The 144,179-nt window shown below is 37.2% G+C and overlaps 1 protein-coding gene across 4 annotated transcripts; it reads right to left on the bottom strand.

The window, feature by feature from the left end:
- Positions 1-87,438: 87,438 nt before the first annotated feature.
- LOC149150062 (uncharacterized) lies at positions 87,439-137,868 on the bottom strand. Of its 4 annotated transcripts, none has more exons than XM_089438944.1 (4): positions 137,602-137,868; positions 137,251-137,505; positions 88,961-89,080; positions 87,439-88,550 (listed from the first exon to the last, which is right to left on the bottom strand). In XM_089438944.1, the coding sequence occupies exons 2-4, from the start codon at positions 137,308-137,310 to the stop codon at positions 87,804-87,806; spliced, it is 927 nt and encodes a 308-aa protein (XP_089295070.1). In that variant the 5' UTR covers positions 137,311-137,505; positions 137,602-137,868; the 3' UTR covers positions 87,439-87,803. The 4 variants fall into 4 exon arrangements, with proteins under 4 accessions (XP_089295070.1, XP_089295071.1, XP_089295069.1 ...); XM_089438945.1 differs by having other exon boundaries at positions 137,251-137,501; XM_089438943.1 differs by having other exon boundaries at positions 137,251-137,472.
- Between the last annotated feature and the right edge of the window lie 6,311 nt (positions 137,869-144,179).

Below are 144,179 nucleotides of genomic sequence, written 5' to 3'. Positions count from 1 at the left end.
CCCACACTAGGATTTTACCATACAATCCCTGCCCCTACCTTCTTTTATCTTGCATTACTTATTTTCTATTCTTTTATGGTGTATTTTACATAGGATATTAGACAGTGTAGATGTTTGTTATATGTTTATGCATATTTGTAAAATCTAATATGGTTTGGCTCTGTCAACCCCTAGTTTCTTGGTTTGTCCTATGAACAAGAGGTTGACCCATGCCCTTGGGCTTCCACTGTGGTAGGACAACTATTGGATTCTCTTCCTCTTCAAATCTCTCATGGTTGTCCCTCTCCTTCAACACTCTCACCTCCAATTTGAGCTCATTTTCTTCATAAACTAGAATGGGAACTTTATAATCAATATTTTCCTCTTTCCCTATTTGCCTTACTATGGTTTGGTCTCCTTATTTGCACAATATGGATACAATGGGGGAATCCATTATATGTCTATTGTGGTTAGTCATGAGGAGTAGTAGTTCCATAACTATAGTATCCCTTTTCTAACCCTCGAGCTTTGTAAATATAATTAAAGGCTGATAATACCGAAGGGATAACATGAATAGCTATCCATGCCGATTTGATGTAAATATATTATTAAATTAAATTATAAATTGTTGAAGATAAAGAGAAAGACTATCCCATACATATCCCAAAATCTAAAAGGATAACTTGCTTGAGGAATCTCGTAAGGGGTATTTGTAAGTTTCCTATCTTTCTTGGAATTAATGTTCTGACCCCAGATGTTCTAGTTGAACTACCTAACTTCCAAGAAATTATGAGAGAGATGGGAAGAGGATGTAATAGACTTCCCCAAGCATGGTTACATACCATACGGTAGGTTCGGGTTGATTACACAGCTCAAGGAGGGACTCCAAAACTCTCATACAGGAAGAAATGCTCACGAAGGAAGTTAGTGACGAGAGACAAGGTAAAAAAGTGTGTCATGAAATTCCATATGAGGGGGGATATTATGTGAACATAAGCCAAAAACCATTTTGTGTAGGAAAATTATGAAATTGTGTTTGGAAATTGGACAACGAGGGATGTGAGAGAGTGACTTAGATAGAGAGAGATAGAATAATCCCTTGGGTCATGACAAACTTATGAGAGAGTTCATGGTTGAATTGTGTTAGTGGACAAAACTAGTGAGGAAGTCTTTAGACTGAGTTGGGTAGACTAATAGGAACTTAGATGTTTGGTTATATTGTGATCAAGAAGCATTTAAGAGAATAAGAATCATTGAAGCACTCTAGGAAGCGATGAATGGATTTCCTATTGTGCTATGTAGGGATTCAATGTCCATATTTTGTTGTATAATTAGCCTAGACTCAATGTTTGATAGGTAACATTCATGTTCCTACAAGTGAATGAGAATGTTCTTCATACACTAAACCATGAGTTAAACCCTTGCTGAAATTCCCTAAGTAAAGCATGCTTTAGACATCATATCCAACTTGGGGGTGGCCAATTACAAGAAGCTTGCAGTGTAGTTATTCCTATGGTTGGGTGGATAGTAGTTGTCCCTTATTAAATTTCTAACAAGTTTAATTTAACCAGATAAGTGTAATTTATCTTTATATTAATGAAAAGAAATTACTTCTCAAAGTTTCACGTTCAGTGATATGCTGGATTTTTTGTTAACCATAATGATATGCTTAAAGGTATTTGTATTGCATGATGGAATCTATATGAGCAATGAGCTGAGTAACTATCATATTTTACTTGAATGTTGGTTAGTATTCCTTTTATGAATACATTGTTGCATGCAAGGGAAACTTTCTCATGATTATATGTGGTCATGTTGTTCTATGAATGCATGAACTAAGATGTTAATTATGGCTATAAGGACTAATTGCAATAATAATAGTTTATGAACCGACATGGTGAAGGGATAATTGTATGTTGGCACAAGCTTAAGGCTCCTTGTGTCTCTAGAGATAATCCAACTTGTAATGTTCCCGGTCACCTATCAAGCAATGTTACGTACCCTTAACTGAAAATTCACCAATCTTCGTGCGAAAGCACATAATTTCTAGGTTCTAGTTATTAAATCCTGACTCACTGCTAGAGCCCGCCTGTAATTCTATCAGTTGGGTATTAACCCTATCTTGAACCCATCAAAATAATGTATAATTAATTAGTAATTTGTGTAGATCTCTAGTTGTTAATTAGGGTTTACACCCAATTAATCTCACATATATGCACAACAATTATCATTAGCATACAAACCCTAATAAATAAAGTGACAACATAAAATACCATGTAACAACACGTTAATATCGTAAAGTGACACAGGAATCTATTTAACCTCACATTAATAAGAAATTACGCACATATCTACCGAATAATTATGCACAAATAGTAAAAAGGGAATTATAAACATTATAACACAAAACCCATGAATTTAGGGTTCCAAACATAAATCCATAAATCAATATAGCATTAACAGGAACACTTATCTGTATAAAAATGATGACTGGCTATGGTCTCTCCATGTTCCACCTTTCCATAGACCTCGTGGTTTATCAATCTCAACCATAGGTCACCCCCTAGCCAGGGATGCAAATCCATAGGAAACAATAAACCAATAATAAAAGAGCATCGATGGTCAAGGTGCCAACCCAACAAGCATGACTCCAACCACTGCACTTTTCTTCCTTGAACCTATGCCCAAGTGGCACACCCCACTTTGGGACTTGCTAGTCCCTCTGCGTTCCAAGGAACTTTACATCCAACTAGGAACCTCTCAGCACAGGGCTCTAGGAGTCCATGTTGCTTCCAGGGCTTCCAGGCTATAAAACAAAACAACTCCCAGCTAGTCTAGAACCCAAGCTAAAGGATCACCAGCTGGGTGCTCAGAATTAAAACCATGATAATGATAATAATAATGATTATAATAATGCCACTCTATGAGTACTAGGCAATTATATACTTCTCATAACTGCATGGCCTCTCTCTACCATGTGGCACACACTGAAGCCACATGGGCCCCAGGTGTCCCTAACATCAACACATGTCATCAAACACTATGTTTCCTGTCGATGTAGTATTGCACGACCCCCATACTCTTTTTATTATTAATAAATATTCAATTACATATTAATTACAAATCTAGGCTCTTCGGCCTCACAACCTTTAGAGGCATATATATCCAGGCACGCTGGCCCCAAAATATATTTAGCATATTTACATGGGCAAGCAGACCATATAATATAACTCGGCTCACAAACCTATAATAACATACATCCATTTCACTATCTTAATAATAATGTACATATAATTACAACATCATAAATGGGTAGGGGTATTACATTCCTCCCCCGTTATTTTATGCATTGTCCGCAATGCATCATATGTCCATAATATGAATATGCTACTGCAAAGCGAATTGATCTCACAATTTGTAGCTACATTTCATTGTCCTCATGCATGGCTTAATCTTGGGGAATCCTCCATGCTCCCGGTTCCATTTTCACTTCAACAGGATTTAGAGTTCCTTGCCCCATGTTGACGAGTATGCACACTTTACACCATTAACATTGAACATCTGAGGACATCAAAGAGATAACAATAATATCTATAATAGTTAATTCTCACATATACGAGCCTATATAAGGACATATAAATACATATTTCCCTTCTTTCATAAATAACAATCAGTAACCAAGTGCATACAATCATTACTAAAAAAAAATCATGAAAAAATGAAATTTCATGTAGTTCAAAAGCCATATCTAGCTTCTAAGTGCCTCAATCATAAGCGTAGTCATTGCATAAAATTATTTCATATAAACATATAATAGCCTTAGTTTCTATTCTTGCATTTCTAATTGCCTCTATGCTTGTTGCTCTGCTTGAATTTATATAACAATAAACCTTGTCAAAGTTGCATCAAAGATATTACAAGTTGCTAAAGCCTATCATAACTCGTGTTATTCCTATCATTGTACCTATTATTATTTATCATTATTCTTGCCATACCACCTAATATGGCCTCGTGACAACTATGTTGTATACCTTTCAAGACATGTTAGAAGACCCGTTACAACCTATCATAAGCCTGCCATAGGCCTGTTGTAGACCTGTTGTAACACCCCACCCCACATTTACGCACTTTATCATGCTTACTAGGGTAAATATGAGATGAGAGTTACTATGCATGACCCAAATTCCAAGATTCAATTATGGAAATGGGGTCCACTTATCCAAAACATCACTGTAAACACGCAGGGACACATGATCACACAATTATCAGCCTAATTCCACTGGTGACCATTTTCCTGAGATGGAACCATTCTCTGACCTAAATTAATTCCTAGACGCACACATGCAGGCCTGTCAGTATGGCTAGAGGGCTCTTGCCACACGCACAACCCATCCTTTGTGCGGTTGTGGCCGAAATTTCCCAGTTTAGATAGTGCAGCTAGGGACTTTGTCCAAAATTTTTAAGGCCAGCCTTTAAGCCAATTGCCCAAAACTGTCTAGAACTATGTCAACAAGGTTTCTAAGTCTTCATGTTCTATTTCTAAGCTCTGTTTTTGCTCAACCTTGCCCTGTACAAGTTATTCATTTTTACAAACATGTTGTGACCAAGGTACTTGTAGGTTTGGATGCATAATTTCTTCACTGTTTCATTAGTTTTGCCAGAGATTCATCAAGGAGGCTCACTGTTTTCTCATGCTAGCAGCAACAACCACATGTTAGCTCATATTTCCATATAAAACATCCAAGAGTCTGTCAACCATGAACAAGGTCAATAATAAGAGCACTCCATGTAATAATAAATATACCATGCATGTAACAAACATTTAACCAGAATGAAGCCATGACAAACCAATCACATAATCAACACATTAAACCAAGACTTGTGCTCATTGATCTTCATTAAATAATAACACATATTAACATATGCATGGTACCAACCAACTCAAGTACTTCCACGTACCACCTGACCATAGACTAGGGCTAAACCAAATCCTTCTTTTATCTCAATCATCCATGTGCCATATTCCAAGCCTGAATTTGGGATCAAATGGGATAAACCAAAACATAACCAAATAGTGAATCCAGAGGAAAACCATCTCCACACTCAAGCCATGATGATTTCACCTAATACCAGGTCCAAAAATCACCAAACCAATACAAGCGTAGATGCCTCAGAATTTCTTCACCATACACAGAGGATTTTTCCTGTCTCCAACCACTTGTCAAATTATCACCTAGAGAAAACCATATACACCTTCAACCCTTGATATTTTTCTGAGACCACCTCAACTAGGATCCAAAATCTATCGACATCCAAAACTCAACCAAACAAGGGAACCCACTACATCATGGTTATCGAGGAAATGGCATAAGGAAAGGTTGTACATAACTCTCAATCTAGGAAAATCCCTAGCTAATAACAACAAAAATGACCAACAAACCAATGCATGAACCATGCATTCAAATCCCAACAAGATAAATCAAACATGCACACTATTAACTACAAAATCCTCCTGATGGCTACTCTTTTCTTTGCTTGATTTCTGCCCTTGCTTACTACTGTCAAGTCTTCCGCTTGGCTGCTACTTGAACTCCTCTTCCACTACTTTCTTTCCTTGCTTGTACCCAAGTTTTGTTGTCTTATGTCCTTGTAGTGTTCTGTCTTTCTCCTTTCCCTCTCATTTCCAAAAGAGAATGCTAGAATGCTCTCTCTCCAATTTTCTTTTCTTTTCTTTTCTTTTTCCTCATTTTTTCCTTACATGCATATTATTTTACTATTTTTATCATTTTTCTTGTCTCTTCCTCTTCCCCACTTGCTGAAGTGGAATTTATTTCATTTCCTTTATTTCTCTTGCATTTTGCCACATGTCCTTGCTAGCTTGTAATAACTAATTTGTCATTTATTTCCCTTTTTCCCTTTACAATGCCAATTTCCATAGCCAATAAATAATAACCACAAGGGGATCCCAATGTAATTTTTTTCCCCTCATTCAACTTGGAATACATGTCCCATCACGTTGATTTGATTTTTTGTTGTTATAATATCCATGCATTATTTATTTACATAGAAATTTAACTTGGGGCTATTACAAACCCCTCCCACTTTGGGGAACATTGTCCTCAATGTTCTGTGACTCTTATGACAAGACAAAATTGCTGAGAACATGATGAACATACTACTTATTGGAGCTTTATAAACACAACTTGATATAATATTTACAATATTGGAGCTTTATAAACCAACAAACAAAGAAGGACATAATGTCTACATCTAATCAATCATCTCCCATGTAGCTTCCTCAGGCCCAAAGTGCTTCCATTGCACTTAACTTGCTCTATTTCTTGGTTCTGGAGCATGAGCTTCTTCCAGTGAAATATGCATTGGGGCTTTGGCTGGATCTCTCCCTCTGGTTCCACATGCAATATAGACCAATAAATCACATGATTAACATCTTGCACATGTATTTTAAGCAGAGGGACATGAAAAACATGATGGATTTTCACTAATGGAGGCGAAGCGAGCCTACATTCCATTAATCCCATCCTTTCAAATATTTCACAGGGTCTATGATAGTGAGGTGCCAACTTGACACATGACCCAATCTTTATGGAGCTCTTCTTGGGCTTGATACGCAAGTACACATGCTCTCCAACCTGAAACTCCTTGAATACTCTATGTTGATCCGCATAACTCTTCTGCCTATCCTAAGATGCCTTCAAATTATTTTTGATAACCCACATATCTTGCTTCATTTCTTTCAACATGTCAGGTCCAATCAACACCCTGCTCACTGGATCAGTCCAACTAATAGGAGTATTACAACTCCTCCTATAAAGAGCCTCAAATGGACTCATCTTCAAGGATTCCTGATACCCATTATTAGAAGAAAACTCCACCAGTGGAAGATACTCCTCCCACTTCCTTTTCTAATGCATGACATAAATCTTGAACATATACTCAAGAATCATGTTGATTCTCTCCGTCTTCCCATCAATCTATGAATGATAAGTTTTACTGAAGGCTAGCTCTATCCCCAAACCAACAAACAATTCCTTCCAAAACTTGGTAGTAAACTTGTCATCTCTATCTGATATAATCCTCTTGGGAACTCCATCCCAACCTCACTATATCCTTAATGAAGATTTGAGCCACTTCGCTGGATGAATTAGTGGACTTTACTGTAATGAAGTGAGCTACCTTGCTCAACCTGTTAGCCACAACCATGATTGAATCATGTTGCCTTGGTTCCTTAGTAATCATGTAATGAAATGCATGGAAATGACCTCCCATATCCATTATAAAATCGGAATAGGTTGCAACAAACCAATTGGATGTTTGCATTTAAATTTTAGTTGTTGACAGTCTAAGCACTTAGCAACAAACTCAACCACCTCTTTCTTCAAATTAGTCCAATAGTAGAACTTATTGATAGCATTCAAAGTCTTTTGGTATCCTGGATGGCCTGAATATGGCTTGACATGAAACTATCTCAAAATGAGCTTCTTCAATTCACTATTATCAAGCACATAGATCCCGCTCCTGAATCTAACCAAGCCATCTGCTGTGAGGTGATACTCCTCATCCTTATCACCCTCACCTTGTTGCTACAATCAATGCTTCAGTTGTTGGTACCTCTCTTCATGTTGTCCTGCATGTAAGATCCGCTCCCTCAAATATGTCTCATGAGTTCACAGCTGAAATATGATTCACCTGTAATCTCCTACTGAGTGCATCCACAACCCGGTTCTCCTTACCTTTGATATACTTTATTTCAAAGTCATACTCATTGAGAGTATCCAACCATCTTGCTTGCCTTGCATTCAAATTAGGTTGGTAAAAAAAGTACCTTAGTCCACTATGACCTCTCATCAAGATGAACTTCCTACCAAGGAGATAATGTCTCCACATATTCAATGCATGAATGATAGCTGCCAACTCAAGATCACAAGTCACATAATTTTTCTCATTCTCATTTAGCTTATGTGATTCATAGCAAACCATCTGTCCTTCCTGCATTAGGATTCCATCAAGTCATTCCTTGCAAGAATCTATACAAACCACAAACTCCTTTTCATGATCTGTAATCCTCAAAACTAGAGCATTGGTAAGTAATTACTTCAACTCATCAATGCTAGTTGCACACTCAACAATCCATTCGAACTTCTTTCCTTTCCTCTGCAAAGATGTGATAGGATAACTAATCTTAGAGAAGTTCATGTTGAACCTCCTATAATAACCTGCTAGTCCCATGAATGATCTGAACCCATTCACATTCTTTGGAGTCGGGCACTCCATAATAGACTTAATCTTTTATGGATCCATTGCTATACCCTCCTTGGAAACAACATATCCCAAGTAACGAATATGAGACTGAAAGAAGCTACACTTGTTGAGCTTGGCATACAACTTATGCTCTCTCAACAATCTCAATATTTCTGCCAGGCATTCTACATGCTCTCCCTCATTGTTTGAATAGAACAATATATCATCAAAAAAGACTATCACAAACTTATCCAATTAAGAACACAAAACATTGTTCATCAAATCATAGTGCCCATACCTTGTACGAAATGCACTCTTATAGATGTCTTGTTCTCTGATGCACACTTGATGATATCTTGATCTCAAATCAATATTTGAAAATATTGTTTCCCCCTTCAGCTGATCAAACAAATCATCAATCCGAGGCAATGGATACATGTTCTTGATGGTCACCTTATTCAACTACCTATAATAAATGCACAATCTTAGAGTACTATCCTTCTTCTTTACAAACAACATTAGTGCTCCCTAAGAAGATACACTTGGTGTATGTATCCCTTATCAACCATTTCTTGAAGTTGCAACTTCAATTCCACCAAATCGGGAACTATACGGTGCCTTATATGTTGGTGTTTCTCTTGGTATCAACTCAATAGAGAAATGCACCTCCCTCTGAGCTGGAAGCTATGGAATCTCTGTAGAAAACACATCCTGAAACTATTGTAAGATAGGATACCTACTCAGGACTTAACCATCCTCATCATCCAACCCTTTGTCACTGGAAACATGCATAGTAAACAAGAAACATCATTTTATGTGGTTGTACTTAGATTGTATGGTTGTAATCATCCTCATTGATGTAGGATTTTTCTTTCCATGCAAGAATCTCTTTTCTCCAGCCTCATCCAAGTATTCAATAAATTTAAGTTTGTTGTTGTAGGCATGCCATTAAGATCAAATGCACAAGATTTCACCCAAAGGTGAACTCTTCTCTTTGTCCCTGTATCCAACTGCACCAACCAAGATATTGCATGCACTTCCTTGTTCAAATGACACTGATCCACCAATTTAGGACTAATATAATTTGTTCTTGGATCAATCAAAATAGAAACAACTCGATAACAAACCTTTCCTTCCATCTCGATGATGGATGCCCTGTGGCTTTCCTACCTGTTATCAACTGTTGCATAGATCCAGGGAATGCTCTGAGCTACATCCCCAACTATTTGTGCCTCCTGAGCACTGTAGATCTGAGGCTTGACACCTTGATATAATGGAAAATCCTTCTTGCGATGATCTCTACTAGAAATCCAACACCTCATTGGTTCTATACCACTACATTTGTTCAGCTAATCCACAAGTTGAGGTCCATGTCCTTCTTAGAAGCATTTAACTTCTTATGAGGAGCCATATTTTCCTTCTCACTTGCATCCTAATATCTTCCTTGCTTCTTAAGCCATTTTATTTTAGTCTTCTCGCTAACCTTCCATTCATGCTTGAACTCAGGCTTGCGCTTTGACTGTTCATAGCATTGCTTCAAATTTATGATAGCTTCTTCCAATGGATGAGGCTCATCAAACTCAATTAGGTCTTTGAATGATAATGGAAATCCAATGATGAACCTTTGGATATTTTCTTTCTCATCCTTGAGATATGGCACACATCTCAGTAGCTTTAAAAATGTGGTTGTATATTCTTCATCTGACATGGAACCCATTCTAATCTCATAGAATTCCTTGGTATTTCCATCATAATACCTCTTAGATAGGTACTTCTTTCTGAAGAGTCTTTCAAATTCTTCCCAATTCAACTTCTCTTCCCTGATGCGCCTAACATGCTTGACATCTTCCCACAAGATATTTGTTTTTCCTTTGAGACTGAAAGTAGTTATCTTGGCTTTCATATTCTCTGAGTAATTATGAAGTATGATTTTTTTTCTCATTCCAAGCAGCCATGCTTCTGCATCTTTTGATTTGGTCATCTCACCATCAAAAGTAGGAGGCTTGGCTTTCTTGAATTCCTCTAGAAAATACTCCTTCTCACTCCTCCTATGATGATGTTGGAAATGATGGTGATGTTGTCTCCTAGAAGCAAAGCTAGAACAAAATCCATGCATATTATCCATCTTCTCATGTGTGCCCAAGAGTCTGCCACTCTTTAATGCATCATCACGCTCCACCCCATGCCTTCTCTGAGACTAGCTTCCATCTTCCCCATTAGTATTTTCTTCTTGTTTGTCTCCAGGACTAGTCCCCAGTTGTCCATGTTTTTATAAATTTAAAAGGCTTCGAAAAATAGTTGCATTACCCTAAACGTTATTTTCTTGAGGTTTTGAAATCCTTTCCTAAGCTTCAATCAACTACTCATTATCAACTTTACAACTTTTGATCTCTTCCCTCAAACTTCTTAATGTGTCTACTAGACCAGGAGAGTCTCCCTCTCCTTGCTACTTAACTGATTTCTCCCATTCCATTGATTTCTCTTCTAACATATGCGGGGAGTCATATGGACTATAATAAACCACTCTTCTCTTCATCTCTTGGCCTTATATTTTCCTACAACATACCATTGTTATATAAACCAAATAAAAGGCATAAGAAAAATCATTACCTCAATTTACTTCTCGTGAGGTTATTGCATCTACACAAGTCAATCCAAATTAACACGATACATAATAATATCAAGAGCATATCAATTCATACAAGAATCAAGATAATGACATCAAAACTATAACAACATCATGCACATAGATATAACAACAATAACAATAAAATAACTGACATGCATGCATGATAAACATATAAATCTGCACAACAACCTGCATTTACCTCGAGGTCTAGTCTTGTGAACATTCTCTGATACCACTCCATAACACCCCTCCTTTACCCACTTTAACATGTTTACTATGTTAAATACGAGATGACCATTTTCCTGAGTTGGAACCATTCTATGACATAAATTACTTCCCAGTCACATACATGTAGGCCTATTAGTGCGGCTAGAGGGCTCTAGCTGCATGCACAACACATCCTCCATGTAGCTATGGCCGTAATTTCCCAGTTTAGACAATGCGGTTAGGGACTTTGTCCCAGAATTTTAGGGCCAACCTTCAAGCCAACTACCTAGAAATTTCTAGAACTCTATCAACAAGGTTTGTGAGTCATCATGCTCTGTTTCTAAGCTTTGTTCTTTTTCAAGCTTTCTCTGTACAATTTATTAATTTTTACGATGTTGTGACCATGGTTCCTGTAGGTTTGGATGCATAGTTTATTCATTGTTTCATTAGTTTTGTGAGAGATTCATCAAGGAGGCTTACTGCCTTCTCATGCTAACTACAATAACCTCAGATTAGCTCATATATCCATATAAAACATCCAAGAGCTTGTCAACCATGAACACGATCAATAACAAGAGCACTTCATATAATAAGAAATATACCATGCATGTAACAAGCATTTAACCAGAATGAAGCCATGACAAACTAGTCACATAATCAACACATTAAACAAAAAATTGTGCTCATTGATATTCATTAAATAATAACATATATTAACATATGCATGGTACCAACCAAGTCAGGGACTTCCATGTACCACCTGACCATAGATTGGGGCTAAACCAAATCCTTCTTCCAACTTAATCACCCCCATGTCATCTTCCAAGCATGAACTTAGTATCATAAGGGATAAACCAAAACATAACCAAACATGGAATCCAAAGGAAAACTACCTCCACCCTCGATCCATAGTGATTTCACCTAATACTAGGTCCAAAAATCACCAAACCAATACAATCTTAGAAGCCTCAAAATTTCTTCACCATACCCAGAGGAATTTTCCTGTCTCCACCTAGCTGTCAAAGGATCACCTGAAGAAAACCATCTTCACCTTCAACCCTTGGCATTTTTCTGAGACCACCTCAACTAGGATCCAAAATCCAGCAGTATCCAAAGCTCAACCAAACAGGGAACCCACTACATCATGGCTATCCAGGAAATGACATAAGGCAAGGTTGTACATAATTGTAAATCCAGGAAAATCCCCATGCCAATTACAACAAAAATGACTATAAAACCAATGCATCAACCATGATTTCAAATCCCAGTAAGATAAATCACACATTCACACTATTACCTACAAAATCCTCCTGTTGGCTGGTCTTTTCTCTGCTTGATTTCGGCGCTTGCTTATTTCTTTCAAGTCTTCTTTTTGGGTGCTACTCGAACTCCTCTTCCACTAGTTTCTTTCATTGCTTGTTCCTTTATTGTACCCAAGTGTTGTTGTCTTCTCTCCTTGTAGTGTTATTTCTTGCTCCTTTTTCCACTCTTTTCCAAAGGAGAATGCTAGAATGTTCTCTCTCCAATTTTCTTTTCTTTTCTTTTTATTTTTCTTCATTTTTTCCTTTCATGCATATTATTTTACTATTTATATCCTTTTCTCCTCTCTTCCTCTTCCCCACTTGTTGAAGTGGAATTTCTTTCATTTTCCTTTATTTCTCTTTCATTTTGCCACATGTCCTTGCTAGCTTGTCATAATTATTTTTCCATTTATTTCACTTTGCCTCTTGCCAATGCCAATTTTGATAGCCAATAAATAATTAACCACAAGTAGATCCCAATGTCATTTTTTTCCCTTCATTCAGCTTGGAATATGTGTCTCGTGACCTTGGTTTTATTTTTTTCTTTTATTATTCCCATACATGATTTAATTACATGGAAATTCAACCAGGGGCTCTTACACTTGCTACAACCTATTATCATCCCATGATAAACCAGTTACAAAACAAACTTGTCACCACCTGTGACCAATCCACCTATTGTAAACTGTAATGATATTATCACCTACCTATGACAAATCAATTACACCCTGTAAGGAATCTATCACCTACCTGTGACCAATCTTCTTGTAGTAACTTGTTGTGCCTATTATAACCTTGTTACCTACCTATGACTAATCTGGTACAACCTGTTATCAACCCATTATTCCCCATAGGAAATCTATTATACCTTTTGTATCACATTTATACCACCTATACTTACACCACCTATATCTCTGCAAGAAAGCTTGTATACAAACTTTGCATAAAGTTCCTACATTCAATCTAGTGTACCCTCGTGAACTATTGTTCCTATACACAAATTTTGTTAAAAATATGTTATATGTTATCATAATCATGTACATGAACATGTTTTTCAATCAAGCATGCTACTTCTCCAATGCCTCTCCTATGTTATTACACAACTACATTTTTTTTCATAGTCCTTAACTTCCACTTCAAAGTACCAAAAAACATTCTCAATGCTATACTTACCAAACTTAGAAACTATATTCTAAGAATTTCCTTAAGATATCAAATCCTAAATTAATGAAAAATAACTATAATTTCTCTAAGAATTCCCATAAATCCAATATTCTATCCGTAAATATTCTATTCATAATAATTTCAATTCATAATTCATATATTCATAACACAAAAGAATAAGATATAAAAAACATAATCAATACTTATCTGTAGGAGTAGATATGATGTTGAATTCATTGGGAATATACAATCCCATTACCAGGTACATACACAATACCCTCCAACAACCATGGTAGCAAACACCGACAACCTCCAACCGACGTACTCACATTCCCCATCAGCCTGTGCCCGAGTAGCGCACCCCTTCACTGCCTCTAGCAGTCCCATCGTGTTTTGTGCTACCACCTCCAAGGTTTCTTATTATTGGATAGTGATGTTCCAAAGTCCATGGTTCAAGGAGTTCTGAATTCTTTTCTGAGGCCTCCAAGTATCCTTTAGGCTCTTGAGCAATCCACTTTGCTCTCCAACACATGGGGGATTCAATTAAATTACCTTTTCTAGTCGTGTTTTCTCTTCCAAACTTAGGCATCCCCTTTAATGGTTAATAGTCCCTCGGATGATCCATTTTTCCAAGGCCTTCATGGAAAGAAGAATGAAATCCTATAATTCCCATTCTTCCTTAGGTTTGTTGTCATGAACAACACAACAACTATGATTAGTCCTTATATCATTTATAGATACTACAACATATTGCTAACAAGAAGTATACAATCATCAAACACATACTTGTATGTTATAGTCATATATGCACATACATCACATATAATATTTTACAATTCATCAATGAGAGAAGATTTATAAAATTTTCCCTCTCATTTCCCTGCATATCATAGAACCCAATCAGCATAGTTGTCCTGCTCTATGGTCTTCCTCATTATTAATTTATGTCTTACCAACCACCTATATCTTACATTGATATTACCATTATAGTGGTACCTACATCTATTGTCATGTTATACTAGTTGTCATTTAATCCAATTCATTACTATACAAAACCCCATCACTATTACCTAGACATACATATCCACCGTGGCAGTGCAAGAAATCAAAACTCTCAAGTTCCTTATTTCAAGTTGCAACCTCAATTCAATGTCTTCATCAGGGCACTTTATATTATTCATTGAAATTTCACCATTATTCACTGTACTCAACTCAATCCATGCTTGAGTGATCATAGTCCCGTTAAAAGTCATCATGGCCTTATCGTAATCCTGTAAATTTTTAGAAAAATTTCTTCAAAATTGATGCCCAGATTCAAATTTTGGGTTCACCAACGTGTTATGCTAGTTGATATCTTTCCATTGATTTCTCACTTATCAAATTATGATAAATGGGCTACATATATGCCCTTCAGAAGTTTTAACTGGACTCAAATGCTTCTTTTCCAAACTCTTGTAGCTTTCCTATGGGATATTCTTCATCAAGCTCATCTAATTTAAAATTATGGGTTGACCAAAATGTTATCCTCATCAATACCTTTCTGTTGACTATTTAATTATCAAATTTCGATATCTGGGCTAAACATTATGCCCTTTGGAAGTTGAGCTTGTTAAGCATAATTCCCCTCTATGTTCCTGTAACTTCCTTCTGAAATTTCTGTAAAATTTTGACTTCAACCCTCAATTATGAGTTTATCACTATATTTTGCTTGGAATCACTTTTCTTTTGACCATTCATAGGCCCAATTTTGACTCTTGCGTGAAATAATAGGGCCCTAAAAAGTCATACCTTTCTTTCCCTAATCCTTTGGTTGTTTTGAGCCCATGTCATCTTGAAATTTGGCGCTTATGGGCCCTCAATTTTATTGGCTACCAATTCTTCTACCATGTGGTATATGTGGCACTCCATCTCACTAGATATAACAACATCTGCTAAAACATATGTTGCCTACATGGTCTAGCCAACTAGACAGCCTAGTCTACATCACTATAGCGCTAACCAACCACATCAGTTTGGCCTACATGCCAATGTGTCATCCATCGTATGCTCATCCTTTAATGGGCTTCCACTATCTGATGGGATCGTGTGGTCCCCATCAACCAGATGATGTGGCTTTATTTAATTGGATATCTGACTCTGTATGTCCTTAGCTCAAATCTCTCCTTTGGTTGTCTAATACTACCTTAAAGTGGTTATGGTATTTGACAATACTGCTCATGCAGTGCACACCATCACTCTATCCCTCCAACCTGATGTCCATTCCCTATCTGTAGTAACAACAACTTACAAATAATTAATCTACATTCCTTGCTAGGATGTTCTCCCTGGACATAGTGCATCATTTCAGCCATGCATTGAGCATGATAGTGAAAAAAATGTTAATTTGATTATAGTGATGCTCAAGGATCCCATCAAATACAAACAATAATTTGTGGTAGATATTCACCTTGAGAACGAAATGATTTACTTTGAGGAAACTGATGAATATTATGGCTTGGTGAACAAAGAAGAGGACTGGTGCAAAAATATCTTCTTTACCATGTCTGACAAAAATTACAGTTGGTAACAATAATCCCATCAATTGATGAAAATATGAATTAACAAATAGACGAGATAATTTCAGATCCTACATTGCCCATTTCAAAGACACCCCTATTTTCAATGCTTATAATCACAATGTTCTCCTTCTTGGAATCTAAGTAGAAAATCTACTCGCTTGACTCTTTCATGTTAGAATTAAGGACAAAACCAATAAATACCAATGCATGGAAAATGAGGAAGACCACTTTTGCATAGATGTGAAACCATACTCTGAGGTATCCTTTCCAGGAGTTTCTCCTGTGGGTCAAAATTATAATAATAAATATGAAAAGGAGAAACATGTGCACATTACATATGATGCTTACCTACCTGATAATATCTTTAACCTTTGACGATGTAAAAATCAGGTAATTGCGGCAGGTGTTATCTCACTTATAATTGATGACTCATGACTGCATAGGGATCTAAATGACAATCATGTCATAGTTGATGTGATCTGTTGGGAAGGAGAGAAGACACTATTGAGGGTGCATGGGTAGGTTCTTGTTTGTTATAAGACCTGAACAACAAAAGAATCACCCAGAATATGCACCCACTCCTTGAATTTCCCTTTAATATTATTTTGGGATCGATCTTATCTTGTTCTACTTATGTCTTGCTTTCATTAAAAACATTTATAAGGTTCTACTTATACTATTTTTCCATAGGCGAGGGAAACATGATTTTGATTGAAAGTGACTTACTATTTGGGAAGAGAAACAAAAAAGGGCTGCTTCTTCTAGAACAGAACAATAATGAATCTTTATTTGGGCAAGAAAGTTATTATTATTGGATACCACCTTCATATGTGGCTAGGAAGCACATAGGATATTTTGTAGAGCTGATCATTCCAATACCTCAAATCATTCTGATGTAGTAACGCACAAAATACGTCTATAGATCTTCCAAAAAGTGTCAACATTTTCTTTAATGTCAACAATAGAACGAGATCAGTGGAACACATGCCCACAAACAACTCCTTTGATTGTTTTGCATTAAGGCTTACCATCTCCTAAAATAGATAACTCTTTCACTCCTAAAGGAATATTTTGATTACAAGTTATAAATAAAAGTAAACTATCAGGATGAAGAAAAATCCTCATTCGATAACCATGAACGTAGCCACCCATGTCAGAAGAAAAATCCACTCCAATAATTCTCATAGCTCATTCTAAATTACTCTTTTGAGCATATACCTTTAATACCTATGAGAGGCATCTCGTTTCAAAAGTATATCAAACAATTTAGGTGTATTATATTATAGATACTATATGTTCTTGTATACTATAATTTCAATGGTGCTTTCTTGTAAACTCCTGGGGATACCCATAGAAATTTAATAACCAAAATTACAACCTTTAGTCCAAATTTTCGAGAAAATCTTCTCGTAAACTAATGGGAAGCTTGTCCATTGCCTCTGTATGTTGTCATTGCACAATTTTATCCCTCTGTGGCTTAATTTTTCCCAAAAACCATCAAATTCGAGGTTGTAATTCCTTTAAACTCTATTAGGTATTCTTCTATGGTACTTATTTTTAGATTTTGGGGGAAACTTACACCATTTCCACAACTAGGACTATCATTAAACAATTGGTGGGTAACCTATAACCTATAAATTTTTTCATCATTCTGCCTCCGTATCAGGCCCAATGTTGAAAATATGGCTCTAATACCATCTTGTAATTCCCCGATTTCTTGTCGGGCAATGTTATGTACATTGAATTGAAAATTCATCAATCTTCAGGCATAAGCACATAATTTTTGGGTTCTAGTTACTAAACCATGAATCACTGCTAGATCCCACTTGTAGTTCTGACACCTGGGTATTAACCCTAATTTGAATCCATTAAAATAATGTATAATTAATGAGTAATTTGTGTAGTGTTTCAAACATTAATAATTACACAACAATTAGGGTTTACACCCAATTATTCTTGGAGATACACACAACCATTATAATTAGCATACAATTCGTAATCAACAAAGTAACAACATAAAATACCATGTAAGAACACATTAATATCATAAAGTGACATAGGAATCTATTTAACCTCAAATTAACCATCAATTACAAACATAGCGATCGAATAATTATGCATAACAGAGTACAAAGGGAATTATAAAATTTTTAACACAAAACCCATGAATCTAGGGTTCCAAACACAATTACATAAATTAACAAAGCATTAATAGGAACACTTATCTGTATAAAATGGCAACTGGCTGCATGCTCTCCATATTCCACCCTACCATAGACCTCTTGGTTTGTCAATGTCAATCGCAGGTCACCCCCGAGACACAAATGAAACTCCATAGGAAATGGTAAACCAATAATAATAGCACATCCATGGCCAAGGTGCCAACCCAACAACCACAATTCTAACAACTGCACTATACTTCCTTGAACTTGCGCCCAAGTGACACACCCTTCTATGGGACCTTCTAGTCGCTCTGTGATGCCCACCTTCTAGGGTGCCTTACAACCAACTAGGAAATTCTTAGCATAAGGCTCGAGGAGCTCGTGATGCTTTTAGGGCCTCTAGGCACCTTCCATGCCATAAATAAAAACAACTCCCAGTTGGTCTATAACCTAGGTTCAAGGATCACCAACTGGTTGCTCAGAACTGAAACCATGATGATAACAATAATAATTATTATAATAATTCCTCTCTCTCATTATCAAGAAATTATATACTTTTCATCACTGCATGGCCTCTCTTTTCCATGTGGCACACACTAAAGCCACATGGGTGCTAGGTGTCCCTGACACCAACACCTGTCATCCAACAATTAGTTTCTTGTTGTCGTGGAGTGGCGTTGCCCCCCCATACTCTTTTTTCGTGGAGTGGGATCCACAACCACCCTATTTTATTATTAATACATGTTTAATTACATCTTAATTTCAAATCCAAGTTCTCCAACCTCACAACATTTAGAGGCATATATATCCAGGCATGCTAGCCCAAAAATGTATTTAGCATCTTTACATGGGCATGTAGACAACATATATAACTTGGCTCACCAACCTATAGTCACATACATCCATCTCACCATCCTAATATCAATGTACATCTAATTACAACATCATAAATGGAAAAGGGTATTTCATATCTTGTGGGTCCCTCTTTGTTGCATAAGCAATGGGGATGAGGAAGCTTGAAGTTTCCTTGTTAAACATAGTGGATTGAGTTTTTTTGGAAGATGTTGAAGAGCTCTAAATTTTCAGAAGTAGTTGAGCAGGATCATTGACCTAAAAAGTTGTCTTAGTCCTCCAGAGGTATTTTAGGAATTAGAGGATTTGTACAAAATATTTAGGGATCTACACCTTGAGATTTGGAGTTTGGGAAGTCTTAACCTTGACCCTTGGTCACATGGCTTGACAAGATCCAAGACCAACAACTAGTTGAAAGGGGCCTTACTGGATTACCAGGACACCAAAGGTTTTAACTCTTTTGTGTTATGGTATATTTTCTAGTGTATCAAATGGAACCTAACAAACATATCCTAATTTCTTAATGCCACTAGAGAGTCAAAACATTGGGATATCGAGCAATCAATTTACTTGGGAATAAAAGAAATTCATTGTGAGAAAACTCTAGTATGGTGTGTTTTTGGTCTGAAAAATGCACTTCACAGTGATGGTCCTGTTAGCAAATCACATTAAATAATGTCATCATACAAAAAAGTACTAAATATTTTGAATAACGAGGTTAAAGTACAACACATGCCACCCATATTCAACATTTTTGGCATACTAGTTATGTGAATATGGGTGACACATGGTAGCACCCACACCATCATATTTCATGTGTCATAGGAAACATTAGCCATTTCCATGTGTCGTAGGACATGTCAACATAGGTCGCATCTCAGATAATTATTATGTGCCAAAGAATTGAGGTGGCATGTTGAGTTGTCATTTTTGCATTTTAGGATTTCATAAATATTATATTTACAGAAATATTTGATATAGTAGTATTCCATATTTGGATACAACATATCATGATACTAGTGACACCCCTTTGAGGTCTATCATGATATTGAAACATCAAAGAATTGGAAAACACACCTTTCATAAAAATTGTGGTATGGCAGGGCTCCTATATGATGGATTTTCAATAGAGGTGGACTAGTGTAGGAGTGACGCATGGTAAAGGGATACCACATGTTAGCCACATGGCCTATATATATGTTAGTGTGGCCTCTACGGTGTAAATCTTCAAATGGGCATAACCTTGTGGTTGGAGCTCAAAATGAGATGAAATTTATCTCATTGAACAACTCTCAATAAGTAGAGGATGATGGTGGTATCATAAATGTGATTTGAGATGATAGAAGCAATAGAATATTTGATAACCCCATCTTCATAATAAACCTTGAAGGTTAGGTCAAGTTATGCCCCACATCCATAATATGAAATTGGGGGGGTTAGGTGTGTTACAGAGTGGTGTCAAAGCTATGCTTTAAACACTAGGCCTAAAGGGTTAGAAATACACCACATAAATAAAATTGGAGCTCCACTCTAGGAAGCTAAAGGTTCAACACTGGGATTGAATAAGGTTAAAGAAAAAGTTTAATTTGAATATTTCTTGTGATGACATTGTTCAATTAAAAAATTTCAAATTTATTTAACCAGTGTCTAAATGTGTTAAACAACAATTTTAGGCAAGCCTAAGCTAGTGCTACTGTTTCCAAGATAACTTATTATGTTTAATTATTATTTATAATTTTAAACTACAAGTTGTGTGTGTTCTTCTATCTCATAAGGAGATACATTTCCATCAGAAAGAAAAAAAAGGAATATACAGTTGAATGGTCCAATATAGCTTTGGAAATGGCTTCTCATAATAGAGAAGGAAGATTCAAATGACAAGAGAGTAGTAGAGACGCATACTGGATGGATACCCTTAGAAGCCTAAGGTTTGAAATTATGACTTGTAAGGACGATAGTGAGAAACTTATCAAATCCCAAAGAAGCACGAAGAGGTAAAATTTGTGATATTACAAATTCTATCAAACCTTCAATGGAAAAAAATGACATGAACCATATGGTTATAATTTGGATAGGTCTAGGTCCAAACAATTTTATAGTCGATCTAAAATCGAAAAGTATGGACCAACATATAGCAAGGAAAAGGGAAGTAGATCAAGAAAGAGGCACATGAGTGCAAGAGAGGATATAGCCAATGAGGATACTTCAATATACACCCTAAGGGTGGTACTAATAGTTTTGATAAGTTGTCTAGCATGACAATTAAATTAGGGTTACCCAAGCAAAGGAAGAAGAGGGTTATGAAGAGTGTATTTCCCGATGAATTCAAGAAAGAACAACCTGCTACCTTGAATGGAAAAGTCAATAAGAATGAAGAAGTTGAAGCAAGGAATTTAGGTTTGAAGAAATATTTGAGTGTATAATTACTTTGAAAATATGAAAGCACGAGTTTTCATATTTAATTTGAAAGGAAAAGTTGACATATGGTATGAAGATCTTAAGAATGTCAAGGGAATTTGAGAAAATTTGACTTGGAGTAAATTTTAGAAGTACTTCAGGGAGAATACTTGTCTAATAGGTATTATGATGGGAAGATCAAGGAATTCCATGAACACGGATTAGGATAAATCACTATGGAAGCATATGATAATGGGTTCGTAGAAATGTTAAGGTATGCACCCTATATTAGAGACCAGGAGATAAAAATCTAGTGTTTCCTTAGTGCAATGCCATAGTCTTATCAAGACTGAATAGAATTCACCAAACTTAATATGGTTTCCAATCGCCTTGTTTCAATTATAATTGACCTTGGTTCTAATATTAGTTATATTCCCTCACAAGTTATTGTCAAAGTTTTTTTTACAAAGAAAACAACATGCCAAGTCATGGATAGTTAAATTAGCCAATGGAGCCAAAGGGAAGATAACCAATGCTATTAAATCGTGCCAATTTGAGATGAGTGGCCTACATACACAAGCCACTTTAAATATATTTCCTTTGGGGTTGTATGACTTACTGATTGACATAAATTGGTTGGAAGTGCACAAGGGAAAATTGTATTTTTATAATAATATGTTGGAATGCAAAGATGATGAAGGAGAACAAAGGCTGCTTCAAGGAGTGTGAAATCCTATGTCTATGAGACCGATTTTTGCATTGTAATTGAAGATATATTGCAGAAATGGATTCCCCATGTATGACATTCAAGTGATAGGCCTCCCAAATAGGTACAACTTAAGGCCCATCTAACTTTTCCTAGGCACATTTAACATTTCCTTCTGCACTTAATAATGTATTTTTCAACTTTAATATGTTCTTAGGAAGGTTAAGATATGATTGTCATATCTTATGTGTCTAATGCATTTATTCTACAAGATATTGAGAATATTTTATGTAGATCATGCAGGGGTATAGCCAAGAGAAAAATATGGGGCTTGTCCCTTACTAAAGGATGGTCAAAATTCTGCTCGCTAAAGGCCATCATCACGCCCATGTAGTTGTGAATTCATCAGGGAACCAAATCCTATTTTCTAGGGTTTTTGGAGGGAAGTAGTACTCTCTTAAAGGAGGCTACCCCTTGTATATTTTTGTATAAATAAGGGGCTTGAATAGCCCATTGGGTATTCGAACTTTTTGAGGTTAGAGTCAGCATTAGTGAAGGTTTTATGCCAGACATTTCAATTCTTTAATACTTCATGTATGGGCACATTTCTTGATTAATGAGAAACACTCTTTGGTTTCCACATTGATTCTTATTTAGGGACATAAGTCTCCTTGGGTTAGGGCCCAACCCCGGTTCTCAAGCCCACTTCTTGTATTCTTACTTTCCATGCATTAGTTAAATTATACATTTCTGCAATCTTATCTTTGAAAACATTGTCTTATCTCTGCATTGTATTTACCGAATGATATTTTCTCAAAGTTTGTTTATGCATCTTTATTTGATGAATCTAGCAATAAATTTTTCTCATGTAGTAATACTCTTTCCATTTAGTAGCTCAACTCATCCTTTCTGTTATTGATAATGTTTTATGCAGTTATTTAGTTTATTAGTCCACTTATGCATTCTGCTTTGAGTTTAGACAATAGTTCTTAATTTAGACAACATTTCTTGGATATATTTAGCACTCCTTTTTGTGCATTTATCTTTTCCTAGATTATTGTTCCTTTGTTTGTTACCATACATTTATGCAACCTATTAGTGTACTAATTTGTGTCTTCCCAAGCTACAAGAAACTTCATACTTTCTCTTTTGTGGCATAAATCAATCCATCATATGTACCTGAGCTTGGGGAATACTTATTGACTCTTCTCTGAACCTCCTTCACTTAATCCATCTCTTAAACTGCATGTAGAATACATAATATTTCTCTCGGGTCTGTCTCTTATAGAAAAATAGGGACTCCTATAGTAGTCTATAATTTGCATCAAAACACCTCCATGCTTGCACCCAAGCATGTTCATCCTTTCTTAGCATATTACAATGCACACCAGACATTGAGGATGGAATTTGGAAGTTTAGAGATCCCCTATAATCCTTAACCTAGTGGTTGTATCAAATTTGTTTTCTTTTATGCAAATTAGGGTTTATTGTTTGAATGCTCTCTTTCATGTTGAAAAGTGTAACTAGGTTTGGTCTTCAAAATGACATGCAATTATGATTTTATGTAATGAGATGTAAATAAGAAAAATAAAATTATTATATTGAATTGTTTCATGGGTTTCATGAGCAAGGGATTTTGTTTTTGAGTCAAGACCCCCACTGAGAGTCTTTAGGATTTATTTGTCATATAGTCATAAAATGTTAGAGTCATTGTTATGTAAATGAAGTCATGTTACACTTTGAAAAAGGTCATCTTGTCTCTGTAAAGTATCCTCCAAGAAATTTTCACCTAACCTCCTCAATTCGGCCTACAAATGATGAAGGAAATCTCTAGATGAAGTCAGCCTAACTCGTCAAGTCGGCCTAAAGATCATGTGAAGTGGTGTATAAATAGCCTAACTCGACCTCCATTCTAAGCAAGTAACTCAATCTAAATTCGGTCTAGAAAGAAGTGCGAAGAAAGAGTGGAAAGGAGTGTAAAGAAGGATTTGTGAAGAAAAGTACTAAGTTTCTTTTGGGAGACTATATTTTTGGTATAGACAAGTTTCTTCTGGGCAATGCGAAGTTAGGGCAACAAAGTTTCTTATAGGCAGTGCAAAGTTAGGGCAACAAGATTTCTTCTGGAGCAGCAAGAGAAGGATTCTTCTAAGAGGTTGAAGTAAATATCTAGAGACTGAGTTTCTCTAGAGGAAACCAATGAAGATCTAGAGACCGAGATTCTCTAGGGAAAGCTCAGAAGGAGAAGTAAGAAGGATAGAGATCGAGTTTCTCTAGAAGGAGCCCAGGAGAGCAATTCTAGATCAAGAAGAAAGGCGAAGGAAGGAAGAGGTAGAGCATCAAGGTTAGTGACAAGATTCTTGGGAGCATACTAGAGTCACGGGTTTGTGTCATGGTCTTAGTACTTATCAATTGAAGATCTAGAAGAAGAATTTTGATCGGGTTTTTCTCTCAAGAGGTGAGAGGTTTTGGCCCTGGCTGAAGAAGCCTACATATTGTGTCACTTGTCTTTTATTATGCATATTGGTAATTGTCTTCATGAAATAAGACATTAATAAGCTAGCAAACAAAAGACTATAAGTAAAAGTGCATCACAAGCAACTATCAAGAAGAGAAATTGTTAGCTTTGAATGCCCTAGATTTCTCAACATTTTAGTTGCAAATGTGTTTACCATGTATAATACAATAAATTTGATTTTGTTCCATATTTATTGAATTGATTGTATTTCCCTTCTTGCAATTAGAGTAGGTTTACTTTTTGTTTTTTCCCTTCTGCAATCTCTAAGCATTTCATGTAGCATAAATAGTAGAACGGTCTCTGTATAACCTATTTTCCCTTCAGTTGCATCAGATCAAAAAAGAAGAACACATTGCATGCTACACACATATTGTTGACCCCTCTTAAGTTTGTACAAACCCCACGTTTAAAATTAAAGTTGATATCTCTTAGGAGTTGTAACAGTATGGCTATAATATTAAGGATCAACAACAACTGACAAGTCCAACAATGGATAGTAAGTGTAAGATTGAAGATCATCCCATGCTATAGGAATACAATCCTAATGAGTTACCGGTATTATTGTATAAGAGGGACATAAATTTCTCCATAGAACTCACTTCATGAACCATGACTGTATCTAGAGCACTGTACAAGCGGAGTACACTTGAACTAATGGAAATAAAGATATAATTGAAATAAATGTTGGAAAAAGAGTATATTATACCCATTGTGTCACCCTGGGTAACTCCAACATTATTTGTGAAAAAAAAGGGTGGTACCCTTAGGCTCTGTATTAATTATAGACAATTGAATAAAGAAACTATTAAAAACAAGTACCCATTACCTAAGATTGATAATCTATTTGACCAATTGAGAGTAGCCTTGGTGTTTTCAAAAATAGATCTGAGATCTAGATATTATCGTGTCGAGATCAAAGATGGGGAAATTTACAAGATGGCATTCAAAACTATATGTGGACACTATGAGTTCATTATGGTGCCATTTGGGTTAACAAACACTTCAACCACATTTATGTTTCTTAGGAATACTATTCTAAGCAAGTACTTGGACAATTTCGTGTTGGTTTTCATTGATGATAATATAGTCTACTCAAAGGCTAAAGAGGAGAATGAAGAAAACATAAAGGCGATGTTACATGTGCTACAGGAGCAGCAACTATATGTTGAAATCAATAAATTCGACTTCTTTCAATCAGAAGTGCATTACTTGGGTCATGTTATCTGAAAAGGAGTAGCAATAAATATTGAAAAAATCAAGGCGATACTGAAGTGGCATGTTCCCCATAAAGTAATTGAAATAAGATATTTTATGGGGTTAGTAGGGTATTACAAGAGACTCATTCAAAGGATTCTCAAATATTGGGCACTCGATTACAATGTTGCAAAAGAAATGAGTAAGGTTTCATTGGAAATCAAAGTGTGAAATGAGCTTTGAATAGTTGAAGCACCTTCTCACACATGTTCCCATCTTAAAGATTGTAACCTGGGATGAATATTTCTTGGTTTGCATTGATGGTTACAAGGAAGGACTTGATGGAGTTGTCGTGCAAGATGGACATGATCTTATATGAGTCCAAAAAAATAAATAAACACAATATGAATTATGTAAAACATGATTTAGAGCTTCCAACCATACTGCACGCCTTAAAAATGTGGAGGCACTACTTTCTAAAACGGAAATTCATATTAATGATAGATCATAGTGGGTTGAATTATGTATTTGACCAACCCTGAATGAATTCCAAGCAATCCAAATTTATGGCATTTATTTGCGAGTTAAATTTTAAGATCAGACACATTAAGGGCAAAGAAAATCAAGTGGTCAATGTACTCAACAAAAGCATGCAAGTGATACACATGAAATCCATTAGTACATGTGATGCACACATCAAGAAAAGAATCATAGAAGCGCTAACAAAAGATGAGAACTTCTAGCATGTAAATAAATGCTTGCAACAAGAGCCCAAGGGGCCAGTTTGAGAAAATTATCAACTAATCGGAGATGGATTATTAGTGTACAAAAGTAGACTATACATACCCAATGTAGTTGACTTAAATATTCTCATAATGGATAAGTTTCATAGAAGATCATATGCAGGTCACATAGGATATCAAAAGATGATAATAACCACCAAAAAACTATATTATGGGCCAAGGATGAAGAGATAAAATTCTAATAATATTACTAGATGTTTAGAATGTCAATAGGTTAAAGTGCAATGCAAGCACCTAGAAAGATTGTTGTAGCCAATACCAACTCCAAGATGGATGTGGGAAGTCATATCAATGGACTTCATCATTGGTCTACCAAGAACTCCCAAGCAACATTATGTAGTCATGGTGGTAGTGGATAAGTTGGGGAAGGTAGTCCACTTAAATAAATAAGAAATTGAAGGTATATTAAGACTGATAGAAGGGTTATGAAAACCATCATAGAATTCATAAGAATTTTCAAGTGGGAGAAAATTTATATTTAAAAATTAGGCCAAAGAGAAATTCCCTAAAAGTGGGATCGTGTGCCAAATTAGCACGAAGATACTATGGACCCTTCTAGATATTATAGAGACTACGGTTAGTAGCATACAAACTTGCCTTGTCTCCCATAGTGAAGGCACATGATGTGTTTCATATATCCTTGCTTAAAAGATATAGACATGATGCTAATCACATTATTGATTTGGATTTGATATATGTGGAACCCAAAGGAGAAATCCAACCAAAACCTCATGGCATACTCGACAGGAGGGAGACCACACTCTAGAATCGAGTCATCATGAAGGTTAAGGTGCAATGCAAGAAATTTTGAGCAGATGAAGCAACATGGGAACTAGAGGATTCCATGAAAAAGACATTTCCATTTTTTTTCTATGTATAGAATTCATTTTGATAGACAATAGACCATTGAGTACAATGTTCCTTTAAGGGGGAGGGGATTGCAATATCGATTTTATAACCCCCCATATTTGTAAATGTAATTAAAGATTGATAATGATAAATGAATAGCATGAATAGATTGCTAGATATATTTGATATAAATATATTATTAAATTAAATTATAAATTGTTGAAGCTGAAGAGAAAGGACCAGCCTATATGGATCCCAATGCCTGAAAAAATAGCTTATTTGAGAAACCATGTAAGGGGGATTGGTAAGTTTCCTATATTTCCTAAAATTAATGTTTTAACCTCTAATGTTCTAGTTGAACTACCTAAGTACCAAGTTGTCATGAGAGATATGTGGGGAGGAGGTACTGCATTGCCCCAAGCATGGGCGATGTACCATATAGTAGGTATCAAATAACTTTGTAGCCTAAGGAGGGACCCTAAAACTCTCATACATGAGGCAACACTCATGAGGGATCTAATGATTAGAGACAAGGAAAAAGAGTGTGTTGCAGACTATCATATGAGGGTGAAGACTATGTGAACATCAACCCAAAACCCACTGTGTGCAATTTGATTATGAACCCATGTTTGAAAATTGGACCACAAGGGATGCAAGAGAGCGACTCTAACAGAGGGAGATAGAAAAATTCCCTGGGTCACGGTATGCTTGTTCGGGAGTCCCTGCTTGAATTGGGTTTCTGGAGGAAACCATTAGATTGAGTTAAGTAGACCAAGAGGAGCTCAAGCGTTTGGTTATATTGTGCACAAGAATCACTAAAGAGAAGGAGATTCATCGAAGGATCATAGGAACTGATGAAGGAATTTCATTTTGTGTTGTGCATGCCTTCAATGGCCATATTTTGTTGTGTGATTAGCCTAGAATTAGTGCTTGAGAGGTAGAATTTGGGTTTCTTCCATGTAAAGGAGAATGGGCTGCATATTCTATACTCTAAGTTGAACTTTTGCTAAAATTCCATGAGTAAAGAATCTCTTAGACATTGGGTCTGACTCGAAGGTGTCTGATTGCAAGAAACTTGTAATGTGCCTACAATTGGGTGGACAGTGGTCATTCCTTCTTCAGTTTCCAATAAGTTTAATTGAACTAGATATATGTGAAATTTACATTCCTGCCAATGAAATACAATTACTTCTAAAGGTATCATGCTTAGTGATATGTTGGATTTTTGTGTGTAAATGTAATGATAAGCTAAAAACTATTTGTATTGCATTACCAAATGTGTAAGAGTATCAAGTTGAGTAATTAGTATAACATTCTTGAACGATGGTTAGTATTTCTTTTATTAATATGTTGTTGTATGCAAGGGAAACATTCTTGATGATTGTTATGAAACCAGCTCACAAAAGATAGAAAAGATAGAACAACGCCTTAGAATTTAGCCTCTTCGAGGGGGCAACCTCCTTTACATTACATAAATGAACAATTCTTGGATAATTCAAATGACAAAACCTCCTTTCTATATATAGGAGTCTAAGGAGTCACAATATAACCCAGGCGACCTAACAATAATAATATAAAGCCACAAAAATAACAATAGAGGGATTCTATGGGGCACAGTAATAACAATATGGGGACAATAGGGGCACAACAATATTAATAAGGGATACAACTACAATAGTAATGGGGTAATCACTAGTATGTTAGGGACCTAACATGCCCCTCTCCTTCAAAAAAGTGTTGTCCTCAATGCTTGAGTAGTTTTGGATGCTTCAATATAAAATTTTCATCCTCCCATGTGGAATCTTCAGCAGATAAGTTCTTCCACTTGATGAGATACTCTAAAATTGATCAATTTCGTAATTGTCGAGTTCTTGTTTCTGTGACTGCTTTCGGTTCCAATATAATTTTTACTTCCTCGTCAAGTTCTGGAAATATTGTTTGAGTTGGGAGCTTGTCGCCTATAACCTTCTTTAAACATGAAACATGGAAAACTGGGTGCACTTGAGAAGCTGCAGGAAGCTCCAATTTGTATGCCATAGTACCAATCTTTTGCAACACCTTGTACGGACCATAATACTTTGGTGATAATTTATTATCCTTCTTAGCTTGCTTGAGGGACATTTGTTTATATGGTTGTAGCCGTAGGAATACCCAATCACCTACATCAAAACTTCTTTTGCTGCGATGTTGATCTGGCCTGTTGTTTCATTCTATTCTGTGCCAACACGAGGTTATCCTTTAAGAGTTCGAGGACTTGTTGTTGATGTTTGATGTGATGTTCCACTGCTTGAACCTTAGAATTTTCTCTTAAATATGATGTGATGGATAGTGGCTGATATCCATCAAGTGCCATAAATGGGGTCATTTTTGTTGTTGTATGGAAGGAAGTGTTATATCACCATTCAGCCAGAGGCAACCATTTGACCCATTGTGTCTGTTTATCAGATACAAAGCAACGAAGATATCCTTCCAAACATTTGTTTACTATCTCAGTTTTCCCATCAGATTGAGGATGATAAGATGAGCTATGAGCTAACTGAGTACCAAGACAAGAAAATAATTCTGTCCAAAAATTTCCAGTGAAAATGGGATCTCTGTCACTTACAATAATCTTTGGGTTTCCATGTAGCTTTTGAATTGTTTCCATAAATGCAGTAGAAACTATATTGGCTTTAAATGGATGTGATAATGCACAAAAGTGTGCATACTTGGTAAGTTTGTTAACTACTACCATGATGACACTCTTTCCCTCAGACTTGGGTAAACCTGTGATAAAATCCATTGAAACCTCCTCCCAACGTTGGCTTGGAATGGATAAAGGTTGTAATAGACCCGAGGTCTTAATTGTTTCAACTTTATTTTGTTGGCAAACCAAACATTCTGCCACAAACTTTTGAATATGTGATTTAAGGCCATCCCAAAAAAATTCCTTCTTAACCATGTGGTAAGTTTTTAAAAATCCTAAGTGCCCTCCTAAGGGAGAAGTGTGCAATTCCATAAGAATCTTTTGTTTAAGTTGGGAATTTTTACATAGGTATAAGCGATCTTTGTACCATAACGAATCATTTTGCCAGCTAAATGTATCAGATGTACTTGAATCTTGTTGTAACTTTCAAATAAGTGCCCACACTTCTTCATCATTCTTCCATTCCTCCCTTGCTTCGTTTATCCAATCTGGTTGGATAATAGAAATGGCGCACAACAATGCTTCCACATCCTCATCCTTTCTTGAGAGTGCATCTGCCACCACATTTTGCTTCCCTTTTTTGTAGATGATTTCAAAGTCATAACCCAATATCTTTGTGACCCACTTTTGTTGCTCTTCAGAGGATAATCTTTGTTCTAAAAAGTATTTAAGGCTATCATGATCCGTTTTTACCTTGAAGTGTCTTCCCATTAGGTAGGGTCGCCATTTCTTAAGTGCATGTAGTATTGCCAACATTTCCTTCTCATAAATAGCTTTGTGTAAAAACTTTCCCTTGATTGGACGACTTTCAAAAGCAATGGGTCTTTCATCTTGCATTAAAACAACACCAATTCCATTTCCTGAAGCATCACATTCCACAATAAAGGTTTTTGTGAAGTCCGGTGTAGCTAAGACCGGTGCTTGGCACATTGCCTCTTTAAGATGTTCGAAGGCCTTTGTTGCTTCTGGAGTCCATAAAAATGCATCTTTCTTCAATAATATTGTTAGAGGTGCTGCTATTCTCCCATAATTCTTAACAAACTTGCGATAATACCCTGTCAACCGGAGAAATCCTCGCAGATGCTTTATGGATGTGGGGATTTTCCATTCCTTAATGGCTTTAATTTTGCTACGGTCTACCTTAACTCCTTCATGAGATACAATATGACCCAGATATTCCACCTCTTGTACTCCAAAGAAACATTTGGATCTTTTTGCATATAATTGTTTCTCCTCTAATAGTTGTAGCACCTTGTCAACATGTTCAACATGATCCTTCCAAGACTTGCTATAGATTAGTATATCATCAAAAAATACTAACACAAATTTTCTAAGGAAGGGTTTGAAAATGGAATTCATCAAACCTTTTAATGTAGAAGGTGCATTGATAAGGCCAAAAGGCATGACCAAAATTCATAATGACCCTCATGAGTTCTAAATGTTGTTTTCAGAATGTCTTCAGTCTTCATTCTGATTTGATGATATCCTGAACAAAGATCCAACTTGGTGAAGTAAATTGATCCATGCAATTCATCCAGTAATTCATCAATGACAGGAATGGGAAACTTATCTTTAATAGTGAGCTTGTTGAGCTCCCTATAATCCGGACACATGCGCCAAGATCCATCCTTCTTGTGCACCAATACTACTGGAGCAGAGAAAGAACTTTGACTAGGTTGAATTATACTAGCCTCTAGCATTTCTGCAACCATACGTTCAATTTCACTCTTTTAGGCATAGGGATATCTGTACGGCCTAATGTTTGGAGGAACACTTCCTGGAATCAGATGAATAGCATGATCTTGATCACGAATAGGTGGGAGACCTTTGGGAGTCTCGAATACCTTGGAATGATTGTCCAAGACTTTTTGGAGATCTGGAGAAATAGATGATTCTGATGTGGAAACATCTAGCGAACATAATTGTGCAATTACACCTATTTGTTCCTTTTTTAGAAGCTTTGTCATACCGTTAGAGCTCATTATCTTTCCCGGTTTCCTTGCAATACCCCTTAATTCAACTTCCTTTCCTTCCACAGAAAATTTCATGAAAATTTCTTGAAAATTAAAAGCTATTGTACCCAAGGATTGTAGCCATTGGACTCCTAGTACAACATCAGCACCTCCCATTGGAATGGGAAGCATTGGGCTAGTCAATACATATTCTCCCATGGATAGCTTGATATTATGGCACTTTCCAGAGCAATTTATCGTTCCTCCATTTGCCACCATCACTTGACACTTTGGTGCTGGATATTGAAAGCAATTCAATTATTTTGCTATCTTACAATGAATAAAATTATGGGTACTTCCTGAATCAATCAACACTATTACCTTTTTCTTCTTGATTTGTCCTTCTAGCTTGATGGTTTGAGGAGTGGTAATTCCAGACAATGCATTACAAGATATGGTCGGATTCATTTCTTCTTTATCTAGGCTTTGTTCCTGGAGTATATCCTCTTCTTTTAACCTTTCTTGCTCCTTTTCCTCTTCCTCTTCACAATCTATGTAGAATAATTTCTTCTCAGGACACTTATGACCTTTAGTGTATTTGCTATCACAAATGTAACAAAGCCCTTTTGCTATTTTTACTTCCAATTTTTGTGGTGTCAACCTTATAGGTTGTGGATGACTAGGGGCAACAACACTTCCATCTTTATAGTTGTGAGTGGTATGCTTCCTGGTTGCCATAATTTTGCTTTCCATTTTTCTTGCTAACCTGAATGCCTTCTCTAATGAATTAGGTTCCCAAAGGCGAACATCATGTTGGATATTATCCTTTAAAGTCCCTATGAACTCATCAATCCTATGCTCCTCTAGAATATTTTTTACCCTTATGTTCAATTTTTGGAACTCCTCAATGTGCTCCATTATTGAACCCTTTTGTTTGAGACTTATCAATTGGCTTAAAAAAAAGTGTTGCTTTTTGTATCCTCATAATGTGCTGTCAATTCTTTCATAAAAATTGCCCAAGTGATAATTTGTTTACGAGAGCAAAGCCATTGATACCATACAAACTGATTTGGTTCCAAATATAAAGTTGCAATACGTACCTTTTGTGTGTTTTGCACATTATTGAGATCGAAAAATTGCTCCATTTGTAATATCCATGTTGCAGGATCCTTGCCATCAAACTTCCTCATATTGATTTTTGGAATATGGTGGGTCTTAGATCCAACATTAGATTCTATGAAATCATGATTAACATTTATTTTGTTCTCATCATGAGTTTCCTTTACTACCCTTTCACCATTAGTAAGCATTTCTTGTAGAAACTTTGTCAAATCTGTCTTCAAATATTCGATGCCTGTCTTCAAATCGTCCATCTTAGCTTCCACGTCATTCATCTTATCTTCTACGCATTTCTTTAAACGATCCATCTTAGCTTCTACATCTTTCTTTAAACCATCCATCTTAGATTATGCTACTTTTTGTGCAAGTGACACTTGTTGCACTTGGTCTTGTAATTTTGATATATCATGTTTCATTTCTTCCTCTTCTTCATGAGACATGCTAGAGCTTTCAGATTGATTACTAGGTGTTTGTATTTTCTTTCCTCAGGGCATCTTACCGATAATAATGCTTTACTATACCCTTCGAATTCCTTCAAACTAATTTTCAAACCAAGCTTATGCAAAAATTAAAAAAAACTACACACTTTTTTTTCACTTTGTAGGAGCTTGATATTGAATCTGATGTATCTCTGTAATTTTGGATCATCCAGTTCTGAAATTGCGACCTGCGGTAGCCCTCTGCGTTCCCTTTCCAATGCCACCAGTTTGATCCAAATTGGATTCTCCAAGGAAGAGTTATTCCAAATATCCCACAGTGACCTGATTATAGACTAGTTCGGTAGAGCAAAATTGTACGACATGCCTCGAATCATTGTTTCGACCTTTGGCTCTGAAAAATATACACAAGAAACTACAGTCTGTCCTATTTCTGTACCTTCTTACAAAATTTCAATCTGATGCATAGAGAGAAAGTTATGACGATTTTCCCTAGGTCACCTGTTTGGAATGTAATTCAGGAGTCTGCAAAAATACCAACTTCCTCAGATCATATCTCCGCAAATATCGTGCAAAAATATCTAAAATTCGGACCCAAGGTTCAGTGCGATTTCTCTCAAATGGGTTTTTTTTTAGCTTCTGAAACGTCACAGAAAAAAAGTTATAGCGAAAATTCCACGATGACCTATTTGGAGCAGCGAAACCCTAGAATCCAAAGCTCTGATACCAAATGTTATGAAACCAGCTCACAAAAGATAGAAAAGATAGATCAATGCCTTAGAATTCAGCATCTTTGAGGGGGAAAACTCCTTTACATTACAAAATGAACAATTCTTGGATAATTCAGATGACAAAGCCTTCTTTCTATATATAGGAGTCTAAGGAGTCACAATATAACCCAGTCGATCTAACAATAATAATATAAAGCCACAAAAATAACAATAGAGGGATTCTATGGGGCATAGTAATAACAATATGGGGACAATAATATTAATAAGGGATACAACTACAATAGTAATGGGGTAATCACTAGTATTATAGGGACTTAACAGTGATTATATGTGGTCATGGTATGTTATGAATCCATGAACTAAGATGTTAATTCTAGATATAAGGATTGACTTTCATCATAGTAGTTTATGAATTGAAATTGTAAAGGGAAATGCTTAAGGATCCTTGATATATTTTAAAAAAAGGGCGAGTTGGCTCCGAAATGGTCAAGTCAGTCTGAGCTAACTCCCGGTTAGTTCGGCTGAGTGAAGAAATTGGTTCGGAGGCCGGTTTTTTATCGAATCGGTTGAGCCAATCACTGACTCAACCGGTTCGGTAACAAACCAGCCGACTCGATTGAGCCCAAGAAAACTCAGCTGGTTTAGCCAGTCACACTGTCGCATGACCAATTTGGCTTTTTTGGGGGGGAAATAGACCCCTCACTGCATTCTAATTGAGTTTTAGGTTCGTTTGAGGTCCATTTACCTCTCCCAAGCCTATAAAAGCTACCCAACCCCCTCACATTTCCTCACAACTATCGCATTGCATCTGTGTGAGAATTTGTGAGGAGTTTGTGAAGAGTTGTGGAGTTTGTTTTTGGAGCAATAGTGAGGAGTCTTGGGCCATCATTGGAGCATCTATGAGGATATTCTTGGGAAGCCATTGGAGTAGCATTGAGGAGGCGGTTTGTGCCTAAAGATATTTTTTTGCACTTCTAAATTTGTTTTCGATTGTTTTTTTTTTGTGCAAATCTGGAAATTGAAAAGATTTTTTTTTTTGTAAATGAAATGAACATTGAAGCAAAGTTTATTTATTTATTTTTATTTTTTTCCAAGTCCAAAAATGGCTCGTAGAGTGAAAGATGATGCTTGGGAATATGCTGAAATGATTGATAATCAAATGCATTGCAACTTTTGTCATAGAAAAATTAAGGAGGGTGGAGGGGTCATTCATAGGCTGAAACAACACTTCACTGGTATTAGAGGCCAAATTACTCCATGTGAAGCACCATTAGAACAAATTGGGGATATTAGGAAGGAGTTGCTAAATAACTTTGAGAAGTTTGAGCAAGAAAAAGCTAGGAATAAAGAAATAGAGGCCGAAATTGGGAGGAAGAGGAGTATGCAAAAAATGTTGGATTCCAACCCCAATTTCGATTATGATGGCTCTTCATCTATCCCTTGCACTAATGCATCCAACCCCTTTTGCTATGTTCCTCCCTCTTTGGGTCTATGCAAGAAAAGGGTAAGGGTAAAATGAAAAAGAGGGGTGATATCAAAAGTTATTTCACACCCTCCTCTCCATTAGATGCACATGGTCCTGAAGCTAGTAGATGTCATATGCAACCCACTTTATATGACCATTGGAAGAAATAATTGAGAGAGACTACATGTTATTACATATTTATATGGTGGTATGATTCTGATATCCCCTTCAATGCTTCTCGTTCTCCATATTATGAACCTATGTTTGATGCCATATTTGTTGCTGGAAAGGGGTTCAAAAGCCCCACTTTGCATGAGTTAAGGGGATATATTTTATGAAAAGAAGTTTCCTCCATTGACGAATATTTGAAAGATTTCAAAAGGTCATGGGAAAAAACGGGATGTACCATCATGTCAGATGGATGGACTGATCAAAGGAACCGTACCATCATAAAATTTCTTATCTTTTGCCCACAGGGAACCATGTTTCTAAAATCAATTGTTGCATCTGAGAGGGTGAAATATGCACACTTGTTGTTTCAGATTTTGGATGAGGTTGTTGAAGAGGTGGGGATGGCTAATGTTGTTCAAATCATCGTAGATAATGCCTCTAACTATGTTCTTAATGGTAAAATGTTAGAGGAAAAAAACAAAACCATATTTTGGATCCCATGTGCTGCACATTGCATAGACCTCATGCTTGAGGATATTGTCAAAATAGATTGGGTCAAGAACACTGTAGAGCATGCCAAAAGAATAACAAAATATATCTACAATCACTCATGGATTTTGAGCCTGATGAGGAAACACAGGGGGTCGGGATATTATTAGGCCTGCCACCACTAAATTTGCAACTAATATTTTGGTATTGCAATCTATGCTTTCCCAACATAGAAACTTGCAAAGGGTGTTTTTCAGTGATGAATGGAATGAATGTCAATGGTCTCGCAAACAAGATAGAAAATATGTGGAAAAGAAAGTTAATGAAGAAATATTTTGGAAAAAGGTAGCAGAGATTGTGAAGGTTGTTAAGCCACTTATTAAGGTGTTGCAGTTGGTGGATGGGGAAATATTGACTATGGGCTTCATTTATGAGGCTATGGATCAAGAAAAGGAGAAAACAAAGGCAGTATACAAGGATAAAGTGGCTAAGTATGGGACCATTTGGGCAATAATTTATGAAAGATGGAACAATTAACTCCATTGCCCTATACATGTAGCTGGGTATTTTCTGAGCCCAAGGTACCATTATAAAGCTCTGAAGGTAGACGCTTTGACTAGGGAGGTTAGAGATGGATTGGTTGACTGCATTGATCGCATGATCCCTAAGGAGAGTGATTAGTTGGAGAGACACTGATAGATCACTTGTTTCAGCAGACCCACGAGTACCTTTGGCAAGAACCTAGCAAGGATTGCAAGGGAAGCAGATGAGCTAGGTAAACAAAAATTTCAATTTTCAAATTCTAACTTTGTTAAATTATTTATAATTTGAAATTTGGATATAATTTGCTGAGCTAACTCATTACACTACTATTTTTTTTTGCAGCACAATGGTGGGAGGATTTTGTTAGCCATTCTCCTCAATTGCAGAAATTTGCAATATGTATTTTGAGTCAAACTTGCAGTGCTACTGGGTGTGGGCGCAATTGGCATGTCTTTGAGAGGATTCACATGAAGAAGATAAACCGTTTGGAACAAAAAGGGTTAAATGATCTAGTTTATGTCCAATACAACCTCTGACTAAGATGCAACTAATTGTTGAACAAAAGACCTGATACAAATTCCATTGTGTTGGAAGGTATTGATCTAACATTAGATTGGGTAGTAGAGAGTCATCTAGCAGAGTTTGATTCTGATGAGGATATTGGTCACAATTTGGATTTACATATGGAGGAATTATTTGAACATAATGTTTAGTTGAATGCAGATCCACTTGTACTAGGCCCAGCCCCAATTCCTCCAGTTGCAGGTACTTCCTATACTAAGCCACGACGGAAGCGCATATCTCATATATCTCAGCCTGCAGCTGTTGCGCCTGCTAGTGCTCCTACTTCTAGTTTCATTTCGATATGGTGATGAGGAGGAGCAATGGGTTTCCCTGTCTGACTATGATTCAGAGTCTCAGCCTGATGATGTTGGATTCTCTAGCAGTAGCCAGTAGTACTGCTGACTAGTGATGTTTTACACTTTACTTTTGTTGTAGAGGCCATTTAGAGCCTCCTTGGTTATGTGTTTTTGTTTTGATCTCTATATCATGCATGTATTGGACAATGCACTGGGTGCCATTTTGATATAATGGATATATTCATGAGCCTACTTTGATCATATGTTGTCTTCTCTCTTTATTTTAATGATTTGTGTTTGGAAACATGAATGAAAATCTTTAAAATTATGTTTTTTTCCTAAAAAAATAAATATTTAATGTAGTTTTTACAACAACCGAGTCATTGAAATCAAACTAGCCAAGTCGATATCGAGTCGGAATCGAAGTCAGAGTTGACCCGCGGTCGTTTCCTAACCCGAATTTGTTTTTTAAAACATTGGATCCTTGTGTCTTTGGAGATAAGCTAGATTTTGGGTCCTTTTCTGTTGCATAAGTGATGAGGACGAGGAAGTTGAAGTTGCACGGTTAAAGGAAACGAATTGATTTGTTTTGGAAGTTGTTGAATAACTATGTATTTTCGAAAGTAGAACATTGTGATGGCTCTGTTAACCTAGTGGATTAACTAATGACATCAAACATATGAGTACCACACGTTTTTAATAATGATATCGTCATGAAATATTAAAGGATGATGCGGTGATGCCATGTGTACAACACATGTCACCCATATTCAACATTTTTAGCATACCAACAGTGTAAATATGAGTGACACATGGAAGCACCCATGTCAACAATTTCCATATGTTAGAGGACACATTAGAAATTTCCATGTGTCATATGACATGTTAGCGTCCACCACATATCAAATAATGATTAGGTGTTGAAGAATTGACATGGCATGTTGAGTTGTCATATTGACATATTGAGAGTTCGTAAAGATGGTAGTTGTATAAATCTTTGATATCTAGGTATTTTGTATCAGTATATCAACATATTGGGATACCAACATAGCAACCTTTTGAGATCTATTAGGATACTAGAACACTGGAGAATTGGTAAACATACCTTTTATAAAAATCTAGGCTAGGTGGGGCTCTAGTATGACGATTTTTCAATAGATTTGGACTAATGGATGAGTGACAAGTGGCCAAGGGTTATAACGTGTGACCCACCTACCCTGTATGGATGTTGATGTGGCCCTTAAGGGGTAGATCTCCAAATGGGAATAACCTTGTGATTGAAGCTTAGAATGAGATGAAAATTATTGTTGGAAAGCTCTTGACAAGTAGAAGATGATGGCAATATCATAAATCCTATTTGAGACGATTAAATAAAGAGGATAATTGATAAAACCATCTTCACAATAAACATTGAAGGTTGGGTCAAGTTATGCCCCACAACCCTAATACATCGTATGGGGTGGGGGGGGGGGGTGTTGGGTGTGCTACAATAACAAACCCCTTTATCATCATTTTATTAGTGAAATCCAAGCTCATGTTGCAAACACACAATATTATGGCTAAGCGAGGATCTACCTCCTCCCAAACTAAATCTAGAAACTTCATAGTGATATTTATATTTGTCATCTATATATTCTTCAAGTTCCACTTAGGTAGATTGATGAGTATTAGGCTTAGGTCACATGCCCCTTCTCATTCAAGAAGAAAAAAGGATGATTCTAGAGCACCGCTTTTTGAAATAGAGATAAAAGAAACCACTAAAAGTGACCTCTATAAAATAAGAACTTTGAATGGTTTCCATTAGGTAGGTCACTATGATCTCAATAAGGAAAAGTTACAATGACTGGCGAGGAAAATCAAAACCCTAAGATATGGACTTTTAAAAATATTACAATATGTAGATAACAATTCTTACAATTTTTTTCCACTTTGCATGCACATTTACTCTATAGAAATTATAAATAACATCGAACTATACCATCCATGAATGCAAAATGAGGATGAAGAGGGCCAAGTCTTACCTTCCATAGAATATTTGGCAGCAAATGTTAGCAATTTGTTAGGACATTGGTTCTACAAAATAAGTTAAGAATTGATATGAGGAATCATTAAGAAATTTGGCAAGTGCGATGGAAGGATCAACTACCAACCAAGACTAAATGGTACTCAAAATTGGAAAGTTAAGGAATTGTTTCCTCATCTCCTTCAAAATGAAAGCTTTCGGAAATCAAAAGCATACCAAATGGGGATAAATTATCCAAAATGTATGTACATAGTTATGATGTGTTTTCATTGATTATTTAGGGAAGGGAATATTGCATTTGGGATTGATTTGGCCCAAAATCTAAATATTGCACTAATGGATCGAAATGGTAAAATTGTACTGGAAAGTGGAAATATAAGGAATTGATTCCTCATCTCCTTCAAAAATGAAACTTTTAGAAACAAAAAGCCTCCAAAATGGAAGGAATGATCCAAAATAGATCTACATAGTTATGATATGACTTCATTGTTTATTTAGGGAATGGAATATTACATTTGGGATTGTTTTGTGTTAGTGTGAAAATTCTTGGAAGGTGTACCAAAAATCCTCACTTAAGTCACTAGGTGACAAGTGACCCTAACAATAACTTGATGGTTGTTTTCATTCTAGATCCGCAATACAAATGGAAAATTTGCAGTAAAAGAAAATAATATCCAAAATAAATAGCAACAAAGTAATGTATCGAGAATAATAACCGAATTAGAAAGACAATTTTAAATGAATAAATCTTTATTGATACACTTGGTGAAGAAGATCTACAGATTGGTCTGTAAGTCCCCATCCATGGGATGGGTCCTTTGATATCCTTGATGCTTCATAAATAGAATTCCCTCTCTCAATCATGTGAAATACCCAAACAAAGTGAATAACTCAAATGGGAGCTCAAGAAAATGACGATAATGTTAACGATGATAATGATCATGGTGAGGAATGAATGAAAAAACCTCTTTTATATAGCAAAGTATGGAGTTAATCTCGAAAATGGAGAATAATAAAATATTATTGACCAAATTTAGATCTAACTACTTGGAATACTTTATTATTTTTATTGGAGAGGGAAAAGGAATTTAGAATGGTTAAATTCTTTTATTTAGAAATAATTAACAAATAAAATGATTTATTAATTATTACGTGAGAAACAAGAAAGGTGTGAAATGAAAATAGTTATTAAATAGTGATTTAATAATTATTCTAATAACATAAATAAGGAAATTTAAATAAATAATGATTTATTTAAATATTCCCAAGGGATTTAGTCAAATGTGACAAGGAATAATGATTAAATAATGATTTAATAATAATTCCTAGAGAAAATTAAATAAATAATGATTTATCTAATTATTCTCATGGGGTTTTTTTATTTAAATCAGAAAAATAATTTAATAAAATTGACTTACTAAATTATTTTCCACAGTGAAAGTGATTTTACTCTGGTAAAATTAAATCCACATGGTGTATTTCAATCCACCTAGTTATAAATGACTAGGTGATCATTTTTTGGTGATAACCATTTGGTATAAAACCTAAGATGGCACCAATGAACCAAAATGGTAAATTTTTTATTTGATGGGCAAAGAATGGAAATTGTGTTCTAGTCGCCAAGAATCTAAGTCTAAAGATATTTTTGCACTATATGGGTTGATGTATTTCCAATAGCGGTTCATTTTCATAAGACCATCATTTGTTCCATAGTACGAGCAAGAGAATTAAGGAAATATTCATAACATAGAGATAAAAATATATTGTAGAGGAGTATAAAAGATCATATTCTCTCATAACTTCAATGTAAGGTAAGAAATGTTTGTAATTTTTATTAGCATAAGCTCCATCATATAAAAAGATGAAAGGAAAGGTCCTTAATTTCTTGTTGGTTTTCTCATATTGAGTTTGTAGGGTAAATTTTGTGTCCAATGTGTGCCTTTATTATTGTAGTTCTATTTAATGTCTTTGTGGTTAAGAAAATTATTTGGTGTGTTTTATTTTGAACACATTTAAAGCAATAAAAGACAAAAAATTGTTGTATACTTGAGATTTGTTGTAGTCTTTGTACTTTGCACATCTACTTGGGTGAACCAACCATTTTAACATGCAAGGCATTTCACAAATAAAGAGTGGCCTTCATTGTACTACAAGGATCTTTCACTTTAATAGTACATGTCAAGCATTGGTGATGGAACACATAAATTCCAAACTTTCACCCCTAGAATGGACTTCTCTATCATCTAGGCCGTATTTATTCCTTTAAGTGAAACGAAGATGTTTGGGAGGTGCATGGAATTCCAACAATAGTGCACTTTGGGATGGAGACACCAATGATGATATTGCGAAAGCACTTTTATTAGACAAAGTTCCAATAGTGATTTAACAGATATATCAAATTGTACACTACTTATACAATTGCCAAACTTGCAATTAAGACATAGGGACTACACATTCCTATGTGCACCATACATAAGCCTTGGGATTCAATTTCTAGTATCAACCAAGTATGGTTACAATTGTGTTTATGTGCTTGTTTATCAATGCCTTAAAAAATCAACTCTCGACTTGAAAAATGGAGCTAACAACATCTTTTTTTATTACTTCTGAGGTTAAAACTACCACTTCTTTGAAACCTTAGGACTTAGCAACTAGTACCATTACAACCAAAAAGTGGTGCTCTGAGTATTACCCTCATTTTTTTCTAAGAATAAAATTGGAAAGTTTTTGAAATCATGGCCTTGACAATCGATACCCCCAAAACCAGAACCAAAATCTTAAAATCAACTCTCAAAGTTTTAAAAATAAACACCATCAATAACACACTCTTTTTTTGGGATTAAAATTGTAACATTTAAAAGATAAGAAACAAAAACATAATATTGTTGCAAACAAATTTGTTTAAAAAATTAAAATAAAATTTAAATTTAAATAAATTAATTAAAAGAAAAAACTTCACACAATTATATATAAAAAGAAATATATTTAAAAAAATTTAAATATATATTAAAAGACAACACGACAACATAATCTCTAAAATCACCCACAAGGTGTACAATAGTTGATAATAAGGTTTTTTGTTAAGGCACTCCATTGTGAAAAGGTCATTGGTTTGAAAACTCGGGCATAATTTGAGCCATGAGTACAAGTTAGTGTGGCCTAGGTCGGGCGTGGTCATCATGGTTTCTCAAGCCACAAGTTAGTCCCATTAGTTTATAAACAAACTAACTTTAAAAAAATATATAATCTTTAAAATCAAAATATGAATGTGTATATGTGGAGAGAAAAAAAATTAAAAATCATTCTTTAAAATGATAAATATTTAAAAAAATACATGATGTAGTTTTTTTAAATAATAATTATATATTTTTATATATAAACAAAAATTTTCCATGGGTTTTTGATAGACGGTGATTGGGTGCTCTATTAAGGAATTCCTTGATGTGAAGTTACGTGTTCAATTCCCCTCCCCAATCAGGGTGATATATTGGACATGCTGAAGATGTAGCCCCACCAAGCTTACAAAAAATATATATATAAACAAATATTAAAACTTAAAAAGAAGTTCCAGATAGGATATAAAAGCAATAAAAGACGCATTGGACCTTTTTCAAAAAGCTACTAGTATGTAGATAAATGTGCAAAAATCCACCATTACTTACTCGAAAATATATGGAACTATGTTGTATACAAGAAGTATATTTTCCCTTATGCCATGAATGATTGGTTGAGACTACCTAACAAGAGCTCTTGAAATCCTTCTATCATTTGGAAAGTGGTCATTGCATCATTTGAAGTGATTGGAAGTGGCCTGGCATGGAATATGGGTAGTGGAGAGCACTTTAGAATTGGCGTAGATCCTTCGGCAGGTTGTGACAGGAATTCTGAGCTCCCATAGGACTCGATTCAACATCGAAATACTCAGGAATACACTTTTTTTAAATCAGATCATGGACAGATCCAACACTACCACCTAGTCACAAGGTTGGAAATTCGTAGTTCAGTTAAATCTTATTTGTAACTTAGCTAAACTTTAGTAGACTTATATTAAAAATTTGAGACAAACTCATGTTAGAATCAAAGACAGGGAGGACGAGCTTATTTAGGCCCACTCTCCTACAGGTATCTACTCCCCAAAGGTTGGATACAACTATCAAATTACAGATAGAATTAGAGGTGATCCTAAATGGTGGTGGAAAAAGACTTGGAAGTTAAACTTCCTGACAAAATATCGTCTCTTCTTAAGGTACATAATTCGAAATAAAATTTCCACGTGGGACAACCTACAGAAGAGGAAAAAATAAGGTCCTAACTGGTGCATCTTGTGTAAGAATGATGGAGAATCGACTGGCCATCTTTTCATGCAGTTTCCTTTCGCTCCCAACACACTGGAAAAAAAACAGAATAACTATTAGGCTACAATTGAGTGCGGAGGGGAATAATTTTTTTGGAAGCATGGAAATCCTAGTGCGATGTTGTCCATAATAAAGCATGGTGGAACATTCCCCCACTTTATTGTTGGGGGGTTTGGCTTGCTAGGAATAGGGAAATATTTAGGGACCAAGCTTTGGCTCTTGATCTTATTGTTGTTTAGATTGGGGCTATTTATGCTCTTATGCCTTTCAATTAATCTATCGTAGCCCGTAGAATTATAAACAAAGAAACGATAAACAAGCAAATTCCCTAGTCATATTTTGACGGGGCCTCCAATGAAGATGGGGTATGTGGTGGGGGTTGATCCTGTATTTGAATGAACTACATTTTTTGAAATATAAAGTTGGCCTAGGACAAGGTACAAACAATTATGCAAAGTTATTATCTCTCAAACTTCTTTGTTGGGCAAGAGGACATGGTTGTCAATCCCTTCAAATTTTTGGGGATTCACTGAACGCTATAAACTAGTTCAACACTACACAAAGATGTCACAACCACACACTTTATCCTATACTTGCAGAAGTTTTGCAATTTAAATAGTTTTTTGTTAACATCTCTTATTGTCACATCTACATGGAGCATAATAAATAAGCGGGTGTCTTGTCTAAGGAGGGCTCTAGAAAACCTTTGGGCTCCTGGAAGGTACTAGAGCAGGAGGATGGTGGGGTGCATGACTACATGCATCCATCTTTCATTGCAACCTAAGCATGCATACTCTCAACATTTTCTACTTACATATACATTATCTCAGCTTTATGCTTCTTTTCAACACCACTTACATGCTTGTTGATATGTTATTAGGCTCTTTTATGGACGCTGGACACTATCTTATATGATGTTATCATGGAGTATTTATTTTTTGATATGGGCTAAACACTTATATGGTTGTTGGTTGGTCCCCTTTTTGGAAGCAATGCAAGACAATTTTTTTTGTGAATTCCTTGGGCATCTACTCTATGTAATTTTTTATACTCTTTAATGAAAAGTTACGCTTTTTCTTTGGAAAAAAATAAAATACGATAAAACTTAAAAAATAAAAATAAAAATAATCAAATTTACAATTTGAGGTGGGATGTATTTTTTTAAAGGCACCTATGATTTAGAGTCCTATTCGATATCAGCGTAACCAACAAAAAAATTCACATATTTCCACACAAACCACGCCACCCATAAAACTATTATGTTCACATGGTTTCATGTTTTCTTAACATTTAGTGACTTGATATTTTATGAATTCATGTTTCATATAACTTCAATGAGAAATGAACATTATGTAAAAGATGTCTATGTTATAGACTTTTTATAAGAAGATTTTTGTTTAATTAAGTGAACTACAAAAAAAAATTACTAAAGTTCACATTTTTATTAAAGGAACATTGGCATTATGATGCATATGTTATCCTTGATGGAAAATCACTTGTAACAGAACAAGTATATGGTAACTAGATGAATCCACATGTCAGCTCAGAGGTGACAAAATGATAGAACAAAATATCAGAATGATGGGTCAAAGGTTTACATATCAGAATCAACGGTTTGATACAGGGGAATATTTGAAAATCTTTATGAAGGTTCGTCAAGGCCAAGTCGCATATACATGCAAGTTTGGTGAAGAAAAGTAGCGTATGGTTTTTGCACCATGGTATTCTAAATTCCAGGGGTCCTTACCATGGTATTGGCCCATAGTAATGAGCGCGGCAATAGATATTGATCTTATCAAAGATTACCACCGACACTAGTTTAGTTTTGACCCGTGGTATTGGATAAGGGCTAAACTATATAAAGAGGTGAAGATCAAAGTGCTAAGTATGCGAGTGAAAGGATTTTTGATGAATACTTCAATCTGAAGTGTATTTACATTGTAAGGGCCATAATTGTCACATAGATCTGAAATAATTATGCGCCGATGAATACAATGATGGATCAGGATCATGAGACCGGAAATGACTTTTCATTGTATGATATGCTCATGGATAGACTAGATCTAAGTACTGATGCATGTTTTTATATCTAAATGTTATGATCTGTGTCTTTCTAAAGTTTTGACGAGCTGCGTAATTTTAGGTCAAAATTTGCAGATCTATACGCTGGTTGGTCTCGGGAAAAACACGTATACACGCAGGTTCACTTCTTCAAAGTCACATATATAAAGTAAGGGTTATCGTTCATAAATTACTGATCAACCTTATCAGTGTTATTGTTAATCTGTTGTCTCTCAATGATGTCCTCATGTTGATTTGGGTTGAGTGATAATTCTTGAAGTAGAACAGGTTGAATGATGAGTTGAATTTGTTTACATGTTGATTATTTGAAAAGATTATTGATGTAGCTAACTGTATGTGGATTCTGTAAGCTAACAAAATATTTTAGAATATCTATGGTCAACTTTGTGTCTGATTCATAATTACAAGTTTTCAGTTTTCAGTATATTAAGATCTATACATAAGCTTCTCTACAGAAAAGAGTGTATACATGTGGGCTGCCTTAAGTGAAGTAGCATATACATTTTGGCATTTGAATGATCAAGGTTGTAGTTGATTCTGTGTTGAAGCAGTATTCTAAGTTCAGTTCTGTCTACTGGTTACAGTAATCTGACTATTCCAGTTGATTGGTTGAGTTTTGATTAAGTGTTAGTTGATTGGGTTTCAGTGATTGGTTGATTCAGTTGTGTCAGATATTGATGATTGTATTACAATGATGAGTTACAATTTGATTGTTGAGCTTAAGTGTTGATATTGGATCCAGTGTGAAAATTTATGAAACGTGGTTTATGGACGTTTCTGAGGGTTGGAGCCTTAAGTGAGGAAGTCAAAGCTTCCTGCCAGTTATAGATGGTTATCAAATCAGGGGGTTGGAGCTCCCTTCTAGTAGGAGCTGGAGAACGAGTGAAGGTTGTAGCCTTCAGCAGGTGGGTGCCTGCGTACTAGTATGAGTCTGCCCCAATACAATAATGTAAGAATTTTTTGATATTAATAAGTTTTGAAGACTGAGATGACAACAACAATGTTTTTCTCCCACATTGGGATTCCACCTTAAATCCTAGTGTTCATGTGTGATGCTTTATTATGTTCTTACTACACATGTTTTTTGCTTTTCAAATGCTTGATAAATCTCTTACATTTTGGTTCAAGTTTAACAAATAAAGAATTAGCGGTTTTACAAGTTTACTGATCATATGCTAATTTCCTTTACAACAGTCGCGTATATACGCTAGTTGGGTTCAGTCAAGTCGCATATACATTTCTATAAAATAAAATTATTATTTTGAGTTTTTAAATACTGATTCACACCCCCCCCCCCCCAACACCGCCCCCCCTCTCAGTATTTTTCCCAACAATTGGTACCAGAGGAGGTCCTTCAAAAGAACCTTGATCGCTTCAAGGAAGATCTCCCAAGATGATCAATCAAGAGGGAATGACATCATCAGACCACATGTTAGGTCCCTATAATACTAGTGATTCCCCCATTACTATTGTCGTTGTATCCCTTATTAATATTGTTGTGCTCCTATTTCCCCATATTGTTATTATTGTGCCCCATAGAATCCCTCTATTGTTATTTTTGTGCCTTTATATTATTATTATTAGGTCAGCTTGGTTATATTGTGATCCCTTAGACTCCTATATATTGAAAGGAGGTTTTTTCATTTGTATTATCTAAGAATTGTTCATTTGTGTAATGTAAAGGAGGTTTCCCCCTCAAAGAGGTTGAATTATAAGGCATTGATATATCTTTTCTATCTTTTTGTGAGCTGGTTTCATAACATTCGGTATCAAAGCTTTGGATTCTAGGGTTTTGCTGCTCCAAACAAGTCATCGTGGAATTTTCGCTATAACCTTTTTCTGCAATGTTTCATATGCTAAAAAAAAAACCCATTTGGGTTGAAATCGTTTTGAACCTCGGGTCCAAATTTCAGAGCTTTTTGTGCTATATTTGTGGATATATGATCTGATGAAGTTGGCCCTTTTGTAGACTCTTGAATTACATTCCAAACAGGTGAACTGGGGAAAATAGTCATAACTTTTGTTTTGAGCATCAGATTGAAATTTCGTAAGAAGTTACTGAAAGAGGACAGACTATAGTTTCCTGTGTATATTTTTCAGATCCTAAGGTCAAAACAGTGACACGTGGCACTTCATACAAGTTTTCTCTTCTAAAAAGGTATATAATCAGATCATCTTGGGAGATTGTGCGTAACTCTTGCTTGGAGAATCTAAAATTCGATTAGACTGGTGGCATTGGAAAGAGGACGTAGAGGGCTACTGCAGGTCGCAATTTTAGAACTGGAAGATCTGAAATTACAGAGATACATCAGATGCAATATTGAGCTCCTACAAAGTGAAAAAAGGTGTGTATATTTTTTTAAATTTTTGCATAAGCTTGGTTTGAAAAATTAGTTTGAAGGAATTCAAAGGGCATAATGAAGCATTATTATCAGTAATTGATGCCCTGAAGAAAGAAAATGGAAACACCTAGTAAGCAACTGAAAAGCTCTAGCATGAATCATGAAGAAGAGGAAGAAATGCAACATGACATATCAAAATTACGAGACCAAGTGCAACAAATGTCACTCGCACAAAAAGTAACAGAATCTAAGATGGATGGTTTAAAGAAAGATGTAGAAGCTAAGATGAATGGTTTACAGAAAGGCGTGGAAGCTGAGATGGATTGTTTAAATAAAGGTATAGAAGCTAAGATGAATGACGTGGAAGCTAAGATGGATGATTTGAAGATATATTTGAAGACAGATTTGAAGACAGGCATGGAAGATTTGAAGACAGATTTGAAGGCAGATTTGACAAAGTTTCTACAAGAAATGATTACTAATGACGAAAGGGTAGTAAAGGAAACTCATGATGAAAACAAAATAAAGGTTAATCATGATTTCATAGACTCTAACGTTGGATCGAAGAACCACCATGTTCCAAAGATCAACATGAGGAAGTTTGATGGCAAGGATCCTAGAGCATGGATACTATAGATGGAGCAATTTTTCGATCTCCATAATGTGCAAAATACACAAAAGGTACGTATTGCAACTTTATATTTGGAACCAAATCAATTTATATGGTATCGATGGCTTTGCTCTCGTAACAAATTGTCACTTGGGCAATTTTTATGGAAGAAATGACAACACATTATGAGGATACAAAAAACAACACTTTTTTTAGCCAATTGATAAATCTCAAACAAAAGGGTTCAATGATGGAGCACATTGAGGACTTCCAAAAATTGAACATAAGGGTAAAAGATATTCCAGAGGAGCATAGGATTGATGTGTTGATAGGGACTTTAAAGAATAATATCCAACATGAGGTTCGCCTTTGGGAACCTGATTCATTAGAGAAGGCATTCAGGTTAGCAAGAAAAATGGAAAGCAAAATTATGGCAACCAGGAAGCCTACCAGTCACAACTATAAAGATGGAAGTGTTGCTGCCCCTAGCCTTCCACAACATACAAGGTTGACACCACAACAATTGGAAGAAAAAAGAGCAAAAGGGCTTTGTTACAATTGTGATAGCAAATACACTAAAGGTCATAAGTGTGCTGAGAAGAAATTATTCTACATAGATTGTGAAGAGGAGGAAGTAAAGGAACAAGAAATTTCAAAAGAAGAGGATATACTCCAGGAACAAACCCTAGATAAAGAAGAAATGAATCTGACCATATCTTGTAATGCATTGGCTAGAATTACCACTCCTCAAACTATCAAGATAGAAGGACATATAAAGAAGAAAAAGGTAATAGTGTTGATTGATTCAGGAAGTACCCACAATTTTATTCATTATAAGATAGCCAAAGAATTGAATTGCTTCTTATATCTAGCACCAGAGTGTCAAGTGATGGTTGCAAGTGGAGGAACCATAAATTGCTCTGGAAAGTGCCATAATATCAAGCTATCCATGGGAGAATATGTATTGAATATCCCAATTCTTTCCATTCCAATGGGTGGTGCTGATGTTGTACTAGGAGTCCAATGGCTACAATCCTTGGGTACAATAGCTTTTAATTTTCAAGAACTTTTCATGAAATTTTTTGCAGAAGGAAAGGAAGTTGAATTAAGGGGTATTGCAGGGAAACCGAGAAATATAATCAGCTCTAACGGTATGACAAAGCTTCTAAAGAAGGAACAACGAGGTGTAATTGCACAATTATGTTCACTAGATGTTTCCACATCGGAATCATCTATTTCTCTAGATCTCCAAAAAGTCTTGGACAATCATTCCAAGGTATTTGAGACTCCCAAAGGTCTCCCACCTATTCATGATCATGATCGCGCTATTCATTTGATTCCAGGAAGTGTTCCTCCAAACATAAGGCCGTACAAATATCCCTATGCCCAAAAGATTGAAATTGAATGTATGGTTGTAGAAATCCTAGAGGCTGGTATAATTCAACCTAGTCAAAGTTCTTTCTCTGCTCCAGTAGTATTGGTGCACAAGAAGGATGGATCTTGGCGCATGTGTCCAGATTATAGGGAGCTAAAAAATCTCACTATTAAAGATAAATTCCCCATTCCTGTCATTGATGAATTATTGGATGAATTGCATGGATCAATTTACTTCACCAAGTTGGATCTTCGTTCAAGATATCATCAAATCAGAATGAAGACTGAAGTCATTCCGAAAACAACATTTAGAACTCATGAGGGTCATTATGAATTTTTAGTCATGCCTTTTGGCCTTACCAATGCACCTTATACATTTCAAGGTTTGATGAATTCCATTTTCAAACCCTTCCTTAGAAAATTTGTGTTAGTATTTTTTGATGATATACTAATCTACAGCAAGTCTTGGAAGGATCATGTTGAACATGTTGACAGGGTGCTCAAACTATTGAAGGAGAAACAATTATATGCAAAAAGCTCCAAAAGTTTCTTTGGAGTACAAGAGGTGGAATATCTGGGTCATATATTGTATCTCATGAAGGTGTTAAGGTAGACCCTAGCAAAATTAAAGCCATTAAGGATTGGAAAATCCCCACATCCATAAAGCATTTGCGAGGATTTCTCGGGTTGACAAGGTATTATCGCAAGTTTGTTAAGAATTATGGGAGAATAGCAACACCTCTCCACGTTCAATCCATAGGTCTTACGTTTCAAATATGAGACTCGCATCTATACGTCCTTGCCATTGTAAGAATTTTCCATCTATGCAATCTACCTCACCTTGAACCTTTTGCCTTCATTAGGTAGAGTTCTTAGTGCATGTGGACTACACTACAGCTATTCTACAGACTACAGCTAATAACTACTACAGCTAATAAGACTACACTAAATAGTATTGAGTGCCAGTAGTAGTATGGCTACTAATTAAAGCAAGAGTAAGCTCCAAAAGTTTCTTTGGAGTACAAGAGGTGCAATATCTGGGTCATATATTGTATCTCATGAAGGTGTTAAGGTAGACCCTAGCAAAATTAAATCCATTAAGGATTGGAAAATCCCCACATCCATAAAGCATCTGTGAGGATTTCTCGGGTTGACAGGGTATTATCGCAAGTTTGTTAAGAATTATGGGAGAATAGAAACATCTCTAACAACATTATTGAAGAAAGATGCATTTTCATGGACTCCAGAAGCAACAAAGGCCTTCGAACATCTTAAAGAGGCAATATGCCAAGCACCGGTTTTAGCGACACTAGACTTCACAAAAACCTTTATTGTGGAATGTGATGCTTCACGAAATGGAATTGGTGCTGTTTTAATGCAACATGAAAGACCCATTGCTTTCGAAAGTCGTCCAATCAAGGGAAAGTATTTACACAAAGCTATTTATGAAAAGGAAATGTTGGCAATACTACATGCACTTAAGAAATGGCAACCCTACCTAATGGTAAGACACTTCAAGGTAAAAACGGATCATGATAGTCTTAAACACTTTTTAGGGCAAAGATTATCCTCTGAAGAGCAACAAAAATGGGTCACAAAGATGTTGGGTTATGACTTTGAAATCATCTACAAAAAAGGGAACCAAAATGTTGTGGCAGATGCACTCTCAAGAAAGGATGAGGATGTGGAAGCATTATTGTGCGCCATTTCTATTATCCAACCAGATTGGATAAACGAAGCAAGGGAGGAATGGAAGAATGACGAAAAAGTGTGGGAACTTATTCAAAAGTTGCAACAAGATTCTAGTACATCTGATACATTTAGCTGGAAAAATGATTCATTATGGTACAAATATCTCTTATACCTTTGTAAGAATTCCCAACTCAAACAAAAGATTCTTATGGAATTGCACACTTCTCCCTTAGGAGGGCGCTCAGGATTTTTAAAAACTTACCACAGGGTTAAGAAGGAATTTTTTTGGGATGGCCTTAAATAAGATATTCAAAAGTTTGTGGCAGAATGTTTGGCTTGCCAACAAAATAAAGTTGAAACAATTAAGACCCCAGGTCTATTACAACCTTTATCCATTCCAAGCCAATGTTGGGAGGAGGTTTCAATGGATTTTATCACAGGTTTACCCAAGTCTGAAGGAAAGAGTGTCATCATGGTGGTAGTTGACAAACTTACCAAGTATGCACACTTTTGTGCATTATCACATCCATTTAAAGACAGTACAGTTTCTAATGCATTTATGGAAACAATTCAAAAGCTACATGGAAACCCAAAGATTATTGGAAGTGACAGAGATCTCATTTTCACTGGAAATTTTTGGACAAAATTATTTTCTTGTCTTGGTACTCAGTTAGCTCATAGCTCGTCTTATCATCCTTAATCTGATGGGCAAACTGAGATAGTAAACAAATGTTTGGAAGGATATATTTGTTGCTTTGTATCTGAAAAACAGACACAATGGGTCAAAGGGTTGCCTCTGGCTGAATGGTGGTATAACACTTCCTTCCATACTACAACAAAAATGACCCCATTTATGGCACTTTATGGATATCATCCACCATCCATCACATCATATTTAAGAGAAAATTCTAAGGTTCAAGAAGTGGAACATCACGTCGAGCATCAACAACAAGTTCTCCAACTCTTAAAGGATAACCTCACGTTGGCGCAAAATAGAATGAAAGAACAAGCAGATCAACATCGCAACGAAAGAAGCTTTGATGTAGGTGACTGGGTATTCCTACGGTTACAACCATATAAACAAATGTCCCTCAAGCAAGCTAAGAAGGATAATAAATTATCACCAAAGTATTATGGTCCATACAAGGTGTTGCAAAAGATTGGTACTATGGAATACAAATTGGAGCTTCCTGCAGCTTCTCGAGTTCACCCAGTTTTCCATGTTTCATGTTTAAAGAAGGTTATAGGCGACAAGCTCCCAGTTCAAACAATATTGCCAAAACTTGACGAGGAAGGAAAAATTATATTAGAACCGGAAGCACTCTCAGAAACAAGAACTCAACAACTACAAAATCGATCAATTTCAGAGTATCTCATCAAGTGGAAGAACTTATCTGCTGAAGATTCTACATGGGAGGATGAGAATTTTATACAGAAGCATCCAGAACTACTCATGCGTTGAGGACAACACTTTTTTGAAGGAGAGGGGCATGTTAGGTCCCTATAATACTAGTGATTCCCCCATTACTATTATCGTTGTATCCCTTATTAATATTGTTGTGCCCTTATTGTCCCCATATTGTTATTATTGTGCCCCATAGAATCCCTCTATTGTTATTTTTGTGCCTTTATATTATTATTGTTAGGTCGGCTTGGTTATATTGTGACCCCTTAGACTCCTATATATAGAAAGGAGGTTTTGTCATTTGTATCATCCAAGAATTGTTCATTTGTGTAATGTAAAGGAGGTTGCCCCCTCGAAGAGGCTGAATTATAAGGCGTTGATCTATCTTTTCTATCTTTTTGTAAGCTGGTTTCATAACACCGCCATGCTTCAAAGGAAATGATTTTATATATTGGAAGACAAGAACCAGATCCTATCTTCAGTCTCTTGTAGTAGATGTTTTGGAAACTGTGCAAGGAGGTTAACAATATCCAGTTGTTGTTCCCACAGATGCAGTAGAAAAGAACACGTATGAAACCAATTCCAAAGTTGTCAATGCATTATTGGGAAGTCTAATAGAATCAAAATTTCTCAAACTTATGCAGCTAAACACAACAAAAGAAATATGGGACAAAATCATTCAAATCTATGAAGCCGACACCAAGGTAAAAAGTGTTATACTCCAAACTCTCAGAATTCAATATGAAACTCTCAGAATGCATAATGAGGAAAGTATTGCTAGTTTCTTTCTACGTATTGATGAGATTTTAAATCACATGAAAAATATGGGTGAAGAAATAAAGGACACTACTTTAGTAGAGAAAATCTTAAGATCTCTAACTCCTAAATTCGAGTCAAAGTGTCTACCATTGAAGAGAAGCAAGATCTGCAGAATCTTACTGTTGTTCAACTTCATGGGATCCTGACTGCTTTTGAAATGAGGGAAGGAGGTCTCTCAGAAGTCAGAGAAGTCGCATTTAAAGCATCTGCAAAAGGAAAAGAAAAGGAAGAACGCAAGGAATCAGGATACATATCAAAAGAAGATGAGGTTAACTTTGTAAAGAAACTTCAATTGGGCACCAGAAGGTTCAGAGGTAAGCTTCCCTTCAAATATTTTGCTTCTGGTAGAGTTTTTCATTATGCTGCTAAGTGTCCTCATAAAGACAACCATAACAAAGGGAAGGATATTGCAAAAGGTAATAGGAGATGGTTTGACAGTAGAAGAAGTTATTATACTCATGAAGATAGTGATGGCTTGTCAAATAGTGAAGAAGGTGAATTTGATCAAGATCTTAAATTACTCATGGATTTTGAGAAAAATACTAATGAGTCTAATGATAAATTTGTGGATATTTAGAGGAAAAATATTTCTTTGAATAAATTACTCAACTCAAAATTTGCTTGGAATAAAACAAAGTAGCCATAGATACTTTGAAGCATCAACTCATAGAAAAGGAAAAGCATAATGAGAAGTTAGAATGTGAAGTAGTAAGTCTAAGAAAGGAACTTGAGAAAATAAAAACTCTGAATCTTAGATTTGCTAAAGGATCTGAAACCTTAGATGAAATTATCAAGGTACAATGCTCTCCTCTTATGAAGACAGGTCTTGGATACACTGGAGAAACATCTCAAACATAAAAGTCTTCAGCCACCACCGGAAGCTATCTAAATGCAGCAAAAACCAGTTAGCAAAGCTTCAGTAATGCAGCAAAAATCAGTCAGCAAAGCTTCAGTAATGCAACAAAAACCAATCAGCAAAGCTTTAGTCCTCAACAAAAGAATAAAGGCATTCCACAGGTAAATCATGTTCACTCCAATCCAAGGATGAACAACAACAGAAGCACCAATCAAAAGGTAAACAACACCAGAAGATTCTATGATCACAGAAATTTATTCTTTAATGGACAATGTTTCTCATGTCATAATTTTGGTCATAAGGCTTCTCAATGTGTTGCATACAAAAATATTATGACTAGAGAAGCAAGGAAACAAAGGAATGAGACAAGAGTCAAGAAGAACACTTATAATATATTCTCACCTCTTATAGATGAAATTGAAAGCTCATTTTGCAATAACTTTGGGCATGAAGAATTTGAATCCGGGAGAAAATTACAGCCAACATCTCAAAATGAGCAAATATAAACAAGTTCTAAGGTATGGAAAAGGAAGGATTTACAGTCTGAAAGATATGGCATAGCATTGTTTGCAGAAGGACAATAAAATCAATGGTACATTGATAACAGATGCTCAAAACACATGACAGGTGATAAAGACAAATTATTTCGTACAATGCTTTAGAGAAATAAAAGAATGTCACTTTTGGAAATGACTCACCTGCTGTCATTAAGGGTAAAGGTTTTGTTTTTCTAAAAGAAAAAGTTAAAGATGGTATTGTTATGTATGTTGATGAATTAAAGCATAACTTGTTGAGTTTTAACGAAATGTGTGACCAAGGAAATGAGGTGGTATTCTGATCACAAGAATGTGTGGTTCGTGAACTTGACACAGGAAAGACCATAATAAAAGGAACAAGAACGCCGAGCAATATGTATATATTGAAATGTGGCCAAGAACAATGTTACCTAGGCAAGGCAAAAGAAAAATGGTTATGGCACAAAAGGTTGGGACATCTAAGGTTCTCTCAAATAAACAAATCAAGCATTCTCAAAGTTGTTCGTGATCTACCCTACATCACCATACCGGAAGTACCATATGTAAGTCATGTCAAATTGGTAAGCAAACTAGAGTTCAATTCAATTCCAAAGAAGGATCAACAAGTAGGCCTCTTGAACTTATACATACTGATTTGTGTGGACCTATAAGGAAAAAGTCACCTCATGGAGAACAATACTATATCTTATTCATTGATGACTTTTCTAAAATGTGCTAGATCGGTTTATTGAAACACAAAGATGAAGCATTTGATAAATTTAATGTCTTCGAGGCATTAGTTGAAAATGAATTAGATTTAAAAATAAAATGTCTCAGATGTGACCAAGGAAAAGAATACATATCAGATGAATTCTTTGATTTTTGTGAACAACATGGCATAAAAAGACAATTTTTTGTAGCTAAAACTCCTTAACAAAATGGCATGGTAGAAATAATCAATAGAATTGTTCAACAAATGGATCATGTTATGCTTGATGAGTCTGGAACCCCTAACACCTTTTAAGGTGAAGCTGCACATACTACAGTAAATATTCTCAACAAGGCTCATGTTCGTGTGAATAGTGATAAAACTCCGTATGAACTTTGGTATGGTAAGCCTCCCACTATAAAGCATTTTAGAGTTTTTGGAAGCAAATGTTTCATAAAAAATAATGATGAAAAGCTTGGTAAGTTTGAAGCTAGAGAATATGAAGGAATACTTCTTGGTTACTCATCTAGAAGCAAAGGATACAAATGTTACAATAAGAGACTTCAAAAAATTGTTGAATGCATTGATGTTGTGATTGATGAAGCATGCACAGGGCCCAAAAAGGTAACATCAACAAAAGAGGATGATGATGATGAATTCTTTCCCACATCAAATCACAATGATATAGAATAAGAAACTAATGAAGCAGCAAAAGAAGATACATCAGACAAAGAAAAGGCTCCATCCAGGTATGTTCAAAAGAATCATCCAGAAACTCAAATTCTAGGAGAAAAGGAATCTAGGGTACAAACAAGAAGAACCCTTGTAGGATATTCTAGTTATCTAGCTTTATTATCCACCATTGAACTCCAAAATGTAAATCAAGCTAGTAAATATGAATGTTGGGTTAAGGCTATGAATGAAAAAATTGATCAAATTGAAAATAATGATACTTGGGAATTGGTTCCAAGGCCTCATGATAAAAATGTTATTGGGACAAAATGGATATTCAAAAATAAGTTGAATGAAAATGGAGAGGTCATTAGGAACAAAACTAGACTTGTTTGTAAAGGTTATGCTCAACAAGAAGGTATAGAATTTGAAGAAACATTTTCACCAGTAGCTAGATTTGAAGCCATAAGAATGTTTCTTGCATTTTCAAGTTTTCAAAATTTCAAAGTTTCTCAAATGGATGCAAAATCTTCTTTCCTTAATGGAGATCGAGAAAAAGTATACATTGAACAACCAGAAGGATTCATTTTGGCGAATGATGAAAACCTTGAATGCAAACTCAAAAAGGATTTATATGGGCTAAAACAAGATCCACGGGCATGGTATTATTGTCTTTACAAATATCTTCAACAACAAGGTTTCAAAAAAGGATCTGCAGACAGCAACTTGTACACAAAAATTGAGGGTGATAAACTGCTAATTATTGTTGTTTATGTTGATGATATCATCTTTGGTAGTAATGAAGAATCTATGAGTCAAAACTTTTCTTCTGTTATGCAACAAGAATTTGAAATGTCTTTACTTGGGGAACTAACCTATTTTCTTGGTCTGCAAGTGCACAAAGCAAAAGATGACATCTTTCTCTCACAAAAAAATATCTCAAGCAGATTCTGAAGAAGTATGGGATGGAATATTGCAAAGTTGTATGTACTCTCATGATGACAGGATGTAGCCTCAGTTCTGATGAAGAGTCCCTTGCAATAAACCAACCATAGTACATATCTATGATTGGAAGTTTGCTTTATCTAATAGGTACCAGAACATATATCATGCATGCAGTTGGGATTGTTGGATGTTTCCAAGCCAATCCAAAGGAATCACATCTTCAGGCAGTAAAGAGAATATTCAAATATCCCCAAGGAACCCAAGACTTTGGTCTATGGTATCCTAAATATGCAGATCTTACCCTTCATGCATACACATATGCGGATTGGGTTGGAAATGTTGATGACTGAAAAAGCACTAGTGGAGGTGCATTTTACATGGGGCCCCGATTGGTATCTTGGTTCAGCAAAAAACAAAGTTCCATTGCCTTATCTACAGCGGAAGAAGAATATGTGGCTGTTGCATCTTGTTGCACACAACTTCTCTGGATGATGCGAACACTACAAGAGATACAAATCAAATTTTCTCCACCCATCTCCATCATATGTGATAATACAAGTGCTATTATTATTTCGAAAAATCCTGTTATGCACTCCAAAACCAAGCATATTCCCATTAAGTATCACTTTCTACAAGAACAAGTGCTTGAGCAAAAAGTTAAATTGGAGTATGTTCCCTCCAAAGAACAAGTTGCTGATATATTTACTAAACCCCTTCCCAGAGAAGCATTTGAATATCTCAGATAGAAACTAGGAGTTGTCTCTACCTCATTTTGTTGTTAATCCATTCTGCTTAGTCTACAAGTGAAAATTCAGAAAGTTGTTGTCCATACGTGGGTTTCATGAAGTATAGTCATGTATATATGTGAGTTTCTTTGTAAACAATGGCGTATGTTTTTCTCTGATAGAAAAAATAGTGGGACAGACTCAAGATCAACCTCTAACATGCTCCTGACATCTATGGTTTAACTTTTCTTGGTCTGGTGTTGATGGGTACAGTCTGCTTATATGGTATTGAGTTATGTTTTTCTAATTGATATTTATCTGATGAAGATGCTTTGATGAATGAGCTGTTGAAAATGAATAGGTAGCACAGGTTCAAGGGGAGCATTAACCTTGCAGAGTATAATGCATTGTTGGCATTTTGGTTGTTGAGTTATGCTAATTTTAAGATCTTTTGGTCTCAGTTATTAATTTCATATCTGTCATTTGATGTAAAAGTCATGTGGATACATATGATGTAATAATTGTCATATTTAGTCATGTATGGACTTTTGAGGTCATGTCAAATTTGTAATCCCACTTGGTTGGGTGGTAGTGTCAAAAAGGTAATCCCACTTGGTTGGGTGGTTGAGTCAAATATGTATCCCCACTTGGCTGGGTGATTTATGTAAGTATGAGTCCTTGGTGATAGAAAGGCCATACTCACTTGAGTTATAAAGTCATGTTCTTCATTTGAAAATCTTCTTAAGATTTAGCATGTGCTCAGGGGGATCATGTACAATATAGTGCAAATCAGATCCAAAGGGGGAGCTTTGGTCCGCCCTTTTCCCTTGATGTCAAAGGGGGAGAATATCTTGGTGTTTAAATAGTGGTTATTTGATGTATCTAATAGGTTTCTATAGGTTGAGGTGATCAACACCAACATGGTTTCCATCATGTCCAAAGGGGGGGATTGTTGGCATTATGGTTCTTGTGTTGTCCTTGATGGCAACTCACTTGTAACAGAACAAGTATATGGTAACTAGATGAATCCACAAGTCAGTTCAGAAGTGACAAAATGATGGATAAAAATACCAGAATGAAGGGTCAAAGGTTTATAGATCAGAATCAAAAGTCTGATACAGGTGAATATTTGAAAATCTATACGCAGGTTCGTCAAGGCCAAGCCGCGTATACATGCAACATGGCATTCTAAATACCAGGGGTCCTTACCATGATATTGGCCCATAGTAATGAGTGCGAAAATGTTAGAAAATTATATATTACGGAGCAATGGAACACATAACATATTGCAGAAATATAAACACAGAAAACACACAAAACAAGAGAGACACAGATATACGTGGTTCACCCAGTTTGGGCTACGTCCACCTCGAACAGCCAGTCCTTCCTTTCTATTATCCAGCAAAATGAAGAGACACAACCTACAGCAAATCCGTTGTAATATCCTCTATTTTCTCTCACAGTCTCACCTCTCTGTTTCTTGCTCACATAATACACATCTATCACACAGCCTCAAATACAATACCCTCAAACAAAGAGAGGGGTTGCCTTCTAGGGCAAAAAACCCTAAACTATACATAAGTTCTACCGTCAGATCATCCGCCTAATGAACGGCCCAGATTGACTAGAAATTACTATACTTTTACAAGGCAATTTTACAGCTGTTTTTAGCTTCGGGGGCGCTGCCCCCGAAACCCCCAGCCAGGGGGGGGCTCCCAAAGGTCGCAGCCGCCCCCCCCCTGGACCCCCCCTAGCGAATATTTTACAGGAGGTCGAACTGGGGTCCTATGTGGCGATACCTTTGAATATAGAAGATAATCAGGCTCCACACCCAACAATCTCCCACTTGGAGACTGATTGTAGCAACTCCACCGCTGCTCCATTTGCCTGAAAATGACTCCTCTTTGTACCTGGCTGTTTCTCATCTTCATCGTTATCCTTGAAGACCAACTGAAACTAAGCATATTCTCAGTTTCTCCCTGGTTACAACTTTTGTTAGCATATCTGCAAGATTCTGGTTAGTGTGTATCTTTTCCAGCTTCAACTCTCCATCTTCCAACACTGATCGTATGAAATGGTACTTGAGCTGTATGTGTTTAGTCCTGGAATGAAATGCTGAGTTCTTTGCAAGATGAATGGCACTTTGGCTATCACTGTATAACGTGCCCATATCATGCTCCTTACCCAATTCACCCATAGACCTTTGTAACCAAATCATTTCTTTACTAGCCTCTGTAGCAGCAACATACTCTGCTTCTGTTGTTGAAAGTGCAACAACACTTTGGATTTTTGAAACCCAACTGACAGTTGTTCCTCCAACAGTAAATACATATCCTGTAGTGCTCCTCCTGTTATCTCTGTCACCTGCCATATCTGCATCAACATATCCTTGTAGGGAGATGTTTGAACCACCAAAGCATAATGCATGATTTGTGGTACCTTTCAAATATCTGAGAATCCATTTCACTGCCATCCAATGTTCCTTTCCTGGATTGTTCATGTACCTGCTTACAACTCCCATTGCATGTGCAATATCAGGCCTTGTGCAAACCATTGCATACATTAAGCTTCCAACTGCTGATGCATATGGAACTTTAGACATATAATCCATGTCTTCTTGGGTCTTTGGGCACATTTCCTTGCTAAGTTTGAAATGGCTAGCAAAAGGTGTACTAACTGGTTTTGCATTGTGCATGTTAAATCTTTTCAACACCTTTTGTATGTACTCATTCTGAGACAATGTTAATTTACGATTTTTCCTGTCTCTAGTTATTCTCATACCAAGGATTTGTTTTGCAGCTCCCAAATCCTTCATTGCAAATGAATTTGCCAATTTTCTTTTGAGCACATTTATTTCCTGCATGTTAGATCCTACAACAAGCATGTCATCTACATACAATAACAATATAATATAGCTGCCATCATTTTGCTTTTTCAAATAAACACAATGATCAGAGTGACATCTAGTATAACCTTGTTCAGACATAAACTTGTCAAATTTTAGATACCACTGCCTTGGAGCCTGTTTTAAGCCATACAAGCTCTTCTTCAACCTGCACACTAGTTTCTCCTTCCCTTTCACCTCATATCCTTGTGGCTGCTGCATATATATCTCTTCCTCCAAATCCTCATGGAGAAAGGTTGTCTTTACATCTAACTGCTCAAGATGCAAATCTTCAGCTGCTACAAGACTTAAAATAGTTCTGATTGAAGTCATTTTAACAACAGGAGAAAATATTTCATCAAAATCAATACCTTTCTTCTATGCAAACCCCTTCACCACAAGTCTAGCTTTATACCTCTGTTTTCCTCCATCTTCTTCCTTCAGTCTGTAAACCCATTTATTATTCAATGTAGTTTTTCCTACAGGAAACCTGACTAAATCCCAAGTCTGGTTATGCATTAAGGAGTCCATCTCTTCTTCCATGGCTACCTCCCACTTCTTCCTGCTTTCAACCTGCATTGCTTCTTCATAACATTCGGGTTCACCGGAATCAGTCAACAATAAATAATATAATGAAGGAGAGTATCGTTCAGGGGGTCTACTTATCCTGGTAGATCTTCTAACACCACTTTCAGGTGTTTGGGGTGCCTGTTGTTGTTGTGGTGGTTGTTGTTGTTGTGGTTGTTGATTATTATTATTTTTAGGCACCTTTACTTTTTCAGTGATTTCATCAAGAACTGCGTATTCCTTGTTTTCCTTTTCCTGTTTCTTTTCCTGCAACTGATTCTTATACAAGACCTTTTCATTGAATATTACATCTCTACTCCTAATGATTTTGTGATTTTCGTAATCATATAGCGATAACCAAAATCATTAACACCATATCCAATAAAGGTACATTTCTTTGACTTTGCCTCAAGCTTTGTTCTATTTTCTTTATCAATATGGACAAAGGCCTCACAACCAAAAGGCTTTAAAATAGAGTAGTTTACCTTTTTACCTGTCCATGCTTCCTCTGGAACACCACCATCCAAGGAACTTGAAGGCCCTCTGTTTCTCAGATAAACAGCAGTATCTACAGCATCTGCCCAAAACTGTAAAGGCAATCCTGCATGCAATCTCATGCACCTTGCACGCTCCATGATTGTTCTGTTCATCCTTTCTAACACACCATTTTCTTGTGGTTTTCTTGGAACTGTCTTCTCTCTTCGAATTCCATGCTCTGAACAGTACCTATCAAACTCTTTGCTGCAATATTCACCTCCATTGTCTGATCTAAGACACTTCAATTTCTTTCCTATCTCAATCTCAACCAAAGCTTTCCATTTCTTGAAAGTATCAAATACATCAGATTTATTCTTAATACAATAAATCCAAGTTTTTCTAGTTGCATCATCAATAAAAGTAACATAATAACGAGAGCCACCGAGAGATGATACCTGAGCAGGTCCCCATACATCTGTATGCACAAGCTCTAATTTTTCATTCTTCTTTTCTTTCCCAACTCTGAGAAATCTGACTCTCTTCTGTTTTCCATAAATGCAATTCTCACAGAAGTCCAAATCAACATTCTTCAAACCTGGCAACAAATTCCTTGAGTGAAGAATCTTCATCCCCTTTTCACTCATGTGTCCGAGCCTATGATGCCATAATGCTGCATCTGCTCCTTTGGAAGTTAAAGCATTAACAGAGTTAGAAATACCATTGCATAAATACAATGTACCAACCTTTTCGCCTTTTGCTATTACCAGGGCTCCTTTGGTGACCTTCCAAGCTTTATCTATGAAAGTTGTCACACAACCTTCACCGCCTAACTGCCCTGTTGAAATCAGATTTTTCTTTAGATCTGGAACATGCCTTACCTCCTTTAATAGCCATTGGTTTCCATTCTGCTGTTTTACAAGAACCTTACCCATTCCAACGATTTTACAGGGTTTATCATCACCCAGACGAACTTGTCCAAAATCTCCTTGAACATAGTCATGAAAGTATTTCTTATCAGGTGTGGCATGGAATGAAGCCCCTGAATCTACCACCCAGGAATCAGTAATATTTTCGAAAGAAAGAATCAAAGCATCTTGTAACACCTCACCTGTCACATTTGCTTCATGATTGTTTTCTTGCTGTGCATCTCCTTCTTTTCCCTTCCGAGATCTACAGTCTTTCTTTAGGTGTCCTTTCTTTCCACATTTCCAGCATACTATCCCCGATCTGGACTTGGATCTGCCTTTCCTTGATTTACTGCGATATCCTGAGCTCTTTCCTCTTTCCATTTTTCTTCCTCTAGACTCTGCACTCAAAGCATTTCCCGATGTCTCACCGGAGCTTTTCCGTCGCATTTCCTCACTAAGGATAGCACCGACAACATCATCAAACTTTAAAGTACTAGATCCAGAAACGGAGTTACTAATGGCCATTACCAAACCATTCCAACTTTCTGGTAATGAGCACAAGAATAACCGAGCTCTAACTTCATCATCAAAGTTTACCCCTACAGAACTTAACTGACTTGTAACTGTATTAAAATCATTTAAATGGTCTGCAACAGATCCACCTTCCCACATCTTCATATTAAATAACGTTTCATAAGAAATACCTTGTTTGAGGCCGAGGGTTTTTCATATAGTTTCGATAGCGTCTGAATCAAACCCTCTGTCGTGGTTTCCTTCAAAATGTTGAAGGCGACTGACGCAGCAAGGCACAACCGTATTGTTCCGAGTGCCTTTCTATCGAGAAGGTTCCATTCTTCGTCTGTCATACCCGTCGGCATATTTGATTTTCCGCCCAATGGTAGGTATAGATCTTTCTGATACATATAATCTTCCATCTGCATCTTCCACAGCGAGAAGTTTTTGCCGTTAAATTTCTCGACCCTAAACTTACCATCTTCCGCCATTGCTCCCACTCGAACCAGGAACCCTTCTTTCCTGCAAGTTTATCAACCAAATAGACCTTCGGCTCTGATACCAGTTGTTAGAAAATTATATATTACGGAGCAATGGAACACATAAAATATTGCAGGAATATAAACACAGAAAACACACAAAACAAGAGAGACACAGATATACGTGGTTCACCCAGTTTGGGCTACGTCCACCCCGAACAGCCAGTCTTTCCTTTCTATTATCCAGCAAAATGAAGAGACACAACCTACAACAAATCCGTTGTAATATCCTCTGTTTTCTCTCACAGTCTCACCTCTCTGTTTCTTGCTCACATAATACACATCTATCACACAGCCTCAAATACAATACCCTCAAACAAAGAGAGGGGTTGCCTTCTAGGGCAAAAAACGCTAAACTAAACATAAGTTCTACCGTCAGATCATCCGCCTAATGAACGGCCCATATTGACTAGAAATTACTATACTTTTACAAGGCAATTTTACAGCTGTTTTTAGCTTCGGGGGCGCTGCCCCCTGGACCCCCCCTGCAGCGAATATTTTACGGGCGGCGTTGCCGCCCCCATTTCGAACTGGGGTCCTATGTGGCGATACCTTTGAATATAGAAGATAATCAGGCGCCACACCCAACAGAAAAGGGATATTGATCCTGTCAAAGATTACCACCAGCACTAGTGTAGTTTTGGCTCGTGGTATTGGATAATGGATAAACTATATAAAGAGGTGAAGATCAAGGTGCTACGCATGCAAGTGAAAGGATTTTTTATGAATACCTCAATCTGAAGTATATTTGCATTGTAAGGGCCATAATTGTCACATAGATCTGAAATAATTATGCAATGATGAATAAAATGATGGATTATGATCATGAGAATTGAAATGACTTTTCATTGTATTATTTGCTCATGGATTAACTAGATCTAAGTATTGACGCATGTTTTTATCTCTGAATATTGTGATTTGGGTCTTTTTGAAGTTTTGAAGGGCTGCACAATTTTAGGTCAAAATTTGTAGATCTATACATTGGTTGGTCTCAGGAAAAGCGCATATACACGCGGGTTCACTTCTTCAAAGTTGTGTATATAAAGTAAGGGTTTCTGTTCATAAATGATTGATCAACCTGATCAATATTGTTGTTTCTCTACTGTCTTTCAATGATGTCCTCATGTTGATATGGGTTGAGTGATAATTCCTGAAGTATAACTGATTGAATGATGAAGTTGAATTTGTTTACAGGTTGATTGGTTGAAAAGATTATTGATGTTGTTGACTGTATGAGGATTCTGTAAGCTAACAAAATATTTCCAAATATATTTGTTCAATTCTGTGTCTGATTCAGAATTACAAGTTTTCAGTTTTCAGTATATTAATACATGTACGCTGGTTTCTCTACAGGAAAGAGCGTATACACATGGGTTGCCTTAAGCGAAGTAGTGTATACATTTTGGCATTTGAATGATTAGGGTTGCAGTTGATTCTGTGTGTTGAAGCTGTATTCTGAGTTCAATTTTGTTTATTAGTTACAATGATCTGACTGTTCCAATTGATTGGTTGAGTTTTGATTAAGTGTTAGTTGTTTGGGTTTCAGTGATTGGTTGATTCAGTTGTGTCACAGATTGATGATCGTATGACAATGATGAGTTACAATTTGATTATTGAGATTAAGTGTTGATATTGGATCCAGTGTGAAAATTTATGAAACGTGGTCCGTGGATGTTGCTAAGGGTTGGAGCCTTCAGTGAGGAAGTCGAAGCTTCATTCCAGTAGTAGCTGGTGATCAAATCAAGGGATTGGAGCTCCCTTCCAGTAGGATTTGGAGAATGAGTGAAGGTTATAGCCTTTGACATGTGGGTCCCTGTGAACTAGTATGAGTCTACACCAATACAAGAATGTAAGAAGTTTTTTATATTAATAATTTTGAAGACTGAGACAACACAAGCGATGGTTTTCTCCCACGTTGGGTTTCCACCTTAAATCCTGGTGTTCATGTTGAAACTTTATTCTGTTCTTAGTGCACATGTTTATTGCTTATCAAATGCCTGATAAATCTCTTACATTCTAGTTTAAGTTTAACAGATAAAGAATTAGTTGTTTTACAATTTTACTGAGCATACACTAATTTCCTTTACAACAGTCATGTATATACGCTAGTTGAGTTCAATCAAGTTGTGTATACATTTCATAAAATAAAATTATTATTGTGAGTTTTTAAATACTGATTTACCCCCCCTCTCAGTATTTTTCCCAACAAGGAATTCATAATAAGGGGTGGCAAGAAGGGGATGGGTTATCTACAACCCCAAAGGAAAATTAGTCACTATTTATTCTCGAGGTTTAGGACAAAGAACCAACAATCAAGCTAATATGTATGGACTTTTTCTAGGCCTAATCTTTGCAAAAGATTATCATATCAAAATTTGGTAATATTAAGGGACCATCTTCAAACTATCCAACATTTGTGCAAGGACACTTGGCCCAAATAAAACCACCTCAAACTCCTACTCCAAAAAATCTCTAGAAACCTTGAATTTTTTCTTTCCAAATCCTTTTATCATATCCTCGGGTACCAAAACATTGATGCTGACAAACGAGGCAATTTAGCTTGCCTTCTGAATTTCGTCGAACAAATTGAAATCAATGGAAGTCATGGATGCAAAAACACACCATAACCCCCTTCCCTTCTCTTTCCTCATGTCAAAGGTTATAAAGCATAATCCCATCACCATTACCCGCCTCTATGCATTAGAAAACTGGGTGAAATTTGGGGGAGCATGCGTAAGGATAATGTGGCTCCCATGAACAACACACTAAATGAAAATCATTTAATAATCACCCCCTCACTGATCAAATAACAAGGGAGTATCAACATTCTGATCTAGGCTTAGACCTCGCACACTAGAGTTTTTTATCTCAAAGGATGTGAAAATTATGAAGTTTAATGGACTCGCGTGTAGGACTCTATGCTGGCACAATATATCTCTAGTATTAGAGCATCCTTTTTTTCTTTTCTAGCTATTGTTGTTGGGGATGTTCCACATTATTTTGTTTGAGTAAGGTCATCTTCTCCAGGGTTCTGTGTTGCAATGGGCTCATCCGACAGGAGGGTTGTCTCTTCAACATCTGAGCATCCTCTAGAGGTCGCGCTTTTCACAAGTATCATTAGTTCTTCATGCCCACTCTAATACACCATTATCAATTTGAATTTGAAATCCCCCCCCTTCAAGCTACTCAACTATGTAAAATGCTATAAATTTAGATTATCTCTCTCCTGACTAATATTTATCTAGTTGTGTTCGTCTTTTATGCCTATGAATTTTGTGGTACCTCTGTGTCTTGGTGCACTTGTCACATTTCTACCTTTGTTTGTGAATTCAATCCGCCTCACTTCTATTTGGGCCCGGGAGTCATTATCTCTTGTTTTCTTACTTTGGTATGCCATTATATATTTGAATTTGCATGTTGTTTTCCCCCCTTTAAGGCTACTCAACAATGCAAAAATGTTATAAATGTACATTACTTTTATCTACTAACTAGTATTTACCTAGTTGAGTTCATTTTTTATGCCTCTGAATTTTTTGATACCTTTGCATATTTCACTTGTTACCTTTCTACCTCTGTCTATGAATTCAATCCGCCTAACTGCTATTTGGGCCCAGGTGTCACTATCTCTTGTTTACTTTGGGGGGGTTCTTATATCTGTTAAATTGATTTAGTCCCCTACCTATTGAGGACATGTTGTCTGCTTTACAGTCTTAGTGCTCCTCTCACATGTCATTATCTTCTTGCCCTACATCACCACCTACACACCATGCAAGAAAGTAACGAGGTCCCCCAAGCCATCAGCTTGAGCATGCAGATTAAATGAGCCAAAACTTCTCAAACAGTGGGTATATCGGGTTGTAGCAATGATTTCCTTGAAATTGAAGCTCTGCAAGTGGAAAACAACGGAAATTAAATGGAATTTGCACCAAAAAATGACAACATCCATACCCCTCCTTGAAGAACTTCAAAACTTGAAACACAAATTAGCCCAACAAGAGGACAAAACCGACATTCTCAGATAGTAGAAAAAATAATTGAAGATGCATCAACCTGCCAATGAAAATAAATCCACCAACAACAATGTCTCCAACTAGTTCATGGGCAGTCTCCTCCGAGATGTTAACCAGATTTCAGAAGATAATCCTTCTTCAAATCTTTGATGTATTCACACCATAAATGTGTTTTTCTCCTCGACCAATTTTGTAAAGTTTTTGCATGTAGTCTGTTATCCATAGTTGGTTTCTAGTATAGTATTTTTGTAATCGCAGAAAGCTCCTCTCTATAGGTCCAACAATTAGATGAATCAATGTAACTATTTGCCAAATAAAGCTATGATAGGGTGCATATTTTAATAGCAAATCTTTCTCATTTTTGTTAAATAAATAAATAAAGGAATTCATAATAAATATTTAAGGGATTATAAAATTGGTATTCATTTATATGTGTGATCACAATAGTTGGGGATGACCAATACAATATGGATTCTTGCATCAAATGGGAGGAAATAAGAGGAGAAGAAAGCTCTAGCAACATTTTTCTAGTTGAAGTATCATGGAGAAATTGAAGATGTATCAATATTTGGTTTCTACTTCACTAAACAAAGATGCACCATGATGATATAGATTAACTTGATTAGGAAAGATTTCAAGTTTTGGACATATTAGACACTATTATAAACCAACCTAGATCCATCTTAACTCTAGATCTACCAAGCACAGAGAGGGATCAAATCACACTCTAAAATAGTTTTACATCTTAGGAGATTTTATTCCTCTTGACGCTTGGTAAATATAGAGTTAAGATGGATCTAGGCTAGTTTAATTTCCCCCTTTAAATAGGCTATATTCCACATGAATACCATGGGTCAACACCATGAAGTTATTTTTACTTTAACACTATTTTTTTATTATTTTTATTTTATTTTGACCCAATAAGCATGTTTTCACGTTATTAATTTTATTTTTATGTTATTTTGATTTTGATTTTATTTTAATTTTTATGTAATTTGACCGAGTCAAAATGTTTACAGGAAAGGGAATTACAACATCTCTTGCGTATTGGGTTGGAGAGCACCTCTTGGCGCAACAACTTGTTCTTTTCCTCAATCATTGCATTGTACAAGATCCTTCCCCTACTATGTTGTGGCATTGTAGATTTGGAAAATCTCCCTCATCACCTGCATTTTTATGAGTATCATGCAATGCTTTCTTTTTCTTTAATGGATTTGTCAAAATCTTATATCAAATGAGAGAAAAAAGAGAAGAGAAAAATGTTTTGATTAAAGCAATGGTAATATTTGGGTGTTAGTTAAAGTATTGATGGTGAAGTATTATGACACACTAGAAGATGGCTCAATCACAAGTTTCATTTATGTTAAAGAGGGATGAAGAAAGAGAGTATAATAATTTGGTTTGGTTAGGCGAGGCAGGAGTGGGAGGGTTGATCATTTTCCCTAGCGAAAAAGAGGAAATTTTTTTTTTTGGGGGGATTAGGAGTAGCAGCAAATAATAAGGCTAAGCTTCCCGCACTTTGGAAGGGCCTAGACCTTGCTCTAAGTCTCGAAATCAAGAATCTAAGTGTCGTAGGGGACTCCTTGCTAGCAATTCAGATGTTTTTAACCCTTAACATAAATTTCGATCTCTCAAGATCCTACTTATTTAAAAGGATCAACTACCATATGAAGAAGTTTGATGAGCTATCACTATTCCACGTCCTTCACCAACTCAATCACGACAAGATGGAAAATTGTGGCATGTTGTTGTGAGTGGGAATATGTGAAATAAATGGATGGGATAAGGGCCCAATTCCCATAACATAGAGGAATGTTTTTATGGGTGGAGCGCATGGCCATCAATGATGGTGCTGTCAGATATAGAATGAATGGAGTAAGGGGATGCATGTAGGACAGGTGGGTGAAGGAACCGAAGGAATTACCACTTGGAGGTGTTTTGGAATCCTAAGGCAAGGCGTTGAGAACCCTGACGAGATACATATCTTAGCACAGGAGCTTCATGGACAAGTCGTTATTTCATCTACTTGGGAGGATTGTAATTTATACTTGCACTTTAATGGCGAAGAGATGGAGAAATAGTTCACTATGCCACAAAAAATTGGCTGCATGGTTGGTTTAACAGGTCTCTCAAGAAAGACATATATTTAATGGGAACGAAGATGGAAAATATGTATGCATTAATGGCAAGAGCTGAAGGTAACTGTGAAGTTTAGGATGAAATCTTATATAAGGAAACTCCATCTCCATTTGTGGCATCTGTTGGCTCAAACATGGAGTATAAGCTAATTAACTGTGTTTTCCTGAGTGAAATGAGGATGGCATCGCAAGAAGGGAAATTCCATACACTCTCTTGGAAAAGGGTTGTCAAATTCTTGTTTAAATTGATGATGGGCATAATCGACCTCCTCACGCATTGAGTGGAGTTGCTGGAGAAAGATCGTGCGGCTAATGCAGACCATATCAATGCTAAGTTCGAGAAGTAGAGGTGTCCCTAGAGTTGAATATTGTCAAGATGGAAACATATTTCCTTCCCTCCAATTTGGAGTTGATTAGTAATAGCATGTTCGCTGAGGTGAATGAAATCATTGTCGAGCTCCCTAACTTTGTCCTTTTCCAATTGTAAGGAAATTCATGCTTTGGTGACGAAGGAGCGGGAACGAGTAGAGGGAACAAATGCACCAGTGAGGAAGTCAGGCCTTCAAATCTTGGTTAATGTTTTTTTTTTAAATGTATTGCAAGTATCTTTATATATTAGGTCAGTTTCTACGGTATATGGGAAATCCCAGTGCAATGTTATAGTCCAGAGGGCTCGTAGGGGAAATAAAGTCTTTTTTTGGATATACTAGAACATGGAGTCACTGAAATGACTGAAGCTAGGTTTCTTTCTTTTTTTATGTAAACAATTTTGGCCGTGTAATCCAAGTCTTTAATATAAAGTATTTGTCTCGTTTAAAAAAATAATAATTTGGGGCACATAATGGAGATTGTAATTAATCACTTTTACATCATGGAAACTAATGTATCTCATACCTTTCTATGTTAGTGTTGTGTAATGTCTTTTTTGGCTTTAATGGATATGTTTATGTCATTTGGCATGATCTTCATACTTAAGTTTCCAACTCATTTCTTTTTATTGGGGTGTTTTTCCATAAGTGTTGTGGAAAATTTCCTATTACAAATGACTTGGTTTATGATAAATTATTAATAGTTTTAGAGGTGTTAATTAAACTTGCTAAAGTAATAAATATTGGTGCCAAAATCTCAAGGGAATTGAACCACCCAACTATTATAATAAGCTAAATATGGAATCAAATAATTCACTTGAAACTTGAAAAAAATATTTTCCTTTCATCATAAACAATGAGTTACATGGGAGAAATGCTATCATAATAGAGAATAACTTCTCATAAATTTAAAAGATGTCAACAACAGGGAGCCTAAGTCACCAAACATGGGGACACGAGGCACACAAATTCAAGTGTCTGACATGGGGCACGTAGACCCCCTAGAACAGAAAACACACGCGCGCACACACACACACACATATATATATTCCAATGATTTCATATTACACAAATTCTCATGATGATACAAATTCATACATACATCTAGATTTTACATTGTAAATTTGTAACATTATGCATACAAATACAATCATGACAAATTCATCAATGATCTAATACGAGAAAGACAAGAAATTGTAGTGTTGTCATTAAGTAATCAAAATCAAAATGTGACATAGGTACTTAGCCTTGAGGACTCCTGACTAGTAATCACAATGGCAAATAGAAATAGCAAATACAAAACAAATACAAGGTAGTAGGTAGCTCATCAATCATCATCATCAAAATCAACATCACTGTCAGGTCACCAGAGCCCTCCTTTGCATCCTCCTTCTCTATATTCAATGTAATCTCTGCATCTGCTGGTGTTGAGGATGACCCCTCAAGAGTATCACCATCATCAAAAGTGATAGGCTCTAGCACTGGCTTATTAAGGTCCAAGTTGGCCAATGCCAACTCAAAATTGATGTCCAAACCCATATCATCGGGAAATAGATCCCACATCTTTGCCTTTCCCTTCAAACACTCCTCCCTCTACCTGTAAATAAGACGAAGGTTGGTGTGCACATACACCATTGTCTTTGCCCTGGACTACTCAAGCTTGATCTTCTTCAAACTATACAATTCCCATATGTGCTCCAATTCCTCTCGCAACAAGAGGATCAAGTAACATGAGAGAGGAGCCTCATGGCTAAATGTTCTAGATGCGGTCATGTTTCCCCATGAGTTTCCCACCAAGAATAGGGATTCTCAGTCCCCTTATCTTTAATCACAACATATCCTGCAAATCACCCAGTGCCAGTGGAAAAATATGCAAAGGCATAGGCCACCTCATCAAGGGATGCTCTATCCTAAAATATCCACCTCAATCCATCCTTCCACCCCTGTGAAATTTCACCATCCATGTGGGGAGGGAATCTACAGGAAGTTCCACCATTCAGCCACTCACGACTATCATAATTTGGATTCAATGATTGATCCAAACCATGTAAAGTTATGCAATTCTTGTCCCACCCGCTGACAATAATATCCTGTATGGTGGTGAAGGTAGCCTCCGATGATGTGTCATACTAAGGACACTCACTCTGTAAAATAATTGTCCTCATGCACTCAATCATAGAATCCCATCCCTCATAAACCTCTCCTAGGATGGGTTGGTTTGTATCCGCAAATTGTAGAAAAGCAATGGTAGGGTCCATAATCTTAATAGTGAGATCTACCCTTTCCCACCAAGCATCATCTAACATTGTGTCCTTGACTCCTTTTTAGGCTACTTGATCTATCTTTTTCCAAAAAGACCAAAACTCTGAAATAACCATGGCCTCAAGAGTGGTCTTGACCTCCCTCAACCTCTTCAACATGGTGAATGTAAAGGAAAACCGTGTATCTACAATCTTCAACAATGATATATAAGTGTAATCTTTGTAGATTGCGAGGGCATTGGTATGATTTTTTACAAAGTTGCAAATATGTTGTGCATCCTCAATAACACTTCCAATCCAAGACACATCAGAAGCGATAATTTTAATTGCTAAATTCAAGGAATGAACAATGCAAGGTGTCCAAAATACTTGTGAATATTTAGCTTCTACAATCATGTCGGCAACCTTGCAAACAGGGGCATTGCCTATAATGATTTGCCTTCAATAAATTTAATGAACAACTCACCCATATATTGTGCATCCTTGTATTTTCCAAGTGCATCCACTGATTTTAAGAAAACTGGTCCATTCAAGGAAGACACCAAGAAGTTGATGAGTGGGTGGTGTGTTGGATCTATCCATCCAAAAAAAAATACTAACCCCAGATGTTGGTTGTAACGACCACTAGTTGTATATGTAGCGGAAATATTGAAATACTTCTTAGATAAATACATCCATCGTAGGATAGTAAGTGTAAATTGTATATTATATAAAGAATTGGTGTAGGATGATACAAATGAGAATGAGGGTCCTGTATATATAGCCAGGTAAGTACCCTTTCACTAACGGTTATGTCCTTAGGGACATACCTTTTCATTAATTGTTAACTAATTAATCATTAATCTTATTTGTTGTTTTTTACATTATTTGTGTCTATTTTTATATAAATTTAGTTTGTTACATTGTCTTCCCCTTCAAAAATATTTGTCCGCAAAGCTTACTGATGATGGAATGGATCTTTTCTATCATTCAGAATATTTTCTCATTTTTGAACTTTCATCTTTGTTGATACAAGACGATATGATGTTTTGAGCGATAGAAAGAATTGTCATACTAAAAACATATCAGACCATCCTAGATTAATCTTATGGGAAATAATCTGACCCTTGGAGATGTGTGGTGAATAGTTATCGTATGACTGGATTGAGCTTATTTCAATATTCTTCGGAACATAAGTTTCTTTATGTTTTGCATGATATAGATTTGTAGATTTATTAAGGCGTCTACTCTTGTGATTCGGATGTAGATAAGGAATTTTTCTTGTTTGAACTTCCTTAAACGTTTTTATGGCAGTTTCTGGATTTCCATCAGGCATTGTTGTTGTTGACTTAACTACTGAATCCTTATTTGGGGTGTCCTCTGTTTGAACGACAAGCTCTGAGTACATTTTTACTTCAATATGATTTGCATTTGCCTGAACTACAAGATTAGTGTTACTGATGTTTGTTTCTTCAGTTTGGACTGCTACATCTAGAGATTTTAATGCTTCCTTTGTGACAAGTTCTTTGAACCTATTCGTCAATGATTTATTTTCGTCCTTAAGTTTTTTAATCTATTTGAGCAGATTTTGATTATGATTTTTGAGACGTAATCATTCTTCATTCTCTGAGTCAACTTTATTTAGGCCTTCACACTTCTCGTCTTTTAAACACTTGATTTGTTCCACTAATGTTTGGTTATGGCTATTTAAACATAAATTTTCTTGTTGTTCTAATAAACTCTCCTTGAGTTCCTTCTTTGATGCTTTAACTTTCTTGACTTGTTTGAGTAGTTTTTCTTGGTGATCTCTGAGATGCGAAATTTCTTTGTCTTCGCTGCAGATGATTTCTTCAAGATTTTTTTGCTTCTTTGATATAGTTTTTTCGTTATCTTGAAACATCAAGTCTGAGATATCCTTAAGGTCTTCTAATGAAGATTTTATTGATTTTGATTTACTTGTTATGTCTCAAAACGTGACCATCTTCTCTTTATAAGTAAACATCAAAACTTGTTTCTCTATGTTTAACATGAATGTACCCAAATCCTTAAACTAGGGTTGACTGAGTATGATGTTTGTCTTTTTATCCGTTCTTACAACATGAAATCAATATATGTACTCATAATGACCTATTGTTACTTGTAGATCACTAATTTTATACTCTTTTAGTCAATTTTTTTTCTTCTTTACACCAATGCTTAGATATGGAATTAATAGTTGATTTGCCAAGTTGATGTTGATATAATTTTTATCGTTGTTTGGGTCGATAGCGACATTAACTTCTCTTCCTTGGATACTTCCTTTTAATGTGATTACTCCATAATCTGTAACTGAAAGACCATTATAGGAAATTCTTCCATCATCATTTTAGAATTGAGCTCCTTCATTTTTCTTTTCAATGATTATCCCATTTGCTTTGTCGAGATGACTTAATGTATTATGTAATCTAAATATATAAAATTTCTTTTAATTTGATGGATTGTGAACACTTAGCTATCAATTGGAATATTCTCCAAATTCACATTTTTATGTAAATTTATAAGAATATATATCTTCCCTTTAATCCACTAAGGAATAAAATTTAATACTACCCTTTTCTTATATTCACTTATATATATTTGAATGTTTCTCTTTATACTTATATAAAGATATATGATTTCACTTATATATGTCTACTTATGTTCCTTTGACACGGTTAATTTTCTCCTCATAAAAGTAAAATGTACCATTCACATATAGAGTTTTTGTATTCTTTTTATTTTTCTTTTACTTTAAAAATACCATGGGTTGCTAAAACTACGGGCTTGTAAACCACTTAATGAAAAATCAAGATAATATTATATACTCTTCCTTCTCTTACCTATAGTTTTAAAGATATTTGGAAAGATTTTCTCTTAATTTTATCATGCACTTTTTATCAATAATGTAGAACCTTTGTATATATATGAATGTTCTCCTTTAAATTTTACACTAGACTATATATATCTTTTCTTTTTCTTTTTTGTATATTTTTATATTTTTAATAGTATATTTTTATATGATTTTCTTCTTTAATTTTTTTTGTTGAATGGCCAAAAACATCTAACGAATTAGCGACGAAGAAACTCCCAAAAGTGTAGCGAAACACTTCAATCTTGACGACAACAATGTTGATGAAACCTGGATGGTCAAGGGCCTGGATCAGAGAGCGTGACTCTGTGCAACAGTGGAGCGGCCAAAGGATTGAACTGCTCTAATACCAATGTAACGACCACTAGTCGTATACGCAGCCGAAATATCAAAATACTTTGTAGACAAATACATCCATTGTAGGATAGTGAGTGTAGATTGTACATTATATAAAGAATTGATGTAGGATGATAAAAATGAGAATGAGGGTCTTGTATATATAGCCAGGTAAGTACCCTTTCACTAACAGTTATGTCCTTAGGGACATACCTTTTCATTAATTTCTAACTAATTAATCATTAATCTTATTTGCTGTCTTTTACATTATTTGTGTTTATTTTTATATAAATTTAGTTTGTTACTGGCCATGTTGATTTAATAAGCTCAAGCATTTTATCCACCTCTTTCTTTGTCTTATACAACAATGTGGTTTTAAGCATCTCTGATCCAGGAGGCACATACCTCGATGCATCCCCTTGAGTTAGAACTCAACACATCTCAATAAATAAGGGTGATTGTGTTGTTGGAAAATGTAACTTGTTTCGGTCTTCATAATTGTCATTGTAGTCATGTCAATATGTATATCTTATGTTACAAGGGAATATATATATATATATATATATATATATATATATATATATATATATATATATATATATATATATATATAAAAGCATGGGTTTCATTCTCCAATTTGATAGCCATCTAGGTTAAACATGTTCTTCATGCTTCTATGGTTTGTCATGTCAAAAGAATATTTTTCTTGAGTTAAGAAGAATCTTTGTCAATTGTAAAAGACCCTATTGGGAAAGTTGTAACATGAAAAATATACTAATTATGAGTCTAGAAAGTCCTATAAGCCTCCAAGTATAAGTCAACATTTCCAATGACAAGTTGGCCTAGAAGAGGCTACTTGACCTCATGGAAGGGATATAAATACAAGCATCTTCAACCTCATTTGGCACCATTTTTGATCTCTTAAGAAAGATGTTTGATCCGAAGCTAGGAACAAGAAGGAAGCAAGAGCGAAAGTCAAGGAAGTAAGGAGAAATCAAGAAGAAAGAAAGTGTGTTTATGGGACTTATTCTCTCACATGTGCGAAGGTTAGGGTTTTTGCAACTACTAGGATGCCAAGAATCGCAGGAGGCCAAATTGCAGATCCAAGTTGCAGGAGGACAAATTGCAGATCCAAGTTGCAGGAGGGTTGAATACTTTGATTTAACCTTGGCTTGACTCTCATTGACTTTGGAGACATTTACTTTCTTAAAGGAGAAACTCTTGAAGGGTTGACACATGCTAGAAATTAGGGTTTCTACAACGACTATTGGGTCGAAGTTGCAGGTTCAAAGTTGGGGGCTGAACTCGAAGCTGGAAGCTGGTTGAAAGAGTGAGCGTCGTTGACTTGGTTGGTATTTGACCTAATTGAAAGGGTCTTCGAGAATTGACTTGGTGCCTGGAGGAGGACTTCGTCTAGGGTTTTGGGTCTTAGTTTTCTCATTTGAAGCAGATTCTATAAGAAAATATATTTTCTTGGTTTTTCCCTTAGAGGGGTTTTACCCTGGCTTGGAGCTTAATACTTGTGCCCATTGTCTTTATTGTTTTTTCTTTTGATAATTGTTTGATGGAAAGATCTAATAAAGAAACACAAGAAGATAAATAAATTTCACAAAAAATTATAAAGGTTAAGGAGAAATTGAATTAATAGCTACCCTACTGCATTCTCCAACATGGTACTAGAGGTAAGGTGAACAAGAGAAGGTAGCTAGGAAGGTTACCTTGAAGGGTTTAATTATCAAGGGGAATCATTTGCAAAAGGACACAAGAAGAGAAGAATAAAACCTATTAACCTAGAAAGAATATTATTACATCAATCTTTCAAAGACCTCATCATCAAGCTCCCATTGAAGTAAGGAAGGACAAGTTCTCTTAAGGCATTGTTGAAATCATTCTAGGGCATTTTAAAGTCTCTTTGAAGGTCTTGAAAACATCAAAATAGCCGAAGACATCATCAAGAAGGATGACTCTTGGTTGAAAAGTATTATATTGTCCTCTGTCTCAATCTACATATCATATGACTACTTTTTGCAAGGAAAGCAACAAGCTTGTTGGATCAACAAACTTCCTTGCATGGAAGAAGAGGATTGACTTGCACCCAGAAAATGAAGTCATGGAATATGTCCTTGGTGAAGTGGTTGTACCAAACAAAGAGAAGACTCGACAGTTAGAAAAATACAAGAAAGGAGAAGTAAGAGCACAAAGGATCATTGTTGAATCAATAAAGGACCATCTTGTTCCCTTTGTTGCTGATTTAAAGACATCCAAGGCTATGTATGATGAGTTGGTAAAGTTGTACTCTATAAATATAGTAAGACAAAAGATATCCTTGAGGAATCAAATACACAAAATTAGGAAGTCAAAGGATGAATACATGACCACTTATCTCATGAAGATATAAAAAATAAAAGACCAATTGTAAGGGCTTGTGGAAACTATTTCCGACTATGAAATGACCATTTGTGTATTAAATGCTTTGCCACTTGATTGGAGCAGTTTTGCAACTAGTATCTACTCTAATATGGATAATACACCTTTTGATGAGTTATGCGCTCAATGTATCTTTGAAGAATCTAATATCAAGGCAGAGGATGTCACTGAATCAAATGAAAGGTCTAATGCCTTTACTGTAAGAAACAAGAAGTTGAAGGGAAAGTTTGGAAAGTCCAAGAGAGACATATATGTCTAAGATAAAATGCTTTGGATGCAATGAGTATGACCACTTTAAGAGGGATTGTCCAAACAAGTAGAACAACAAAAGAAAAGAAAGAAGTGAAGCTCACATAGCTGAAGAAAATGGAGAACTTGAGAAGAAGCCGAAAGGAGAAGATCCCAAGGATCTTTACTATTGAAGGAAGCTCCATCCCTACTAGGTTCTTCATGCAATTTATCATTATTTTATTAAGTAGAAATTAGAGTAGCATGCATTGTTGTATACTCTAGAAGAGTCTTAGTTTTCGTAAAAGCACAACATCATAAAAATAAGCATGTGATAGTAGAAGAATAAGAGTCTACTTGATTAAATTGCTTTGAAAGGAATCATCTAGCTTTCAAGAATGAGAAGAATGGACCATATTGCATATTATAGTTCATCCAAGTGTTTTCTAACATATTGTTAGAGGTAGTCATTTTGCAAGAAGGATTAAAGATCCTCCTATAAAAAATATCATTTAGGAACGTTCTTGGGAGAAGCATCATGACTAGTATGTCTAGTATGGAAACAATACTCTTGAAGGATGAAGGAATGCAAATGGTCGAGTTGCAATGTGAAATACATAATGAAAGTCTTTCTTCTCTTGGGAAAAAGAAACCTATCTTTGACAAGTATAAGAAGCAATCTCATCTAAGAAAGGATGGCTAGATGGTTATATGGAAGTAAAGGTATGCATAAGTAATTCTTCTCTAGGGTAGGATTCAAAGCTACAAGAATCATGCAGAAAAAACTAGATATAAAAATGTGCTCGGTAAGTCTTCCATATGTTACTCGATGCTTGAAAGTAGAAGTTTGATACTCTTTTGAATGGCTAAAGATCAAGACTCTCACACAAGTAGCATGGCAAAAATATGACAATATTGATCAACGACTAGTATAGTCTCCGGAAGAAAGAAATGGAGTTAATAATGACAACTCCAAGGAAGATATTCTAATTTGGTAATCAAGTTCGATCCATGGGCACCCTGATTAAACTGAGTGCATGTAGAATGATTTTTATGGAGATGGAACATGCAAAAGATGTTGATCTCAAAGGACTTGATATTCTTTGGAATGGCTAAAGATCAAGACTCTCCCACAATGTAACATGGCACAAATATGACAATATTAATTAACGACTAGTATAGTTTCCAGAAGAAAGAAATGAGTTAATAATGAAAACTCCGAGGAAGATATTCTAATTTGGTAGTCAAGTTCGATCCATGGGCACCCTGATTAAAATGAACGCATGGAGAATGATTTTTATGGAGATGGAACATGCAAAAGGATGTTGATCTCAAAGGATTCAATTATGCAAATACTTTGATGAACAGGGCCATCATGATAAGGTAAGTCTAATATTAATATTTTGATTTTGGTTATTTGGTTAAATGTTGAACTTGATTCAAAGATCATATGGATTGAGTGAATGGTTTTGACAATCCATGAAAGGTTATGTAGTCACCATGTTTACATCATCATTTTGGAATTGAAAAGTAGTAGTATAAGAGGATAACTTTGTGCTCACAAAGATCTTTTTCATGTTTAGAGGGAGCTATGATAAGGCTTAATAGAATGTTTTATTGATATCTAAAGAAAAGTGATATCAAAGGTTGATGGCTTGACCCTGTCACAAGATTAAAGGAAGAAGATGGCTCTATAATATCTAGGAAGAAAGAAGCTCAATATGATGAGGTACAAAGGAAAGAGGGAGCCATGCAACTATATCCATGAAGAATTGGTAGCTTATACACTTATAAAGACAAGCTACAAAGCTTGTGGTTATGTCTTCCCAATTGAAAGGAAATGAAAGAATCACCTCTATGCTATAGAGGGAGTTACTAAAGGAAGCAAGGATCAAGTCCCTAATTAAAAGCGAATGAGGATCTCCTCTCTGGTTGAGAGCGAGTGATGATGAACATCACATTTGTATTCTCTTCTTCATGTGTCATGCAGGCTAGGACTAACAACCATATGTCTAAGTGAAGGCCATGGAGAGAGAATGGTGGATAGAGGATTGGATAAGCATTTGTGATTTCCTTGAGAATAGAAAACCCAAGATAGGAAGTGGATCGACACTCTTTGAGGATTGGACACGTATCGAAAACAAGTGGTTGAAGAGGACCGATATTCTTTGAGGATTTGGAATCCAAGATAAGAATAGTACTAAAAAGACATACCTAGTGAACATTCAAATGGGGTATATACCTTGTAGAGGTAGTGTGGTATCTCACGTAAAGCCTCCCAGCATTATGCTCTTGTATTATAAAGAACTTATCAAGTTCAGGCCTTACCATGTTGACAATGTTGGTCATGATGTTGATTCTTAAAGATGGCTTACCAACCTGACTCTTTTTATGAGAACTCTTCAATTTGAGAGTATCCTTGTACTGGTTGTGCAAGTATGAATACCTCGCTAATTAAGAGGGAGTGTTGGAAAATGTATAGTTTCCATCTTCATAATTGTCATTGTACTCATGTCAATATGTATATCTTATGTACAAGAAGAAGAAGAAGAAAGAAAAATATTATTTTAAGAATGGGTTTCATGCTCCATTTTGATGGTCATCTAGGTCAAGCATGTTCTTCATGCTTTTAGGATTTGTCATGTCAAAAGAATATTTTTCTTGAGTCAAGAAGACAAATGTATAAGACCGTATTGGGCAAGTTGTAACATGAAAAAAATATTAATTATGAGTCTAGAAAGTCCTATGAGCCTCCAAGCACAAGCCAGCCTAGAAGAGGCTATTTGACCTCATGGAAAATATATAAATACAAATAGCTTTGACCTCATTTGGCACCAATTTTGATCTCTCAAGAAAGAAGTTCGATCTAAAGCCAGCAACAAGAATGAAGCAAGAGCGAAAGTCAAGGAAGTAAAGAGAAATCAAGAAAAGAGAAAGTCTATTTTTGGGCCTTATTCTCTCACACGTGCAAAGGTTAGGGTTTTCGTAGCCACTGGGAGGCCAAGAATTGTAGGTGCGAATTGCAAATCCTCCCAGGAATTGTAGGTGTGAATTGCAAATCCAAGTTGCAGGAGGGATGAATACTTTGATTTGACTTAGCTTAACTCTCATTGACTTTGGAGACATTAACTTACTTAAAGGAGGAACTCTTGAAGGGTTGACACATGCCAAAAATTAGGGTTTCTGCATCTGCTACAGAGCCAAAGATTGCAAGTCAAAGTTGTAGGTTCGAAGCTAAGGGCCGAAGTTGAAGCTGGAAGTTGGTCAAAGGAGTGAACTTTGTTGACTTGGTTGATATTTGACCTAACTAGAAGGGTCTCTTAAAAGGCTAACTTGGAGCTTAGAGGAGGACTTGGTCTAGGGTTTTGGGTCTTAGTTTGTCTTGGTTGAAGCAAGAGCGAAAGTCAAGTATGGAGAAATCAAGAAAGAGAAAGTCTATTTTTGGGCCTTATTCTCTCACACGTGCAAAGGTTAGGGTTTCCGTAGCCACTAGGAGGCCAAGAATTGTAGGTGCGAATTGCAAATCCTCCCAAGAATTGTAGGTGTGAATTGCAAATCCAAGTTGCAGGAGGGATGAATACTTTGATTTGACTTAGCTTAACTCTCATTGACTTTGGAGATATTAACTTGCTTAAAGTAGGAACTCTTGAAGGGTTGACACATGCCAAAAATTAGGGTTTTGCATCTGCTACAGAGCCAAAGATTGCAAGTCAAAGTTGTAGGTTCGAAGCTAAGGGCCGAAGTTGAAGCTGGAAGTTGGTCAAAGGAGTGAACTTTGTTGACTTGGTTGATATTTGACCTAATTGGAAGGGTCTCTTAGAGGGCTAACTTGGAGCTTAGAGGACTTGGTCTAGGGTTTTGGGTCTTAGTTTGTCTTGGTTGAAGGAAGAGCAAAAATCAAGGAAGTAAGGAGAAATCAAGAAAAGACAAAGTCTATTTTTGGGCCTTATTCTCTCACACGTGCAAAGGTTAGGGTTTCTGTAGCCACTGGGAGGTCAAGAATTGTAGGTGCGAATTGCAAATCCTCTCAGGAATTGTAGGCGTGAATTGCAAATCCAAGTTGCAAGAGGGATGAATACTTTGATTTGACTTCGCTTAACTCTCATTGACTTTGGAGACATTAACTTGCTTAAAGGAGGAACTCTTGAAGGGTTGACACATGCCATAAATTAAGGTTTCTGCATCTGCGACAGATCCAAAGATTGCATGTCAAAGTTGTAGGTTCGAAGCTAAGGGTCGAAGTTGAAGCTGGAAGTTGGTCAAAGGAATGAACTTTGTTGACTTGGTTGATATTTGACCTAATTGGAAGGGTCTCTTAGAGGGCTAACTTGGAGCTTAGAGGACTTGGTCTAGGGTTTTGGGTCTTAGTTTGTCTTGGTTTTCTTATTTAAAGCAGATTCTATAAGAAAAGAAGAGATTTTATGGGTTTCCCCTTTGAAGGGTGTTGTTTGAACCTAATACTTGTGTCCATTGTCTTTATTTTTTTTGCACTTGATAATTTGTTTGATGAAAAAATCCAATAAAGAAACATAAGATAAAAAAGTTCACAAGCAATTATTAAGGTTTAGGAGAAATTGAATTAATAGTTGCCCTATTGCATTCTCTAAGCAACATTAAATGATATGAAGTTTAGATATAAAAAGAAGGAAATGGTGATATCAAACTTTTCCCGTCTCTCTCGCCGAAATATTTTGTTTTTTCGCTGCTTGACCTACACCCTTAACAAAACTCTCAAATGGAAATTTGTTGTTACATTTCCTCAAGAATGGAAGGGGATCCCCATTCTTGTTTTTTTAGATGATGCAGCGACCCTTGCCACATTGGCATTGGCATATTTTTCCATTTCTTTCCTCTTAGCTACAAACACATTTGCACATGTTCCAAATTCACAACCTAATAAGCCCAACAAATGTGCTTTCACATTGATTTCATTGTTGCAATAGCTACCTATCCAAAGAACATTGCCTCCTCCCTTTAGCTTGTTGCCTAACCCTTGATCTCTTGTGACATACTTCCACAAGGAATATTTTCTTTCTTAAGTTTGTTGTCTTCCTAAATTTATTTTTCTCTCAACATTTGAAGTTGTTGTCGCAGCCCCACTTCCAACAAAGAGAGTACTGGCAGACCCTAATGGCATACCAATGGAGACATTCTTCCCCTTATTTTGCCCCTTCCCTGCTACCCTTGATTGAGCCATGAATGTTGTAAAAAAGTAAAGAAAAAATGCATTAGCCTGTAAACAAAATGGACAAACAAACTATTGTAAATGGAGAAAAAAAAATGGAAACAAAAGCACTTACCGGTTGCTTGAATCACCTCCAAAACACTCCTAAACCCCTACTCTCTCCCACACACCCACTACAAGAGAGACACAACAATGAAGAGAAAGCGACCCAAAAAACCTTTTAAGGAGCCGCAACATGCATTTCTAGAGGGACACGTGTCTCGAAATCGGGACATGCTGCTAGACGAATCGGATTCATGAGCCCAGCAAATCCCACGTGTTTGTTCGGACACGCTCAACCCATGAATTAAACACATTTCCCTCGAGAATCATGTCTGACACGTGGGATTTAGGACACAAGGGGTTGGACAAATCCAATTACTTAGAAGAGAGTGTATGGGGAATTTTAGATGGTATTTTAGATGATAGTCAACAGTCAGCAAGTAGGAAATTAAGTAAGAATAATTTGAAGGAAAAATAGTAAGGCTGTTGAATCTTTCAGTTTTTATTGTCGAATTTGGCATATTGTACATTCTTGTATTTCTGTGTCATTAAAATTTATTTAAATTCTCAAATGTATTGTAGCTATCCCAATGGTTTCGTACTTGTCAACATGACAGTAGGATTTCTTGGAAGGGTCATTGACATAAAAGCTGATAATTTATGAGCATTTCAATAGTCTTGTTTCTCTTTCATATGTTTTATTTATATGATGCTAAACCAGTTTTCCAAAGGCCATATCTTTTGTTTCAAAGCTATAAAACCCCTTTGAAAATTCATACTCTCATGAACTGTTATTTGAGATGCAACCCTTCATACCTCATCCCATTATATATTTTGCACTCAAAACTCATTATTGTCTCCCCAAATGTGGAATGCTAGATGGTTTTAGGGTACACAATCTCATTCTAGTAGTCTTCATACCTCATCCCATTATATATTTTGCACTCAAAACTCATTATTGTCTCCCCAAATGTGGAATGCTAGATGGTTTTAGGGTACACAATCTCATTCTAGTAGTCTTCATAATTTCTTTGCTAGGTATATATTTTATGGTATGGACATTTGGAAAGGGTATTTATATATGAAATCACATTGACATACTCAAATATTTAATAGTATTTATATATGAAATCACATTGACATACTCAAATATTTAATACCTCTCGTCTAATTCTCAAGAAAGCTGCTGACTAATTTAGAATTCAAAGGAACAGTGGTGGGAAATTTAACTAACATGTCATTAGCAGTCAAAAGATTGATATTATCCAAATCATCACACTGATATGACATAGTTTTGCCAAAAAAAATCATGTAAATGATGAAACTTCAAAGATTCAAACATTAACAGTATTGCCAACTATAACTGATGCCTTCGTATTATCCAAATCATCACACTGATATGACATAGTTTTGCCAAAAAAATCATGTAAATGATGAAACTTCAAAGATTCAAACATTAACAGTATTGCCAACTATAACTGATGCCTTCGTATGCTTATTGTGGCTTATTGCTTCTTTGATTCTGTTATGAATACATATTCTTAAACATCATCATATCAAATGCCTACGCATTCAAAGGGTTGAGATTATCCAAACCATCACACTGATATGACATAGTTTTACCAAAAAATTCATGTAAATGATGAAACTACAAAGATTCAAACATTAACAGTATTTCCAACTATAATTGATGCCTTCATATGCTTATTGCGGCTTATTGCTTCTTTGATTGTGTTATGAATACATATTCTTAAACATCATCATATCAAATGCCTACCAATCAACATGACGTGTTCTCAGAACGATTTTGATGAATAATTGTTCTTGCACGTTCAAACTACTCTACAAGGACCTACCATCAAAGACACGCAAAAGTTCATTTTGAGATCAGCCAAATATTTGCTTTTTATATGATCAAATGATTTTACTTATTTTGTGAGTTTCTCACTTATGGGAATTGAAAAGTTAGATTGACTAACGCAGTTATCCCAAAACAGATTAACTTCTAGCTACCAAAAAGGTTTTACTCATGTACAGCGCCATTAAGTGGCCATAATACATACTAGAAATGACAAGTTAGATTGACTTAACACAGTTATCCCAAAACAGATTAACTTATAGCTTACCAAAATGGTTTTACTCATGGTACAGCCCCATTATGTGGCCACAAAACATACTAGATGCAGTCATCAAAATGGCTTCCTCATAATATATACTAGATAGAGTCATCAAAATGGCTTCCTTATTGTACAGATAGAAATGTTACAGTTGAATTGCACAAGTTAAACTAAATGGAGCAATATCGCCTATTAAGCCACTTTAAGAACCGCCTTCAAGTTTAAGGATCAACAACATCAAGGACAATTTTAGCAGTTTGAAAGAGCATCATAATTATAGCTAGTATTAAATATATTCACATCAGAACTAGTCTACATTTTAAAATCTAACTTAACCCTGGGAGTTCTAATCCATATTTATTTATAAGCAAACCCTGATTCATATCCAACCTATGACCCTTGTGCAAACCATGGCACTTTATTATCTCTGATCGTTAGTACTAACTAACATGCTAGACAATATCTGTTAACATGCTATGGATTTTGAGTATATCGAGTTCACAGAATAGGTTAAATTTGACAGTATTTCGTGATCCCCAGACGTGAATAAGGTTAGAACCAAAATAATGTTGGAGTGATCATGGACATTGGAAACTAAGACATGCTATGTTTGGACAACAGAATACACAATCATGAATTAAATATGACTCTCTAGTGATGCTGTGTAAGATATACTTCACTCAAGAGAGCTCCATTGAGTTACAAAAAACACCCAAAACCCTGAAAACCCATGAAAGTCAAACTGTCTGAACAGAATGACATCACTATTGAAATCATATACTTCAGCTGTTCTTCCAAAATGCTAGGCAAGAAAGTCGCCAGGGTGAAGATAGATGGGGCTGGCTTGTTCCAATATCAGTTGTGATCTCCAGAGGATCACGCCAGAATTTAAGCACGTGGAGGCTTTCTTCCTCTGTAGATCTCTGGACTATAATTCGAGATGCAAATCCTTTCTGTTTCATGATCAAACAAATTTCAGAAGGTTTATTTGCAGTTAATGTGACAAGGTAAAACCAACCCTTGCTGGATAAGAGGTTGTCTACAATTGCTAGTATCCTGTCAATCACGGTACGACCATGCTCTCCACCAGCCCATGCAGCAGCAATTCCATCGCCACCAACCTCCTCCTCAGAAGTAGGTACATAAGGGGGGTTGACTACAAGGACATCCACTGTTCCAGCTAGACGTTTGTCCAGACCAGATGCAAGATCAGTCAAAATTACTTCTGCATGCACACCATGAGCTTCTAAAGTCTTCTTTGTAACCTCAATAGCTGCAGAGCTAATGTCAGTAGCAAAGTATTGGATCCCAGCGCCTTCCCCAAGCATAAGTGCCAATGATGTTATCACATATCCAGTCCCACATCCGAGTTCTAAACACAGGCTTGGTTGAGCTTCCTCAAGATGAACCCGATCAGCGAGCAGGGCATCTACAAGTGCAAATGAATCATCACAGGGCTCATAAACTTCTGAGTGGCGCCCAACAAGACGAATGTCTGCACTCTTCCTACGTAAGGTAGGGGGGGAAACCTGCAACAAATTATCAAAACTGAAGATTATCACCTTCTAACATTAACATATTCATAGTGTTAGACAAGACATTCATCAAAAACAAAATTCAGCCCTTTTTCTCAAAACGTTGACCCATAGAAGCCAACAAGAGTGCTGACAAAGAACAACTAGGACACAACATGATTAGTATGATGATTTTCAGAATTAATGAAGGTTAAAATTTCTGGTAAAACCTCAAAAACATTACACAATCTGAAGTGTTTCCTTGACATGCAATGCATGGTTTGAATAACAAATGAAATGTCAAGACCAAACAATGACACTCTTTTTATGAATAGTGTGTATTATGAACACTTGCCCAGAAAGGAAGTTTCATTTGAAGTCGTTTCATTCAGAACCCCAGAAGATCATTTAAAATATGTACTTACCAAACTTCGGATCCTGGTCTGGTCGTTGCTGCTAACTTGGGATGTATGCACAGGAGCAACAGGAGCTTCTACATCTAATGCTTCATCCATGCCAATCACTATCTTCCAAAAAGACCAAGCCTAGAAATATATAATAAGATGACTTTAATATTATCCACATGATAAAACAAATCTATTAACTTGCTGATTACCATAAATTTTGAAAGTATCTATGATGCCTACGGTAAATCCTACAATAAATAACACATTCTTTTGTGACAAGCAAAAGATCAACCCAATACAAGCCAAAAAGAATTACTGAAAACATGCAAACCCAATTCCTTCATCAAGCTGTACTTGAGCTGTAAACCATTTGACCTATATTTCTGAAGAATAGTAGTAAGCAATGTTCCACCAAGACTCCGAGATGGGGAGACGCGGGTGCGGGGAGACGCCCGTGGGAGTACCCTCAAATTTTAGGGAAATTTAGGGGGGACGGGGGACGTCGGGGTATATATTTTTTTTTCCTTTTTAATATATATATATATATATATATATATATATATATATATTCAAATTCATATTCAATAATTAAAGCATAAATACAATTATACATACATAGTTGAATTAAATACTGAAACACATTGATCCAAACTCATCATCCTTACTAATACACACATGATTCATCCATAGACCACGAGATTCAATAATGAAATACTCCAATCCATATTCATTATTCATTATTCACCATTTTAGAATCTACACTGATTTAAAAATTAAATTCATCATTCATCATTCTAGATTCTAAATTGATTTAAAATTAGAATTCATCATTCTAGAATTAATTAGTACTAAGCAAAATAGACTATAATAGATACTGAAATCTGAATACTGGAATAATAAACTGATATAAATAAAACTCAAAAACAAGTGGAGTGATGAGTCTAAAAGTGTTAAAATTGGCAACTAGGGCCAAACTCCATGTGGATCATCTTATTAATGGCCGCTGATATTTTTCTTGGATCCCTCTCATAGAGAGGTGTAGGATTGATCTAAAGATCATCCGATTCCAATAAGTATTCATGGAGATATGAATTTATTTGTGTTATGGGACAATTCGTCAAGGTCGACCAGCAATCAAATAAACCCCTCATGTGCTCAACGTTTTAGTATAAATAGAAGAGGCCCTCAAGTCATTTGGACTCACACACTCTTGTGATCTCTCTCTTCACTCTGTTTTGGGTTTTATGAAAGAGAGATCTAGAGGGAGTGCCCTAGTCTAATACGCTGCCCTAATGAAGATCAAATCACAGCCATGGAAGTAAAGCCTATATGCTGCCCTAGACCCTAACGCTGTCATGGAGGAGTCCTATACACAGCTTCTTATACGCTGCCATGGAGAGCCCTAGTTACAGTCAGGGAGCAACCCTAGACGTGAAGGAGAAAGGGTCTTCTAGGAGTGCCTACACTGCCCTAATTTACAGTCAAATGCAGTCACGGAAACACAGCTAGGAGAGGCTGAACGCAGGTCTATAAGAGACCCTAAGACGCTGTCCTTAAATGCCCTAAGCACTGTCCTAGGAGAAGTCATCTAGACGCAGAGGAAGGAGGGTCTTGTTATGCCCTAGCCGCAGAAAATAGGAGGACTAATGCAGCCCTCTAAAAGCAGTTGAATGACTTTATAGAGGAGACCTAACTTTATGGAAGACAGGCCTTAAAAGCTGTCAAGAAAGGGCTCCTAAATGCAGTCAATGTATGATCTAATATGCACTTATGGAGAGCACAGATCCGCAGATGTATGAGACTCTAAATCGCAGTCTCAAGAGGTCTCTATGGTGCCCTAGGACACAGTCATATATGCTGCAACAGGAGGCAAGTATATGCAACAAAGGGGAGGCCTTAATCCGCAGTAAAAGGGAGCATCTAGCCACTATCGAGGATACCTAAGAAGAGGCTCCTATCCGCTGTCCTGAAAGTGCCCTTAACGCTGGCCAAGGTGAAGCCATCGTAGAAAAGAGAAACCTTAGCAGCAATGAGGAGGTCTGGCTGCAGGCTTATGGAAGACCCATGAACTGTCTCTCATCCACAGCTAGAAGGGTTGCTAAGTCACAGCTGAAGGAAGCTTCAGCATAGCTGTAGGTGACAGCTCACTGCTGTAGATGTTAGTACTATGATAAAGGCTGTTCCAGGTATGAGAATGCTTGCAAGTGGAAGTCACAATCATAAGGTAAACTTGTGTGATGAAGGAGTCTGCACTCAGACTTATCTCAGACCATGTAGGGCTGGCTTCAAATGATTGGATGCTAACATTCTGAAGCACTGATGATTATAAAGACAGTTACTTCTGTGTTGCTATGTGCTAGGCCATAGGCCATAGCATGGGTCTCTTAGAGCTGCTCTATTGGTTAGAGATTATGAACAAAGATTAATACAGCCACAGGTGCCCTCATCAAATCAGCAGCTCTTCACTGTCAAGGGACATGCTACAGTTCTATCATTGATTGAAGACTGTCATGGCAATTCAAGATTGCATCTTAGATTAGTCATCATTAACAGAACGATGGACTTACTGCTGTTGTCATAAAATCTCAGATTTATGTATATGTACTCTCTCTCTTTGCTGAACTATTGAAGAACATTTAAGAAAAATTGATCAAGGGTTTCCCCACATTGGGGTTTGTCCCTGGCTAGCGCCACATCTTGTGTCCTCTTGTCTTGGCTTGTCTTCTGTGATTTATATTTATGTTCTATCTGCAGTTTACTTTAATGCTGATGTGATTGCTAATCTGGAAAAGATATTGAGCTAACTGTGAAAATTGAAATAAATTGCTCTAAGCATAGAACATACCTAAACTTAACATGGTATCAAAGTTGAGGTGAAGACAATGCCCAAGCAAGAGTGAAAGAGCAATGTTTGTCCCTGGCTAGCACCACATCTTGTGTCCTCTTGTCTTGGCTTGTCTTCTGTGATTTATGTTTATGTTCTATCTGCAATTTACTTTAATGTTGATGTGATTGCTAATCTGGAGAAGATATTGAGCTAACTGTGAAAATTGAAATAAATTGCTCTAAGCATAGAACATACCTAAACTTAACATGGTATCAAAGCTGACATGAAGACAATGCCCAAGCAAGAGTGAAAGAGCAATCACCAAAGACAGTTGGGAAAGGACAAAAGGATCAATGGATTACTCATCCCTCTTCAAATTCACCAAGCGTGAAATTGAAGCAGAGAACATTATCAAAATGGCGTAGCGGAAGCTTATGATGGCCTACCTAAAGATCACTTCATTGGGAAGTCCGGATCTAAGGGTGGGAAGAAAGGCAAATGACTTGTTCGGCCATTATGCGAAGGAGTGTCCAAATGGTGGGGACACATCACTTTATGATGATAACAATCATTCCAGGGACATCTTCAATGATCAGAGGAATGACAGGTAATGCAACTCATCAAAGAAACGGTCAGCTCTTTAGAGAAAGCAAGGAACCCCAAGTATGAAGAATCAAATGTTGTTTCTGATAAGATAAAGAAGCGTTATCATGTATTGGCCCTCTCCTTCAGGTTCTTTGGGAATCTGGCTTATTGATTGTAGTGCTTCAAGGCACTCCATCGAATAAAAGGATGCTCTCTCTAATTTGGTAGAGATGGAAACAATCGTGGGATTAAACTTGGAGCTGATGCCACCTATCCCGGAAAGGGTGTAGGGAATGTTACCCCTCAATTGAATGAGGGTAACTCAATTCATTTACAGAATCTCTTTTATGTACCTGACCGCAAGAAGAACCTGGTGTCCATTTCAGCATTGGAAGTCAAAGGTTACAGGGTGGCATTCATCGATGGAAAGGTATGTGTTTGGAATTTTCAAAGATGTTTTTATCTTTAAGTTCAGGGTTGGCAATTTGTATCAAGTTGCAAGATGGTTCATTGGGGACCATGTCAGTTGACAGATCTCATCTATAGCACCAGAGGTCTACTTATGGGGCTCTACCCGATGTGAGTCAGATGGTGACTCGGATGCCTGAATTCAAGAAAAACATGAAGGTACATGTCTAAGATGTACCAAAGGAAAATCTTACAAGGGGACCATTCCCCTCATGTAGCAGGTCCACAGGTTTGGAACAACCCGAGGGGTTTGAGATTCATGATCGGGAATCTCATGTGTGCAGGTGGAAGAAATCCCTCTATGGCTTGAAGCAAAACACCCCAGGTTTGATATGAGAGGATTGATAGCTGTCAGATGAAGTTGAGATTCACTAAGAGTGAAGCCGATCCAAACCATTGTTTGAAGGTTGTGGATGATAGACCTCTCATACCGGCACCTTCTGAGGACGACCTATTTCTGACAGGTGCAGACCCTCTCATTTGCAGAAGTAAGAGGGAGTTGGATTTCGGGTGTGGAATGGTAAACTGCAAGCCCATGACTACCTCGAGGATCTTAACTTTTTAGAAGTTATGTGGTTGTGATGCCAAACCAGATTTGGGAAATGCCTCTGAGTTTCATAAACTCATTTGCATTAATGTTCTTGGTAAACTTCCGTCCGGATATATGTTTTGCAGTTAGCATGGTGAGCTCATATTTGGTTGAGCCTCACTAGATTGGTGCCAAGAATTTTCTGAGATATCTTCGGGGCACAATCTCTCATGGACTGAGATACACTGCCCGAAATATGAAGCTGCGTGATTATTCGAATGTTGACTGGGCAGGCAGTATGAAGGATCACTAGAGCTCTTCTCAGTGCTGGTTCTCCTTGGGTTCTGCTTCGATATCATGGATGAGTAGGAAGCAGAAGTCAGTTGCTATAAGCACCGCCAAGACCGAATACATAGCTACGAGTATGATCTCGTATGAAGCTGCCTGGTTGTGGAAGCTCTTAAGTGAGCTATTTGTGCACATGATGAATACCACCGTGATCCTCTGTGACAACCAGGGGGGATTTGATTGTTGAGGAATCCCGTATTCGATGATTGCTCCAGCAAATAGACATCAGATACTACCTTATCTGGGATATGGTACGTCGATGAGCGAGGAGGCTCCATCGCATTGAGACTGATGTACTAGTCACAGACATTTTCTCAAAGCCTCGGGGAAAGGCCAAATCTGTGACTTTCCCGAACGACTTGGAGTCATTGAGAGACCTTCTTATAAGGGTCCTGCATGTTGCATGCATTGAGCTCTGGGAGCTTTAGGGGGCTTGGGGTACTTACTGAAGCAACACATGACCATAAGGCGACTCACCCTCCCCTAATGGTGCGCTGTGTACAGGGTGAATGGCTTAGCCTTCCCTTGTGATACCCCGAGGTGACTTAGGGACAGGATGATTAGTTCTCTTGTCAAGGCATCCTACCCATGCAGTATGGGACTCATGGGAAGTACCTCTCATCTAATCAATGAGCAGGGAAATGGGATTAGGGACCATGGTAGTACTATCGATGGACGCATCGTTGTATCTACCGTACTCCCTATGCTAGAATGACCTCCATTGATATGGGATCAGTATGAGTGGTTTGAGACACTCTCTTATAATATTGATCTGGGATCAATAAAACTGAATTCGAGTCAGTAGAGAATGGTATGAAACATTCTCGATCAATTCTTCTTCTTCATGGTTCAACAGACTAGAGCAGACCAGAGCAGTGCAGTGCAAGGCACTAGTCGCAGAGATAGTACAATCGGATAGATGGATCAGCGAATGGAGTTCTCCCTAATTGGAGGGAGTGTTAAAATTGACAACTAGGGCCAAACTCCATGTGGGTCATCTTATTAATGGAAACTAATATTTTTCTTAGGATCCCTCTCATCGAGAGGTGTAGGATTGATCTAAATATCACCCGATTCCGATAAGCATTCATGGAGATATGAATTTATTTGTGTTATGAGACAATTCGTCAAGGTCGACCAACAATCAAATAAACCCCTCGTGCTCAATGCTTTAGTATAAATAGAAGAGGTCCTCAAGTCATTTGGACTCACTCACACTCTTGTGATCTCTCTCTTCATTCTGTTTTGGGTTTTATGAAAGAGAGCTCTAGAGGGAGTGCCCTAGTCTAATACGTTGCCCTAATGAAGATCAAATCACAGCCATAGAAGTAAAGGCTATATGTTGCCCTAGAAGAGATGCCCTAGACCCTAATGTTGTCATGGAAGAGTCCTATACACAACTTCTTATATGCTACCATGGAGAGCCCTAATTACAATCAGGGAGCAGCCCTAGACATGGAAGAGAAAGGGTCTTCTAGGAGTGTCTACACTGCCCTAATTTACAGTCAAATGAAGCCACGGAAACACAGCTAGGAGAGGCTGAACGCAGGTCTAGAAGAGACCCTAAGACGTTGTCCTTAAATGCCCTAAGCGTTGTCCTAGGAGAAGTCATCTAGACGTAGAGGAAGGAGGGTTTTGTTATGCCCTAGCCGCAGAAAATAGGAGGACTAAAGCAGCCCTCTAAACGCAATTGAATGATTGTATAGAGGAGACCTAACTCTATGGAATACATGCCTTAAAAGTTGTCAAGAAAGGGCTCATAAACGTAGTCAATGTATGATCTAATATGCACTTATGGAGAGCACAGATCCATTGATGTATGAGGCTCTAAACTGCCGTCCCAAGAGGTCTCTATGGTGCCCTAGGACACAGTGATATATGCTGCAACAGGAGGCACGTATATGCAACAAAGGGGAGGCCTTAATCCGCAGTAAGAGGGAGCATCTAGCCACTATCGAGGAGACCTAAGAAGAGCTCCTATCCGCTGTCCTGAAAGTGCCCTTAACGCTGGCCAAGGTGAAGCCATCGTAGAAAAGAGAAACCTTAGCAGCAATGAGGAGGTCTGGCCGCAGGCTTATGGAAGACCCATGAACTGTCTCTCATGCACAACTAGAAGGGTTGCTAAGTCAAAGCCGAAGGAAGCTTCAGCATCGCTGTAGGTGACAACTCACTGCTATAGATGTTAGTACTATGATAAAGGTTGTTCCAGGTATTAGAATGCTTGCAACTGGAAGTCACAGTCATAAGGTAAACTTGTGTGATGAAGGAGTTTGCACTCAGACTTATCTCAGACCATGTAGGGCTGGCTTCAAATGATTAGATGCTAACATTCTAAAGCACTGATGATTATAAAGACAGTTACTTCTGTGTTGCTATGTGCTAGGCCATAGGCCATAGCATCATAGCTTGGGTCTCTTAGAGCTGCTCTATTGGTTAGAGATTACGAAGGAAGATTAATACAGCCCACTATTTTAAAATTCGGCCGAATCGAATCCGAAACGACCGAGTTGATCCGAGTCATTGAAGAATTTTATGACCCGACAGAAAAACCAGTTTGGGAGGCCGAGTCAGTCACGACTCGGTCAACCCAGCCGTTTCCGCATCTACTCGGCCAAGTCATAAAATCCGGCCAGTCACCCAAAAAAACAACGATTTTTCTAATTTCTTTTTTAACTTTTTAACATTTAGCTGATTGTTGGGGACTCCAGGTTGTTTTCTAAATTGGTTAAGTGCTATTTGGGGTCCATTCCCCTCTCCTAGTATTGATATGCTATTCAAATTTCATGGTAATGTTAAATTCTTATAGTAAAAGTGACATTCTCCTTAATCTTCATTTTCATCCTTTTACTTAAATTTTTAACATTACCATGAAATGACTCGGGATGTTTGAGAGTGGTTCCGGCCTCATTAGATTTCATATGGAAAAAGTAGAATTTTAAATTTCATTCAAAATCCAGCAGACTTATCAGTTTTTCAGGATTTCAGGATTGGAGGATTGCAATGTTTCCATTGAATTTTGTCATGTATTAGGGTATGGAACTCGTATTTAATCAAGAGCACCAATCCCTCTATGTACCTTCATGTTAGTGACATTTGTTGTTGATCTCCTCCGAGATTCGCTCCCAAACCAGGAGCTTTTGAAAATGTCGCTCCTGCTCCTGTTTTCGCTCTCGCTCCCCACTTTCGTTCTCGCTCCCGTTTTCGCTCTCGCTCCCCACTTTCGCTCCCGCTCCCAAGTAACACTGAGCCAGATGATGTTGGCAACCCTAGCAGTAGCCAGTAGTACTCGTCACAAACTTTTGTTGTAGAGGCCATTTATAGCCTCCTTGGTTATGTGTTTTTGTTTTGATCTCTATGTTGGGTTGTGTTATATTCTTTCCACGTAGTTAACAGAGGGTTTGAGGGACGCCCGTAACCCCACTTTATGGGGCACCCCATGTTAGGTTGGGCGGACCCACCTATGGTTTTGTGCATGATTTTGGCACATGTTTTTTGGACGCGATGGTTTTCGGTCCATGGTATTGGACGCGATAGTTTTCAGTCCATAGTATTGGATGCTTCGGCATGTATAAATATGTATTATAACATTGAAAGGAACATAATGAAAAATCAAGTTGGTAGTCCCGGTTTTGGGATCCAAGGGAAAATCTCTGTGTATATGTGTTTTATGTGTTCTACTCTAGCATTATTTTATTTTCTATGTTTTAGAATTCGTATGCAGGTAATTTCTGTACAGGGTTAAAACCTACATTTGGTATCGGAGCAGATTTGCCTTCAAGGAGACGCCTTTGTTGCTGAGGGGTTTCGCTCGGGCCTGTGGTAGACCCTATTCAGTGGGAGATCTGTGCGATCGATTCTGGTGGTGAAAGAAGATGGCGAGCAGTGGAAAGATAGAGATCGAGAAATTTAATGGTCAGAGTTTTGAGTTGTGGAAACTCAAGATGGAGGATTTGTTGATGGATAAAGATCAATGGATCGCAATAGATCCAGGTACTAAACCAATGGGAGTGTCCGATGAAGAATAGAAGAAGTTGGATCGGAAGACAGAGCACAATACGATTGTGCGTCTCAGATTCAGTATTGTTGAATGTATCAGAGGAAGCTACAGCAAAGGCTTTGTGGGACAAGTTAGGGACTTTGTACCAATCTAAGTCTTTGGTGAATAAAATGTTCCTGCGGAAAAAGCTGTATAACCTGAGGATGAAAGATGGAGACTCGGTGACAGAGCATCTGAACGCATTTAATACTGTGGTAAGTCAGTTAGCATATGTTGGTATTAAAATTTCAGATGAAGATAAGTGCATCAGTTTGTTGTGTTCTCTACCAGATTCGTGGGATAGTCTGGTTATTGCAATAGGTAGCAATGCAACTGCCTTGCAGTTTGATGAAATAGTCTCAACCTTGCTGATGGAGGAGATGAGATGGAAAAATATGGAGAGCCAAAATGGTGATGCCCTGTCTGTACGAGGACGGTCCCAGAACAGAAACAAAAATAAGTCATCGAGTGGGAGATCTAAATCTCCAGGAAAACCTGTAAAAGTGGTGTGCTGGAAATGCGGAAAGGAAGGCCACTTCAAAAGGGACTGTAAATCTAAAGCTCCTGACAAAGGAAAGGGATCTGATGAAGCTCCTTCTGTAGAGGCAAAAACCATCTCAGATGAAGGTGGGGATGTGTACTTGATTTCTTCAAGTACACATGTAGATCATGAGGCATGGTTGATTGACTCGGGTGCATCCTTTCACTTCACTCCCCATAGAGAGTGGTTTTGTGAGTATGAGAAATATGATGGTGGTGATGTCTTCTTGGGGGATGACAGGAAGGTTAGAATCATTGGTCGTGGAAAAGTAAAGTTGAAGCTGCAAGGTGGAAGGGTTAGAACACTTTCGGGTGTTCTGCATATTCTGCATTAGCCAGAAATCTGATTTCTGTTAGTAAGCTGGATGATGCAGGTGTAAAAACAGTGTTCGAGAAGGATACCTGCAAGATGGTTCGGGGAGCACTGGTATTGATGCGGAGAGTTCGGATTGGAACTCTGTACACGCTGCAACGTAGCACTATTGTTGATGGGTGCAACAGTTCCATGGTTCCTGAAAGTGGAGTAGAAAATCTAGTGGTCTCTGGAGAAAAGACCATGCTGTGGCATCAAAGGCTTGGACATATTGGAGAAAAGGGCCTTCGAATACTTCATGGTAAAAGTATGGTAGAAGGTATGAGTAATAGCTCTCTGGATTTTGATTTCTGTGAAAATTGTGTATACGGGAAGCAGAATCGGGTGAGTTTCCCCTCTAGTGGTAAGAGGGCGAAACATATATTAGAGCTTGTACACAGTGATGTGTTTGGACCTGTGAAGGTTCCATCACTGGGTAAGTCTGTGTACTATGTATCATTTATAGATGACTTATCAAGGAATACATGGATATATTTCCTTAAGAAGAAATCTGAAGTCTTTGATAGGTTTAAAGAATTTAAGGCTCTAGTGAAAAACCAGACAGAGAAGAAGATAAAGGTGCTGAGGACAGATAATGGTGGAGAGTTTTGCAGTAAGGAATTTGAAGAATTCTGCAAGAAGTGTGGCATAGCACGGCAGAAGACTACTCCATATACACCTCAGCAAAATGGAGTTGCAGAAAGAATGAACAAGACATTGATGGAAAGGGCAAGAAGCATGCTCAATGGTGCCAGGTTAGGACAGGAATTCTAGGCAGAGGCGGTGGATACTGCATGTTACCTGGTCAACAGGTCACCTTCATCAGTGTTGGAGACAAGAGGTATGGACTGGTAAGAAACCCTCTCTTTCACATCTGAGGGTATTTGGATGTGATGCATATGTACATGTTCCAAAAGAGAAAAGAACAAAGTTGGATAGTAAATCTGAAAAGTGCATCTTTATTGGGTATAAGGATGGTTTGAATAGTTATAAGCTTTGGAACCCAGTAACAAGGAAGGTTATATACAGCCGAGATGAGGTGTTCAGAGAGGTGAAAGATGTTATTAAACATGAAGACCAACCAAAGGAACCTGAGAAGATAGAGTTTGAGCTAAAGGAGGAAGAATCAGACTCTACAGCAGAGGAGGAATCAGAAGATGAAAAGCCACAAACTCCGAGTGTGAGAAGATCAGTTCGAAAAAGAAGGCAGCCAGAAAGGTATAGTCCATCTGCTTTCTGTTCAAATTTTGCTTTGTCTGTTACTGATGATGATCCCAGAACTGTGAAGGAAGAAGTGGATTCAGAGGATGGAAAACTCTGGAAAGAGGCCATGGTTGATGAAATGACATCTTTGCACAAAAATGAGGCTTGGGATCTGGTGGAGTTGCCGGCTGGAAGGAATCCCATTGGCAGCAAATGGGTGTTCAAAAAGAAGACAAATGCAAAAGGAAAAGTGTAGAAATACAAAGCTCGATTAGTAGCAAAAGGTTATCCCGGGTGTCAGGATTGATTTTGGTGATATTTTTTCCCCTGTTGCCAATGTAACTTTTATTAGATTGCTTTTATCTGTTGCTGCTGCTTTTGATTTTGAGGTAGAATAGATGGATGTGAGACAACATTTCTTCACGGGGATCTGGAAGAGGAAATCTACATGAAGCAACCTGAAGGCTTTGTGGTGAAGGGTAAGAAAGAACTGGTATGTTAGTTAAAAAAGTCTCTGTATGGGTTAAAACAATGACCAAGGATGTGGTATCAGAAATTTGATACATTTATACGGGGACTTGGCTTCACCAGAAGCAAAGCAATCACTGTGTATTTTAAATTAATTGGTGACCGTGTTATTTATCTGGTCTTGTATGTGGATGATATGTTGTTGGTTGGAAATGACAAAGAAGTTATCGAGGATTTGAAGACCCAATTGTCCTCCAAATTCAACATGAAAGATCTTGGTGCTGCAAACTATATTTTGGGCATGGAAATTAAAAGAGATCGGGCAAAGAGGAAGCTCTGGTTAAACCAGAGGAAGTATGTCGAGACAATATTGCAGAGGTTTAATATGCAGGATAGTAAACCGGTGAAGGTTCCTATTCCTGTAGGTGTGAGGTTATCTGCTGAATAGTGTCCCAAAACACAAGAAGAGGAAGAGGACATGTCCCATGTTCCATATGCAAGTGCAGTCGATAGCCTGATGTATGCAATGGTCTGTACTAGACCAGACATTGCACATGCAGTGGGAGTATTGAGCAGGTTTATGTCAAAACCAAGGAAGGAGCACTGGACAGCAGTGAAGCGGGTTTTCAGGTATTTGTGTGGCACTAGTGATTATGGTTTGTGCTACCAAGGAAGACCAGGATTGGATAGAGTGTTGGATATTCATGGCTTTGTTGATGCAGACTGGGCTGGAGATCTGGATCAGAGAAGATCTACAAGTGGGTATGTGTTTAACCTATTTGGAGGTGCAGTCAGTTGGATGAGTAAGAAACAATCTGTAGTGGCACTGTCAACTACAGAGGCAGAATACATGGCAACCACTCATGCAAGTAAGGAAGCAGTTTGGTTGCAGAGATTGTGTTCAAGTATGGGGTTAGTATAGGAAGCTATAAGGATAGACTGTGACAGCCAAAGTGCAATTTTCTTGGCAAAGAACCCCGCATATCATTCAAAGATAAAGCACATTGATGTTTAGTATCACTTTGTGAGGGATATGATAGAAGACAAAAAGGTGTTGCTGGTAAAGGTGGACACTTTGAAGAATATTGCAAATGCATTGACAAAATCTGTGAGCTCTGAGAGGTTCTCTTGGTGTAGAGAAACAATGGACATTTCAGGGCTAGAAAAATTACTAAGCTCTCTTGTGGCTCCCTGTGGAAAGGAAACAACAAGTGGGAGAATGTTGGGTTGTGTTATATTCTTTCCACATGGTTAACAAGGGGTTTGAGGGGCACCTGTAACCCCACTTTATGGGGCACCCTATGTTAGGTTGGGCAAACCCACCTATGGTTTTGTGCTGATTTTCGCACATGTTTTTTGGACGCGATAGTTTTCGGTCCATGGTATTGGATGCTTCGGCATGTATAAATATGTATTATAACATTGAAAGGAACATAATGAAAAATCAAGCTGGTAGTCCCGGTTTTGGGATCCAGGGGAAAATCTCTGTGTATATGTGTTTTATGTGTTCTGCGCTCGCATTATTTTATTTTCTATGTTTTAGAATTCGTATGCAGGTAATTTCTGTACAGGGTTAAAACCTACACTCTATATCATCGTGTATGTATTGGACAGTGCACTGGGTACCATTTTGATATAATGGATATATTCATGAGCCTACTTTGATCATATGTTGTCTTCTATCTATATTCTAATGCTGTGTGTTTGGAAACATGAATGAAAAACTTTAAAATTATGTGTTTTTATAAAAAATAAATATTTAATGTATTTTTTACAACGACCGAGTCATTGAAATCGAGCCGGCCCAGTCGATACCGAGTCGGAGTTGGAGTCGGAGTTGACCCTCAGTGGAGTCGAAGTCGGAGTCGGAGTTTTAAAACATTGATACAGCCACAGGTGCCCTCATCAGATCAGCAACTCGTCATTGTCAAGGGACATGCTACAGTTCTATCATTGATTGAAGACTGTCATGGCAATTCAGGATTGCATCTTAGATTAGTCATCATTAACAGAATGATGGACTTACTGTTGTTGTCATAAAATCTCAGATTTATGTATATGTACTCTCTCTCTACTAAACTATTGAAAAACATATAAGAAGAATTGATCAAGGGTTTCCCCACATTGAGGTTTGTCCCTGGCTAGCGCCACATCTTGTGTCCTCTTGTCTTGGCTTGTCTTCTGTGATTTATGTTTATGTTCTATTTGCAGTTTACTTTAACGCTGATGTGATTGCTAATCTGGAAAAGATATTGAGCTAACTGTGAAAATTAAAATAAATTGCTCTAAGCATAGAACATACCTAAACTTAACAAAAAGTCGCTCTAAAGTACAAAGAGGGCTTGGTGCTCTTGATTAAATACTAATTCCATACCCTTGGACATGACAAAATGCAATGGAAACATTGCAATCCATCGAATCCTGAATTCCTAAAAAACTGTTAAGTCTGGATTTTGAGTGAGATCTAAAATTCTACTTTCTCCATATGAAATCCAATGAGGTCGGAACCACTCTCAAACATCCCAAGTCATTTCATGGTAACGTTAAAAATTTAAGTAAAAGTCTTGTCACTTTCACTTTAAGAATTTAACATTTCCATGAATTGCATAGCATTAGTAGGGAAATATGGTCAAATACTAGGTTTTCCCTGTCATAAATCATTGTTTACAAGCAAATTTAACGAGGGACGCATAGCCCATATTGAGGAGGGATGCCCAAGCGTCCCCTTTTTGGGGGGTCACGTCCCCCACACTGGGGAAATGTCCCCCCCTGTGTCTCCCTACGTCTCCCCAAAAGGGGGGACGTGGGGAAACGTTTCCACAAACGTCTCCCCATCCCGGGTGCGTGGGGTGCGTGCACCCGACCCTGGGGGACGCGTCCCCGTGGAACAATGGTAGTAAGTTCCCTTCGGTGTTAAAAAGTTAAGTCCAAGAATTGCTTTTACACACCTTATGTTTAGAACAAGTAATAAGCTAACAGAAGCTAAATTGTAAAATAATTAAATATTATAAATACATTTAAAAAAAATAAATAATCATATGATTAATTCAAGTCAGAAGAATATCAGCAATGTTAAATGAAACTCCAAAAACTAATGAACACTAGAACATATAAATTACAAGCAAAGGGACCCCTTGCAAAGCATAAGTATCATAGCTGTTAGGTATCGAATATGAAGATGGCACTCAAATGGTTGGTGGGATTGATATTTTACAAAAAGCTAAATAAACCCACAACTGTCTGTTGTTCACTAAATGTGGATTGTATTCATCTTTTGTTAAGCCACAGATGCTGGGTTATCAATAAGAAAAGTGTTTGAAGGCAAGTGATAGTTGTTGTCAATGTGCTCAGTGCCATGTGTTATGACCCTTAAGTTTCTTTGGTGACTAACCAGGCTTTACTAGACTCTGGACTTTTCTGACCAATGCATTTTCAAAGATTGTGTCAGGGATAGACCATAGCAAGAATGATTTTATCAATACTTCTGTCAAGACTTGAAGTAGAGATGTTGAAAAGAAAAAACTCTGACAGAAAGTTGAAAATAGATTCATCCAGATGGACTTCAAGACAATGATTCAGGTTGCTACAAAAGTCATATTTCCATTAAAGCAGTGGGATTTGTTCCTTTCACAAAAGGGTGACTGTTCCTAATTAATCTTAATCCACATGTTTTTTATTCTAGGCAAATACCAGGTTGACCTCCTGAATATGTGCTTCGACAGGTAGTTGCTGCCAGTGTTGCACTATTCGCCAAATAATCGCGATAATATCGTTTTATCTCAATTTTTTCAAAACAAAGATAAAATCGGGCGATAAAATCATGGTTTTTTTATAGCCGATTTTATCGAAAAATCGCTATTTTTATCCAAAAAATCGTGGGAAAAAAATAAATAAATATATATTTATTTTATGAGGAGGAGTTGACCCAAGCTACCCTTGTCACCAGTAGAGGATGTGGTCTACCTCCTGTAGTTCCTAGTTCTTCAGCTTCTAGAGCACAACAGAGTCTGCTGCCAACTCCACTGACATCTACATCTAGAGGGGCAAAGGAAATCAGTAGTATTAGACTTTAGTTATTTGGTTCATTTCATTGTATATGACATTATGACTCATGATATGAGATACATTATTATATTTTTTGTTGATATTTTGAGGCTGAGTTGGGCAGGAGTCAAGACTTACTATTCAGGACATGATTAACTGTTATGTGTGATGTAGCATAAGAAATGATATTAAACATCTTATATATTAGTTCTTTTATCATATTTATGTGCCAATGTATTTATTTTATGTTGTAGATGGTTTAGATATTAGATGGTTTAAATATTAAAAAAATTGAAAACAATGAATATTTTTGTATGTTACGATTTTTTCCCGATTATTACCGATTTCTTCCCAATTTTTACGATTTTTTCCGATTTTTTCTCCACGCTGAAATTATCCCGATAATGATTAGTGCAACATTGATTGCTGCCAGAGACCCTGTTCATCATGGTTGCGCCAAGAGACGCTCTACAGCCCAGCATAGAGTACATGTGTAGGCATTATATGTTAGACATTAAATGTAAACATGTTAGATGTAAAAATAATGTCAGCTCCATATGTAATATGTAATGTTTTAAATGTCAAAACTTAAATGAATTTATATTTGAAATATTGATATATAGATTAACTCTTATCATTCTCTTTAAACTTCGAAGGCCTGTGATGGCTGCAGTAAAAAGTGTCCAGGCCTTTTGGTCCATTGCATGCTACGGAGGTATTGATATGGCACAGACTTGGACAGATGCTATGGTTCCTTTTACAGATCAGGTACAGGGTGTGTTTGATATGGATATTAAATGAGTGTGTTAGTTTGGCACAATGATTTAATTTGCATCTGTAGGGGGATTCAAAGCATGGAAGGAGAGCTTGGGGGCAGCTGAAATTTTCTTCCATACAGAAAGCATTGCCGTCCTACTCACTGTCACCACCATTGCCATTGTGTTGGAATGGACCAAGTGAGATTGAAATTGCTTGCCATGTCACCCACGCCTTAAACCCAAGGACCTATTGTGGTTGCCCTAAACCTGTTGTTTAGACCGTAATAATGGCGTGATGCCCTTCTATCCTGCACACACATGCACATGGCTAAATTAAACTGCAAGAGGCAGAGACGGCTAGATTGAAAAGTAAAAGGCAGAGTGAGCAGACAGAAGATATCAGTGACTTTTAATTTTTTATTTTTAATCAGCGACTCTTTTATGCATCTACGGTTTTAGATGAAGGTCCAAAAGCCAAGCTGCTAAAAACATTTAATGCCCAGTTCCTGCTCAAGGATTTGATCGATCACAGTAAATGTCAAGAGTACTCCATCGATAGCATCTTTCCTTGCTGCTATTGTGTGGCATAAATGGATAAAAGTGGAGTCACTGCTATACAAAAGTAGGGAGTTCTCAATCAATAGCATCTTCCCACATTATTGCATAAAAGTAATGGCATTATTACATAAAAGTTGTTGATGTACAAGAGTTTTTGGATTTGATCGATCACAGAAAATGTCAAGAGTACTCCATCGATAGCATCTTTCCTTGCTGCTATTGTGTGGCATAAATGGATAAAAGTGGAGTCACTTCTATACAAAAGTAGGGGGTTTTCAATCAATAGCATCTTCCCACATTATTGCATAAAAGTAATGGCATTATTACATAAAAGTTGTTGATATACACGAGTTTTTTAATATTATGTAGAAGTTTTTCTAAGGTTTACTCAACTTTCGAGTAAAGGGGTGAACTCTGTTTAAGGGTACACCAACCCATTATTTCGATTTTAATTCTCTCTTATGTCATTTTTATAAGTTGTTGCCAGCATGTTGGACCAATGAAACTCCTTGTTTACATCCTACCACCTGTCCATCAACTACATCTGCTGTTTTCCTATTGTTGGTAACCTTGATCCATCAAGTTTCAAAGAAGTGATAAGTTCACCCTCCTAGGCCAATGTGCTCCCACAAAGGGGGGTGTTGTTGAATAATGGAAGCTATCATGGTCATGTTACAAATCATGAGGTAAAGGATCTACAGAGAATTCTCCAACAAACCCTGATTCAATAAGATAAACAAATTGAAATATTAACAATGCCTTAATGATGAACCCAAAAGACTTCTAGAGAGTGTGCAACACAAGTATAGGCGTCCTTGGGAAAAAGAATGAATATTTTCACACTTGAATGAGATGACGCTACAAATTACAATGAGGGACGTGGTGTATTTATACCAATCCACTGGGGTTAAGGTGCTATCCCTGAGGAGGAGACTACACTGACCATACCCTAAAATACAATAAAGCGTAATAATATTTGTAACAATGCACAACTACCCACAAGCCAGCCCATAAAGGGCCTCACCTACCCACATAGTGGGCGGGTATGTGGCCACAAGATTGGCCAAAATATCTCAACACCTACCTTTAAGTAACAACGGGAAACAGAGCTGACACTTCATCAATAGATTATCATAATAGATCAACATACCATCCCCCCAACCCATAATATTGTTCTACGGTCATTGAAAGCCATACTGCTCATGAAGAAAGCCTTCCTAATTGATAATAGGGCTGATTGTGCTAAAAAGGGTCTTTAGCAACACAAACTCATTTGTAAAATACAGGAGAGCCAACCGAAATTAGGGCCAAGCCAGCCCATAAAAAGCCTCCTACCCACATGGTGGGCTGGCATGTAGCCACGAGATTAGCCAAAATATCTCAACACCCACCTTTAAGTTAAACAACGGGCAATAGAGGTGACACTTCATCCATCGATTATCATAGAATATCCATATAACACCCCCAACCCATAATGATGCTCTAGAGTCATCAAAAGCCATACTGCTCATGAAGAAAGCCTTCATGATTGATAATAGGCATGATTGTGCTAAAAACGGTCTTTAGCGACACAAACTCATATTAGTAAAATACAGGAAATCCAACAAAGTTAGGGCCAATGAACTATTACTAAGAAGACCAAGCAAGAAAGTCAGCAACATCAGTAAGAGTGGCAATAGACAATGTAGTAGGAACATTGTCGTTGATGTTGTCATCATCCAACTCTAAGCAAGATATGTCATTACTAGAAGGAAGGGGATCACTGTCACCATAGGGCCTGTTACCCACAATCTTGTTATTGGGAATGATCATTTATTCAAATGATAGTTGGACTATGAGATGCTCCAGTGAGAAAGGGCATAAGTCCAGATCAGAGATGATTTATTTTCACAATATGGACAGCTGCTTACTTGGGTGGCAGATTATGTTTATCACTCAACGTTCAAACAAATTTGCAGATCAGGTACAGAGACCCATAGCTGCTATCCTGATGAGCACTATGTGCAGACCTTCCTCCATATTACAGATACCTTTGAATTATGAGTTTGTCTATCATGAATGTAGACTGGTCTGAAGAAAAATGACACCTGTAGCAGCCTTCTGACCTGGTAGAGTGGTTGTTTGGCCTAATCCACTGTTGGCATGTAAATGATGCAAAGGAGAATGGGATGAAGTCATCAAGGATGGCAACGCATCCGTGTCATAGATGGAAGTAACCATGGTTCAATTGTGCAAGTAATGACCTAAAAAAACAGAAGAGCTTTATGACCAGCACACTCTGTTTCATCAGAACTGAATTGAACCTGTAGAGTACTAACAAGACTATTGTTCAAAGATACAGGTTGAGAGTTCATGCTTACTAAATGAGAATCATGATTTACGATTGGTTATCAATGCCGTCAACAATAATATCAGTGAGCAGAATGAAGCATTTCAGTGTTTGGCACATGGAATGGTGGGAAAAGGTTTGCTGAAATCTAAAAGAAACCAAATTCTAGTTTATGACAGCTGTAGACCTACTCAGATTGCAAGGCACAGCTGCTAGATAAGTGTGATCCTGGTGTCCTTATTGTTGTAGGTACTGTATGTGGCCACCAATGAGGACAAAGAGTAGATAATTCCGAACTCTCTTTCATCAGAGTTTGGGCAGGGTTGGACGCAGACATAATGTGAAAAGGTGCACTCAGCTTTGCGTCTTTTTTTGTGTGTATATGTGTGTATGCGCACCTTGAAGTGGAGATATGTTGAGCCAACCTGAATTTAAAATAGGAGGGCCAACCTATTGAAAAGAATTGAATGTAGATATTATTTAACAGTTTTGGTGGGCTGACCTGTCACATGGAATATACGGCTGACCTATATGCATCTCCAACATTGATCCAGGTGGATATTGATGGCCACCTGCCTATTCCACTTGGACCCCCAACAATGTTTCTTCCAGCTTCCTTAATTTTAGCACAACTTTCTTTTTTTTGCATTTTTTTCGGGTCCTAAACTTTCGGAGCTGTTTTGAGGTCCTAAAAGATGTTTTTTGGGAAAACAAAGAAACCGGAAAAGTGCCCAAATTCATTTCATGAGTCCAATTTTTGCCTTGTCATGGAGATCTTCAAAACGAGGTATTATGATAGCCAAATGGAGATCGTATGCCAAAGTTACGACCTCGGGAAGTTGGCAATCCAACTTACCCCAATGGGGCCCAAAACCAGTGACACTTCATCTCCTAGGGTTAAGGTTTCACACTTATTTATGATAAAAAGGCCTCCAAGCCTCATTGTAACACATTTCAGAAGGGCATGTAGTCATCACATCTCTTCTCATAGATAGCTATTATCGTTTGAGCTAGTTTATTTCCATTTTGCATGAAACATGTTTTCAGTATTTTGTTATTAATGAATTGGAAGTTACGTTTTTGCTATAACTCTGTGTTTCTATTTAAATTTGTATTTCATTTCATTCATGCATAAATCTGGATGAGTGGTATCAGAGTGGCTTGCTTTTTCTTTGTTTTTTTGTGCATATCCCCAATGAGGTCAGGGTATAAGGAGTTAGGACCTGAATTGGTTGAACCCTTGCAAGACTGGCCTCCTAACCCTAACAACCTCCCATGGCAAAAGAAAAGAAAGGCGAGGGAGCGGGATATCCTTTCAAAATGTTGCCCGAAAAATCCCTCAAGTGACAAAGGAACGAGATGATGGATAACTTTTCCCAGATCCTTCAACAGGTATCAACGAACGAAGCATCTTCATCCGGCAGCCACCTCGATGGCATTACCCCCTTCAAGGTACAAGTCAACTTTGACATTCTTATATTTGAAGGCTAGATAGACGCAAATGTCATAAATAGATGGTTAAATCTACTAGAAAGATATTTTTCGGTCCATAATTTTTCCAATAGGGAAAATATTGCTTTTGCATTCCTCAAAGTCAGCCCCACATCAAGGACTGGTGGGAAACCTAATGTGAGAAAAGGGACGAGAAAGAACCCTCAATATTTTCAACTGCACACACTTGGAATTATTTTTGAGACGTTGTCAAGGAATAATATTACCCTATTAGGAGCTATGAAGATAAGTATACAAAATGGACCACACTACGGCAAGGTAGGGACCAAGCCATGTCAAAGTTCACAAATATTTTTCATACCCTTCGCATGAAGTTGGGTATCAAGGATTTTGAGCAGCATGTAGTACTCAAGTATTGTGGCTATCTACACAAATACATCCAAGACGAGATGGACATCTCCACACCTAGCGTCACATATTGATATGTTGTCAAGATCGAGCAGAAATTTAAATAGAAGTAAGACTTTGAATCTACGAATCTGAAGCAAGGAAGGCACCCCCAAATTGTAGAACAAAGGATAGAGCCAAGGTGGGGTAACCTAGAATAACCCACCAAAGCCACAAGTAAAGAATAGCACCACAAAGACGAAGGACACAAGTAAATGATGTGAGTTCCATAAAAGCCTCACTCATAACACAAAGGAGTGTCGCGGCAAGCAATCACTGGTGGTCAAGCTAAAAGCTTCAAAGTCTGATGCATGTTCCAACTCTAAGTTGAAACCCGACAAGGGGAAACAGATTATCGATGCAAAGCTCAGCGCCACCGTTGCCACCACCAAGGTCTAAAAGATTGAGCCCGAAGATCCCAAGAGGGGGTGTCTTTTCCACTCACAGAGGTGGGTAAAGGGTTCTCCCCTGCACTTCATTGTTGACAGCAGGAGCCAAAAGAACCTCATCTCAGCTGAGGTCGTGAAGCGATTGGGCCTACCGACGACACCACACCGGCAGTTGTACACCATTGAATGGCTCCACCAAGGGCGAGATCTCCACGTCAGCCAACAGTGTCGCCTGCCCTACAACATTCAAGCCCTTCATGGATGAAGTACTATGTGATGTTGCTCCCTTTGAAGTTTGTGATGTGTTATTAGGCCAATCATACTTGTGGAAGCATCATGTTGTGTATTAGTCCATGCCTTACACTATTATTATTACTTTGGGAATAAGTTATACAATATATTAGAGGTAGTTTCGCTAGTGTTTTAAAAATCGGTTGATTCACTAGCCCACCAAATCAAATAGGCAGAGAAAAACCCGGTTTGACCCCTCATTTCGCCATAAAAAAGGAAAAAACAATCCAAACCGGTCGATTCCGTCCTAAACCGGTTGGTTAGCTGCCAAGGTTACGGAGGACACACGCAATGCGGTTTTCCAAGGTTGTAGAATGTTTTGGAGGGAAAATAAGAGTTCTTTCCCTCCAAAAACACCCTCTCCAAGCCTTTAAAAGGACCTTGTCCCTCTCATTTGTCTCACACATCTCATTTGGAGTATTTGTGAGTTGGATTGGCAGCTTGGAGATTGTTGAGTTTTTGCTAGAGTAGTCATCTTGGAGGCTTGGAGTTAGAGTTGGAGCTATTTTGGAGATAGTTTGGAATTGTCAGTGGAGTTGGCATTTTCAAGAGGAGGCTAAAGAAGCTAGTTTGCATTTCCAGGTAAAGATTTTCACTTGAAAAATCCTCATTTGACTATTGTCCATGTATTAAATTTTTTTGTATTCTAAACTTCTAACTTCTATCATCTATGCTATCAAATCTCTAGTTCTATGCTATCAAATTTTGTAAGCTACATGTGCATTTGTTTTCCTAAATTTAGCTTTGGTTTTCCATGTTTCTTAGCTGCAATTTTTTTTAAATGGCAGATTTCTTTGCAAATTTTAATTATTTCAAGCCAACATGGCTCCAAAAGCCAAGGACAGTGCATGGACTCATTGTGATTTGATTGATGGAAAAATGATATGCAAATTATGCCATAAACCTATTGGAGGTGGGGGTATTCTCAGATTGAAACAACACTTGGCTAGGGTAAGAGGCCAAGTAAAGCCATGTGAAGCACCAAATGAAGTGTTAGGTCCTATTAGGGCAGAATACTTTTCCAAACTTGAAAAGTTTCATGAGGATAAGGTTAGGGAGAAGGCCGTTCAAGATGTCATTGCAAGGAAGAGGGAATTAATAGCAGCGATGAAAGAGAGTGGGTATGATGATTATGAAATTCAAGACTCCTCTTCTATCCCTTCCACCAATGACCCCTTTCATTATGTTCATCCTTCTTTTGGCCAACTATCAAAAGGAACAAAGAGAACAAACATCCATAGTTATTTCTCATCCTCCAGCATTGCCTCTTCTAATCCTACTTCCTCCTAGCCAAGTCGTCAACCCACTTTGGATCAACAATGGAAAAAGCAATGCAAAGAAACTTCTTATCAATATTTTGCTAGATGGTGGTATGATGCAGATATCCCATTTAATGTTGCTTACTCACCTTATTACCAAGCTATGTGGGACTCGGAAAGGGCTTCAAAGGCCCTAGTATGCGTGATTTAGGGGAGCTCTTTTGCAAAAAGAGATTTCTTCCACTGATGAGTATTTGGCGAAGTATAAAGATTCATGGCTCAAAATAGGTTGTTCCATCATGTCAGATGAATGGACCGATGGAAAGAACCGCACTATTATTAATTTCCTTATTTCTTGCCCTCAAGGAACCATGTTTTTTATATCAGTTGATGTGATGATAAGGTGAAGGATGCAACCCTTCTATTTGAGCTTTTGGATGACATTATTCAAGAAATGGGGGAGCAAAATGTTGTGCGGGTCATCACTGATAATGCCTCAAACTATGTTCTTGTTGGAAAGATGCTCAAGTCCAAATATAGGACCGTATTTTGGACTCCATGTGCTGCAAATTACATAGACCTCATGCTTGAGGATATAGTCAAAGTGGAGTGGGTAAAAAACATTGTAGAGCATGCCAAGTGCATTACAAAATACATTTACAACCACTCATGGGTATTGAGCCTAATGAGGAAAAATAATTGGGGCAAAGAGCTTGTTAGGCCTGCAATTACGAGATTTGCAACTCACTTCCTCGCATTGCAATGTCTCAATGCTCAACATAAAAACCCGCAGAAAATGTTTTCTGATTATTGGACTGAATCTCGGTGGGCTCGTAGACAAGATAGCAAAGACACCAAAAAGAAAGTGTTTGACAATTATTTTTGGAAAAGATCTGCAGAGCTTGTGAAAATTACTTAGCCCCTTGTTAAGGTGGTAAGGATGGTGGATGGGGGAAAATTGACCATGGGCTACATTTGTGAGGCTATGGATTAGACAAAGGAGCAGATACTGGCAGCTTACAAGGACAGGTTAGCTAGATATGGTTGTATATGAGAGATCATTGATAACAAATGGAACAATCTTACAAGGACAGGTTAGCTAGATATGGTTGTATATGAGAGATCATTGATAACAGATGGAACAATCAACTCCATCGTCCTATACATGCAGCTGGGTAGTTTTTGAACCCAAAGTATCATTATAAATCTCGACTAGGAGATCTGCAGGATGGGGAGGTCAGAGCTGGATGATTGATTGCTTGGAGCGCATGGTCCCCAGCCATGCAGACTAGTTGGAAATACATAGACAACTCACTCTTTTCAGTATGGCAGCTGGTACCTTTGGAAAAAGCTTAGCAAAGATGGCAAGAGATGTGGATCAACCAGGTAAGCAATTCCAATTTCCAATTTGTTTTTCTTTTCAAGTTAAATAGGAGGAACGTACAAAATTTTTAACCTCTTCCCACGTGAACTCGAACGACCTATTGCTTCCCAGAGAGACCGTCGGTTTCATGAAAGAAAGATTTGTGCACTAAATCAACAATGGAGACCACTTGCGAAGAATTAATATATCGATAATAAGTTCCATCATCGGAATCCTTACAGACTTTGCAAAACATGTGATGGCTGCAAATCTTTGTTATATTAATAATCTCCATGGACAGACATGTGAACACTCTGTGTGTCTCTGTTACATTAAAAAATTACCACTGTCTCCCAATTCCTTGCATCCATAAACTCTGAATAGTGGGCTCTAGCCAGCACGTTGTATACAAAGCAGGCCTGAAATACTGGTCTAAAAAAGTAAAGGTGTATAGAAACATTCATCACTATTGTCAGATTTACACAGTTCTAACTGTTCAGTTTTCTTATTTGATTGGGTGTTTATTCGAAATTATTAACATTGAAGCAAATGTGCGATATTGCTAAAAATGGCCATAGCCACTTTTGACTGCTGCTTTTTGATATGGTTTGCATAGCTAATCTTACATATGTAATCAATGCCTATTCACTGTGTTTGTTTGCTGGAAATCTTATGGTATAGCCTAAGGCTTCTGGCATATGAGAGTAATTATAAACATAGGAGATAAGTCATTGGGAATGTTAAATGGGTGCTGGAAGAGTTGAACATGGGTGAGATGTTATTTTGCTGAAAAACTAATAGCAAGATATTATGTGGTTCTGGTACATGTTGGGTTAGATGAGAGCTGGAAAATTCCGCTATGTTGATGGGATTTTTCCTACAGTTGTACTACTTGATCTCCACTAGTTGATTGGAAGGGTAGAGATCCAAAATAGGTATTACTTTATGCCAAATAGGTAAGAAAGGTAATAGGCTCCTTGCTGGATCTTGATCAAAGGCCAACTGGATGAGCAAGACGAGGTCCTAACATCATGAATCCTATACACATGAATCATGAATCATGAGGTCTGTACATCATGAATCATGATGTACAGAGAGAACCATCTCTCCAAAATCTGAACTTTTTTGGGCACTATAACTATTTTAAATGTTGGCCTCTTTCTAGAATAGTTAGAATTTGTGAGATTTATATGTTTGAAGCTATGTCATAGGGTTCGGCGAACCTGAAAAAAAAATTTGAAATTCGTTCAGGTTCGCCGAACCTGAAATTCGAACCTCAAGTCGAACCTGAATGAACTCGAACTTGAACGAACCTCAACGAACCTGAAGGTGAATTTTAATGAATTTTTTAAGGTTCGATTTTTTTAATGATGCACTGAGAACTTCATTATGATAGCCATGATAGCTGTTTTATCCTACCTTCATCACTGTACTCTAGACCATCATGTTGACTGTGATCATGCAAGAGTGTATTCCATGACTGCAGGATCATTGTGATCTTTCTTACACCGAGACAGTGAGATCATGTAAAGATAGTGAGGGATCCGAAGATCTTTCCATTACATGTATATATACATTGACTCTTAAGAAATAGATCCACCAAGATGAGATACTATTCCTCACTATACTGAGGTCCTTACTGTCTCATTTATTCCGAGATTGTAATGGTTACTGTGGCTCTTTGTTATGCAGGGATTGTATCCTCCGAGAATGATCATTTCTGCGGCTTTGTTATTGTGCCACAATTGTAGTATATATATGTGTGTGTGTGTGTGTGATTGAGACAACGTCTAACATCAATCTTATTAGGCCGAGAGAGAGGTTCTATCACTGCTGTTCTTTGTCTAGAGTCTAGACTTCTACAGGAGTATCACCGAGGCCTTGATGCCAAGACTGCTATGCGAGATCCATTGACACTGTGCCTTTGTCCTAGATCTTTGCTACTCCATTCAGCTGAGATCCTCACAGGTATGTCGAGATCACTAGCTGTGCAATTGTGATATGTCTAGGTAGATTTGTATGCTAAAACAGATATGCCGAGAATGTCTAATCCTTCAATCTTTGCAACGTCCATTATACAAGGTTATTCCTGCTCCATTAGACCGAGGTCATATATAGATATATATATATAGATATATATAGATATATAGATATATATATATATTGAAAAATATGTATAGTCGAACCTAATGCCGAACCTCATTCGAACCTGATCGGAAAATTCGAATTCGAATCGAACTTAATCGTTGTCGAACTCGAATTCGAACTCGAACCATGTGACATAGGTTTGAAGTGTGGAAATTTCACCATCAATACCTTCTAAATTCATTAATATATTGGAAAATAAAAATTTCAATCCTAGAAAGAATTAAATCACCAAATTCCAACTCAAATAACCAAAACTTACAATAATTACACAACGCCATGATTGCACTCTCAACCAGCCACAAGGTTCATTTAATGCATTTGGATGATGCGTACTTCTCTCAACAGTTACTGGTATCTATACATACTCTGTTTCTGTATTGAATTGACATCAAACTTCCCTCATGTTATATAAATACTCTCGTGATTCTGTCTCAACCCTTAACAGTACAGATCCAGAGGAAGGAGGAACATACAAAAATTTTAACCTCTACCCACGTGAAATCCAAAGACTTATTGCTTCCCAAAGAGGCCGTCGGATTCATGAAAGAAAGATTTGTGCACTAAATCAATAATGTAGACCACTTGTGAAGAATTAACATATTCATAATAAGTTCCATCATCGGAATCCTTACAGAGTTTGCAAAACATGTGATGGCTGCAAATCTTTGTTATATTAGTAATCTCCAAGGACAGGTACATCAACACTCTATGTGTTTCTGTTACATTAAAAAATCAACACCGTCTCCCAATTCCTTGCATCCATAAACTCTGAATAGTGGGCTCTAGCCAGCACCTTGTATACAAAGCAGGCCTGAAATACTAGTCTAAAAAGGTAAAGGTGTATAGAAACATTCATCATTGTTGTCAGATTTATACAGTTCTAACTGTTTTCTTATTTGATTGGGTGTTTATTCGAAATTATTAACATTGAAGAAAATGTGTGATATTGTTGAATGGTCGTAACCACTTTTGACTGTTGCTTTTTGATATGGTTTGCATAGCTAACCTTACATATGTAATCAATGCCTATTCATTGTGTTTGTTTGCTGAAAATCTTATGGTATAGCCTAAGGCTTCTAGAATATGAGAGAAATTATAAACATAGGTGATAAGTCATTGGGAATGTTAAATGGGTGCTGAAAGAGTTGAATGTGGGTAAGATGTTATTTTGCTGAAAAACTAATAGCAAGATATTATGTGGTTCTGGTACATGTTGGGTTAGATGAGAGCTGGAAAATTCCGCTATGTTGATGGGATTTTTCCTATGGTTGTACTACTTGATCTCCACTAGTTGATTGGAAGGGTAGAGATCCAGAATACGTTTTAATTTATGCCAAATAGGTAAGAAAGTTAATAGGCTCCTTCTTGCATCTTGATCCAAGGCTTACTGGATGAGCAAGAAGAGGTCCTCTAACATCATGAATCCTATACACAATACAAGTAAAACATTTTTCCTACTTTACAAGTTTCAAAACCCAACTTGAGACAAGTGAAAATCCTTTTAATCTAGTTGTGAGATTCATTGAAATCAAAGCATAAGCATTCAGTTAATAGCCAGCACCTTGTATACAAAGCAGGCCTGAAATACTGGTCTAAAAAGGTAAAGGTGTATAGAAACATTCATCACCGTTGTCAAATTTATACTGTTCTAACTGTTCAGTTTTCTTATTTGATTGGGTGTTTAATCGAAATTATGAGGTTAATAACATTGAAGCAAATGTGTGATATTGCTAAATGGCCATAGCCACTTTTGACTGCTGCTTTTTTATATGGTTTGTATAGCTAACCTTACATATTAATCAATGCCTATTCATTGTGTTTGTTTGCTGAAAATCTTATGGTATGGCCTAAGGCTTCTGGCATATGAGAGTAATTATAAACATAGGAGGTAAGTCATTGGCAATGTTAAATGGGTGCTGAAAGAGTTGAACATGGGTGAGATGTTATTTTGTTGAAAAACTAATATCAAGGTATTATGTGGTTCTAGTACATGTTGGGTTAGATGAGAGCTGGAAAATTCCACTATGTTGATGGGATTTTTCTTACAGTTGTACTACTTGATCTCCACTAGTTGATTGGAAGGGTAGAGATCCAGAATAGGTAAGAAAATCCTTTTAATCTAGTTGTGAGATTCATTGAAATCAAAGCATATGCATTCAGTTAATAATATCAAACCAATAGATACATATCTATGAATTGATGTGATGGTGTAAAGTCCCTTCCCTCGTAGTTTGTTCCTCTTCAAAGCTCTGTTTATTTTAAGAATCCATGTCCTTTCCTTCTTACCTGTATAGATAATTTTGTCGTATGGTTGTTTAGGGATGTGAACCTTGTATCTCTACGAATCTCTCAATTAAGAAGACCCTCGAAGAGCCAGTAAAGATAGGGAAAAATCTTCTAGACGCTCCTATTTCAAGAGTGAAGATAGAGACGAGTGTGTTTGAGCAAGTGACAGGTGAAGACACTAACCAGGATGCATTGACTAGGTAATCACATTTAATGCCAAGAGACAACATTGATAACAATGAATAGCATTTTAAAGATTCATAAAAATAATCATATATATTAATTGGTTTGGATGTTGATATAATTGATATAAATTTTGTATAACGTAAGTGATTTCTCTTTATCTTCTAGCTTTGAATGACATTTCGTTTACTAATTTTTATATTCAGTGATCTTCTATATGTCGTGATTCTTCTCGAATTTATGTCTTACAGCATTTCCTTTGCAACATCTGGTGCAATAGCTAGTTAGATTCTCCTAACTCATCTAGTATTTGAAATTCATTTTATTACTTAGGTGATGAGCTGCATATCCTCGGTATCCTTTGCAATCCTCTTCAATGGATTGATGTCCCCCTTTTTCCAAGTGAAAAGGGGGTTGAGACATGGATGCCCACAATCTCCCTTACTCTTTCTCCTTGTGGCAAAAGGTATGAGCAGAATGTTGGGGGAGGCGAAACATGAGGGGGAATTTAGAGGAATAGTAGTTGCAAAAAATTTAACAATCACACATATGTTGTTTGTTGATAATATCTTGATCTTTGGATATGTCTTTTGAAGGGATGCATAATTTTTACAATCCTCTTTGCTTCTTTTTGGGAGAGTTACAAGTATGAAAATAAATAATGCAAAATCAACTCTTTCCACAAGATGTCTAGAAGATGAGGAAATACTCCAATTCCAAACTCTCTTTCTATATACACCTCTTCCATTGGACGATGGGCTGAAATACCTAGTCTTTCACTTAAAGCCAAATCATTATAGGAAGGAAAATTCAAACTAGCTAGTGGCAAAGCTGGAAAAAAGGCTAAAGTAGTGGAGCATTTGATGGTTCTGTAGAGAAGGATGGCTAGTGCTGATAAAATCAATCCTCGAAGCAATCTCAGTTTACTAGATGTCCCTCTCTTGGATACCCAAAGGTATTCTAGAAAAATTAAGGGAGGTGTGCCTCATATTCCTTCAAGTAAGACCCCGGAACCATTTTGTAATGCCATGGGTAAAATGGGATAGGATCGTAATTCTAAAAGCTTGGGGAGGTTGGGGCCTTAAAAACATCCCACTTTTCGCCAAAGCTCTAGTAGCTAAAGTAGGATGGAGATTCCTATCTACTTGAACTCTATGGATGCCAATGGTTCAGAGGAAATATATCCATCCAATCACTGTTGAAGGTTGGATCAAAACTCCTAACAAGGTTCAAAATAATGTTTCAGTGATTTGGATGGCAATCCTAGCCGCCTCTCAGCTCATCGAGGATGGTTTGGCATGGAGAATTAGGTACGGACAGAAGGTAAGAGTGGGCATTAATCCCTGGTTTAGATGTGGTGCAAAATTTTGCCTCCCACAAGATCTAGTGGCCTCTTTAAATAACAATGGGATTTCTTAGTGTCTCCTAAGTGGCATATCTAGCACATACAACCTTGTGAACACAAGGATGGGTATCAACCGAGCAGCTGGATATCCCAAAATTCCACTTAGAAGCTTGGGAAAGATTCATCGCGACTTTACACACATTCCACATCCATGTGATGGAAAGATGATATGAACTACTTTGGTATTTGTCTCCATTTGGAGATTATACTACAAAAAAAGGATACCAACACCTAATTGAGAATCAAATCAATGGAAATTAGGTTTGGTGATGGAAGCCACTATGGAAGTTAAAATCTCTGACAAAATTGCATCTTTTTATGTGGTGCTCCCAAGAAAACAAAGCGCCAACCTGGGACAACATTCAAAAATTCCATCTAGAAGGCCCGAGCTGGTGCATTCTATGCAAATAAGAGGATGAGACAGTGAGCCATATGTTCATACAATGCCTTTTCACAAAATATGTGTGGACAATTTGCAAAACCCTGTTGGGATTGTCGGGCGAGTGGAAAGGTGGGCCAATCCTTGAATCCTGGGGATATTGGTGGGATAATTGAGATGTTGGGAACCAAAGGCACTTTCCCTTAATTGTCTATTAGAGAGTATGGCTCGCACGTAATAAAGCAATCTTCCAAGACCTGCTATCATCCCTTAATAAAATAGCGACACAATGCCTAGCCATCTTTACTCTCCTGCCTCAAAAAGAGCAAATCCCTACAACCGAAACCATAATTGTTGAATCCAACTACACCACAAGGCCATGGGCATTCTTTGGCGAGGTGTCACAGGGTGCTAGTAGGAAGTACGAGGGGAAAGGGGGTGTTTTTCTCTACCTTTCTAATACACACAATTTCTCATTAAAAATGGGCCTTAGGGGAGGCTCAAATAATTATGTTGAATTGATAATGCAACAACATTCAGATCAGATCTTTGGTGACTCTCTTCTGGTCATCAACTGTGTCAAAGGGGTATAAAGATGTCACCACCAACTTTTCCTACCGATTGTGATACAACAATTGGAGAGTAATCTTCTACAAACAATGCATTTAGATAGTAAGCATGTGAACAAAAAAGAGGTTGACAAATGCCAAAGACTGGCCTTGTTTACTGAACAAAGCTAAGATTAGTGGTCTTAGCTCCTCAAGACTGGTAGGTAAGGCTTCTAGACTTTGACACAAGTCCAAACACAGTTCTTGCAATGATATAAGTTTTCCAAGACTACTAGGTAGCTCTTTTAGACTTTCCCACGCGCACAAATCAAGTTTTTGCAATGATGTAAGCTTTTCAAGACTGCTAGGAAGCGCTTTTAGACTCTTGCACCTGCCCAAATCAAGTTTTTGTAATGATGTAAGCTTTTCAAGATTGCTAGGAAGAGCTTCTAGACTTTTATAGTGGAACAAATAGAGTTTTTGCAGAGAATTCAATGATCCAAAATCTTTTGGCAGCTGTTTCAGACCAAAATAAAAACTGAGATTCTCAACACTTTTAAATATCCAAGCGTTGAAATTAATTCCGATAATTCTTCTAGATATTGAAATTCCTTTAGATATAGTTCCCGCAATCTTTTCAGCTGTGCATTACTGAGAATCAGTACGCGCAACAAAAGTTCCTATTGGGGTTTGTCTAAAACAGGGAGCTCTTCATACAGTTTATGGCAATTCCTTGCTCCTAGTCAAGAATAAGGAGCGGCTTATAGAATAAAGGAAGGACAGAGTGGATGGACCTACGTGGGTGGACATACCTGCGTGATAAATTGAATGGATGGAAATCGAACCTCCCTACCATTAGGTAGATCCCCATGCCCATCAAGAAGCATCATGCACAGTCAAAATATTTCTATGGTTTAACCATTAACCATGGTATCTACATTAAAATAAATTAAACTGGATGGAGCACCAAACACTCAACTCACTTTAAAGACGGATCCAAAACCACCTTCGCCAAGCTTTCTCTGTGCCTGAAATTTAGACGTGGTTCCTCTCAAAGTCTGGTTTTTTAAAATAAGTTCCGGATTTGCTACAGTTGCTCCTCTCAAAGTCAAGTTTTTGAAAATAAGTTCCAGATTCGCTACAGTCGCCAACAAGCTAATTTCTCATTGCACAAGAAATCTCAAATAATTTGCACAAGGAAGCTAAGGAATCATCAAAATAAAATCTTTACAAAACCCCCATGATATTTCTGATAATTATAAATTATGTGAAACTATGCGAAAGAAGATACCTATTACTCAAGGGCTTTCTATCGGCGAGGGCGACGATGAAATAATCGAAGGATTGAAAAATGGATAAACCTCAGAAGGCAGGTAGCAGTTCACAGATCCAAATTTTGATCCAAGAGCTCCAGCAATGCAATTGTAATATATTTGGGACAATGCACACTGTAGGTACACCTCCCACTCTTATGAGGGTAGAGCTCTCAAACACTGCGCCAAGCTATAGATGTGCTCTGTCGAATTATAAGGGGCAACGTCTTACTCCCCAGCAAAAACACTAGGACACTTCAAAGCTTTATAGAGAATATTTGGGAGCAGGGCCCTAATAGTAATTGTGAACTCTGTCAAATTGGTTTCAGACTGTTGGAGAAAACATATTTTTAAGCACTCACTGAAATTTGTGAAAAAACTATGATTGTGGTAACGTAAAAAGAAGCCATCTAGGATAATAAATGCAGTTCTTTTAGAGGGAATCCGCGTAACTTGAACGGTTGGAGTCTGAGCAGGTTGAATAACATCTTAACTTACTAATACCTGTCGAAAATCAATCCAATGGTATAGACTATTTTAATCATCTAACATCCAAATCAACGGCTCAGGTACAGGTGGCCTAATTATTTTCAGAGGGCCTTGAGGCGTAAATAACTAGCAATTGCACCAAATGTTGCAAAGAAATGTTGTAAGGCATAAATTCATAAAAAATAGTAAACAAAATGTCACACAGAGTTTAGAATGAATTCATAAAAATTAGTAAACAAAATGTCATTCAGAGTTAGAATGAATTGTTCTGTTGCATGAAAACAAATTATGACTTGGACCAATCATATTGAAAGAATACCTCACAAAAATCAACATGTAATAAGACTCCGGTCTCTTAGTGCAGTGATGCATTTGGAGGGTTTGTGCTATTTTAACGTGAGCAAATTGTACTTGGACCAATCATATTGAAAGAATACCTCACAAAAATCAACATGTAATAAGACTCCGGTCTCTATTGCAACATTGTTGTTGCATGAAGCAAGTTGTGACAATGTTACGAGTGGTAAAAAAAAATTAAAAAAAAATCATGGAGTGCAAGATTTATTACAATGTTACTTGGGAGCGGGAGCGGAAGCGGGGAGCGGGAGCGGAAGCGGGAGCGGGAGCGACCATTTTCAGAAGCTCCCGGTTTGGGAGCGAATCCCGAGCGATTTTTAAAAATATATATATTTTTTATATTTTTTAATTTTTGATACATATATGTCAACCAAAACATGTAGAATGATGAATTAGATATAAAAAACATAAAAAAGCATAGATTGAACCATATAACAACAATCATCTAGAAGTTATAATCTTCATCAACCACGTCCGCAAGTTAGTAACATAGTAACATACAACATATTGAGTCTCATGATTCATCAATCTTAAAGTTTCAAGCTTTCAAAATTCAATATATAACATTTATCATCATTGATCACCAAAGTTGTACTTGTAAGCTAAGTGTAACCATTACAACAAATAATATCTAACATGAAATGAAATGTTATAAAATGAAATGAAATGAAACAACTTTCAACTTTCATGAAGCATCATATTCATAATTCATTACTAATGAGTTATAATTGCCAACTTCAAACTTAAATTGTCATATATTGTTTAAAAAAATATCATAATAAATATGAAAGAGTCAATAGTTATAAAAGCTACTAGAAACTAGAAAAGAGAAGTAAATCTATTATCTATTTCTTATGCTTGGGCCTCTTGCCACCACGAGAAATGTCTAATTTTTTAGTCTTGTTGCAAAATCAGGATCTTTGTCATTAATATCACCCTCCAAGCATTAATATCCAGAGGTATCTTTGTCATTACCTTTGTATCTGTATAGGGATCTTTGTCATTAATATCACCCTCTAAGCATTAACATAAGATAGAAAAAGCATAGCATGTCAAGTCAAGATTTTGTTTGAGTGATGCGTACATTTTTAGAAGGGTCATGATAGAGGAGTTCGACAACCAATGTCACTAACATCAAGGTACATAGAGGGATTGGTACTCTTGATTAAATATGAGTTCCATACCCTAATACATGACAAAATTCAATGGAAACATTGCAATCCCCCAATCCTGAAATCCTGAAAAACTGATAAGTCTGCTGGATTTTGAATGAAATCTAAAATTCTACTTTCTCCATATGAAATCCAATGAGGACGAAACCACTCTCAAACATCCTGAGTCATTTCATGGTAATGTTAAAAATTTAAGTAAAAGGATGAAAATGAAAATTAAAGAAAATGTCACTTTTACTTTAAGAATTTAACATTACCATGAATAGCATATCAATACTAGGCCCTAGACTTGATCATTAAGTTGCCCCACTCAAAAACTATTTGTTTCTTTCAAAAAAAATTGCATTTCGAACATTACTACAAAAAAAAAAATGCAAAAAAGGCAAAACGCTCCCGAAAACGCTCCCGAAAAGGCAGGGAGCGAAATTTTTTTTAGGGAGCGCGCTCCCGAAATCGCTCCCTTTTCGGGAGCGATTTCGGGAGCGCGCTCCCGACCCGCTCCCGAGTCGCTCCCGCCCGGAGCGCGGATCGGGAGCGGGAGCGAGGAGGGGGGGGGCGCTCCCCCGCAACACTGATTTATTATAATTAATGTTTCAAAAAACTTTAGATATAAAAAACATTTAGGCATTGGAGCAAATTGTTTAATGTGACTGGTTGAGTTGGATTGAAACATTGTTGTTGGGTGAAGCAAGTTGTGACAATGTTAAGAGTGGTAAAAATTAAATTTCGTTGAGTGCACGATTTATCATAATTAATGTTTCAGAAAGATTTAGATATAGAAAACACTTAGGCTTGGAAACCCAAAATAGGAGAAGAAAAATCACAGAGATTCAGCTACTCTGACCTCTTGGGCAACTATATCTTCCAGCTCTACAGTACAAAGTGTTTCTATGCATTCAGCATCACACGTATCAACTAATGTTCTAGGCATCAATTTTAATTCATTTCAGATTTGAGGACATCTTTTTCAATTTTCAAAATCTTTTTGAAAAGTTCAGCATTGTGTCTATCACTATAATCTGCATTGTGTCTATTACTGTAATCTCAACTTTCAGAGGTGCTTAGGATTCTCAATCAGAATATTTCTTTTTTTATACATACAAGTCACTGGATGTACAATTCTCCTCAATCTCTTACAGATCAATCAGATTGTACACAGTGATTAGGAATAAGTTCTGCAGTCTTTTGATACCTACATATAGATGGATGTACACTTCTGCCAGCATAAGAGACCAAAAGGCAGCTACAACAATATTGAATAACAAAAGACTAAATATTTCTCTGTGAAAAAATATAGAAAACACTTAGGTAGTGCATCCTTGAAGATTATTACCCTCTAAAAATTTTTTACACAAATGAACAGGCCCATGTGAATTGTTGGGAGTGATAATATTGTTGGGTTGCAGGATTTACTTGGATTAGCATTTTCTTTTTCTTTTTTGCTTAAGCAAGAGTCCAACCTTCTAATTCATTAAAGTGTAAAAACCATTACATAATGTACAACTGTTCACCAGGAACTTATGAAAAAAGTGGAAAAAACCCAAGACTCCCAAATACCCAGCCCAAGGCCGAAGTCCCGCCCCTTACACACCACACTGCTACCTCTTAAAAGGAATACCAAGCCTCCAAACTACTAAATCATTAACCGCTAACTTTCCAAGCATCAAGGAAACCTCCAAAGCAAAGAGCATCGGAAGCCGTAAAGACTCCTAAACCCAGAAAGCCGTCAATAGTTCATTATCTTGCATCGCCCGACTCGCTTCCTTAATCTCCACCGTTGGATCCTCCTGATCAATCCAACGATTGTAGAGGATTTCGCAATGTGAAGAAGCCCGACTGTTAACCAGAAGGTCCCACTGACTTGCTCGCTCCATGCTGACCGTCGATCCGCTATCCCTGATCCGATGGCTAAGGATCATATCGCGTGGTGCAACCCTACCGAACATTACTGTGCGAGAAGGGCGGTAATGCCTCAGGCCCCACTGCCACGTGTTATCCGATGAGTGGGATCGCTTCCAAATTCTCAAAACCGCTTCCCGCTTACACCGCATGCGATCACCAGAAAACCTCCTCCAACATGGTAAGACGATCGCCGGCGGAAAACAGGGGGTATTACGGCCCAAAATCGATACCTGAGACGGATGAATCATCACTTTCTCTCCTCGTCTGTACCTGAACCCGTATCCGAAACTATCACCGCCATTCAACCTTTCTGCTGAAAAACTGGCACTCCCCTTTTGTTTCCCCCTGGGCTCTCTAAGCAAATTCTTTACTTGTCTGCGGGGGTCGAAAAAGGTCTGCCACCCATACCCGAACGAGCCATGCAGAAAAAGGCTACCCATGCAAAACACCATGATTAGGACCTAGCTGCTAAGTCCCTGTCCTCTTCCGCTTGCTCATGACACAGAGTTTTCACTCTGCACTGAGGCCACTCCTGCCAATTCATTGTAACCCTGCTATCAGGACAATTCACCCCTTGGTTGGCCAGTAGATCCGCCAGCTTGTTGGTTGTTCTGCGAACATGGTTGAAACTAACAGTACGAAGACCTTGGAGATGACCCTGAATTCTCTGGAAAACCCGGATAAGCCTCCAGTGTTTTGAAACTTTCTCCAGCCCTGTTCCACAGCTGATTCTTTTTACCGAGTTAATAATTAACTCTGAGTCCGCTTCTATAATCACATTCGAGCGGTTGTCCTACTTCAGAAACTCTAAGCATTGCTCCATAGCCATTAGTTCCGCCATGTTATTGGTAGCTTTACCTAAATGACCATGGAAGATGGAGATAATACTTCCTCTTTCATCCCTTAAAACCCCACCATAGCCAGCTGTTCCTGGGTTGCCTTTAGAAGCTCCGTCAATATTGTATTTCAAATACCCTGCCAGGGGGGTATACCAGTCATTTTTCTCCGTATTTGAAGAAATCACTTGCTTGTCCAGGCTTTGAGGAATGATTCCCTGAATACCCAACTGCCTGAGAATTTTCAAATCTGCCTCTGAAGGAGGATTTTTAGGATAATTCTTCACTGTGGATCCTACTGTTTCCTTCAGCTGTTTTAAAATCATCTCAAACAAGAGATGAGAGGGTTTCTTTTCTTCTTTAAATATTCTCTTGTTCCTTTCTTTCCAAACATTCCATATAATAAAACTTGGTGTTAGGGCCCAGGCCGAGTTAAGCCATTCATAATCAGAAAAGTTCCTTCTCCAATTATTGAGGGTGTTAATTATACTCCCTTTGTCTCTATCTGATTGACGAAAAATGATGGCAAAAGAATCCCATAGCCAGGAGGTAAAGCTGCAACTATTTAGTAAATGTTCCATTGATTCCTCTTGAGCCTCACAGAGCTGGCATCTAGAAGGCCCCAGAACCCCCCTCCTCCTAATATTATCCCAAGTCAAGATTTTTTTGTGATGAACTAACCACATGAAGAGTTTGATCTTCATCCACCCATGGTGCCTCCATAGGTTTGGCCAAGTCTTGTCTGGTATAAGAGAATTCAGCTTAAGTAGAATTCCTTTTGCTTCCTTAAGATTGAAGGTGCCCTCATTATTATTGCCCCATCTTAGCTGATCTTGCCCTCCTGTTACTAAGATTTTCCTTTGCTCCAGCGTTTTCCTTAGTATCTCTGCTTTTCTATTCAAGGGGCTCCCCTCTCTGCCAACGATGTTCTTCCAGATTCTCCACTTTTCTGTATGCTGTGTATGCTCCCAGAAGTCCTTTACCTTAATTAGTCCTTGCATATCTGTCTCGTGCTTAAGGTCTAAAAAGTCCTCATTTAGCAGTATTGGTTCTTGTTGCCACTTGTCCTCCCAGAAAAGAGCTAAGTTTCCCTCTCTGATCTCCCAGAAACTATTTTCTTGTACGAGGCTCCTATTCTCCCAGGCTTTGTTCCAGATGTGTGAGCCTTTTATGTTTCCAGACATTCTTATGAGATCACTAGTGTGCCATGAGCTAGCATATTTTTCCTTCCAGATATTTGCCCATTGGGCCTTTGGATTTTGTACCCAACGCCACCAAAGTTTGGCCCCTAGAACATTGTTAAGAATTTCTTGATCATCCAAGCCTAGGCCTCCATAGTTCTTGGGCCTACAGATTTTATCCCAAGAAACTAAGGCCCACTTTTTCCTTGTTTCCTCCTTACCCCACAGGAAATCTCTTTGGATGTTTCTGAACTGCTGTAGGACCCCTTTAGGAGCTGGGAGGGCTGATAGCATGAAAACCGAAATAGCTTGCAGAACTGCCTTAGTGAGAACCAGCCTACCAGCTAGGTTTAAAGATCTGATGGTCCATTTTTTAACTTTATCCTGTAGCTTATTGATTAATGGTTCCCAGATGCTTTTGAGCAATGGTTTAGCAGTAAGAGGGATACCTAAATATTTTGAGGGGAGGGAGTCCCTTTGAAAGCCTAGAATTCTGGAAATATTTCTCTGAATCGCAATATTGGTATTAAAGAAAAAGATTTTTGATTTGGATAGATTGACTTCCATACCTGTGGCCATGGCAAAGACGTTCAGTAACTGTTTATAGGCTGTAGCTTCTTTGACTGTAGGGATTCCCTATAGCATGGTATCATCTACAAATTGTTGATGAGTTAGAGCCTGCCCATTCTCAGATAGTTGAAGACCTTTAATCTTACCTGTAACTTTAGCATGCTTGATAGATCTACCAAGTCCTTCCATCATGAGAATGAAAAGAAAAGGAGAGAGTGGGTCTCCCTGTCTGAGGCCTCTGGAAGGACAAAAGATCTCTGAGGGAGAGCCATTCACCAAAATTGAAAAGCTGGAGGAGGTCACTAAGGCCATAACCCACCTGACCCAATTATGATCAAATCCAAAAGCAATAAGGACCCTCTTCATATAGGTCTAGTTGACCTTATCATAAGCTTTGGCTATATCTAATTGCATGATCATTCCAGCCTGCCTTTTGCTACTTAACGAGTGCACCACCTCTTGGGCTTGAATGATGTTGTCTAAAATTTGTCTGCCTTCCACATAACCTGATTGTTCCCCTGAAACTAGGGTAGGAAGCAAAGGTTTAAGTCTATTAGCCACTACTTTGGATATTATCTTGTAGACCACATTACAGAGAGCTATGGGTCTGAACTTATCCGGAGTTTGCGCAATATCCTGCTTAGGGATAAGGGAGATGAAGGAGGTATTGAGCACTTTCAAAATAGTTTTGTTCAGCCTGGAATCCTCCACTACATTCAAAACATCCTGTTTGACAATATTCCAGCATGCTTTAAAAAAATCCACATTGAAACCATCCGGGCCTGGTGCTTTTCCATTCTGCATTTCTTTGAGGACATCCCCTACCTCCTCTTCAGAAACTGGCCTGTTTAGATTGAAATTGTCCTCTTTGGTTACCAGCTTTGGTATGTTTCTAGTTACCTCACTGATAGACTGCTCCCTATCTGAAATATTTTCCTGAGTGATTCTTCGGAAATGCTAAACAAACTCAGCTTCAATATTCTCATGGGCGGTGAGAAGAATCCCATCTTCGTTCTTGATTGAAGATATTCTGTTGTGAGTTCTGTTTGCCATAGTGGATCTGTGAAAAAAATTCGTGTTTCGCTCTCCCTCTTTTAGCCATTGAACTCGAGACTTTTGTCTCCAAAAAATTTCCTCTTGTTTGCACAGATTATCCCATTCTTGATGATATTTATCCACTTGGTTACTTTTATCTCTATCAAATCCATCCATGATCAGAGCTTGGTTGAGAACCTTCATTTTGTTTTCAACAGATTTTTTTTCCACAAAAATATTGTCGAACTCATTTCTGTTCCAATCCTTTAGTCTGAGTTTGATATGCTTTAATATTTTGTGGAGAAGAAACATTCTTGTTCCCTGAATCTGTAGATCTTCTGACCACCATTTTTTAATATTGTTGACAAAATCTGGGTGGGAAAGCCAGATATTTTCAAATCTGAAAGGTCTGTTTCTGAAAGTACCTATTCCTTTGATCTCCAGTTGAACTGGCCAGTGATCTGAGCCTCCAAAGGGGAGAACTTTCGCTATTACTTCCTTATTTGTCAGCATAAGATCCTCTGAGATAATGAATCTATCTAGCTTTGAGGCTACCTGAAACTCGCCTCCTCTTTTGTTATTCCAAGTAAAGAGACCAGAATTCGTTTCAGTATCTATAAGGTTCATATTGTCTATGAAAGTTTGAAATTCTAAAGAGTCTTTACTAAGAGTTCTGATTCCTCCTTTTTTCTCCGAAAGAGATTTAATCATGTTGAAGTCCCCACCCAAGATCCAAGGTATTCCTGCCTGTCTGTTTCTAAGCTCCACCAGGGAATCTAGAAACCTGTGTTTGTCGTCTATTCTTTGAGGGCCATATACATTTGTGACCAGATAGGTGAACCTGTCTCCTACAGGTTGAACAACTACTGATAAGTAGTTCCTGGTTGCCTCAGCATCTAGTATGCTAATTTTTTGAGGGTTCCACAGAGTGAGAATTCCCCCCGCTATATTCTCTGCTTTGACTTCTAGAAATTCAAATCTACTGAGCCATTTGCTATGAATTTGTCTTAATTTTTGAATGGAACATTTCGTTTCTTGGATAAATATTATATCCGGCATTTCTTGTTTCATCCTATTACTAAGCATTCTCTACTTTCTCCTACTCCCTAGACCTCTAATATTCCAAGATGTAAACTTCATAATTAAAGATTTGTGAAGGAGTAGCTGGCTAGATCTTTCATCTTACCTGAATCTATCATTAGCTTTCCACACTCCATCAAGAGTTCATTCTGCTTTTTCTTGCCTCTTTTCTTACCTGGGTTTCTTGTTGCTAGTCCCGGAGTTGTTTTCATCGTCTTCACCCCTCTGTTGTCCTGCTTGTTTATGTTTTTTCCTTTCTCCAACGTATTTGCCTGCGTTTTCCATAAGAACAGCTGTTGTATTCTGTTGAGCTCTTCTTGAGGTACAGAATCTACTCCTTCTGTATTTCCCTGAATCAAGAACCCTTCCAGATCCAGGTTTTCTTTGTCCAGAATCTCCTGCAGCTCATTTTCCTCAAGGTCCATTTCACTCTGGGTCATTTCCTGATCCATCTCAAGTTCTGTGTCACTCATCATAGTTTCTTTCTGATAATCAGTTTCTTGTGTTTGTTCACTGTCTTTTTCTTTTTTCTTTTCCTCAGAATTTTCTTCCATAGCTTGATCTTCTTTAGGAATCTCTTCGTTTTCCTCAAGAACTCGGAATTTATTTTGGCTGACTTGTAGCCCTTCATCTTGATAATGCTTTGGTCCTACTTTGCCGCCTTTTCCTCGCTTTACCACTTTCTGGAAGCTGTCTGTTTCCTTCGTTGTGTTTGTTTTGTTGTTATTTACCACTTTACCGAGTGGACAGTCTCTAAATAGATGTCCATGTTCATGACATCTACGGCATCTGAATGGAATATGCTCATAGTCTACTGTTTGCACCCATTCTTCATCAAAAACCTCCAAGATCACTTCATCTGGTAGAGCTCCTGATAGATCCATTTCCACACATATCCTAGCAAAGGAAGTGTATTTCCCTCTTCTGGTGGCTTCAAAAGCTTTGACAAAATGACCTAATTTATTGCCTATGGCTGTTAACGATTCATTTTGCCAGTAGTCCAGAGGTAAAGAATAGAGTCTTACCCATACCGGTACCGAAGTAAAAGTCTCCCATTCTGGGACAAAATTCATCATCCATGGTCTCATGTAGAGTCCAGCTGCTGCATAGAAGTAGGGTCCTCCTTCAAATACTCTGTCCTTGTCTTCAATGTTCGTGAACACCACAGTGAAAAATCCCTTTGACCCAAGATGTAGGTCAATGCTCCCTTTAGGTTTCCAGTGATATTTGATCCATGTCTATAATGCTTTTTCAGTGGGCCATAGTCCCATGAACTTACAGATAATAGCATATGTCCGCATGTGATCCCTGTGCGCTTGCAGGGCAGGATCATTTAAAATAACTCTGGGTGTGATCTCAGCTTTGGGTTTGCAGGGTCCCTTTTGCTTTTTGTCTTTAGTCCCCTGTTTTTTGTCTTCTTCCTCCTTGTTCTCTGTGCCATTATTTTCCTTAATTTTGGCTCCTGCTGTCTCATCTTCCCTATTTCGTTTCCCTTCCTCCGAAGTTTCTTTAGCATTTTCTAGAGGTTTCTTCCCTCTCCTAGCAACGGCCTCCTTGTAGGAGGGAGTGGCACTCCCTCCTCTGCGACCCTCCATGCGAAACACCGCCTACAACTCGCTGAAACCCTTGTTGTTCGTCTTCGCGCCTCCGCTCGCACCAAAAATATTCTTGGATTAGCATTTTCAATAACCTTGGCCAATTAGAAAAATCAAGATGTTCTCGACAAGCTGATGCTAATGGAGTAGTATTGGGAGTGAGTAAGTGTAGGGAAGGGTGAAATTTTGAAAACTTTAGGATTATGGCAATCCACGGGCCTACATTAATCATCAAGAGTGGTAACATTTTTTTTGAAAATTGTTCATGGCCAGGGTGTATTGCTCCTACGCTTGTTGTTGTTGACTGTGGAGCAGGGCAAGGTGAGCCCAGAAGCACCTTCGCAGCAAAGGGAAGAGGTAGAAGAGCATTTTGTTTGCAAGTCCAATCACATTTCCCACTAGGATCTAGAGATTCGAGAATTCAGTTTTGCTTAGTGAGGACATCATATGTTACACGGAGGCAAAGCCCTCATCACCAAATATCTCATATGCATGTGCTAACCACAAATGTCAACCAAATTTTGGTGATCAAATTTTGTCAGGGGAAAGTCATGCAATCTCGATGACCAACCAGAGGATGGAAGGCAAGGACATATAACAAAGCAACTCAGACGGATATCTACTTATAATGGGACATAGATTCATCCAACAAGTTGCAGTATCATAAGAAAAGAGATCAAGAAAATAATACTACCTATCCTTTATATTAAGACAAACGTATAGAAAGTAGGATATTAGCAGGGCTTGTAGCAACTGTGTCATTTCTGACAATATGGGACTCTAAAGGAAGGCTTAAATTTTTTATGATGCCATTATGGTACTGTAAATTTCAGAAGTTGGTAGTATAGGCAGGGAAAAAAAGGAATGAATTGCATATAGTGATTTTGATGATAAGATGTGCACCATAAAATCAAATATTTAGATATCATCAACTTCTATTTGAGATATTGTAACTAACGGCTGACACTATTTTCCTTGTTAAAGTTGTTTATAAAACAAATTGATCAAATTTAGAGCATTCAATACATCTATGAAAAAATATCATGTCATAATTTTTTTGGTTCTTACTGTATAGAAAGAAGTGGGGTACTCTATGGTGGAGGTGGGGGAAGATCCCTGTAAGTTTAATGTATCTGGAGTTAAGACAGATGTATACTGGTTGAGAGAACTCTGTTTGCAGTGTGCATGCAGGAAGTATTGTGGCCGGGACTTTAAGTATGAAGTGCTATGATTGCAAAAATTGTTGTTCATATGCTGAGGTCTTCTTTCAATTGTTGACGCAGCTGCTCCACTGTTCCCCTGCCCCACTCTAGTTTCGAACAAAATTTGGCGTTAAGCTTCCTCAAAGATGAGATGCCAAACGTTCAATACCTAGAAGTTCTTCTAACTCATCACAGTAAGCCACCTTCAAAACCTGAAGTTTTGTCAACTTCACCAACCCTTCTATGCTCTTCAGCTTCAAACATTGAGATGCCCTCAACTCCTCGAAAGATATCAATGTTTGAATGCCTGGCAGCTCCTCTACTTGATAAAACCCACTGATATTCAGATCTTTAAGTTCTGAAAGACCACAGAGCCCTCCTATTTTCCTCAATGCAGTGCAATTGATCAACTCTAACTTTATTAGTGTTGTTGGCAATGCTCCAACGTCCAGCAAATCATGACAAAAGTTCAAGCTGAGACGTTGAAGGTTGGGGCAAATACGTTCATGAAAGGAAACCTCCGATATCCTTGCCTGGAACAGTCGAAGTTGTCTGAGGGAAAACATACATTTTTCAATGGAAGTGTCTGTTTTATGCAACACTCTTTGCCCTCTCAAACCTGTTAATGTTTCAATTTCCCCTTCAACTTTCTTGAATGGAAGTTCCTTTAATGGACATTTCGTTACTTCTAATTGTTCAAGATTGTTGATTTCCATGATACATGGTGGTAAATGCTGTACATTTGACTCCATTATTTTCAACTCTCTCAATTGACTCAGCACTCTACTGGAATCGGGCAAACATATCAATTTCTAGCAATTCTGTAGACAAAAATTCTGTAAACTCCTTAGGTACCCAACTTCTAATTGTTCAAGATTGTTGATTTCCATGATAAATGGTGGTAAGTGCTGTACATTTGACTCCATTATTTTCAACTCTCTCAATTGACTCAACAGTCTACTGGAATCGGGCAAACATATCAATTTCTGGCAATTCTGTAGACAAAAATTCTGTAAACTCCTTAGGTAGCCGATGGAAGGTGGCAGTATTTCCAGCGAAGGGGTTCCTAATTTCATAACACCCAGATTGCATAGATTTCCAATGGCACTTGCCAATTCTTTTATGTCTGTACCTAACAAATGCATTTCTTCGAGGGACAATTGATATGCGACTTGGGGAGGCAACACTTCAATTTCCTTACAACCTGAGAGATCTAAGAATTCAAGTTTGTTGATATTTCCCAGAATTTCATTCGAGATGGTCAGCCTTTTGCATGATTTCAAAGAGAGATATTTAAGTTGTATTAAATTGGAGAAGGAATCTGGAAGCATCTGCAAATTGGAGCACCTGTACAAGTCAATATGTTGGAGGTTACTTAAAGGTTACTTAATATCCCAAAGAAATCTGGCAACGATTTCATTTTTGAACATTTATTTAACTCCAAGCAGCAGATCCTCGAAGATTATTACCCTCTAAAAATCTTTTACACAAATGAACAGGCCCATGTGAATTGTTGGGAGTGATAATATTGTTGGGTTGCAGGACTTACTTGGATTAGCATTTTCAAAAGTCTATGGAGAGCTATAATTCTACAGAAATACATTGCTCATGCATCGATATTGGATTGTATAAGGTCCCCATGGAAATCTATCAAGAATGTTTGAAGTCAGTGGAAAGCTTGGGTGCTAGGTTTTGCTGCGAATGGATATTTTCTAACCCAGTAAGTTGGTAACAAGGAAAATGGAAGGATAGGATCTGGATCCTATTATGGGGTGTGGAGATCAAAATTTCTTAAATCAAATCTAAAAAACCATCTTCATGAAAAGGGCTTTATACACTTCATCAGATTGTAGACCTGTTGACAACAAATGTATGGCAACGGGAATGGAAATCAACCCCATATTTGGGCATAGATGCGGTCTGGTCTGAAAATTGGCGAATGTGTCTGAATGAGATGAAAAGAATTCATGTTAGAATTTGAGATGAAGAGGACTCTCTGATGTGTGCAAATAATAAGGCTACAATAATGTATACATCAAAAATGGGATATGAAGCTTTAATTGATCCAACTGGTCTAGATGATATGTGGTCGTGGTCTATAAATCTGGAAAATAAAGGACCCATAGAAAACAATATTTTTTCTCTAGCTAGCACTTAGGAAAAAGGTCCTAACTTGGGACAGTTCAGAGAAAAGAGGGAGACAAGGCCTCAGTAATTGTATGTCGTGTTCAAGGGAAACAAAATCTATTCCTCATTTATTCATCTACTCCTCATATGGTCCACATTTGTGGAAACATATCAAGAAATTGACTACAATAAATATCTGGAGGGGATTCACAATGGAAGAATGTCTTCAAGACTGGTTTCCAGAGAAGGATCTAAGAGAATATAGAGAAATTCCATGTTTAACCTTATAGGGTATATCATTGTCAAGAAATGCTCAATTTTTTTAAAGAAACCAAATTGGTACTTTCCAGATATACAATCAGCTCTGTGGACTTTATCTAGGATGCAAAGTGTCTACAAAAGTCAAACATCAACAGTCCAAAAGCCAAGACCCACATGATATCAGAGGTGAAGATGGAATTCCGAGTAGTATCTCCAAGGATCACTTCATCAAGTACAAGGCTTTCTTGGGCACTGGAACAAACAATTTTGCAGAATTGAAGGCTCTTCACATATTATTAAAGCTACAATGGATATCATAAGGCTGCAAATATTCAGGGATACTTCTTTGGTCATAAAATGGAACAAACAATTTTGCAGAATTGAAGGCTCTTCACATATTATTAAAGCTACAATGGATATCATGAGGCTGCAAATGTTCAGGGATTCTTCTTTGGTCATAAAATGGATGAATGATGAGATACATATTCATTGTTAATTGGATGATTTCGCGAGGCAAATAAAGAAGGCTACATTCAAGTTTATCTCTTTCACAAATATTTTTCATGACCATAACATGCTACCAGATGCATACTACCAAAACAAGCAGAATGGGCTGAAGTTGGATTTGGTTTGCCAAAAGAATCAAACAATGGTCACTTGACACAGACAGGTACATCTGTTTTTAGCAGAATATCTATTTCCCGAAACCATATATATAAAGCTACAATGGATATCATGAGGCTGCAAAAATTCAGGGATACTTCTTTGGTCATAAAATGGAACAAACAATTTTGCAGAATTGAAGGCTCTTCACATATTATTAAAGCTACCATGGATATCATGAGGCTGCAAATATTCAGGGATTCTTCTTTGGTCATAAAATGGATGAATGATGAGATGCATATTCATTGTTAATTGGATCATTTGGCGAGGCAAATAAAGAAGGCTGCATTCAAGTTTATCTCTTTCACAAATATTTTTCATGACCATAACATGCTAGCAGATGCACACTACCAAAACAAGCAGAATGGGTTGAAGTTGGATTTGGTTTGCCAAAAGAATCAAACAATGGTCACTTGACACAGACAGGTACATCTGTTTTTAGCAGAATATCTATTTCCTGAAACCATATATATATGGTCCTTTGTGGTTTTTTAGCAGTCATATGAATTCATATTTTTGTACAAGCTGATACTTGAAAGTATCAATTCTGAGGACTCTAGAATGAGAAAATATTATGTTTTCACCGATGGAATTTTTTTTTGAGAAAATACTCAAAGAAAAAGATGAGAGACACTCGAATCCCAGCGTCCCATGTTAGGTGACCTAGGTCGAAATACATTGAGACAAAAACCTTGGCCAATTAGAAAAATCAAGATGTTCTCAACAAGCTGATGCGAATGGAGTAGTATTGTGAGTGAATAAGTGTAGGGAATTTTTAATTAGCTGTTGGAAAAGAGGTAATTTTCTTTCCTGAATGTGTATGTATGCAGCTCTGTCGGTTTATTTTGGGTCTTTAGAATCTTGTGAATTCCCAAGTCTGCATTTATTCCTGCTAATTTTTGCAACCAAGGGGCTGACTACAGGCCATATGGGGTCGGTGTGATCCACGAACTATATGATTTCTCCTTTTTCCTTGAATCTAGATGTTGGGTCAGCGAAATGAATATGTAGACAAACCCATGTAAACCCAGATTTGATATGCTATACACTAACTTGCCAGACTCAAGGAAACTGATATGGAAAGCTTGAGTCCAGACAAATTAATAACTGTTAATAACTGTTAGAAAATCCAATATAAGACACTCTGGTACATATCATACTAGCAAAAAAGACATGGAAGAAACAGAGTATGGCTCGAATACGAAAATAATCCATGTCTTCAAAATTTGGCGATGTAGTGAAATATTTCATGGTACATACCAGACTCAAGTCTAGATAGGTCTGCACTAAATTTACAGAAATATATGTAAGTGATTGAACAAGGACTTACGCCTGCTAACTGCAATGAAAACTTGTGTAGAATCCAGTGTTTTGGATGGGAAACTAACATGCCTTCTCATGGGCCCTCACTGGTTGATTGTTTCTCTACATCACACCATATCTGTTATCTCTAAGACATATGATGAACTCAAGAGGGATGGCAAGGAAATAAGCTTGGTGTACGTTGCAGCTGACAGTGACCTCGAAGTTATCCAGTCCTTGGGCAGAAACACTGCGCATTACGGCGTTCATCAATACGGTCTTCCTGCCCATATCTCTTGAGAGTCTCAATAACTTCTAAAGAACCGAAGTAAACCCACAGAGCTGCATACATACATACAGATTCAGGAAAGAAAATTACCTCTTTCTCATCAATTGTTATGAGAAAATCCCTGTCAAGCGTTATGAGAAAATCGCGTTGTCAGAAAAGATTGCAAGCTTTGGTTGATAAATTTTTCTATATCCTCACGTAGGAGTTGTTTCTTCTTTCTTTTGTAAGCGTAAATGGACTCAGCGCCCCATTTCTCCAGCATCTTTAATTCATCTTATTTCTCCAGCGTTTTCAATTCATCTTTAGTATGCAGCTATCTATCAAAACCCACAAACGCCAAACGCCCGGTTCAAAATGCCAGACCTGTAATTATTCAGGACCTCCAAACAACTTCCTCAACCGTCAACGTCCACAAATTTCTAGCCAGTCACAACTCACTCACAACTGGCACATGTCCGTCTATCTCAAATGTACATATGATTATCATTCAATCGTCTAACAAAAGATCGAAGGGTGCACAGTGACGACAGGTGGGCAGTAGGAGAGTTCTTTTCATAGAGAAACGAAACGCCTTATGGCGTAAATATGATGATATTCACTGTAAAGTGGGTTCAAGCATTAATGGGCCTATGGTAATTTTCATTTTCATTTTGCCATTGTTGCAATATTTATTTATCAATTTTAATGACACTCATATTGGTAGTAGATTAGCAGCTCGCCTGCCACCTTCGGGAAAAAGATTAGCAGCTCGCCCCTCCGTTCAAGATAAGAATATAAGGACATTCTATCTTTGGTATAGATGAAGATTAATATATGTGGAGATGGAAAATTATTGTCCATGCATTTATTTTGATTTGCTATGTAATGGGGTTTTAATTTATTTTTTTCGAAAATTAATAAATGAGAGAATTAATTTTTTAATAATTCATTTAAAATAGATTTATGTATTTATTATATGATTTTATTAATGTTTTAGTGATGTAGATTTAATATGGGTTGTGTTAATGTGTTAGTTTAATATTTCCATAATGTTAAATTTGGGTGTTCTAACAATCTAATTAAGGGAAATTAATTCCCTTAGTATTTGTAATTGTATGGGAGGAGTTATAAGGGTATGATATAGACTTTTTTTAAAACCACCAGATTCAAGCTTTTTATTATAGCCACCGAGACCAAGCACATATATCATATATAAGTGCAACCCACTGTATTAGCTCCCGACGCTTTAAATTTTTCCTCCCACTTCATGCAATGTGACTAACCTTATGACCTGGTCCCCAGTCCTTTTACTTGGTGCGCAGTGCCTTTATCTGTCATACATGTTTCTTGGCCTTATGTCACCCTGACCTATCCAAAAGTGGGTGCAATAGAATCCTTTGGGAGATAAACTTTGAGGAACGAAAATTATTCCCGTTAATTGCTATTCCCTTGACTCCCGTCAATTGTTGCCCCTAACCCTTATAAAAGCGCAAAAATAACAAACTTTCAAGAGGAGTCAACGTCTTTCATGGGCCCTTTATCAGTTGTGCATCCAATATATTGGTTTTAGATCATCCCAACGATTGACTTATAGGCTGACTTCCACGTTATTCTGGTCTCTTTCAAATGATGCATGAAGGGCTTGTGCTTTCGAGAGGAGTCAGCATTCCCGTGGGCCCTTTTTTTGTTGTAACATCCACTTGATTGACCCACTTCACTTTACGACACTTTTTGTGTTAAGCCACTTTACCTTGACCTCTCCACATTTATTGGTGGCCACGTCCACCCAAAACTTAATCACCCTGGCATCTAGTCATCCTAGCTACTCCTTTGTTTTCTCCTCCTTCGATCATCCAGGGAAAACCTTCCAGGACACATGACCCCAACCTCGACTCTTTCCCAATCACATACTACCTTTTCCTTCCTATAATCACTTTACAAGAATTACATTTCCATGTAGCCACTTGTCAATCTTGCGCCAACATATTGGGTCCACTTACCTCAGCATTTCCCACATCACCACGTCATCCAGATCCTCATGACCTCATCTCCTTCCGTTATTGCACACCTTTGGAACTCCCAAGGAGACGAAAACCAAGGAACAAGAAATATTTGACGGACTTGAACTATGTTTCCCAACTTTCGTTATTTGATGAACTCTTGCGAGGCCCAAATAAACTAAGTCTTGACCTTACTCGTTATGTTCTTGGTCGTTGTTTCACTACTCTTTATCACAAAAATAGTATAATGGCTCCATGCTTCCACTACGCCTTTCCTTTGTAAAATTATGGTTAAATTGGATCATTGATCCAGCTTGTTGATCAATGATCAACAGTTGATCTTTGCCAATTGTAAAAAGGTTTTCAGCCTTGTATGCACTCCTGCGTTACTTCTCTAAAGCACTCTATCTCCTGAGCCTCATTGTAGCATGTCTGCAGCACAATTTTCTTATAGCTTCACATAAATGGGGGACACTTACATGCTATAAACAAAGGTTCAGTATATAAATCCAAACGCTCGCAATAGAGAGCTCCTCTATTAATGAATATACACACACAATATTTACAACAAGCCCACTCCGCCCATACTTACATTGAACTGACCCTTCTTGGCCTTGTGGGATTACTTAGCCTCCAATCCTTTCGACTCTCTTTATTTTTTGTGATCACTACTCTCTCGAATGCCTTTTTGGGCTTACAAAATATACAAAGGATCTTGAACTAGAATTAGTTCAGATCCGCAATTCAATCAACTAATAAGCTCCTAAAAATCCTCCAGATCCAAAAAATTCTCTCATGAAATCTAACCTATCCCTAAATTTCTCTAACTCGCTCAACCTCATGAGACTTCTTCTTAGAAGAAGATATGGTTACACACCAATTACATCAATATTACAATATTTATAAAATTCCTAGAAACATAGAAAATTACAAATACTTGACAATTAGGGAACCAACTCCCTTGGTAAATGAATGACCCCTAGGTCTAGTCAAATGTATTTGACTTGGAGGTTAGATGTCATTGCATCATCTAGAGTGGAGAAGATAAAGTTGAGATTTAAAAGGGTCATTTTGAGGTAGATTTTGAAAACAACATTTAAAAAAAAAAAAATGTTTAGTTCGAGGTTAAAGTTATACCCTCGACAATGTAATTATCCAATTATTCCTTGCAATGTCAAGTGACCTTGATATTAGTTCTCCATGGTTCACCCATGTGGAGTTAGTAACATGTAGAAATTCACCAAAGAATTCTAGAAACATTACAAAAAAATGAAAATCCTAGCCCTAACAACCAAGAAGGAAATTCAACCCTCGTTGAATGGAGAGAAAGTGGTTCAACTCGTGTTGTTATTTTATGATCATAGAAAGGCATCAACTAAGGAGAATAAATAGATATCATAGTGGAGGAGATAGAGCATTATGTGTGGATTGAAGTAGACCATAATCTCCCATGGATGCATGATAAGGTTTATGATCTTGGTATTTTTCCTAATAGTTTCCATTGATTAAAAAGAGGTGCAAATCTTCATTTCTTGTTGGGTTTTACCACATTAGGTTTGCTACGATAAATTTCAAGTTCCAATATGTTAAATGATATGAATTTGTGTTTTCAAACCATAATGGTTAAAGAATTCATGTGGTGTGTTTTATCTTTTGTAAAATCAATAAAAATACAAAAAGAATAATATGCGTTGGAGCATAGGCTCATTATAGTAGCAATGATTTAAGATTTGATATGGAAAGCTAGCTATCAGAATATCTAAGGCAAGTTAGAACTCATATTGGTATTAAAATGACTTTCTTTGGGCATATGGTTTCATTTTAATACCAATATGAGTTCTAAGGCAAGTTAGAACTCATAATGGTATTAAAATGATTTTCTTTGGGCATACGGTGTCATTTAAGTGTGGTATAGTCTTACATCATGTAAACATTTCAAGGGAAAGTTCCACCTTATGGATCTTGAGATTGACATCAAAAGAGATAAGAGATAGTCACAAGCCTCAAATATGTTGGAGAGTGTGGGGAAGGACCCATTAATGAAGGAAAGTTAAGATTTACAAGGTTGAATCTCAAGAAATTAACATTTCCAAGAATATGGCCTTACTCATGGCCACTCTTGAGAAAAATATCAACTTCTTTTTAATGTGATGCAACTCTCATGAGAAACCAAAATATTCACAAGAATCAAGTGTGAGACAAAGAAGTACTAATGCTCAAAAGGGGAACTCTAGCATCCAATCTTCTCAATGGCTATTTAAAGTGGAAACAATGGTCAAGATCAAGTCTTAAAAGGGTGAGATGTGATGTGGAATGTTGAGGTGCACTCACCAAGGAGGATGCACCTATAACAATCAACTCTCAAGAGAGTGCTCCCCTTGTTTCCAATATAGTTGGTTAGCATTTACTTGATGTGTGAGCATTTATTTAGTTAGTTGCGCCTTTTTAGCCTTCAAGTTGCATGCATTAAATTTTATTATTATTTCTCTCAATCATTGAGCTATGTGCATCATAATATGGATCCATTGTAAATATATATAAGTCCATTGGTTGGGATGAATAAGGTGAAACCAATTTTTCCTTAAGGCTCTTCATTCGTATTTATCTTTCTCTCTTATTTCTGAGTTATATTACTTCAGGTTGCATCACAACTGTCATCAAGATAGATATAATGAAGTTGAATCATTGGGTGTCGAAATTAGAAAGCTATTTAAGTGTGCATAATATATCCAAAAAATATAACATAGCTTTTGGTAACTTAAGTTAGAGATCACACACAACCTTTGTGGGAAAGACACTCCATGACCCTTAAGCTAGAGATATAGCAACTAATAATCATGTGAGAGGTATTCAAAAGCCTCGTTGAGTACCAATGTTACCATATTAGGCATGAAGAGGACTAATGGATTAAGTGACATTACTACTCATAAAGGTAAGGACAAAGTGTACAAGAGTGCATAATAAAGTTCATGGAGCAAGTCATTTAGTTGGGGATCTCTACCAAGAACTAGTGCTTGGTCATCAAGTACCTGGGTGGCATTCATGGTGACATAAGAAGGAAAGTTATGCTATTGAATCCCAAGACCAAAGATGAGGCACATGTGTAGGCCCAATACCTTCAATTTAGAAGAGAGAATGGAAGCCAAGTGGTTCAAAGTAGTATGACCAACAAGGAGATTCACACAAGTGTGAAAAGGAGAAGGTGAAGGGTAAAATAAGAATATTTTTGCCAATACACATGTGTGCTAGGACCTTGAAAACCAATGTGACCATTATAACATTGATGAACACATTATAGAGAAATGTTAGAAGTTGATCTAGGGTTAAATTTTGAGAACTGCAAGCAAGAGAAATGCAAGAAGAGGAATATTTTAGGTGTGTATGTGTAGAATGAGACAGAAAGAAACTCAAATGTAGGTGAAATTTTTTTCTACACAACAATGAAAAAGGAGGTTGACCTAAGTAGCATCCATCGTAAAGAAGATAGTGAGATAACAAAGTGGTTCTATATCAAGATTCAAATAAACAAACAAAAAAATATATAAATGCCTTATTTGATTCCAATTCACAATCCAACCTTATTGCAAAAGACTTGGTAAGTAAGCTTGTTTTAGAGATACATGATCACTCTCATCCATATACTTTGGGATGGGTGAATAAGGATTTAGAGTTTCAAGTTACCAAGTAGTGCAAGCTTAGATTTACTATTAGTGCAAGATAATTTAAATAGATGTAATTTTTGAAATAGGTTTTCTAATGATTGAGCATAAGAAAAGGATTGTAATAAGTTGGTTGATCTATCACCTAGACCCCCATCACCCAAAATCATAACTCTTGGAGCCATTATGCAATGGAGACATTCAATGATGAAGAATACAAGGAAATATAATTGAAGATGGGAACTTCAAGGGTGTGTATCTAAAACTACAAGGTCATTGAAAACTTGTGTGTGGAGATAGTAGGTTGATTACCATCTACAAGATTAATTGCTTTACAAGATGGGAAAGTTGTTTGTGCCAAAAGAAGAAAAAGTATTATTGATAAGTTAGGCTCATACCTCCAAGGTTTTTGGGCACTTGGGTTTCAATTGTAAGATGTTTGTTTTAATAGCTTGTAAGAAAAACATCAATGAATGAGAAGCAACATGCTTGTTGTTTGAAAGGGTCTAGGTGCACTTTGGGATACCAAGGAAAAACATTTTATATAAATATAATTGATTTCTTAGTGAATTTGGACTTCATTGTGGGACAAGTCAAATATTTAATTGAAGACATCCACGATCTTTCATCCTCAAATTGATGGGTAGATGAATGTGGTGAATAGGAACTTGGTTTAGTCTTTATGAGGCTACAATCAGAGGCATCAAAGGACCTAAGATGAAGAAATGATTTATACACAACATTCCTGCAACAAGGTTGTGCATACTTCCACAATAGGTTCCCTCTTGAAATTTATTTGAATATTTACCACCATCACCATTGAATATTGTATATGGAAAACTTGAGGCAACACATCAACCTCAAGTGATACATTGATAATGGAGAAGTGCATATATAGGATGATTTAGAGATGCACACATGTTCAAGAGTGGTCAAATTAATCTTAGGAAATGTAAGGGGTCAATCATGATCAACATATCATAGTTGAAAATACCTTCAATGGAGGAGGAGGAATTTGGTTGCACCTAAG

Source organism: Pinus tabuliformis, chromosome 9 (genome assembly GCF_031772625.1).
Source record: "Pinus tabuliformis cultivar Carrire ecotype Pingquan chromosome 9, CPIR1, whole genome shotgun sequence".
Lineage (NCBI taxonomy): Eukaryota > Viridiplantae > Streptophyta > Pinopsida > Pinales > Pinaceae > Pinus > Pinus tabuliformis.
This window is presented reverse-complemented; position numbering and strand designations above follow the sequence as displayed.

What these genes read in the sequence shown, in the direction of transcription:
- LOC149150062 (XM_089438944.1), bottom strand. Translation starts at nt 137,310, where the DNA reads ATGTTAGTTTCCCATCCAAAACACTGGATTCTACACAAGTTTTCATTG. An exon ending in TTTCATTGCAGTTAGCAGGC is followed by an intron (nt 89,081 to 137,250) that starts GTAAGTCCTTGT and finishes ATATATTTCTAG; the next exon opens with GCTTGGTCTTTTTGGAAGAT. An exon ending in AGACCAGGATCCGAAGTTTG is followed by an intron (nt 88,551 to 88,960) that starts GTAAGTACATAT and finishes AATTTGTTGCAG; the next exon opens with GTTTCCCCCCCTACCTTACG.